The 144,179-nt window shown below is 46.1% G+C and overlaps 3 protein-coding genes across 3 annotated transcripts; 2 read left to right on the top strand and 1 right to left on the bottom strand.

Moving 5' to 3' along the window:
* Window positions 1–17,413: 17,413 nt before the first annotated feature.
* LOC137903893 (phenylethanolamine N-methyltransferase-like) lies at window positions 17,414–22,151 on the bottom strand. The gene is made up of 4 exons (XM_068748060.1): window positions 22,099–22,151; window positions 19,779–20,003; window positions 19,372–19,582; window positions 17,414–18,392 (listed from the first exon to the last, which is right to left on the bottom strand). Exons 2-4 carry the CDS (start codon window positions 19,948–19,950, stop codon window positions 17,954–17,956), a joined length of 822 nt encoding a protein of 273 aa, XP_068604161.1. The 5' UTR covers window positions 19,951–20,003; window positions 22,099–22,151; the 3' UTR covers window positions 17,414–17,953.
* A 26,062-nt stretch (window positions 22,152–48,213) lies between these two features.
* LOC137903883 (phenylethanolamine N-methyltransferase-like) lies at window positions 48,214–50,342 on the top strand. The gene is made up of 3 exons (XM_068748050.1): window positions 48,214–48,600; window positions 48,786–48,996; window positions 49,268–50,342. Exons 1-3 carry the CDS (start codon window positions 48,429–48,431, stop codon window positions 49,704–49,706), a joined length of 822 nt encoding a protein of 273 aa, XP_068604151.1. The 5' UTR covers window positions 48,214–48,428; the 3' UTR covers window positions 49,707–50,342.
* Window positions 50,343–76,679: 26,337 nt separating this feature from the next.
* Window positions 76,680–128,200, top strand: LOC137903610 (E3 ubiquitin-protein ligase HECW1). The gene is made up of 29 exons (XM_068747738.1): window positions 76,680–76,709; window positions 83,644–83,965; window positions 84,764–84,871; window positions 85,586–85,680; window positions 90,215–90,290; window positions 91,681–91,850; window positions 95,823–95,965; window positions 96,213–96,313; window positions 96,872–97,815; window positions 97,881–98,434; window positions 104,028–104,131; window positions 104,780–104,933; window positions 105,151–105,254; window positions 105,485–105,591; window positions 107,416–107,601; window positions 109,019–109,153; window positions 110,283–110,397; window positions 110,489–110,585; window positions 114,441–114,524; window positions 114,640–114,746; window positions 117,752–117,866; window positions 121,728–121,841; window positions 122,114–122,266; window positions 123,031–123,129; window positions 123,330–123,459; window positions 123,540–123,686; window positions 124,092–124,206; window positions 125,748–125,946; window positions 128,089–128,200. The coding sequence occupies exons 1-29, from the start codon at window positions 76,680–76,682 to the stop codon at window positions 128,198–128,200; spliced, it is 4,920 nt and encodes a 1,639-aa protein (XP_068603839.1).
* The last annotated feature ends 15,979 nt before the right edge of the window (window positions 128,201–144,179 follow it).

Genomic DNA, 144,179 nt, shown 5'->3' with positions numbered 1-144,179 from the left:
CACACAAAGTTAACAAAGAAAAAGATTGATGGGATGCAACAGAATCATTTCAAAAATATACTATAACACATAACAGACACACACACCGCGATAAAGGAACCCAATTAACCTCAGTATTACTCTCTCTCTCAAACACACACACACACACTCAACGAAGCGGCTACAGAATAATGTTACGTTCATCACAGAGCCTCAGCTCCACACGTAACGTCAGACCGGACAACCGCAGCTGTTTAACCTTTGACCTCTACCTTTGCCTTGCGTCTCGTCTCCCTGTCCTCCTGTTTACTCTCTTCTGTCCTCTCAATGTCCCATTCTTCTTCGATAACCTCTGTTCCTGTCTACACTTCTGCACTTCCTGGCTCCTTATTTACACACAGGGTTTGGTAAAACCCTACAGGTGTCACCAAAATCACTGTGATTTCGGTAACTCTACAGTCTCCAAAAGTGAAGTTATTGAATATCTGTGTATTGTCTCTCTTCGCTGTTGCAATTTGCAGACGGTCCCTTGGCACTCATCTCACAGCCGGCTGCACGTAGACTCCAATGTTATTTCTGCTGTTTGAAAGACAGCTACTGTTGATTAAACCGAGCTTGTAGCATATTGTCTACCTACGATGGGAAAGAGGCATCGTTTTTATCACTGGTGGGCCGTCAGAGCCAGCAAGACCTTCTCTGCTGGCCTAAAATAAGCATGATCATATTTATGATAAAAGTTAATGTAATTTTAAATTTATTCTATAGATATATAAATTACTCTTCATATTCATGTCATATTATATCCCAGTGTTGTATTTTTAGGTTAGAGTTTTTATCCAATCAGAATTCAGCTAGTTTCTGTTGCCAGGTTGTATGATATCTGTCCGAGGCCTTCAGAATGAACAATGCTGACGTCTGTGCACCGTGAATGAACGGGAACATATAGTTGATAGATAGACTTTGCGATAGCCAATCAGATCACGAGTGGGCGACAGTAAGGCCTTCTAGCTGGCCTCACGTTGAACATGACATGTACACGTCCTGTGATTGGATACTCACTCGTGAGAGCCGGGCAGCGCTATGCAACTCGACAAAGTCACACCAGACGACACCAGAGCCACACCCGGGGGCCGTTAGCAGAAAAATCTAATGTACCGTATATAAACTTGGTTTTTTAACTCACGAAGGAGGGGGAAACGTAGATTTGGTTGCAGATATACTCGCAAGACCATTTTCAAGACGGACCTTTCAAGAGAAGCTTTTCTCTCTCTCTCTCTGGAGTCTCCAAACTCCAGACGCGGCTTTGAAATAATATATTTTTTTTATTAGATAGAATGTTAGAGTACAAGTACAGTCACACAGTAGCATGTATTACAGTACAAATAAAGTCAAACATCCTGTCTAAGAGAAGCATTACAAAAAAGCCCTTGCGGTCTTGTTTCTGTTGAAAGTCCTCTCAGCATTGGCCTCCATGCTGATAGAAAATGATGTTATTGGAACTGAAACGCACAGATAAACTGTACAACCAAGTCACTGAAGTCTTCTTGAGGAAAGAAAGAAGAATGGATTTTGTGTTGAAATAAGTGTTTTGGGGGACAGCCGTTTTGGTGAGTACAAGCATTTTTAATTTTTCATATGTTTATTGTAATAAACAAAATAAAATTACAAATATACTAAAATATATATTATACACGCCTCGATCTGGGACCTGAGTACTATTTTTCGTTCCTTGCATGTGAGTGTGGGAGTGACAATAAAAGTTTCTTGATCTTGAAAATGAAATCGTTTTTTTCTTGCTCCTCTGCAATGTATTTAAATATTGTGGCGCAGCTGGGAGATTGTCGTGGAAGTACACAAAAAGGCTTGTTTCATTGTGTCGCTGTCCCATGTGGGCCTTTTCTTGAGAACAAATGTGGCCGTCTTGTCGCTGTCTTTCTAAAAGTGTACAATCTTGTTAAAGCTTGCCTATTCTTGATGGACTTTTTGGACAAATTATCTGAAATTCCCTTTAATTTGTACGTTTGACAGTACCACGTATAGTGATACGTTTGAATTGCTGATTTAGGTTTATTCATTTTTAAATGATATATCTTTATATTATCAGAGATGCTACAGAGGAAAGTGCTTCCACCAATACGAGTAGTGGCAGAGCACACTCTCCTCTCCATGAGCAGAAACATTTCTAAGTACGTCATGTCTGATCAAGCCTCGTGAGGTAATGTTTGATGACATTTTACTTCTAGGGGCGGCTGTGGCTCAGTTGGTAGAGTGGGTCGTCCAGTGACAGGTGTCAAGATGGAAGGAGCAGCGACGGAGAACAGCGTGGCGACCATGGCAGCCTGCTATGAGAGGTTTGATCCAGAGTTCTACTATGCAGAGGAGACTCTTTTGGACAGAGAAAATGGCATTGCCCGGTGGAAGCTGGCCCGGCTGCATAGAGCCTTCACTGAAGGTAAGGAGAAGCAGCCGTGGATCATGGCATGAGACAATGTGTGGATAGTAACCGCAGGAAATATTGGTCAAGATGAAACCCACTCTGACTTTGTGGACACCCACAGAGTGTAAAAGTCATTCAGATTCACGCCGGACCACTCGGCTTCAATGCTGGTGACCACGATCCTGACCCATCTTGGTTGTTGTGGTTTCCTGTCTTCTTTCCAGGTGATGTGAGCGGCGAGCTGCTCCTGGACGTCGGCTCCGGTCCGACCCTGTACCAGGTGATGAGTGCCTGTGAGGTTTTCAACAAGGTGATCCTCACAGATTTCCTGGAGCCAAACAGACGGGAGTTGAGGCTCTGGCTCCAAAACGAAGGAGGCAGTAAAATGAACTGGACGCCCTACTTGCAGCACGTCTGCAAGCTGGAGGGACGGCGGTAAGATCAGACTCTCCGGGGGACAGACGCTCTCTCCAGAGAGGCGTAGCTCCAATGTCAAAGCATGAATCCGACCCCTATCCAGTCGTGTGTGTGTGGGGGGGGGGGGGATTAACACCGTGGGAAGGAGAGGAGGGAGCAAGCGGCAGGCCCACCAATTCATATCCCCAGGCCCAGCCGGCCAAAGCCCCGCATGCCGGGCCATGCTAAACCTAGTGAACACCCCCGTACCCTGTTATTACGTCCCCCAGTTCCCTCATTTATATTGAATCATTTAATAAAAGGAGACTTTCCGTAATATATTTTAAAATAAAACTGGAAGCAGAGATTTTCTCCATTGATTGGTGCTCTATGAGGAGGTTCAACCAGTGGTTGATGTTTAAAGACTGTTTATTTTTGCAGTTAACAAGGATTGATTTCTTGGCGATGGCGATGGCTGCGAGTGTTGGGTGTGTTTCTTTGAAATATAGATTTCCGTTAAATTGCCGAGTAAGCACAGTGTGCTGTCCTCGCCCTGAAGTAGTTTCACCGGCTCGGCAGCTAGATAACAAAGCTCCAAATAACCAGTCTTTATTTCTTTGTGCTGTTTATTGGTAGAATGGCCTCAAACCATTGCCCTCTATGACCGCCGTAAACCTGAAAAATACAAAAACATCCATAAGCTAGCTAACATAAATAGCTAGGCTACATGCTAACTGGTTCTTTTCTCATTAACACATGAACACATCGGCACTGGGCGCAACCATTTTGGTTGAATAGATCTCCAGAACTCTATCGCAACGTATACACAAGAGGGCGCTCTAAGCTATGTTACTCAGTTGCTGAACTTACGAAGGGCAGAACACACAGGTTAGGACAGTGTTTCCCAACCGGTGTGCCGTGAGAAATCTTCTAATATCACCCCAATTTTTTTTTTTTTTTTTTTTTTTAATATCACCTGATTAACCATTGTCAGGTGTCTGTGTTGTAATAAAGTGTGTGTGCCGCCCGTAGATCGCTATTCGGACCGGAGCATGGTGTCGCTCTGCTCCTCTCTGCCGCTAACTCTGATGATGATGATGATGAATATATTTATTAGATAGAATGTTAGAGTACAGGTACAGCCAAACAGTAGCGTGTATTACAGTACAAATACAATCAAACATCCTGTCTAAGAGGAGCATTTCAAAAAAGCCCTTGCGGTTGTAACCGGTGTGGTTTACTTCTGCGTTGTGTATTATTTGCTCTGTCGTGGTGGGGAAAGTGGACTCGGGACACAGCGGGATCTTGGGGGGGCGACGCCCATTTATTTCTGGCAGGATATAAAAATAGAATAAAATAAAATTAGCCCCAAAAGTCATCCAGCCCCAATCTTCCTCGACATGAGGTGTTCATGAGAGAACAATGAGAAAATAAACATACCTGGCAGGATATAAAAATAGAATAAAATAAAATTAGCCCCAAAAGTCATCCAGCCCCAATATATGAAACATACACAAAATCGACAAACATAACAGTAAAATATATAGTTAATCACAACATAGGATACAAATAAATGCTAAAATGAAGATAAAAATAACTTTAAAATAGACGATGACAACAGATACTAAAATAGCCTACCTTCCTCGACATGAGGTGTTCATGAGAGGAAGCGGAAGGGGCGGGGCCCGCGTTTTTATAGCGGAGCCTCCAGAAAACCAAAGAAGAAGGTCGGAGGACTAAACCAAAACCAAAGAAGAAGAGGGCGGAGGACTAAACCAAAATACAGGGCGATTAAATAAAATACAAATGCCAGGCAACTAAATCAAATTACATAAATACATTTCGAAATATTTACATTAAAATATAGAACAAAAACACAAAGACTAAAATAACCAGTCTTTGTGACAGGCACTGGCCCACAACTTATTAGGATTTAACCAGGCCATAACAACCCTGTTACATACACCCCCCTTAAATCCTGCTAAATTGTGGGCACAAACTCCTAGAGGTGTTGCGTAGAGAGCAATAGTTCACATCAGTATTAATTACTATCCACTAGGGATCAAGCTCAGAGAAGGGGCGGCCAGACCCTCCAACAGCAAGGACATAAAAGATGCCGTTTACACCTTTGTCAGGTGAACAATGCTCTCACCTTCACAGAACACAAACCTCTACACACAAGCAAGTCAAGACCTACTTCCTAAGCTAACAGTGGCTGCCTACCCGGAAAACAGCGTCCTCACCAAAGAGAACAAGGTGACCACAGAACTGGAGTCATCCGCAACCTGATTGTTCATCTCACAAATCAAACGAGCAGGAGGTTTGACTTCTCTTCCAGCCCTTGTCCGTAAAGGTTCAGGCTGCCTGTCGATCACTGCATCACAGGTGACAGCATCCTGGGGCACATGGTCAGAATGCACGAGCAGTTGCGAGCCATCAGCTACTGATGGAGGCTGAGAGGGCGTAACTTGAGGCTCCTCCGAAAGAGAGGAGTGATCACTCGGATCAGACGCCACAGTCTCCACATCAGCATCAACAGACTGGTCAACCACAAGCCCGACATCGTGCTGACTGACATCATCACAAACATCCTCTGTTTGCAACAGCCAATTGATGGTCTTAGTCTCACTGTCCTGCACCTCTACAGGAATCACAGGATCACCATCCGCCAAAGCGGGGCACTCAGACACGGGCTCACTTGCATCATCAGCTGGGAGGAAATTGACGGGGAGCAGAAGGTTCCTGTGAACAACTTTCACTTTGAGCGTTTCTGGGTCTCTGATAGAATAGACGTTGATACCATGTTTCACAGAAATCACCTCATACACTGTAGACTCCCATTTGTCTGCCACCTTCCTTTTCCCTCTCTCGCCACGGTTTGTAAGCAGGACCCGATCCCCCACATTAAGGAAAGAGCATCTCGCTTCACGGTCGTAGTACTTAGTCTGACGTGCTTGCTCCGACGAGCTGCTCTCACGCGCAATACGGATGGATGGATCCCAGACAGCTTCAACAGCTCTCTTATGAGCTGGCTCTCAAAATTCGCACCCTGATCTGAATGGATACGCTTGGGGAATCCATAAATGCAGAAAAAGTCATTCCAGAGGCGACGCGCTACCTGTTTTGCAGACTGATTTCTGCAAGGGAAAGCATGCGATAGCTTGGAAAAGTGGTCTGTCACAACCAAAACATCAACACTCCTTTTGTCAGTCTGCTCTGCAGTCCAAAAATCAATGCAAACCAGCTCCATCGGTTCTGAGGTGTGAATGCTTTCGAGAGGAGCACGACCATTTGGCTCTGGAGTTTTACCAACCACGCATCTGAAGCAGTTCTTAACGTGATCGACAATGTCCCGCTCCATTCCAATCCAGAAGAATCTCTGCCTGGCCAGGAACAACGTCCGAGGCTGACCTTGATGTCCGGCTGAGTCGTGGAGGCCAGAGAGAACCTGAGACTTCAGCGTGTCTGGAACAACAAACTGATGAACAGACATATTCATTTTTCTGTCCATTTTAGTCCGGTACAACATTCCATCCCTAATAGCCAGTTTGGGCCAGTGCCTGAGTAACTTCCTTACGCCGCAGGATTCACTCGCACATTCACGCTTCGTGGGCCTCTTGTGTCTCCGCACATAATAGAGAGTTCTGCTCAGGACTGCATCCTGCTCCTGCATGTTAGAGAGCTGACTTTTCGGCAACGAAGTACAGTCATTTATACAAGCGAGCTGTGGGATGTCCGAGCTGGAACTTCTAATCTGACTCGCTCCACCAGAATCATGAGCGCACAGCACAGCCTGCACATCATCAGGGGACAGCGTCGGTCGCGAAGGAGTCTGGACAGCATCCTCAGATGGACCAACCAGCTGACAGTTGTTAGTCCACCTGAACGCATCTTGGACTCTTTGATCAGCTAGTCCACTGATCTGGTTGAGCAGCGATAAGTATGGCTCCGTGACAAGGCGGTGTGCAATACAGGACTTAACGAACGGTTCCCTGCTAAGTGCATCAGCTACCACGTTCTTAGCACCTGGAACATAGTTAAGATCAAAACTGTAAGCAGCAAGCTTGGACACCCACCTCTGCTCACAAGCGTCCAGTCTGGGTTTAGTCAAAATGTAAGTGAGTGGATTATTATCAGTCCACACAGAAAAAGTCCGTCCCTTCAACCAATGGCTAAATTTGTCACACACTGCCCGCTTAAGAGCCAGGAACTCCAGACGGTGTGCTGGATAGTTCAACTGTGCATGAGACAACGTTTTGCTGGCAAAAGCCACAGGTCTGGCGATCTTACCACCGGGTGGCAGCTGTGAGAGTACCGCACCTATACCATCAAAAGAGGCATCCACAGCCAGGATGAAAGGAACATCAAAGTCTGGGTGAGCTAACGTCACACTGTGCACCAAGTCATTTTTCAGAGTTTCAAAAGCCTGTCTACACTCATCAGTCCAGTCAGCGGGAGTCAGTCGCACCACACCCTTCTTAAACGTAGGCTTAGCGCACCTGCCTCTCCCCTTGGGAGTGTTGGACTCAGACACGAGAGCAAACAATGGCCTAGCCTTAGCTGAACAGCCTTCAATAAAGTGGTGGTAATACAGGACCATACCCAAGAATGATCTTATTTTCTTAGCACTCGGAGTTTCACCATCCGACTCCATAAGATCAGACTCCTGTACATCACTGATGGCCTGGACTTTACTGGGGTCAGTGCTAACACCTTCAGCACAGACGATGTGACCCAGAAACTTCACCGAACGCTGGAGGAAATGGCACTTCTTGGGAGAGAGCTTAAGGTTGCTGGCAGCCAACCGTGAAAAAACCATCTCTAGACGCTCCAATGCGACCTGTTCAGAGGGCGCAAACACCATGAGATCGTCTAGGTAACACAAGAGGCTGGTAAAGTTCTCATCACCAAATATAGACATCATCATGCGCATGAATGTCGCGGGACTGTTAGTCAAACCTTGCGGCATCCTGTTATACTCATGCAACCCAAACGGGGAGGAGAAAGCTGTGAACCTCTTGTCATTTTCATGCAACCTAACATTATAGAAACCCGCGGTGAGGTCCATGGTGGAAAAGAACACGTTGCTACCGAGCGCAGCAAGCGCATCTGTCTGGTGAGGCAAGGGGTGAGCATCCTTAACCGTTCTCGCATTGAGCCACCGAAAGTCATTACAAATGCGCAGATCACCATTAGGTTTCACAACAAGGACAAGGGGAGAAGAGTACTCACTTTGAGACTTCCTTATTATGCCCATCTCCTCCATGTCATTGAGAGCAGTCCTGAGCTTCTCATAGTGACAAGGAGGAACACGTCTGTAAGGAAATCTGAAAGGTTTATCATCCACTAAATGTATCCTGTGCACAAAGTCCTTGGCTTCCCCACAGTCCATTTTGTGCCTTGAAAACGTAGAGTTGTAACGTTCAATTACGCTCATCAGCTCATTTTTCCACTCCAAAGACACCTCACAGGATGTGACGTCAAGATCCTGAAGGCCCATGTCAGTGAGCGCTTGCTTAATCTCCTCCTCTGTTCTATGAGCACATGAATCTTTTGCGTACTGAGCATGTGACTGGACGTGGACAGGTTCAGGTAAATCCTGCACAGACAAACAGGAAGATACATCCACCAGTTTTGCATTTTTCCTCAGCGTGAGCAGCTTCGCAGTGGGATTCACAACCTTAACAGGCACCCAACCGTCACCATAGAGAGTTGTGACGACTCTCCCAACCAAGATTTGAGCAGGTCTCGTTCTAGACTGAGTGGGTTCAACTATGACCGCACCCCCTACAGCAGACGCATCAGCAGATGGTAATTTAGCCCACACTAAATGTTCAGTCATGGGTTGCAGGACGACACATCTCTTTAACTTAGCGGTTCCAAGCTTCTCCGTCACAGACTCGACCTCACCCTGAACTGTATGAGATAACAGCGAGAACAGCTGGTGAAGCTTGTCACCTCGCGCGCCTGACTGATGAGAACTGGCGCCCCCTACAGCCGAGCCACGAGTTTGCGTCATGAGCCATTTCAGAAGGTTGCTCCCTAAAATCATGTCAACCTTTTGGCCCGGTACCACAAACACTGGGACAATGACTTTGAAGCCATACACTAAAACAGTGAGGTCATACAGAGCAGTTGGATTTACCATGTGACCACCACAGCCCACTATCACAAAATTATTGGCTGCTTCCCTGACAAAGGTCGGTAATGTCCTCGTAAGCACGGCATCTGTTTCCTCATTAATAGTGCACGCCATCGATCCACTGTCCACCAGCGCCTTGACAACATGTCCATTCTCGGCTACCACCTCAGTGTGGAACAGGGTGTCAGTCTTTGAAAGCTTTTGCAGACCCTGCATTATCAGTGTCTTATCAGAGGGAACTGTACTGATACATTTGTCATAGATCGATTCATAATCAACATTCATATCCAAGGAGGGAAATTGACCAACCCGGTCCACGTTGACCCCCACTGCACGCAGACCATTCAGTTTCCCTGCTGACCAGAGCTGCTTCTGCCCTGAGGGCACTCACGTCGAGAGTGACCAGCTGAGTGACACTGAAAACACAGTTTATTCTCCCGACAGTGGGTGAATGCTGAGTGAGAGGCATCATTACAAATAGAACATGGGGTATTGTTAAAGCCCGTGACACTGGGGAACTTTGGTTCACGGCGCGCTCTCCTGCCGACCTGTGCACTACTCTGATTCTGATTCTGCAACAGGACTTTTTCCAGCATTGAAATCAGTTTTGCCACGGCTGTCTCATCGGAGGCATTTGTGGCAGGGGGAGCAACCGCGCCAATTTCAGCTTTGTTCACGTCAACTGTTCTAACCCCACCAGAACATTTCAGACTTTTCTCCAGATGGTACTCATCCAGCACTTCCTGGACATCACAAGCTGACCACTTATCAACAGTCTTGGACCTAAAGGTGAGAGAGAGCTCTTTGCTGGGGCAGTGTCTTATGAACATACGCGCAACCTCAACACCAGGGTTATCAAACGTCTTACCCTGCTCCTTAAGACAGTCCACAGCGTTATCAGCTGCCTTATTCAACCTTAGCCAAAACTCATAGGGGTCTTCATTCTCCTTCGGCAGCGTGGAGTAAAAATCAGCGAGCGGAACAGAGGAACAGAGGCCGACACCAAAATGTCTGCGCAGCATACTGTAAATGGCATGTGGATGAGCAGTGGTGTCAATTCCACCATTTCTTATTCCAATCTTAACAATGTCTTTCGCTCTACCTCTCAGGCGTAAGATTATTTCTTCTGCCTGATTTTCAACAGGAATCCCATTTTTGCGAATGAAGTTTCTCATCGAATCTTCCCACTCATCCACAGCCATAGCATCCGAACCATCACCCTTGAATGCAGGAGGTTCCTTAACACCCTTTGTGACGAGCATGACCTGAGAGAGGTCCAAGGTCTTATCTGGGCTGTTAACCAGACATTTCGGCACATCAGCAGTGGAGTTAGGATTATTCAGCCTTGTAACAACAGTGTCCGCTAACTGCTGACCGATTTGTTGTATAACATCACTCATCTGGTCAACAAGAGTCACATTTTCAGTAGGAGACAATCGAGCTGTACTGCATTTAGGCAAACCCAAACCCACATTTGGTCCATTAACAGGGGTAGCATTAACACTATGCAAGACATTGTCACTAAAATCCCCAAAGTGGAGGGGAGGCAGAGAAGCCAGTAACCCCCGTCCCCTACCGAACACAAAAGGCGTGTTCCTCCCTCTAAAACTCATCACCAAGCTGGAACAAGCTGAGCTGAGCAGGAATCGCCACCATCCAAGGAGGCGAGAGCAGTGAAGAGGCAACAGCGGCACCCAGTGGCGAAGCGCAGGAACAGCTCCAACGCGGTCGGCAGCAGCCCAGTCCGAAGCCTCAACGGGTCACGGCACCAATGTAACCGGTGTGGTTTACTTCTGCGTTGTGTATTATTTGCTCTGTCGTGGTGGGGAAAGTGGACTCGGGACACAGCGGGATCTTGGGGGGGCGACACCCATTTATTTCTGGCAGGATATAAAAATAGAATAAAATAAAATTAGCCCCAAAAGTCATCCAGCCCCAATCTTCCTCGACATGAGGTGTTCATGAGAGAACAATGAGAAAATAAACATACCTGGCAGGATATAAAAATAGAATAAAATAAAATTAGCCCCAAAAGTCATCCAGCCCCAATCTATGAAACATACACAAAATCGACAAACATAACAGTAAAATATATAGTTGATCACAACATAGGATACAAATAAATGCTAAAATGAAGATAAAAATAACTTTAAAATAGACGATGACAACAGATACTAAAATAGCCTACCTTCCTCGACATGAGGTGTTCATGAGAGGAAGCGGAAGGGGCGGGGCCCGCGTTTTTATAGCGGAGCCTCCAGAAAACCAAAGAAGAAGGTCGGAGGACTAAACCAAAACCGAAGAAGAAGAGGGCGGAGGACTAAACCAAAATACAGGGCGATTAAATAAAATACAAATGCCAGGCAACTAAATCAAATTACATAAATACATTTCGAAATATTTACATTAAAATATAGAACAAAAACACAAAGACTAAAATAACCAGTCTTTGTGACAGGCACTGGCCCACAACTTATCAGGATTTAACCAGGCCATAACAACCCCGTTACACGGTCTTGTTTCCGTTGAAAGTCCTTCGTACATAAATCATCGACATTTAACAATACAAATAAAACTAATATTAAATTACTAACGTGATGCAAAATAACAATAAATTAAAAATAAATTACACCACAGATGCAAAATTACAATAAATTAAAAAGGCACATACTAATTACAACGTAGGTGGACAAAAAAAGGGGGTGGGGGGGGGTTGTTGATCCGGAGAGAGTCGTGATGACTATCTCCGTTTCTGCCCCCCTGAAAGGTGAATTTTTAGGGCCGTTTTGAGGCTAGTACAGTAACTCCTCCTTGCACTTCAAAATAAGAGCGCAAACTTCAAAATAAACGTCACGCAACTGCGCTGCATTTACAGTGCCGCAGATTTAAAAAAACGCATTTATTAAAAAACAGAAAACAAATATTTACCAAAAATACCAGTTCTTCATTCTTTGGCTTTTGCCTACTCTACACTTTGTTAGTGCTTCGGTTCCCCGGTAAGGAGGGTCATCCTCAGTGGCAGTTTGGGATCACAGCAAGACGAGCAAGTGACAGTGATGGATCAATTTTTGAGAAGAGAAAATGCAAATGCAGAACAGGACCCTGGACAAAATTCGGACCCAGATAAAGGCCCTGGTATGAGTGGTCGACAAAAGAAAAAAGAAAAGACGGTGAGCTCGAGGCAATACCGCGAAAGCTATCTTTCATTTGGATTTACTTTCACCAGGGATGCAACGGCACCGACTCCGCTGGGCTTGGTGTGTGGTGAGAAGCTATCCAATAACTCCATGGTGCCAAGCAAGCTCAAACGCCGTCTCCAAACGAAACACCCTCCGTTCAGAACAAGCCCATGGACTATTCTGTACGCTTACGTACAAACAATGAGAAACAGGAAACTGTTTTTAGAAAAACCTCAAAGGTAAACTAGAGAGCCCTCAAAGCTAGCTACCTCGTTGCTGAACTTGTAGCTAAATCAAAACGGTCCCACACTGTGGCAGAAACATTAATACTGCCGGCTTGTAAAGGTAAACGAGATGCTCGGCTCTGACGCGGCCAAAGAGATAGCTAAAGTGGGAGCGGAGCATAAAGTCTTATTGCTCCCCACGGAGGTCCGGTGGCTGTCGCACGGCAAAGTGCTGGCCCGTGTGTATGAGCTACGAGAGGAACTTAAAGTTTTTCTGACAAACGAGAGGTCCGATTACTCAAAGCTGCTTGCAAGTGATGAGTGAATAGAATAGAATAGAATAGAATAAAATAGAAAGCCTTTATTGTCTTTGCATATTGGCTATGCAAAGAGATTAGGAGCGCTGCCCCGTCCGGTGCGTAGTACAACATAAAGTTCAATAATCTCAGAAAATTCAAGCAGGTTCAAGCAGGATAAAATGACACAAATTTAAAGTGATCAGTGCATGCAGTGAGATTGTCCAGTACTTTGCATAAAGAAATAGAATACATTAGTTATTGCACATTAGTTATTGCACATGGTGAGTAGTTGTCCTGTTTAGACCTGACTGTTGTTTAGGGCACTGGTGTGCAAAGCTGGCGTACCTGTCTGATATATTTCATCATCTGAATGAACTGAACACTTGGATGCAAGGCCGAAATGAAAACCTGCTTACAAGCACTGATAAAATGAACGGATTCCGTTTAAAGGTGCAGCTCTGGCAACAACATGTGCAGCGTGGAAACTGCATGATGGCAACGCTGCTGCAATGTGTGAGGTGATTTGCACACATTTGAAAGCTCTTGAGGAGAAGTTGTCATTTTATTTCTATTCAGCCTCCACAGAATGCCTTGACTGGTTTAGGAACCCACACAGCTCAGCATCCGGTGCTGGAAAGGACCTGACTTCAAAGGAGCAAGAGGAACTCTGAACTGAAACAAGATGGTGGTTTAAAGCTAAACTTTGTTGATCTTCCTTTGGACAGTTTCTGGTTATCTGTTGCTAAGGAGTTCCCCGTTCTAGCCAACAAAGCTATTCTGATATTGCTCCCATTTTCAACCACACATCTGTGTGAGCTGAGCTTCTCAAGCTCGACGGTGATAAAAACTAAAAACAGAGAGAGACTGAGAGCTGTTGAGGAAGAGCTTCGTGTGTGTCTTTCTACCATTACTGCAGGATATCCATTTTGTGTTCATCCAAACAGCCCCAGGTTTCCCACTAAGTATAAATACATTAAAGAACTATATGTATAATAATAAAGGTCATCTAATCTAATATGTAGTGTGTTAGAACGTCATTTTTTGTCATTTTGGTTGGTGGTGTGCCGCAGGATTTTGTAAATGTAAAAAGTGTGCCGCGGCTCAAAAAAGGTTGGGAAACACTGGGTTAGGCGGTAAAGGGATTGTACAGTCCAAGATGGAGGAGAGTTTCTGTGATACTGTGACCCAGAAGTGCTGGATGGGTGAGCACAACCATAGAGCATGAAACGCCCATTTTCTTCATCATATACTGAGTAATGTGTGTTCTATGAAGGATCTTATATTGCACGAGTTGAAGGTTTGTGTGTTTTGTCATTTTAAATGCATTTTCACAGATTTGGGTCCTAAAGTCATGATCTAAGGTTCGTGACAGATCCGTCTCCCATTTGGAGGTGGGAAGAAATATTGTATCTGTGCTTGAGAGGAGTTTATAAATCTTAGAGAGATTGTTTTTAGCTGTTGGAGAAAGCTTTGTGACTTCCAAAACAAATACAGGTGGCTGAAGCGGGCCCCGGAGCGTTGGAATTCTTTTCTTAATTGTATTCTTTACCTGAAGATAGTGAAGGAAAGTTCTGCTTCCGAGTCCATATTTTTGGAACAATTTTGTAGATGACATAAAGTTTATGTCATAAACGCATTGTCATGAAAGAGATGATGGAGTTGAGAGATTCCCTTCTGTTCCCACGTACCTACATGGAAAGGTTGGTAGCTAGCCTGAAAGTCAGGGTTATTCCAGATTGGAGAGAACATACAGGGTTCCAGTTTGGAGTTTGTCATTTCTAACGCTTTCCACCAGGCGGACAAGGTGGAAGAAATCATCGGGTTTTTAAAACAGTTATGCCGTTTGATGGTTGTTGTGATAAAGGGGAGGTCTGCGAGTCTAATATCCTTGCAGTCCTTCTGTTCCAATTCTAACCAGCAATTAGAGTCTCTATTCGGTTGCATCCATAGTACAAGATATTGTAGCTGGTTAGCCAAGTAATAATTCATAATATTTGACGCTTCCAGGCCTCCTTTAGGTTTACTCCTCTGGAGAGTAGATAGACTAATTCTTGCTTTTTTATTTTTCCAGTAGATTTTAGTGATGGCTGAATCCAAGGATTGGAACCAGTTGGAAGTTGGTTTAAACGGAATCATTGAAAATAAATAATTAATTTGTGGTAACATTTTAATTTTAATGGTGGCTATTCTTCCCAGGAGGAATATAGGGAGGTTATTCCAACGCTTCAGATCACTGCTGATTTTATCCAGAAGTGGGGTAAAGTTTAATTGGGTTAACTCAGACAATTTAGGTGAAATATTTATACTCTGATATTTTAAATTGCCCATAGGGATAGGGTGGTTTGGGTTCTGGTCTGCAGGATTCCATGAATTTTCTGTAATGGGAAGTAATTTTTCCAATTAATAGAATAGTCTGATAATTGTGAACATTTTGTTATAAGATTGAGCACTTCCTGCAGTGAGGTAGAGGGTTCTTGCAAATAAAGTAATATGTCATCAGCATTTAAGTTATTTTTGTGTTCTGACACCGAAGAGTTTATTCCCTTGATACTGCCATTTTGGCACTCTCATCGAATCTTGTTTCAATGTTGCACTGTACTTGTACTGTGATGACACTGACAATAATCTTTTCATAAGTTACAAAAAACATATAAGTACAGACCACATCACAAAATAGCAGCACCAGGAGTGGATACACAGATGTGTATTAGCAGCAGTAAAACTAATATAATTATGCAGTGCAAAGAGAACAGTGCAAGTTACCGGTTACAAAATGTTCAAGAGTCTTACAGCCGAGGGGCAGAAGCTGTTCTTGTGGCGGGAGGTTCTGGTCCGGATGGACCGTAGCCTCCTGCCTGAGGGGAGAGGGTCAAAGAGTCCGTGTCCAGGGTGAGAAGGGTCGGCTGTGATCCGACCTGCATGCCTCCGAATCCTGGAGACATACAGGTCCTGGAGCGATGGCAGCTTGTAGCCGATCACCTTCTCCGCAGCACGTACAATGCGCTGCAGTCTGTGTCTGTCCCTGGTGGTGGCGCCAGCGTACCACACGGTGATGGAGGAGGTGAGAACGGACTCCACAATGGAGGTGTAGAACTGCACCAACATCTGGGTCGGCAGCTTGAGTTTGTGGAGGCATTTGGTGGTTTATCCCGTATTGCCCCACTAGGACCCTGCGGTCCCAAAATGCTGGCCTGCTCTTGGTTCCAAAAATTTCCAAGAGCAGACAGGGGGGCAGAGCTTTCAGTTATCAAGCTTCTTGATTGTGGAATCAGCTCCCTGTTTCGGTTTGTGAGACAGACACCATCTCGATGAGCTCAGCCCTAGGGTCAACAAACTGGTGACACTGGGGATGAGCTCATCGGTGTGCAACTGGGTCCTGGACTTCCTGACAAACAGGCCGCAGACTGTGAGAATCTGCAACATCTCCTCCGCCCCCATCATCCTCAACACCGGCTCCCCTCAAGGATGCGTTCTGAGCCCTCTGCTGTTCACCCTGCTGATGTATGACTGCAAGGTTAAGTAACCGAGCAGTCATATTGTTAAGTTCGCAGATGATACAGCAGAGGTGGGACGCATCCTCAACAATGACGAGTTGGAGTACATGCAGGAGGTGGAACATCTGGTGCAGTGGTGCAGAGAAAACAACCTCTGCATCAATGTGAAGAAAAAGAAGGAGATGATTGTGGATTACAGGAAAGGAAGCTGTTGTGATCTGGCGCTAGAGAAATAAAACTGAATTTAATTGAATTTAAAACATATTTGTCAAGTCGGCCGTGACTTTCAGAGTACAGTAGTCCCTCGATATAATGCGGTTCATTTTCTACGACTTCGCTGCTTCGCGGAGTTTTTTAGTGCAATTTTAGATTTTGTTTTTGCACTTGAACGCGCCTTGAAACGGCGCAAGGACGAAGGGGCGCGGTCAGAGGAACTGTGAAATACGTGCGAGTCGCTATTAATCATTTCTCATGTGTTCAACCTCGTAGGTTGATCGTTAAAATTAAATTCGTTATTTCTAAAAGCTATCATGTTTATTTGTTAAGCGTTTGTTTAATAGCGCTCTTATTCTCTGTGTAAAAAGAGGCTTTTATTTTGTAGGAGCATAAACGTCACGTCCCTTTTGGGTTTTGTTTCTTCCTGTTGATACATGTAGCCGCTGCCGTTCCGCTGTGCTAAGCTATCCAATAAAGCAGCTCATGAGAGGCTAAAGACAGCACGAGTAGAATATTTGTTCTTCTGCACTCCAAGCGGCTCTTTCCTCGACCTGCACGCCTTAACATTATTAACAGGAAAACGTTTACTGTACGTACTATATATTTATATTTAGTTCTGAAAACAGGTTCTGATCTTTGGTTTCATTCTATAATACTGAAACAATCTACTTAGATTAATGCCTGACTGTTAAATGTGTATACAGTGTGTGGTGAGGGGTTTTACAGCCTTAAAACATTTATGTACATGTGTAATAATTGTAAAAAAATAAAAATTACTACATTGCGGATTTCACTTATTGCGGGTTGTTTTTGGAACGTAACCCCCGCGGAAAATGAGGGACTACTGTACTGTACTCCTCCCTGGTTAAAAACAAGGACCGGCCAGGTTTTTTGGGGTGGTCCAAGTGGGATATTAAAGGTATGCAACGGCTACTTCTATTAACAACATTAACAACATCTTCATTTATTTTATTTTGCTCATTTCTTTCCCATCCTTGCATGAGGACAATAATCCTCAAAGAGTTATTTCAGAATCAGAATCTACTTTATTGTCATTGACAGCACAGTACAAGTACAGTACCAAAAGAAAATTACGTTCGATGAGTGAGCATCGGACCGCTGCAATATCTCTCGCCGCCAACAACTCTCTTCATCAAGTAGTTACAGGAAGCAGGTACAAGCACATTTAGTACATATGAAATACACATAGATAGGGATGACACTGATGCACGGACATTTTTCAATGGTGATAAGGATCCAGGCCAGTCCTGGGAAGTTGGAGCCTGTGGGGGCGGTCCAGAGGGTGAAGGAAGATTTCAAGAATTGGGATAGCCAGAGAGATGAAGGTAGAGAACTGCACTCGGAGATGTGCAAGGCGAAAAGAGGGGAGGTGAAGGAAAAGGAAGGATAACTGACCATGGAACAGTCACTGGTAGCTAGTGGACCTCGTCAGGTCATAGTTTAAGGATAGATCAGGTCATCAGGAACCAAATGTGTGTGAGCGTTATTTGCTTTACAGGGAATAATTAGCATGGCATATATGGGCGTGGACTTCAAAAGCCTTTCCATTTGGTCAAACTCCACCTTTTAATTCTTTCTTGCCTTCAGAAAATATGTGGCTGCTGCATCATTGTGCTCCTCTGATCTGTACTTTGGCCGTTGGAACAACTCCAGCCTGATCAGGGAGCAGCCGCTCTCCTTCACAGCACTGCAGAGCTGAGCTTCGGTCAGCGTCACCACCGGAATCTTCAACCCAGGAGCTGCAAAGTAGTACGTCTGTCCCAGGTTGCTTATCAGCAGGAGGTGACCTCCGGGCCGCAGGAGGCTCACGATGTGGATCAGCGCTCTGTTGAAGGCACCCAGGTCAGGACTGGCGCCCTCCAGACAGAAGAAGGAGGTAACGCAGTCGGCCACGGCTAAAGGAAGCGCATCGGGTCCCAGAGGATGAGGACGGTGCACGTCAATGGGGAGGATGTCCGTCACAACCTGCCGTAGTTTGGCCGCCTTGTCTGTCCATTCTGAAGGCCTGGTAGGACAAGAATACAGAGACAATCGTTAAAATAACATTGAAAAAACATTCGAGTATCTATTGATACAGTATTAATCCAGCCAGATCCAGAACCCTCTAGAACCGATCGGCAAAACTATAAAATCAATTGTCCTGTAACTCAGTGGTCCCCAACCTTTTTCCTGCCACGAACCGGTTTAATGCAGTGAAATTTTTTCGCAGACTGGGGGGGGGGGGGGGTGTATGATTAAATTTAAAACGAGGAATATAATCTTACCAATAAACTTTATATTATGCACTTGCAATAACTATGAAATAAATATTTAGTGGTTACACTATATCTACTATTATTGTAGTCCCAATAATTACTTCTGTCCTTCATGGGGTTTTTTTCATAAATTCCACGTTCTTGTTTTTTAATCCGGGTTCTTGGTCTCTATGTGCCGAAGCAGTTTTGAACCCTTGACTCGTTAACAAAGCTAATCAGCTGTTGATAAACCCAAGTTTTAAGTCTTAGTCCTGTTTTCTCATCTTGGAGGTCAACGCCTCCTCTTCTTCCTCCACTTCTTCCTCCTCAGTTGGACTTTTTTCCTCAGCAAAGAAGCTCTCCAAAGACTTTTGCTTCTTTTTATTAATTTTTGCGAGTTCACGGTGGTTTGTTTTTAGCAACGTATCAAGAGGCAATTGTTACGTTGGAGAAAATCTGGTTGTTTTTCAAAATAAAACGCCTTTTAGACGCTAATAATCGATACAACGGAAATTGTATACATTAGTTGCACTTTCTTTGCGGCCCGGTAACAAATGCCTCACGGACCGGTACCGGGCCACGGCCCGGTGGTTGGGAACCCCTGCTGTAACTCAAATATGGAGTCGGGGGGAAGTCCGGCTGCTTCCTGCTGAACTAGCTGGAGGTGATTTTGGATTCATGCTGGAACATTTTGACATTGGAGCTACGCCTCTGGAGAGAACGCCTGTCCCCCGGAGAGTCTGATCTTACCGCCGTCCCTCCAGCTTGCAGACGTGCTGCAGGTAGGGCGTCCAGTTCATTTTGCTGCCTCCTTCGTTTTGGAGCCAGAGCCTCAACTCCCGTCTGTTTGGCTCCAGGAAATCTGTGAGGATCACCTTGTTGAAAACCTCGCAGGCACTCATCACCTGGTACAGGGTCGGACCGGAGCCGACGTCCAGGAGCAGCTCGCCGCTCACATCACCTGGAAAGAAGACAGGAAACCACAACAACCAAGATGGGTCAGGATCGTGGTCACCAGCATTGAAGCCGAGTGGCCCGGCGTGAATCTGAATGACTTTTACACTCTGTGGGTGTCCACAAAGTCAGAGTGGGTTTCATCTTGACCGATATTTCCCGCGGTTCATCTCATGCCATAATCCACGGCTGCTTCTCCTTACCTTTAGTGAAGGCTCTATGCAGCTGGGCAAGTGCCCACCGGGCATTGCCATCTTCTCTGTCCAAATAAGTCTCAGTTGCAGAGTAGTACTTCTGCAGGTACACCTCTGGATCAAACCTCTCATAGCAGGCTGCCATGTTCGCCACGCTGTTCTCCGTCACTGCTGCTTCCATCTTGACACCTGTCCAGCTTTCAGGTGAACTGAGACTCCGTTGGGTGTTTGCTCCTGGATGTATTCATGATCACACGACATTTAAATAAAGTCATACAAATGTATCTTCATGTATCTTCAAAGTTATGTCTAGACCAGACATGGGCAAACCACGGCCCGTTATGCTTTTCAATACGGCCCGCCGAACTTGTCCAATGACCAAAAAATTCAAAATCATAACTTTCATTTTGTCCCAAGTAGCGCAAGAAAGGAATGAAAATTATAGTTGCCTGTTAAAAACCAGGCAACGGAGGGGCGTTCTAACTTTTCTCAGAGCATAGTGAAACATGGAAAACCATTTGGAAAACCATGACGGAGAAAACGTGAAGGAGGCTTTCCTTTCGACTGCGGTAAGTTTTGTGTGTCTTACACAACACTGATTTATAGATGTGCACTATTACATATAACGGTCAACTCAGGCACTTGGTAATTCAGTGAACATGTTTAAATACTGCAAAAAACTGTAAAAACAGATAATTTAGAAATTATTTCATTAAAGAAGTAAGTATCTGCAATTTGGGCTCGTGTACAGTAGTCCCTCGATATAATGCGGTTCATCTTCTGCGACTTTGCTACTTCGCGGAGTTTTAATGCAATTTTTCAGACTTTATTTTTTGCACTTGAACGCGCCTTGAAACGGCGCAAGGATGAAGGCGCGGTCGGAGGAACTGTGAAATACGAGCGAGTCGCTATTAATAACTTCTCATGTGTTCAACCTCGTAGGTTGATCATTAAAATTAAATTTGTTATTTCTAAAAGCTATTATGTTTATTTGTTAAGCGTTTGTTTAATAGCGCTCTTATTCTCGGTGTAAAAAGAGGCTTTTATTTTGTAGTATAAACGTCACGTCCCTTTTGGGTTTTGTTTCTTCCTGTTGATACATGTAGCCGCTGCCGTTCCGCTGTGCTAAGCTATCCAATAAAGCAGCATGAGAGGCTAAAGACAGCACGAGTAGAATATTTGTTCTTCTGCACTCCAAGCGGCTCTTTCCTCGACCTGCACGCCTTAACATTATTAACAGGAAAACGTTTACTGTACGTACTATATATTTGTATTTCTCAAACAAATGTTTAGTTCTGAAAAGGTTTTGATCTTTGGTTTCATTCTATAATCCTGAAACAATCTATTTAGATTAATGCCTGACTGTTAAACGTGTATAATGTGTGTGGTGAGGGGTTTTACAGCCTTAAAACATTTATGTACATGTATAATAATTGTAAAAAAAAAAAAAATTACTACATTGCAGATTTCACTTATTGCGGGTTGTTTTTGGAACGTAACCCCCGCGGAAAATGAGGGACTACTGTATATCGTAAAAGGTTGCCTGGTTTAGGCAGTTGTTCAGCAACACACAAGTAAATACGGTTTCATTGAAATATACTTTTTCCATCATTTATTTTTGGGGCTCCTTTAATCACACGATCATGATTTTCCTTCTGGTTCTCGAAAAACTTCAACCAGTCAACTTTACCGAACATTTAGCTACAGACATTATTTGCAGAGAACGCGAATTGATAAAGTGTGTTGCACGGTCATCAGCCGAATTGTCTGAACATAGGAGTGTCTGAAGAATGTCGTTATGCTGCCAAATGTCGTTATGCTGCCAAATGTCGTGATGCTGCCAAATGTCGTTATGCTGCCAAATGTCGTTATGCTGCCATATGTCGTGATGCTGCCAAATGTCGGTATGCTGCCAAATATCTAATCTGGCAGATTCTTCGGTGAACAAGCGTCAACATGTCTTCACGGGAGTGTCCTCAATCATTCTCTTTCCAGTATTTACACAATTATTTAAAATAAAATCTATAAAAACCATGACAAAAAATGCACTATTGCAGAATATGTCAAAAACTGCACTAAAGTTGTTAATTACAACACCAAATATTATTTACACTTACAAAACCGATGAAACTCCAATAAGAACGAAAATAATTCTATGAAACTCCGCTGTGACTGGTAAATTTCCAGACTTCCTCTGTGGCAGTTCTTTTCCTCACCTCCAGTCATGCAAACCACGTAACCCAGCATAACGTCTACGAAGAAAGAAATCCACTAATCCAGTAATAAAACTGGGAATAAAAATCCAGTGTAAACAAGATGTACTACTTACTGTGATGTAAAGGGCTCCACTACGTCCTTCTGCAAAATTGTCTCTGCTCCCGGATTCTTCCGGATTCTCCATTGAACAACCCTCAACATGTCTTCAAAGGAGTGTCCTCAAGCATTCACAACAAAAATCTATAAAAAAAAGATGCACCATGTCTTCGAAAACATGGTAAAATCACTTCAAAACTATTAGAAACTGTACTAAACATACTATTTACAAAACTAAAATAGTAATTACACTTACAATAGATTTAATATTGGGTTAACAATGAACGCCAGCAGCGTCCTGTGGGTTAACAACGTTGCTAGGGACCTCAATGGGCATGTCGGTGAAGGAAATAGAGGAGATGAAGAAGTGATGGGCAAGTTTGGTGTTCAGGACAGGAACCGAGAAGGACAGATGCTGGTGGACTTTACCAAAAGGAGGGACATGGCAGGAGTTAACACTTATTTCCAGAAGAGACTAGAACAGGGGTGGGCAAACTTTTTGACGTGCGGGCCACATTGGGTTTGAAATTTTGACCGAGGGGCCGGGCCAGATATACTAAAGCGCTGCGTGTAGTGTGCAAACCTCATAGCACAGTAAACACACACAGATAAATGTACAACCAGATTTACTAACAGTGTGTACGAAGGACTGCGTCTTTCAAATGTGCAAAATAGCCCTAATCCAGGTAGTATGTTTGTCTCAATGAATATGCAAGATGCGGCATTTACACATATTTTGGCACAACGGTGTGAGGAGAAATGTAAATAGATTAAAATAGCAATGACACTGTGATCTGACAAACCTGGTGATTGCATCTGTTTTTAATAAATTTCACTTGAAGGCGTAAAGTTAAATAAATCAACATTTATTGAAAAAAGATGATCACTTTCAACATTCAAAACATATCAAAACACGAAATACTAAATCTCAATCATTTCTGCTGCACTCATTGTTGTTCCACTGCTGTGCGTAAATGCGCACTTCATTAAAAGAACGGGATTTATTGATCATGACGCTGAACGTCTGCTCACACACGTAGGTCGAGCCAAACAACAGCATATTCTGTGCCGTCCTCCGGAGGTTTGGAAACGTTGCTTTGTTAAGTGAGACATAAAAGTCATTCAGGTTAAGAGACTTGAACTTATCGATCGATCAGTTCCAACTGCAGCTCCTGCGGTGCGGTTTCAGGGTCTCGTGACGGGACGGGACACCAGCTGAAGTGATGCGTCAATTTTCTTTAAATCAGAGAAGCGACGGCAGAACTCCCGTTCTTGCATTGATTGCTTGCTAGCGTAGTTTGCATGCTTTGTGGCAAAGTGACGGCTGATATTATATTCTTTAAAACCCGCAACGGCTTCTTGCCATATCAGACATGCAGCCGTAGATCGGATTTCGGTGAAAAGAAATCTTGTTGTGCGCTCTTTATTAAACACTCGGCCCTCACCGTCTACTTTGCTTTTCTTTGATCCGCTCATTTCTACAGACGGGGTCAGAGAGTAATGGGGAAAAAGAAACTAATGCAATGAGTAATTCGCTACACGCCACCGCGGTTGTCAGTGCGCCATCTGCTGGTGAAACACGGGTATTGCAGGGACAAAATGAAAGTTATGATTTTGAATTTTTTGGTAATTGGACAAGTTCGGCGGGCCGTATTGAAAAGCATAACGGGCCGTATACGGCCCGCGGGCCGTGGTTTGCCCATGTCTGGACTAGAACATACGGTGACCTACAAGAGTGGAGGGAGGAGCACCAGCTGGACATCTAGTGTAGACGGAACAGTTTAGAGGAGGCTGGTGACTCTAAGGTAGGAGAGAGTGTAGCCAGCCAGCATAGGCTGGTGGTGAGGAAGAGGACTCTAGTGGTGAAGAAGAGGAAGAGAACGAAGGCAGAGCAGAGGACAAAGTGGTGGAGCCTGAAGAATGAAGAGTGTTGTGTGTCTTTCAGGGAAGAGGTGAGACAGACTCTGGGTGGACAAGAGAGGCTTCCAGAAGACTGGAATACAACAGCTCAGGTGATCAGGGAGACAGGTAGGAGAGGACTGGGTGTGTCTTCTGGATTAAAGGAGACCTTGTGGTGGAACCAGAAAGTACAGGAGTACAGGGAGATGAGATGCAGGGCAAAGGGAGAGGTGGCAAAGGTCAAACAGAGGTCATATGATGACCTGTATGCAGGTTAGATAGTAAAGAGGGAGAGAAGGATCTGACCAGACTGGAAGGACAGAGAGACAGAGACAGGAAGGATGTTCAGCATGTTAGAGTGATGAAGAGTAGAGACAGGAAGGATGTTCTGCATGTTAGAGTGATGAAGAGTAGAGACAGGAAGGATGTTCAGCATGTTAGAGTGATGAAGAGTAGAGACAGGAAGGATGTTCAGCATGTTAGAGTGATGAAGAGTAGAGACAGGAAGGATGTTCAGCATGTTAGAGTGATGAAGAGTAGAGACAGGAAGGATGTTCAGCATGTTAGAGTGATGAAGAGTAGAGACAGGAAGGATGTTCAGCATGTTAGAGTGATGAAGAGTAGAGACAGGAAGGATGTTCAGCATGTTAGTGATGAAGAGTAGAGACAGGGAGGATGTTCAGCATGTTAGAGTGATGAAGAGTAGAGACAGGAAGGATGTTCAGCATGTTAGAGTGATGAAGAGTAGAGACAGGAAGGATGTTCAGCATGTTAGAGTGATGAAGAGTAGAGACAGGAAGGATGTTCAGCATGTTAGAGTGATGAAGAGTAGAGACAGGAAGGATGTTCAGCATGTTAGAGTGATGAAGAGTAGAGACAGGAAGGATGTTCAGCATGTTAGAGTGATGAAGAGTAGAGACAGGAAGGATGTTCAGCATGTTAGTGATGAAGAGTAGAGACAGGGAGGATGTTCAGCATGTTAGAGTGATGAAGAGTAGAGACAGGAAGGATGTTCAGCATGTTAGAGTGATGAAGAGTAGAGACAGGAAGGATGTTCAGCATGTTAGAGTGATGAAGAGTAGAGACAGGAAGGATGTTCAGCATGTTAGAGTGATGAAGAGGATGCAGAACGGGAAGGCAGCTGGACCAGAGACATACCTGTGCAGGTGAGGAAGTGTCTAGGAGAGGAAGCTGCAGAGTTTTTAACGGGTTGTTTAATACAATTCTAGAGGAAGAAGATGAAGAGGAACGGAGGAGAAGAGTTCTGGTTCCATCTTCAAGAAGAAGGGAGACAAACAGAGACTATATATAAACTATAGAGAGATAAAGCTGATGAGATACGATGGAGTTCTGGGAAAAAGTAGTGGAGACTAGACAAAGGACAGAAGTGAGTATTTGTGAGCAGCAGTATTGCTTCATGCTGAGGAAGAGTACCACAGACACAACGTTAGCGTTGATGCTAGCAATGGAGAAGTACAGGGAAGGTCAGAAGGAGCTGCATTGTGTCTTTGTAGATCTAGAGAAAGCCTAGGACAGGGTGCCCAGAGAGGAACTGTGGTACTGCATGAGGTACTGTAGTACTGCATGAGGTACTGTAGTAGTGCATGAGGTACTGTAGTAGTGCATGAGGTACTGTAGTAGTGCATGAGGTCCTGTGGTACTGCATGAGGAAGTCTGGAGTAGTATGTCCGAGTTGTTCAGGACATGTAGGACAGCAGCGAAGTGTATTTGCTTCTGTCCTTCATGTTCTTTGTTTCATAAATTCCACATTCTTGTCTTTTAATCTGGGTTCTTGTCTTTTAATCCAGGTTCTTGTTTTTTATTTCAGGGTTCTTGTTTTTTATTTCAGGGTTCTCGGTCTCTTTGTGCCGAAGCAGCTTTTAACCCTTCGTTGCTCGTTAATGAAGCTAATCAGCTGTTGTAGATAAACCGTGTTTTGAGTTTAACTCCTGATTTGTCTGTTAAAAGAAGTTTTCTTTTCTTCCTCCTCAGTTGGACTTTCCCAAAGAAGCTCTCCAAAGACGTTTGTTTTTTATTAATCTTCACTAGTTCACGTCTGTTTTTAGTAACGTATCACGTAAAGCATGGAAATTCACAGGCAAATGTTATGTTGGCAAAAATCCGGTCGTTTTTCAAAATAAAACACCTTTTAGACGCTAATAATCGATAAAACGGAAATATTATAAATTAGTTATTCTTTCTGTGTGGCCCGATAACAAATGCCTCACGGACCGGTACCGGGCCCTGGCCCGGTGGTTGGGGACCCCTGATATAAACCACTTTGCCTTGAATTGCATCATGTTCCTGATTATGTCCCTGTAAAAAAAAAAAAAGGCAGTGAGGGATTATTAAAAGTGTGATCTTTTTTATTTCTGTCCGTCTTTGAATGAAGTTATTTTTTTTACTAATTACAAATTTTTTTACCCTTGATTACCCCCTCCTATAGGACCAACATGGGTAAACCATCTTTTTACAATACTGCCCCCTAAGGGTGGAATGGTTTGACTCCTGCCCTCAAAACATGCACCTCTTTGGCCTCCTTCAAAACGGCCCTAAAAATACACCTTTCAGGGGGGCAGAAACGGAGATAGTCATCACGACTCTCTCCGGATCAACCCCCCCCCCCCCCCCCCCCTTTTTTTTTTGTCCACCTACGTTGGGCATACTATGTGTCTTTTTTATTTTATTGTAATTTTGCATCTGTGGAGTAATTTATTTTGAATTTATTGTTATTTTATATCTGTGGAGTAATAAATATATTCATCATCATCATCATCATCATCATCATGCAAACACATTTATAGTCCCGGGTGCAGGAAATAAAGTGTGTGCCTGTGTGTGTGTGTGGGTGCGTGCGTGCGTGTGTGGGTGCGTGCGTGTGTATGTGTGTGCGCTCGGGACCTGGCAGGGTCCGAGGACTTGCCTGAACTGGCTCGGTTTCGTAGTCGCATCTGTTTTGCACAAGCTCATAGACAAAGTGCGCTCCAACACATTGCCAAACTAAACCTAGCATAAAGTGCACACACGCCAAGAACAGACAATACACTCACACACACAGTGACACGATAGACACACACACATTTTGCAAAGATTTAGCAACAAAGACAGTCACAGCCTCTCACAAGTTTCCCATCAATGAAAAACGAAACATAATTGTAGAAACATTGAAATGCTCAAACACAATCCATGCAGACGACGACATATCGAAGGGTCTTCTTCTTCCTGTCATGTTGACAGCATGCTAAGTGTTTTCTAGCCGGTCTCTGCTCCCTACATATACGGTGTGAATGACAGTGAGTGCATATGTAATAAACAGCTTACTCGTGTACATTTTGCTGTCTGTTCATTCTCTGTTCCGTGTTTAACATATTACAGCTGCCTGTTCTCACAGAGAAAAACAAACCGCTGAGACCGATTTCGTGGTTGTAGAAGTGCAGAGTTGCCGTTTCGGTATCAGAACAACTGGAAATGACATCTTTAGAGTTGTCTCTCGTGTCTTATGCACACACAAGATGAATGTTTTGATTCTGCAATTCATTTTCACTTCTTTTTTTCCTCTTTTTTTTACCTGCTTACCGCCGTAGAGGGCTGTGCACACCGCAGTGAACACACAACATGGACAAACACAAAGTGACAAATACACAGTGTTCTGAGGAGAGAGTGCAATGGATTTATTTGTGCTCCTTAATTCTACCCCTTCCATCCAACCATCACCAAGAGTTGGGGGGGGCTGGGGGGCATTGAAAGGTCAGGAAATGTTACACATTGTTCCCTTCTTTTAATTATAATTCATCTTTTTCTCGCACACTTGCTCTGTTTCTAGTGAAGGTGAGTTACACAGGAGCATCGTGGGGGGGGGGGGGGGGGTCCTGAAGGGTTTCCAGGACAGGTGAGAGACATCCTGCCAACTCTGGTATCTCCTCTGGAGCTTCCTCCTGTTCAATGAGTCCTGGAATCAGCCTGAAATCAGCCTGGGATCAGTCTGGGATCGGTCTGGAATCAGCCTGAAATCAGCCTGGGATCTGCCTGGAATCAGCCTGAAATCAGCCTGGGATCAGTCTGGGATCGGTATTGAATCAGCCTGAAATCAGCCTGGGATTGGTCTGGAATCAGCCTGGGATCAGCCTGAAATCAGCCTGGGATCTGCCTGGAGTCAGCCTGGGATCAGTCTGAAATCAGCCTGGGATCTGCCTGGAATCAGCCTAAAATCAGCCCGGGATTAGTCTGGGATCGGTCTGGAATCAGCCTGGGATCAGTCTGGGATCGGTCTGGAATCAGCCTGAAATCAGCCTGGGATCAGCCTGGGATCGGTCTGGAATCAGCCTGGCATTGGTCTGGAATCAGCCTGGGATCGGTCTGGGATCTGCCTGGAATTAGCCTGGGATCAGCCTGGGATCAGCCTGGGATCAGCCTGGGATCTGCCTGGGATCAGCCTGGGATCAGCCTGGCCCACCTCACAGCAGCTTTTCATGCTAAGGATCAGCAAACAATCTTATTAAATAAGAGGTGATCAGATTACGGGACAATCACACACACTCAGCCTTCCCTGGAAACTCAGAACTCGGTCTTTGTTCTCAGAATTGGACTCTGAGCCAAGAACAATCTCGTTCAGCAGGTATTGGGTACGTCCTGATTTCGCCCTGGAACATGTGTGAATGAATGAATGAATGAATGAATGAATATACTGCTGGAAACGGTTCTAAACAATGACCACGCTGTAATAATATCCAATCTGAGACACTCACACAAACTATTTCTTCTGACAGGGGCTCTAAGAGTATTCCTGCAAAGAAGCCAGACCTAAGGAAGTTTTATCTAACTTGCTCCCACCCACACGGGGGGGGGGGGCGGGGGGGGTCCTATCCTGGATCAGTCGCTGTGATTTGTGCAGCCTGAATGCAGCTATGAGGCTGAACTATCTCTAAAGTCCCCGTGACTAAACAAAAATAAAATAAGTAACGCTACATAGGGGGGGGGGGACACAACAAGCAGTCCTAACAGCTGCTGCTCTTTGTCCCTCGACGAATCCCGTCTCATAAAGGGAGTTGGTGGAGGGCAGGGAAATGTTAACCAGAATTTGAAGGAGGGGGAGGAGGGGGAGGAGGAGGAGGTGAGGAAGACGGCGTACCGTGGAATGAGAAGGAATCAGAGCTCAGCTGCAGAGATGTCCGGGGTAGAAGATCTCAAGGTTTGCTGCTCGTTTGCGTTCACATGGATCCGTTTCCCTCCCCCAGCTCAGGCAGAACGTGGACTTGCACGGTCTTCCATTCTCTGACACAAGAGGGAACAGGTATCCTGTCAAGCAAAAAATGTAAGCAGCATTAATTTACATTGCTGTGGTGGCTTTCGCTAGCAGGCAGAATCAGATTTCAATATTTATATTTAATGATTTAATAAAAGGAGACCAACTTTCCGTACTTTATTTTTTTGGAAGCAGAGATTTTCTCCATTGATATGTGTTCTATGAGGAGGTTCAACCTCCTCATAGAACCTATGGTTGATGTTTAAAGACTGTTTATTTTTACATTTAACAAGGATAATTTTTTTCTTGGCGATGGCGAGGGCTGCGAGTGTGGGGTGCGTTTGTTTCTTTGAAATAACGATTTGCGTTAAATCCGCTAACCCTAACCCTAACCCATACTCAGAAAAAAAGTTATATTATTAGGCCCGAGCGCCTATCCTAGGCGTAAGGGGCTATTGCCTTTGCAACGCAGAAGACAAGTTGACGAGCGTAGCGAGTCAACCCTCGACAAAGTTGACGAGCACAGCTCGTCAACCCTCGGCATCCAACTTTGCCATGCTGTTGAGGACGACCAACACACCCATGCACACACACACACCGACACTCAACAGCACACACACACACACCGACACTAAACAACACAAACGCACACACACAGAGATCCTTGTAACTGTCTTCCGATGGTTGACGAGCGCAGCGAGTCAACCATCGGGCGACCAACACACCCACGCCCACACCCACGACACTCAACAGCACACACACACACACCCCGACACTAATCAACTCGTGTTTGTGTGTGTCTGTGTGCCCCCACAGACGCGTAGCCCTCGTCGAGACCATTCCGAAAATGTATTTTGTGTAGAAATCGCACACTCAGAAAAAAAGTTATATTGTTTTTGCAAAAATTCTTTATTAGGCCCGAGCGCCTATCCTAGGCGTAAGGGGCTATTGCTTTTGCAACGCAGAAGACGACAAGTTGACGAGCACAGCTCGTCAACCCTCGACAAAGTTGACGAGCGCAGCTCGACAAAGTATTATGGCCACGCCCCCAGACACACAGGAAGGCGGCCATATTGGATTGAAACTTAAAAACTCCTGATGGCAGATGGCCATATAATCCAAATAACGATTTGACAAAGTTGACGAGCGCAGCTCGTCAACCCTCGGCATCCAACACACTCACGCACACACACACCGACACTCAACAGCACACACACACACACACCGACACTCAACAACACACACGCACCACACAGACATCGACAAACACAGGGAATTAAAAAAATACTTTGCCAGAAATGATTGAAACTTACCAGAAAAGTCCCTCATGTGGTCCCGATCAAAAAACACAATCGTAACCATGTTGTTGTTTTTACGCTGTTGCCATGGCGATGGCAACCCCTCCTATGGGGAGGGGTCCGACGCCAACTTTGTCGGACAGCCACGAAATTCGGTACAGACATGCGTCATGTCAGGGCAAAAAAAAAAAGTATTATGGCCACGCCCCCAGACACACAGGAAGGCGGCCATATTGGATATAATTTTAAAAACTGCTGAGTCAGCGTTTGCACACACACACACTCCAATCCAAACCAAATTTTAAACACTTATTGACCCTTCCTACCTGGACACTTTAAAAGGGAAACTTTGACAATCAGCCTTACAGCGCCCCCTAGAGAACGATAACAAAAATTGAATGGGAATTAAAAAAACACTTTGCCAGAAATGATTGAAACTTACCAGAAAAGTCCCTCATGTGGTCCCGATCAAAAAACACAATGGTAACCATGTTGTTGGTTTTACGGTGTTGCCGTGGCGATGGCAACCCCTCCTATGGGGAAGGGTCCGACACCAACTTTGTCGGACAGCCACGAAATTCGGTACAGACATGCGTCATGTCAGGGCAAAAAAAAAATGTATTGTGGCCACGCCCCCAGACACACAGGAAGGCGGCCATATTGGATTGAAACTCCTGATGGCAGATGGCCATATAATCCAAATAACGATTTGACTAAACTGTGAGCTACTCATGCAGCTCAAATCTAAACACTTGCGAAGCACTCAGGACAAAAGCGGCGTGCGTCGGCGGGTCAGCTCAACGGCCTGTCGGCCGGCGAGGGCCTACAACGCCGCTTGCGGCTTTAATTCTTCTTTATTCTTTATTCTTTATTCTTCTTTGTTCTGCTGTTTAAACGGCAATTTGACCCCCTGAACATGCTCGAAAACTCACCAAACTTTGAACCAAGCTCAGAACCGGCAAAAAATTAATTATTTTATGTGTTTTAAAATTGGGCATGAAAAAGTGGCGCGCTAGCGCCACCTACAAAAATCACAATGCATTGTGCCTATGGGGGGTCCGACGCCAACTTTGTCGGACAGCCACGAAATTCGGTACACACATGCGTCAAGTCAGGGCAAAAAAAAAAAAAAATTATGGCCACGCCCCCAAACACACAGGAAGGCGGCCATATTGGATATAATTTTAAAAACTGCTGAGTCAGCGTTTGCACAGACACACACTCCAATCCAAACCAGATTTTAAACACTTATTGACCCTTCCTACCTGGACACTTTAAAAGTGAAACTTTGACAATCAGCCTTACAGCGCCCCCTAGAGAACGATAACAAAAATTGAATGGGAATTAAAAAAATACTTTGCCAGAAATGATTGAAACTTACCAGAAAAGTCCCTCATGTGGTCCCGATCAAAAAACACAATCGTAACCATGTTGTTTTTACGCTGTTGCCATGGCGATGGCAACCCCTCCTATGGGGAGGGGTCCGACGCCAACTTTGTCGGACAGCCACGAAATTCGGTACAGACATGCGTCATGTCAGGGCAAAAAAAAAATGTATTGTGGCCACGCCCCCAGACACACAGGAAGGCGGCCATATTGGATTGAAACTCCTGACGGCAGATGGCCATATAATCCAAATAACGATTTGACTAAACTGTGAGCTACTCATGCAGCTCAAATCTAAACACTTGCGAAGCACTCAGGACAAAAGCGGCGCGCGTCGGCGGGTCAGCTCAACGGCATGTCGGCCGGCGAGGGCCTACAACGCCGCTTGCGGCTTTAATTTTCTTTTTCTTTTTCTTTTTCTTCTTTGTTCTGCTGTTTAAACGGCAATTTGACCCCCTGAACATGCTCGAAAACTCACCAAACTTTGAACCAAGCTCAGAACCGGCGAAAAATTAATTATTTTATGTGTTTCAAAATTGGGCATGAAAAAGTGGCGCGCCAGCGCCACCTACAAAAATCACAATGCATTGTGCCTATGGGGGGTCCGACGCCAACTTTGTCGGACAGCCACGAAATTCGGTACACACATGCGTCAAGTCAGGGCAAAAAAAAAAAAAAAATATGGCCACGCCCCCAAACACACAGGAAGGCGGCCATATTGGATTGAAACTTAAAAACTGCTGAGTCAGCGTTTGCACACACACACTCCAATCCAAACCAGACATTAAACACTTATTGACCCTTCCTACCTGGACACTAGGGAAACTTTGACAATCAGCCTTACAGCGCCCCCTAGAGAACAATAACAAAAATTGAAAGGGAATTAAAAAAATACTTTGCCAGAAATGATTGAAACTTACCAGAAAAGTCCCTCATGTGGTCCCGATCAAAAACCACAATCGTAACCATGTTGTTTTTACGGTGTTGCCGTGGCGATGGCAACCCCTCCTATGGGGAGGGGTCCGACGCCAACTTTGTCGGACAGCCACGAAATTCGGTACAGACATGCGTCATGTCAGGGCAAAAAAAAATGTATTGTGGCCACGCCCCCAGACACACAGGAAGGCGGCCATATTGGATTGAATTTTTTGAATTGTTTCACCGACACTCAACAACACACACGCACACACACAGACATCGACAAACACAGTTGACAAGCGCAGCGAGTCAACTCGTGTTTGTGTGTGTCTGTGTGCCCCCACAGACGCGTAGCCCTCGTCGAGACCATTCCGAAAATGTATTTTGTGTAGAAATCGCACACTCAGAAAAAAAGTTATATTGTTTTTGCAAAAATTCTTTATTAGGCCCGAGCGCCTATCCTAGGCGTAAGGGGCTATTGCTTTTGCAACGCAGAAGACGACAAGTTGACGAGCGCAGCTCGTCAACCCTCGGCATCCAACACACTCACGCACACACACACCGACACTCAACAGCACACACACACACACACACCGACACTCAACAACACACACGCACACACACAGACATCGACAAACACAGTTGACGAGCGCAGCGAGTCAACCATCGGGCAACCAACACACCCACGCCCACACACACGACACTCAACAGCACACACACACACCCCGACACGAAACAACACACACATACAGACACACACAAACACGGTGAAAGGCTGAATTTGAGGCCTCATCTGGCTAGCTTGCTGTTCGGAATCTGAATATTGGTCCGTGAGAACTTTGTATTTTGATAAACCACACTCTGTATTTAGCATAATGGGGATTTGTAACGGGAAAAAGAAAAAAGAGCCTGTTGTTAGTGAGCAACAGATCCCAACAGGGGATGAAAAATACATGAAATATCGCTACCCTGGTTCTTCTGAGCATGTTAAACACTGGAAAGCAGCTTATGGATTCACTGGTCATTTAAAAGTAGAACCGTTGAGGGAGATGCGGGTTCGCATGAAGGTTAGAACTAAAAATGATCCAGAGAGGGAGGAAGTTGAAGGTTTGCACCACTTAGAATTGTGGATTACTGAGGCGCTTAACAGAAGAGAAGGGTTGGTAAAATCAAAAAACAAAAAAAAAGGTGAAGACCAAAAAGACATAAATTATGTTCGTCAGGAAGATAATGAGGGAGGGGCGAGGCGAAAACTGCAGGCTTCGTCGCCGCCATTTGAAGGAGCTGCGGGGGGACAGTCAACTCCCCCGCCTATATATAAGCAAATAAATGAGGAAGTGCAGGATCAGATTAAACAGCAAAACGGGTATGATCTGCGTTCAAATAAAAAACCTCAGAGAGAGCAGCTGTGTAACTTTAAAAGGGAATCCGGAGAAGATGAGGGAGATAGAATAAAGGCAACATTTGATTTGCACCCACTTATAGAAGTGCCCAATCCAGCATGGGATGGACTTAATCCTGGTGATAGAATAATGAGAGTCTATAGAACATGGACCACAACAGATGTAAAAAAAACTGTAGAAGGCATCCCCTCTCCAAAAGAAGACGTTGAAGGATTCTTGGAGGGAATGCGTCAAATCGTAGAGTCATATTGGCTTAATGGCATTGAGGTGCAACAATCTTTCATGGCAGCCCTGGGAAAAGATTGGCACAAGATTAGAGGAAATTGGGATCCCACTGATGATGGACAGCCATTACCAGCTAGAAGCCATGAGCTACAACAGCAAATTCGGATTCTAGAAAATCAAATAAGAGAGCAGTTCAGAAGGAGAGCAGATTACGGCGTGATAAATCAAACTAAACAAAAAGATGATGAATCTATGGAAGATTTCCGTTACAAAATGGAAAAGGTTTTTGCTCAGAATAGTGGCCTTAACAATGATAATAATGAGCAGGGACCGTTTCAACAGCAGCTAAAAAATGCTATTCTCCAGAATTGCAAAGCAGAAATCGGACACTGGTTAACAAAAAATAATGTGGGGATGGCGAATCAAACTATAAGTCAGTTCATGACTTGGGCTATTCATGCTGAAAAAGTGACTGCCAACAAGAAGACAAGAGGGAAGAATGATGTGTTCTGGCAAGAACTTGAAGAGGAAGCAGAGGAAGTGTATTATTTTGGAGGACACGACAGACGAAGACGAGAGCGCAGTCGTGGAAGAGGTCGGGGACGAGATGGACAAGAAGTAAGTTGGAGAGATGGAAATCCAGAAGAAGACGACGGACTGTGCTGGAACTGCAACAGAAGAGGACATATTGCAAGAACCTGTCGTGCAAGGAGAAACAATGGCAGGAACTTTTCAGCATGACGAGTCAATCCAAAAGAAAAACAGGAGGCCTCGCAGCCAGCTACACTCACACATGAAACTACTGATGAAACAGGAAAAGTGAATGTTTGAAGAACATAAATAAATAAGAAAAATGATGTTTAAAAGGTGTTTAAAGAATTTTTGAGTGTTTCAGAAGCAGAGAAAGACACGCCGCATGGTGAATTGAAGATGGACGCTGCGCAGAAACCTCATGCAGACAACTCCAAAATGGCGACCAGGATGAATGGAGACCTCACACATCAAAGTGCTTGCACGTGTTGCAGAATGTCTCTGAGTTCTGCAGGCCTCGACTGGACGTTCGTGCAAGGGGGGATATCTTTCCCTGTTGAAAATAGACATCTAGGAAGGTAGACTGTTTGTTTGTAAATAGATTATTTCTAGCAGAGAAGAAGGAAAAAGTGATGTTTTAGTAATTAAGGTACAAGAGGAAGTTTAATGATGGAGGAGATTTAAGAAGGATTGAGAAGGTCGCTTGGATGGAGTGGAGAAGAACGTCAGAAGGAAGAAGCAGGAACTGGTGAGTATACGGAAAGTATTGAGAATGTGTGGAGGAACAGCTAAGTTGAGGAAAAGAAACCAGAATGTGGTAAGTGTTGGAAATGTAACATGTAAGAAATATGATGTGTAAAGATTGTTTTGAGCATTTCAGAAGAGACAAAGACGCAGCATGGCGAAACAGCATGCGGAGACCACAGTAGCCATAATAACTAGTTATAACGGTAATGATTTTGTGAATCAGGTGGTAAGATTTGAAACAACACGCAGATCAGATGTCACTGTATATCAGAGCGCTAGGCTAGTGTAGAGAAGGCTAAAATGAGGTTTGGCCAATGCACGGAAGAAACCAAAAGCCATGGATGCAGTACATCGATTTGGTGAAGAGGAAGCGTTGAGTGAAAAGATGAAGCACACTCTTTCTGAACGATGTCCAGAGAGCAAATGATCTGCCGAAGTTTTTCTTTGTCCCGACAGGAGGGCGAATCTACAGAGCGTGTTTGGTGTCGGCGTCTTCATGGAAACCATCAGGAAGCAGCAGACGGTCCGGACCGAGGAACGGAGGACCACTCAGGGTCATGCTGACGACACCAACGAGACGTGAACATCCAGAGTTCCCCCTGAATCCATCCGTTGCACTGCAGGAGGAAACGTCTCTTGCCAAACTGATCCAGAGATGCAGACAGGAAGTCTGATCAGAGAGAGGTGGTGAGAGATTGAATCACACTCATTTTAAGATCCGTGAGGAAGAGACCCTCACAGTGTAACCAGGACAAGAACACTGACAGTGAAGCTGAATCACTTTCAAGAAGATTTGCTGATGGACAAGGAACGACAACAACGAGACTGACCTAACACCAAGAACAGTTTGCATATTCCAAAGTGTAATCTGTTTGAATGTTTGTCTAGAGATGTGTGACTAGAAGAACGTCATAAAGTAATCTATGCAGATTAGGAGAGTTTCATAGGAATAGTTAACCAACACCTGGTATCGTTATACTATATTAATTGCAGCTGTCAGTAATTTATGATTAAGTGGAGAAGCGTACGATGCAATTAGAATCCTAAAATAGATCAAATAACACTAATGAGCAGGATGTAGATTAAATTCATAAACTAAATTTAACTAAACAATTGCTATTTGTTGATATTCCAATAGGCATGAAATTAATAGAAAGATAGGTTAACAATTATACTAAAATAGAAGTAATAAGTCTACAGCAACGTAAAAGTGTATAAGCATATGACTTTTGATGACATTAGAGTAAGTAAAAGTAGCTAAATTATAGTGACAAGTTGAGTTAATAAGACAGTAAAAGATTGTTAGGATTATCCATCCATAATATAGACATTGTAATAATTTAATTTAGAGTTCAGAATGGTCCAGATGTGTTAAAACTTTGGAGCAATAAAGATAAAATAATCATGTCACTGTTTTCAAATTTCAGTGTGGAGAAGATAATGCTGGTAAAATATTAAAGTAATTCAAACTAGGAGAAACATCGGTAATGCTCTAACGTAGGATTTGTGAATAAAGGGTTTGACAGTAACATTTAGATTGTGGAAATGAATGTTGATTGTTTTTGTACTGATTTGATTTTATGTTTTTTCATGTTTGTTTTCCTTGTTGACGAGGAATGAGATGTTTGACATTGTATTAGGAGGATTGTTAAAATGCCTGAATTGGGGGTCATTAAGATAATCGCAGGTGCAGCTGGATTGTGGAAGGAATTTTCCCGTTTGAAAGATGTATGCTATATGGAGATGGAATCTGCAAACTACGGGTTTTTCGCCTTCCTCCCTGATTCAGGTCAGATCTTGAATGTAAGAACTCAGATCATAAATGTAATAACTCGGGTATTGATTTTGATTGTATTGATTCTTTTTATGATTGTTTTCTTATAGTTTAGTTCTAGTATAGTTTTTTGAAGCATGTTTAGTTATCACCGAATGTTTTGTAGTAACCATAGAGATAAGGATGTTACAGTATAAGTATTAGGCCATGTGAAATGAAAATTCCAGGAGGGAAATGTTAGAGTAGAGTTGTATTTTCATTGTTTCATTGTAGAGTTTTTTAAGATGGAGGTGACCACGAGTGTTTCTCTAGGTAGAGATCCCTTTGTCTCTAGGGGGTAGGGATCTATGTAAATACCTGGGACAACCTACTTTCACCGTGTGAATAAAAAGGCAGCGAGGTTTCGGGGGGGGGGGTCTTTTGGTCGCAGCCGCTGGGCGAGCAGGGTCCCTCCTTACCGGTAAAGTATCGAAGTTTGTCTGCCTGATTCATTTTGTGTGCGTTTAATTATTTCTTACACAGTGTGTCGGGGAATAACCCCTACATAAGTTGGTCCTTCGAAGTGCCGGCGCTCAATATAACCGACGTCTCCGAGCCGCGGTGAGGAAGCTGAACGTGCACGCGCTCCGACGGAGCGGATCTAAAGTCCAGTGGAGCACCTTCTTCACTGGCCAGCCTTTCTCTTTCGGTTCGCCGACGGATGGTTTGACGAGACCGAACAGCGATCCTACGCACGTTTTAAAGAAGGTAAGACAAACTTGTGTTAAAGTACTGCAGCTGCTTTAACCCGCGCTGATTCATTTTGTGTGCGTTTAATTATTTCTTACACAGTGTGTCGGGGAATAACCCCTACAATCGCACACTCAGAAAAAAAGTTATATTGTTTTTGCAAAAATTCTTTATTCTTTTCCTTTTTCTTTTTCTTTTTCTTTTTCTTTTTCTTTTTCTTTCTTTTTCTTTTTCTTTTTTTCTTTTTCTTTTTCTTCTTTGTTCTGCTGTTTAAATGGCAATTTGACCCCCTGAACATGCTCGAAAACTCACCAAACTTTGAACCAAGCTCAGAACCGGCGAAAAATTAATTATTTTATGTGTTTCGAAATTGGGCATGAAAAAGTGGCGCGCTAGCGCCACCTACAAAAATCACAATGCATTGTGCCTATGGGGGGTCCGACGCCAACTTTGTCGGACAGCCACGAAATTCGGTACACACATGCGTCAAGTCAGGGCAAAAAAAAATAAAAATTATGGCCACGCCCCCAGACACACAGGAAGGCGGCCATATTGGATTGAATTTTAAAAGTGAAACTTTGACAATCAGCCTTACAGCGCCCCCTAGAGAACGATAACAAAAATTGAATGGGAATTCAAAAAATACTTTGCCAGAAATGATTGAAACTTACTAGAAAAGTCCCTCATGTGGTACCGATCAAAAAACACAATCGTAACCATGTTGTTGTTTTTACGCCGTTGCCATGGCGATGGCAACCCCTCCTATGGGGAGGGGTCCGATGCCAACTTTGTCGGACAGCCACGAAATTCGGTACAGACATGCGTCAAGTCAGGGCAAAAAAATAAATAATATAAATATAATAATAATAATAAATAATATAATAATATAATAATATAAGATTATGGCCACGCCCCCAGACACACAGGAAGGCGGCCATATTGGATTGAAACTTAAAAACTGCAGAGTCAGCGTTTTCACACACACACTCCAATCCAAACCAAATTTTAAACACTTATTGACCCTTCCTACCTGGACATTTTAAAAGTGAAACTTTGACAATCAGCCTTACAGCGCCCCCTAGAAAACAATAACAAAAATTGAATGGGAATTTAAAAAATACTTTGCCAGAAATGATTTAAACTTACCAGAAAAGTCCCTCATGTGGTCCCGATCAAAAAACACAATCGTAACCATGTTGTTTGTATGGTGTTGCCGTGGCGATGGCAACCCCTCCTATGGGGAGGGGTCCGACGCCAACTTTGTCGGACAGCCACGAAATTCGGTACAGACATGCGTCATGTCAGGGCAATTTTTTTTTTTTTATGGCCACGCCCCCAGACACACAGGAAGGCGGCCATATTGGATTGAAACTCCTGATGGCATATGGCCATATAATCCAAATAACGATTTGACTAAACTGTGAGCTACTAATGCGGCTAAAATCTAAACACTTGCGAAGCACTCAGGACAAAAGCGGCGTGCGTCGGCGGGTCAGCTCAACGGCCTGTCGGCCGGCGAGGGCCTACAACGCCGCTTGCGGCTTTAATTCTTCTTTATTCTTCTTTATTCTTTATTCTTCTTTGTTCTGCTGTTTAAACGGCAATTTGACCCCCTGAACATGCTCGAAAACTCACCAAACTTTGAACCAAGCTCAGAACCGGCGAAAAATTAATTATTTTATGTGTTTTAAAATTGGGCATGAAAAAGTGGCGCGCTAGCGCCACCTACAAAAATCACAATGCATTGTGCCTATGGGGGGTCCGACGCCAACTTTGTCGGACAGCCACGAAATTCGGTACACACATGCGTCAAGTCAGGGCAAAAAAAAAAAAGTATTATGGCCACGCCCCCAGACACACAGGAAGGCGGCCATATTGGATTGAATTTTAAAAACTGCTGAGTCAGCGTTCGCACACACACACACTCCAATCCAAACCAAATTTTAAACACTTATTGACCCTTCCTACCTGGACACTTTAAAAGGGAAACTTTGACAATCAGCCTTACAGCGCCCCCTAGAGAACGATAACAAAAATTGAATGGGAATTAAAAAAATACTTTGCCAGAAATGATTGAAACTTACCAGAAAAGTCCCTCATGTGGTCCCGATCAAAAAACACAATCGTAACCACGTTGTTGTTTTTACGGTGTTGCCGTGGCGATGGCAACCCCTCCTATGGGGAGGGGTCTGACGCCAACTTTGTCGGACAGCCACGAAATTCGGTACAGACGTGCGTCATGTCAGGGCAAAAAAAAAATTATTATGGCCACGCCCCCAGACACACAGGAAGGCGGCCATATTGGATTGAAACTTAAAAACTCCTGATGGCAGAATGCCATATAATCCAAATACCGATTTGACTAAACTGTGAGCTACTCATGCAGCTCAAATCTAAACACTTGCGAAGCACTCAGGACAAAAGCGGCGTGCGTCGGCGGGTCAGCTCAACGGCCTGTCGGCCGGCGAGGGCCTACAACGCCGCTTGCGGCTTTAATTCTTCTTCTTCTTTATTCTTTGTTCTGCTGTTTAAACGGCAATTTGACCCCCTGAACATGCTCGAAAACTCACCAAACTTTGAACCAAGCTCAGAACCGGCGAAAAATTAATTATTTTATGTGTTTTAAAATTGGGCATGAAAAAGTGGCGCGCTAGCGCCACCTACAAAAATCACAATGCATTGTGCCTATGGGGGGTCCGACGCCAACTTTGCCGGACAGCCACGAAATTCAGTACACACATGCGTCAAGTCAGGGCAAAAAAAAAAAAGTATTATGGCCACGCCCCCAGACACACAGGAAGGCGGCCATATTGGATATAACTTTAAAAACTGCTGAGTCAGCGTTTGCACACACACACACACTCCAATCCAAACCAAATTTTAAACACTTATTAACCCTTCCTACCTGGACACTTTAAAAGGGAAACTTTGACAATCAGCCTTACAGCGCCCCCTGGAGAACGATAACAAAAATTGAATGGGAATTTAAAAAATACTTTGCCAGAAATGATTGAAACTTACCAGAAAAGTCCATCATGTGGTCCCGATCAAAAAACACAATCGTAACCGTGTTGTTGTTTTTACGCTGTTGCCATGGCGATGGCAACCCCTCCTATGGGGAGGGGTCCGACGCCAACTTTGTCGGACAGCCACGAAATTCGGTACAGACATGCGTCAAGTCAGGGCAAAAAAAAAAAAAAATTATGGCCACGCCCCCAGACACACAGAAAGGCGGCCATATTGGATTGAATTTTAAAAACTGCTGAGTCAACGTTTGCGCACACACACACTCCAATCCAAACCAAATTTTAAACACTTATTGACCCTTCCTACCTGGACATTTTAAAAGTGAAACTTTGACAATCAGCCTTACAGCGCCCCCTAGAAAACAATAACAAAAATTGAATGGGAATTTAAAAAATACTTTGCCAGAAATGATTTAAACTTACCAGAAAAGTCCCTCATGTGGTCCCGATCAAAAAACACAATCGTAACCATGTTGTTTGTATGGTGTTGCCGTGGCGATGGCAACCCCTCCTATGGGGAGGGGTCCGACGCCAACTTTGTCGGACAGCCACGAAATTCGGTACAGACATGCGTCATGTCAGGGCAATTTTTTTTTTTTTATGGCCACGCCCCCAGACACACAGGAAGGCGGCCATATTGGATTGAAACTCCTGATGGCATATGGCCATATAATCCAAATAACGATTTGACTAAACTGTGAGCTACTAATGCGGCTAAAATCTAAACACTTGCGAAGCACTCAGGACAAAAGCGGCGTGCGTCGGCGGGTCAGCTCAACGGCCTGTCGGCCGGCGAGGGCCTACAACGCCGCTTGCGGCTTTAATTCTTCTTTATTCTTCTTTATTAGGCCCGAGCGCCTATTCTAGGCGTAAGGGGCTATTGCTTTTGCAACGCAGAAGACGACAAGTTGACGAGCGCAGCTCGTCAACTCTCGACAAAGTTGACGAGCGCAGCTCGTCAACCCTCGACAAAGTTGACGAGCGCAGCTCGTCAACCCTCGGCATCCAACACACTCACGCACACACACACCGACACTCAACAGCACACACACACACACGACACTAAACAACACAAATGCACACACACAGAGATCCACAAACACGAGTTGACGAGCGCAGCGAGTCAACTCGTGTTTGTAACTGTCTTCCGATGGTTGACGAGCGCAGCGAGTCAACCATCGGGCGACCAACACACCCACGCCCACACCCACGACACTCAACAGCACACACACACACACCCCGACACTAAACAACACAGACACACAGACACACACGCACACACACAAACACGAGTTGACGAGCGAAGCTCGTCAACTCGTGTTTGTGTGCCCCCACAGACGCGTAGCCCTCGTCGAGACCATTCCAAAAACGTATTTTGTGTAGAAATCGCATACTCAGAAAAAAAGTTATATTGTTTTTGCAAAAATTCTTTATTCTTTTTCTTTTTCTTTTTCTTTTTCTTTTTCTTTTTCTTTGTTCTGCTGTTTAAACGGCAATTTGACCCCCTGAACATGCTCGAAAACTCACCAAACTTTGAACCAAGCTCAGAACCGGCGAAAAATTAATTATTTTATGTGTTTCAAAATTGGGCATGAAAAAGTGGCGCGCTAGCGCCACCTACAAAAATCACAATGCATTGTGCCTATGGGGGGTCCGATGCCAACTTTGTCGGACAGCCACGAAATTCGGTACACACATGCGTCAAGTCAGGGCAAAAAAAAAAAGTATTATGGCCACGCCCCCAGACACACAGGAAGGCGGCCATATTGGATATAATTTTAAAAATTGCTGAGTCAGCGTTTGCACACACACACACTCCAATCCAAACCAAATTTTAAACACTTATTGACCCTTCGTACCTGGACACTTTAAAAGGGAAACTTTGACAATCAGCCTTACAGCGCCCCCTAGAGAACGATAACAAAAATTGAATGGGAATTAAAAAAATAGTTTGCCAGAAATGATTGAAACTTACCAGAAAAGTCCCTCATGTGGTCCCGATCAAAAAACACAATCGTAACCACGTTGTTGTTTTTACGCTGTTGCCATGGCAATGGCAACCCCTCCTATGGGGAGGGGTCTGACGCCAACTTTGTCGGACAGCCACGAAATTCGGTACAGACATGCGTCATGTCAGGGCAAAAAAAAAATGTATTGTGGCCACGCCCCCAGACACACAGGAAGGCGGCCATATTGGATTGAAACTCCTGACGGCAGATGGCCATATAATCCAAATAACGATTTGACTAAACTGTGAGCTACTAATGCAGCTAAAATCTAAACACTCAGGACAAAAGCGGCGTGGGTCGGCGGGTCAGCTCAACGGCCTGTCGGCCGGCGAGGGCCTACAACGCCGCTTGCGGCTTTAATTCTTTATTCTTCTTTGTTCTGCTGTTTAAACGGCAATTTGACCCCCTGAACATGCTCGAAAACTCACCAAACTTTGAACCAAGCTCAGAACCGGCGAAAAATTAATTATTTTATGTGTTTTAAAATTGGGCATGAAAAAGTGGCGCGCTAGCGCCACCTACAAAAATCACAATGCATTGTGCCTATGGGGGGTCCGACGCCAACTTTGTCGGACAGCCACGAAATTCGGTACACACATGCGTCAAGTCAGGGCAAAAAAAAAAAAGTATTATGGCCACGCCCCCAGACACACAGGAAGGCGGCCATATTGGATTGAATTTTAAAAACTGCTGAGTCAGCGTTCGCACACACACACACTCCAATCCAAACCAAATTTTAAACACTTATTGACCCTTCCTACCTGGACACTTTAAAAGGGAAACTTTGACAATCAGCCTTACAGCGCCCCCTAGAGAACGATAACAAAAATTGAATGGGAATTAAAAAAATACTTTGCCAGAAATGATTGAAACTTACCAGAAAAGTCCCTCATGTGGTCCCGATCAAAAAACACAATCGTAACCACGTTGTTGTTTTTACGGTGTTGCCGTGGCGATGGCAACCCCTCCTATGGGGAGGGGTCTGACGCCAACTTTGTCGGACAGCCACGAAATTCGGTACAGACGTGCGTCATGTCAGGGCAAAAAAAAAATTATTATGGCCACGCCCCCAGACACACAGGAAGGCGGCCATATTGGATTGAAACTTAAAAACTCCTGATGGCAGAATGCCATATAATCCAAATACCGATTTGACTAAACTGTGAGCTACTCATGCAGCTCAAATCTAAACACTTGCGAAGCACTCAGGACAAAAGCGGCGTGCGTCGGCGGGTCAGCTCAACGGCCTGTCGGCCGGCGAGGGCCTACAACGCCGCTTGCGGCTTTAATTCTTCTTCTTCTTTATTCTTTGTTCTGCTGTTTAAACGGCAATTTGACCCCCTGAACATGCTCGAAAACTCACCAAACTTTGAACCAAGCTCAGAACCGGCGAAAAATTAATTATTTTATGTGTTTTAAAATTGGGCATGAAAAAGTGGCGCGCTAGCGCCACCTACAAAAATCACAATGCATTGTGCCTATGGGGGGTCCGACGCCAACTTTGCCGGACAGCCACGAAATTCAGTACACACATGCGTCAAGTCAGGGCAAAAAAAAAAAAGTATTATGGCCACGCCCCCAGACACACAGGAAGGCGGCCATATTGGATATAACTTTAAAAACTGCTGAGTCAGCGTTTGCACACACACACACACTCCAATCCAAACCAAATTTTAAACACTTATTAACCCTTCCTACCTGGACACTTTAAAAGGGAAACTTTGACAATCAGCCTTACAGCGCCCCCTGGAGAACGATAACAAAAATTGAATGGGAATTTAAAAAATACTTTGCCAGAAATGATTGAAACTTACCAGAAAAGTCCATCATGTGGTCCCGATCAAAAAACACAATCGTAACCGTGTTGTTGTTTTTACGCTGTTGCCATGGCGATGGCAACCCCTCCTATGGGGAGGGGTCCGACGCCAACTTTGTCGGACAGCCACGAAATTCGGTACAGACATGCGTCAAGTCAGGGCAAAAAAAAAAAAAAATTATGGCCACGCCCCCAGACACACAGAAAGGCGGCCATATTGGATTGAATTTTAAAAACTGCTGAGTCAACGTTTGCGCACACACACACTCCAATCCAAACCAAATTTTAAACACTTATTGACCCTTCCTACCTGGACACTTTAAAAGGGAAACTTTGACAATCAGCCTTACAGCGCCCCCTGGAGAATGATAACAAAAATTGAAAGGGAATTAAAAAAATACTTTGCCAGAAATGATTGAAACTTCCCAGAAAAGTCCCTCATGTGGTTCCGATCAAAAACCACAATCGTAACCATGTTGTTTTTACGGTGTTGCCATGGCGATGGCAACCCCTCCTATGGGGAGCGGTCCGACGCCAACTTTGTCGGACAGCCACGAAATTCGGTACAGACATGCGTCATGTCAGGGCAAAAAAAAAATGTATTATGGCCACACCCCCAGACACACAGGAAGGCGGCCATATTGGATTGAAACTTAAAAACTCCTGGTGGCAGATGACCATATAATCCAAATACCGATTTGACTAAACTGTGAGCTACTCATGCAGCTCAAATCTAAACACTTGCGAAGCACTCAGGACAAAAGCGGCGTGCGTCGGCGGGTCAGCTCAACGGCCTGTCGGCCGGCGAGGGCCTACAACGCCGCTTGCGGCTTTAATTTCTTCTTTGTTCTGCTGTTTAAACGGCAATTTGACCCCCTGAACATGCTCGAAAACTCACCAAACTTTGAACCAAGCTCAGAACTGGCGAAAAATTAATTATTTTATGTGTTTCAAAATTGGGCATGAAAAAGTGGCGCGCCAGCGCCACCTACAAAAATCACAATGCATTGTGCCTGTGGGGGGTCCGACGCCAACTTTGTCGGACAGCCACGAAATTCGGTACACACATGCGTCAAGTCAGGGCAAAAAAAAAAAAAGTATTATGGCCACGCCCCCAGAGACACAGGAAGGCGGCCCTATTGGATATAATTTTAAAAACTGCTGAGTCAGCGTTTGCACACACACACACTCCAATCCAAACCAAATTTTAAAAACTTATTGACCCTTCCTACCTGGACACTTTAAAAGGGAAACTTTGACAATCAGCCTTACAGCGCCCCCTAGAGAACGATAACAATAATTGAATGGGAATTAAAAAAATACTTTGCCATAAATGATTGAAACTTACCAGAAAAGTCCCTCACGTGGTCCCGATCAAAAAACACAATCGTAACCATGTTGTTGTTTTTACGCCGTTGCCATGGCGATGGCAACCCCTCCTATGGGGAGGGGTCCGACGCCAACTTTGTCGGACAGCCACGAAATTCGGTACAGACATGCGTCATGTCAGGGCAAAAAAAAAAAAGTATTATGGCCACGCCCCCAGACACACAGGAAGGCGGCCATATTGGATTGAAACTCCTGATGGCAGATGGCCATATAATCCAAATAACGATTTGACCAAACTGTGAGCTACTAATGCAGCTCAAATCTAAACACTTGCGAAGGACTCAGGACAAAAGCGGCGTGCGTCGGGCGGGTCAGCTCAACGCCCTGTCGGCCGGCGAGGGCCTACAACGCCGCTTGCGGCTTTAATTTCTTCTTTGTTCTGCTGTTTAAACGGCAATTTGACCCCCTGAACATGCTCGAAAACTCACCAAACTTTGAACCAAGCTCAGAACCGGCGAAAAAATAATTATTTTATGTGTTTCAAAATTGGGTATGAAAAAGTGGCGCGCCAGCGCCACCTACAAATGTCACAATGCATTGTGCCTATGGGGGTCCGACGCCACGAAATTTGGTACAGACATGCATCAAGTCAGGGCAAACATTTTTTTATTACGGCCACGCCCCCAGACACACAGGAAGGCAGCCATATTGGATTGAAACTTAAAAACTGCTGAGTCAGCGTTTGCACTGTAGGGTTTTACCAAACCCTCTTCCGGTTCTTGTTCTCCGTAGTGGGTGCATATTCAATGAGGAGAATGTGGGTTAAGATTAAGACATTTATATAATTAACAGATCAGTACAATTAGTTCGGATATCAGCGCTGAGGTTTGATCCTGTTTTGTGTGTGTGTCTCAGGTCCGAACAAAGGGCAGTTCTTTGCTTCTGTGTCTTCATATATACATGAGTCCGTCCCCTGAAGGGGTGGGGATTGTGCCCCAGACAATCTAAGCCCATGTTTATCTGTGTTGTGTGTGACGTCACTGTTGTGATGCGTTCAATTGAAATCAGTCATTTACAAATCCAAACTAAATGTGGTGTGTTCCTAGTGGTTTCGGCGTGTAATCACGTTGTGGAATCCCATCTAATATGGGAATTCCCTACAGCACACACACACTCCAATCCAGACCAAATTTTAAACACTTCCTACCAAATTTTGACCCTTTCTACCTAGCCACGAAATTCGGGACAGACATGCGTCATGTCAGGGCAAAACATTTTTTTATTATAGCCACGCCCCCAGACACACAGGAAGGCGGCCATATTGGATTGAAACTTCAATACTCCTGATGGCAGATGGCCGTATAATCCAAATAACGATTTGACTAAACTGTGAGCTACTCATGCAGCTCAAATCTAAACACTTGTGAAGCACTCAGGACAAAAGCGGCGTGCGTCGGCGGGTCGGCTCATCGGCCTGTCGGCCGGCGAGAGCCTACGATGCCGCTTGGGGCTTTAATTTACTATTATTTATTGATGTTATTTAATTTAATTTATTATTTAATTGTATAAATTGTAGTTTAAGGATTAAAATGTCAGGCAAATTGATGCACTTCAAATATTTTCTGTTGCAGACTAAAAAAAATGGTAATAAAGTTATTCTTTGTTGTAAGTTGATCTTTGTATGTTAATAAGGATACAAGAGTGGGTTTTTTTTGGGGGGGGGGTGCAAAATGTTTTTTCTTCCTATGGGGGGCGTGACAGAAAATAATTGAGAAGCACTGCTTTAAGGGAAGGTAAACTCAATCAAGTTAATTATGGTGATGATGACGGTTCTACTTTGGTTCCAGACTGAATGTCTCACCCTTTGAAGATACATGAAATCCATTTGTATGATTTTATCTAAATGTCGTGTGATCATGAAAACAGCCCAGAGTAAACACCCGATCACGAAGGCAGAAGCGGAAAAGGCTAGCGAAGGAGTCTCAGTTCACCTGAAAGCTGGACAGGTGTCAAGATGGAAGGAGCAGCGACGGAGAACAGCGTGGCGAACATGGCAGCCTGCTATGAGAGGTTTGATCCAGAGGTGTACCTGCAGAAGCTCTACTCTGCAACTGAGACTTATTTGGACAGAGAAGATGGCAATGCCCGGTGGGCACTTGCCCAGCTGCATAGAGCCTTCACTGAAGGTAAGAAGAAGCAGCTGTGGGTTATATTAGCCGGAAATATCGGTCAAGATGAAACCCACTCTGACTTTGTGGACACCCACAGAGTGTAAAAGCCATTCAGATTCACGCCGGGCCACTCGGCTTCAATGCTGGTGACCACGATCCTGACCCATCTTGGTTGTTGTGGTTTCCTGTCTTCTTTCCAGGTGATGTGAGCGGCGAGCTGCTGCTGGACGTCGGCTCCGGTCCGACCCTGTACCAGGTGATGAGTGCCTGCGAGGTTTTCAACAAGGTGATCCTCACAGATTTTCTGGAGGCAAACAGACGGGAGTTGAGGCTCTGGCTCCAAAACGAAGGAGGCAGCAAAATGAACTGGACGCCCTTCCTGCAGCACGTCTGCAAGCTGGAGGGACGGCGGTAAGATCAGACTCTCCGGGGGACAGACGCTCTCTCCAGAGGCGTAGCTCCAATGTCAAAATGTTCCAGCATGAATCCAAAATCCCCTCCAACCTGTTCAGCAGGAAGCAGCCGGACCTCCCGGCTCCATGTCTGAGTTACAGGACAGTTGATTTTATAGTTTTGCCGATCAGTTCTAGAGGGTTCTGGATCTGGCTGGAATAATCAATAGATATTTGAATGTTTTTTCAATGATATTTTAAAGATTGTCTCTGTATTCTTGTCCTACCAGGCCTTCAGAATGGACAGACAAGGCGGCCAAACTACGGCAGGTTGTGACGGACATCCTCCCCATTGACGTGCACCGTCCTCATCCTCTGGGACCCGATGCGCTTCCTTTAGCCGTGGCCGACTGCGTTACCTCCTACTTCTGTCTGGAGAGCGCGAGTCCTGACCTTGGTGCCTTCAACAGAGCGCTGATCCACATCGTGAGCCTCCTGCGGCCCGGAGGTCACCTCCTGCTGATGGGCAACCTGGGAGAGACGTACTACTTTGCAGCTCCTGGGTTGAAGATTCCGGTGGTGACGCTGACCGAAGCTCAGCTCTGCAGTGCTGTGAAGGAGAGTGGCTGCTCCCTGATCAGGCTGGAGGTGTTCCAACGGCCAAAGTACAGATCGGAGGAGCACAATGATGCGGCAGCCACATTTTTTGTGAAGGCAAGAAAGAATTAAAAAGTGGAGTTTGACCAAATGGAAAGGCTTTTGAAGTCCTCGCCCATATATGCCATGCTAATTATTCCCTGTAAAGCAAATAACGCTCACACACATTTGGTTCCTGATGACCTGATCTTTCCTTAAACTATGACCTGACGAGGTCCACTAGCTACCAGTGACTGTTCCATGGTCAGTTATCCTTCCTTTTCCTTCACCTCCTCTCTCTTCGCCTTGCACATCTCCTAGTGCAGTTCTCTACCTTCATCTCTCTGGCTATCCCAATTCTTAGAAATCTTCCTTCACCCTCTGGACCACCCCCACAGGCTCCAACTTCCCAGGACTGGCCTGGATCCTTATCACCATTGAAAAATGTCCGTGCATCAGTGTCATCCCTATCTATGTGTGTTTCATGTGTACTAAATGTGCTTGTACCTGCTTCCTGTAAGTACTTGATGTAGAAAGTTGTTGCCGGCGAGAGAGATTGCAGCGGCCCGATGCTCACTCATCAAACGTAATTTTGTTGTGGTACTGTATGTGTTTTTAGTAGTTCAAGAACTCCATAACCCAGCATGCCACAGGGTTGGAGCATGCGCAGGAGGAACGGGCATGTGGCTTGAGGGATAGCGCGGTACACAGGGAATGAGCAGCTCCGAATAAAGCATATTTAAAAGACCAGTCAACGCCTCGTCTTCATGTTATAAGGAAGACAACACATGGTGTCAGAAGTGGCCAAGTGAAGCCTTGGACGAAGGTTTGTCACGAGAGAACAGCGAACGGAGAAAAATAAATAAATAAAAAGTTACTGTTCGTAGCTGCGACGTGCTAACGAAGTAGCATGCTAACGGAGCAACGTGCTAGCGGAGTTTGTTACGGTGTACGTTGGCTGCAGATGGTGATAAAGTGAAGCGAACGACGGAGGACAGATTGGACAACTAGCAGTGGGTCTTGTGCCCGAGTTGGAGGACAACCAGTGACAAGGAGCTGAGAAAGTCCCGGTTACTTACCCGAGGTGCGGTCATGGATAAGCTAAATCCACCCAGCTCCATGCAACTGACTGGTAATCTGACTGATAACTGGAAACGTTTCAAGCAAAGATTTAAAATATATCTAGCAGCAAGCAGAGCAGGAGCTGGTGATGAGAAACTGAAAGCTCAGATTCTTTTGCATGTTATAGGAGAAGATTCTTCGGACATAAGAGCTTTCAGCTGGATGAAGATAACTTGACTTTAGCACAGCTGATTACAAAGTTTGAAGAATACTTTGTGCCTAGAAAGAATGTGACATTTGAGAAATATAAGTTTATCACGCATGACCAAAAGCAAGGAGTATTTTACCTGAATTAAGGACTTCCTGTCTGACACAAAGGGTCAGACTCGGCTCCCACCTCTCCCCCACCGTCACACTCAACACCGGCTTCCCTCAAGGATGTGTACTGAGTCCTGGACTCTCTGTACACCTACGACTGCACGCCAACCCATCCCTCCAACGCCATCATCAAGTTCGCTGATGACACCACCGTGGTCGGGCTCATCTCGGGCGGAGATCAGTCGGCCTACAGAGATGAGGTTGATAAACTGGTGGCGAATCGGTGAATAACCTTTCATTGAACGCCACAAAAACTAAAGAACTCAGCATGGACTTCCGGAAGCGCAGCCCAGACCCGGCTCCACTGACCATCATGGGGGGCTGCATGGAGAGGGTCCACTCATTCAGGTTCCTGGGCGTCCACATCACCGACGACCTGTCCTGGTCTGCTAACACCACGGTGGTGGTGAAGAAGGCCCAGCAGCGACTCCACTTCCTGAGGGTGCTCAGGAGGAACAACCTGGAGGAGAAGCTGCTGGTGGCCTTCTAGAGAGCCCCCTGGAGAGCATCCTGGGTACTGCATCACGGTGTGGTACGCTGCGTGCACAGCAGCGGAGAGGAAAACCCTGCAGAGAGTGATTAACACAGCTGTTAGAGTTATTGTTGTATTTTCATTGTCTCATTGTAGAGTTGTTAAGATGGAGGTGACCACGAGTGTTTCTCTAGGTAGAGATCCCTTTGTCTCTAGGGGGTAGGGATCTATGTAAATACCTGGGACCACCTACTTTCACCGTGTGAATAAAAAGGCCGCGAGGTCTCGGGGGAGAGGTCTTTTTGGTCGCAGCCGCTGGGCGAGCAAGGTCCCTCCTTACCGGTAAAGTATCGAAGTTTGTCTGCCTGATTCATTTTGTGTGCGTTTAATTATTTCTTACACAGTGTGTCGGGGAATAACCCCAACAACAGCCCAGAAGATCACCGGCTGCTCTCTGCCCCCCCTGGACTGTATCGCCAGCTCTCGCTACCTCAGCAGAGGTACTAACATCGTCAGAGACTCCTCCCACCCCGGCCACCACTTGTTCAACCTGTTGCCCTCGGGCCGGCGCTACAGGTTGCACAAGAGCAGAACCAACAGACTCAGAGACAGTTTTTTCCCGAGAGCCATCAGTGCTCTGAACAACAATCAGGACTAAACAGGAGTAACACTCACTATGTGCAATAACTAAATATGCAATAACGAATGTACTGTATTTCTCTCACCGCATGCACTGATCACTTTAAATCCTACTTGAATCTTAAGTCACATTTACCTGCATTTTCTGATATTATTATTAGGTTGTACTACGCACCGGACGGAGCAGTGTCCCTAATCTCTTTGTATATCCACTATGCAAAGACAATAAAGGCTTTCTATTCTATTCTATTTTCTACCTTTTGATCAGTACTGTAGTAACGTCATAAATGAAGGAATCACTCCACGATATTCAGGTCTGGTTGGTTTATTGGTCGCTCATCTTGACATGCCAGTCACTGACTGCGTCATTGCTTTCTGCTTCCTGCATCGCCTCACTCGTCCTCTTGGTCCACCATGCCCTCTGGTGGCGTGGGGTGGTGAGGCATGTAATTCACTATATTACATCCCTCCCCCCTTAAGACTAAACTACATAGGCAAGCTCAACCATAACATCAACATTCCCCCTACTCGTTATGGTAACAGTGAACTTGCAAGTAAGCCAGACCTTCTTTTTTTTCAAATAACCCCAATCTGCAGAAAAACTTAAACTGTTAGACCGTCTCTTAAAGGGTTAAATGACAATCTTTAACATAACTCCCCTCCCCTCGTGGTTTTTTTATTTTTTATTTTTTTTTATTTTTTACAACACACAAAAATAACAACCACAACAACAACAACAAGAACTACCTAGGAAGGTGGGTGGACTACTATCCTTCCAGTGAATCCCAGAGCGCATTCTTGCTCTTACTTGAGGGATCTCACTACTGTCTTACAAAGTCTTTCCGGTAAGTAGGAGTCTGTTTTGTGCGCTCTGATTGGCGCAGCACCAGTTACAGTTCTGCTCCGTCCTCCGGCAGATGTTCAGCTGGAGGTTGAACCGGGGCCATCTCTGCAGGGTCTGTCACTTCCCCTCCCACTGAAGTTGGAACGACCAAGTCCGGAGGCCTGACCTCTCCTGCTCGCTCTGGGAACCGCAAGCTGTGAGGCTCCACCCCCACCTCTGTCCCGGACACATCGCTCAACTTTGTCTGCCGTTTTCGAATCTGGTCCACATGACGTCTCATTATGCGTCCATCTCCTGTCTGTACCGTATAGGACACAGGTCCGGTGTTCTCCTCCACAACCACTGGTATCCATGTGGGTCCGTGGCTGTAGTTATGAATGTACATCATCCCCAGAAGTAAAACTCCTCCACTTACTGCAAGAGTCATGATGTTCTTTTTCTGTTTGAGTTGTTTAAAGCGAATCTTGGATTTCACATCAGGTATTAAAAGATCCAAGGTTGACCGCAATCTTCTGGACATGAGCATCTCAGCTGGGGACAATCCGGTCGTAGTTTGCGGTGTGATTCTGTAATGGAACAGAAACCTTGCGATTTTTGTTTTCATAGTGTCTCCCTTTGTTTTCTTTATTCCTTGTTTGAATGTCTGAACTGCTCTTTCCGCCAGGCCATTGGATGCCGGATGGAACGGTGCAGATGTCCTATGTTGTATGCCATTCTTCTTCATGAATGTCGCAAACTCCTGACTTGTAAAGCAAGTCCCATTGTCAGACACCACTGTCTGAGGCAGACCATGAGTGCTAAAGCACAATCTGAGTTTTTCAATAGTCACTTGGCTTGTTGCACTGTTCGTTGGGTATACGTCAATCCATTTGGAGTGTGCCTCGACAATGACGAGAAACATCTTGCCTAAGTAAGGACCTGCATAATCAACATGCAGTCTGCTCCAGGGCGTTTCAGGCCACTCCCATGGATGAAGTGGTGCCCCGGTTGGACACTTCCTGTTTTCTTGACAGGTGTGGCAGGACTGAACTTTGTTTTCGATGTCTGAGTCCATCCCCGGCCACCAAAGATAAGAGCGTGCTAAGCCTTTCATTCGAGAAATGCCGGGGTGCGTGGCATGCAGCTGTTTCAGTATGATGTTCCTTCCCTTCTTCGGAACAACCACTCTAGCTCCCCAGAGTACACATCCATCTTTCACACTAAGCTCCAGCCTTCTCTGGCTGTAGGGCTTGAACTCTGTATCTACCGCTCTTGGCCATCCCTGCAGACACCATCGCAGCACCTGAGAAAGTGTTTCATCTTTGGTTGTCCATTGCTTCACTTGAGCTGTTGTGATGGGCGGATCTTCCATTGCATCCAGCATAAGGACTTGGTCTGTGTCATCCTCTCCATCCGTTTGTGGCAGCGGCAACCTGCTCAGTGCATCTGCATTAGCGTGCTCCCTGCCTGGTTTGTAGATTATCTTATATTCATAAGCTCGCAGCAGTGTCGCCCACCGTTGCACTCTCGGTGACCCCATCTGTGGAACAGATTTCTGTTCATGGAAAAGCGATATTAGCGGTTTGTGGTCCGTGCTAATTGTAAATCTTCGTCCATAGATGTACTTATGGAACCGCTTAATTCCAAATATAATGGCCAAGCCCTCTTTGTCGAGTTGTGAATAGCGTTTCTCGGCTGGTGTCAGCGTGCGTGACATGAAGCCTAATGGCTTCTCGCTGCCGTCTTCCATTACATGAGACAATACGGCACCCACTCCGTATGGTGAGGCGTCGCGTGCCAGTACCAAGTCTTTATCTGCTGAGTAATGACCCAGGACTTTGGCTGATTTCAGCATCTGTTTGGACAATCGAAAAGCATCCTCCTGCTCTTTGTGCCAGGTCCACCGAGCTTCTTTCTTCGGCAACTGACGAAGCGGTGCTCAGTGCGTGGCCAGGTAAGGGAGAAACTTATTATAGTAATTAAGTAGACCCAGGTAGGCTTTTAATTCCTTCACAGTGGTTGGCTGTGGGGCCTCTTCCACAGCTGTCACCTTGCTTTGCACTGGGTGCATGCCTCCGGCATTGATAATGTGACCTAAGTACTCCACCTCCTTTTGTAAGAACGCACATTTGCGTCTCCGAAGTTGCAGGCCAGCTTCTTCCAATCTCCTGAGTACATCATCCAGCGTGCTCAGATGCTCGGCCTCATCTCTCCCTGTCAGTAAAATGTCATCCAAATACACAGCTACTCTAGGCAGGCCTTGTAGTAAGCTTTCCATTGTTCTTTGGAAAATGGCTGGCGCGGATGACACTCCGAAAGCGAGCCTATTGTAGGTGAACAGGCCCCGATGCGTGTTTACTGTCAGGTATTTCTTGGACTCTTCATCCATCACAATCTGCTGATAAGCATGACTCAAATCAAGCTTGGAGAACCATTTCCCTCCTGCCAGTGTGTTAAATCTTCCACACGGGGAATAGGGTATTGCTCTAGCGAGGAGGCACCGTTTACTGTTAGTTTGTTATCGCCACATATCCTGACAGAACCATCCGGCTTCAGGACAGGTACGATGGGTGCTGCCCACTCAGCATACTTAACTGGCGTAATAATTCCCTTTCAGAAGTCTCTCTAACTCCTCTTCTACTTTAGCCCTCATGGCATATGGAACTGAGCGGGGCCGATAGAACTTTGGACAGGCTTCGGGAGACACTCGAATTGTCGCTTTCATGCCTTTTAACATGCCTAACTCTTTTTTAAAAACATCCTCATGTTTCGAGAGCACTTCCTGTAGCCCCTGGGCTGCTGTTCTCACATGCTTAATCTCATCCCACTTCAGCTTTAGGGTCTTCAGCCATCCTCTTCCTAACAAACTAGGTCCCACACCCTTTACCACCACTAGGGGCAATGTCTTCACCTGCTGGTCATAGGTCACTTTCACTTGTGCTAATCCTGCCACTTTGATTTTCTCGCCGGTATATGACCTCAGTGAAAGTCTGGTCTCCTTCAGCTGTGGACGTTTGTCCTCCTTCCAAATCTCATGAAACTTTGTCTCATTCATAACACTCACGCTGCATCCTGTGTCAATCTCAAAGGTCACTTTCTTCCGATTCACCTCTAAATCTAGTTCAAATGGCTTAACTCTTTTGATTGAGGTTTCCGCTTTGATGCAGGCTAATGTGAACACTTCTTCCTGCTCCGAAGAACTATCACTATTCTGCCTTTCACATACCTTGTGTTCTCTTTGGGGACACCAACGCCGCTCTTCTCCGTGTGGATTCTTTTCACCAGGTCGCGTGCTTCCTTTGCTTTCATTTTGACAAGCCCTGGCGACGTGGCCTACTTTTCCACAACAGTAACACTTTGCTTCTTTAAACCTGCACTCGATTGCACTGTGCTGTTTCCCATGACATCGATAGCACTCGTTCTTTTTCCAATCTGCGCCCTTTCGCTCCTTTCCCTCCATCGTCACGCTGTTGCACGGCAATGATGCTTTGGATTGTAAGTCTTGGGCATTCTTACTAGCAGCTTCAGCAGCTACGGCCATCTGAAATGCCTTCTCAAACGTCAAGTCGGTTTCAGACAGCAACCGTCTTTGAATCCTGCCATCATTAATACCGCACACAAGACGATCTCTTAACATCTGCTCCAGTGTAGTGCCAAAGTTACAATCACGAGCGAGTTGTCTCAGCTCGGCTACATATGCACCGACACCCTCACCAGGCTGACGGGAACGTGAATCGAATTTGTACCTCTGTACAATCTCGCTCGGTTTAGGATTGAAGTGGTTTTTCATTAAGGTTGCTAGCTGATCATATGTTTTCGAACTGGGCTTATCTGGACTCACCAGGTTCCTTATGAGCTTATATTTGGCTGGTCCCACCACGCTAATGAGGATAGCTCTCTGTTTATCTCCGCCATCAATTCCATTAGCTTCAAAAAACTGTTCCAGGATCTCACAGTACTCTTCCCAAGTCTGCTCTTGCGCATCAAATGCCGACAGGTTTCCTACCGTCACATTCATGTTCCGACGCTTGCTCATTAACTCGCTCGTTAACTTGCCAGTCCCGTATTAGCCCTCTTGCTAGGACCGTTTCCGTTCCTCTTTTCTCTTCCCGCCACTTGCAGTCAATCCGTTCCCTTCATCTCCCGTCAGTCACTTGAAATCATGTATCCAGAATCCTCGTCGCCAATATGTGGTAACGTCATAAATGAAGGAATCACTCCACGATATTCAGGTCTGGTTGGTTTATTCGTCGCTCATCTTGACATGCCAGTCACTGACTGCGTCATTGCTTTCTGCTTCCTGCATCGCCTCACTCGTCCTCTTGGTCCACCACGCCCTCTGGTGGCGTGGGGTGGTGAGGCATGTAATTCACTATATTACATGTACTTAGCAGAGCTTCACACGCTAAGCAAGACATGTGAATTTGGGACTCTGAGAGACTCATTAGTGAGAGACAGGATTGTTTGTGGCACAGTGGACAATGCACTGAGAGAAAGAATGCTGAGAGAAACTGGACTTACGTTAGATAAGTGTGTCAGTATGTGCAGAGCAGCAGAAACCACGAGAGCACAAGCGAAATCGCTTCAGAGAGGTGAAACAATGGTGCATGCAGTACATAAAGAACAAAAGAAAAGGACATGCCGTAATAACTGTGGAAAGTACAATCACTACTCCAAATGCTGCAAAGGGGCTTCAAGAAAGAAAGTCAACACTGTTGAGGAAGATGAGGACAGTGAAGAGGTTCTTGTGGATGTGGTGCAGGCTTGCACAATGGAAAAAGAGGAATGGATCGTGCCAATTACAGTGAATCAGACTGTAATACCGTTCAAAACAAAAGTGAGTGGATACACTGGAGAACGTGTTCCTGTTAAAGGCGGATGTATTGCAGCCTTCAAATACAAAGGTCAACAGATAAGAGCACAGCTTCTGATCGTGGATATGAGTGTACAACCGACCCTGGGACTCAGTGCATGCATAAAGCTCAACCTGGTCAAGAGAGTGTTTTTGGTGACATCATCAGATACTGAAAATGTTCAGGATTCACTCATGTAAAAGTATGAAGACTTGCTTACACCAAGAGGCGCGCTGAAAGTCAAACTAGCGAAGGAGGAGAAAAGGGCAAAACAAAAACAGCTGCATGATCGAACGGCAAAACACCTGCCTATGTTGAATCCTGGAGACTGTGCGTCTAAGGGACAACTCTACGAGTACCTGGAGACAAAAGGGACAGGTGGAGAAGGAAGTTGCACCACGCTCCTACATGATCCAGATGGAAAATGGATTGTCTCTGAGAAGGAACCGCACAGATCTTCAACTACAGCCGACTGTGAAGGACGCTGTTCCTAATGAAGTGGTTCAGCAGGACACGGCTGGGTCTACGGAACGATCCATCAGCGGATCTGATCACGCTGACCACGGTCTGATGCCAGCGTCTGTGTCTCCAGCTGTGGAAAGACTGTCTCGACCAAAGAGACATGTTCAGCCACCTAGGAGGCTTATAGAAAATTGCTGAACAAAGAAGATAATTGGACCTTTATCTTCAGTTTAAAGAAACACGGAATTCTTAACTTGGTTCTAAGTTCATGGTTTGATGTTTCGTGGTTTCACTTCATTGTTTTTCTATTGATATAAAAATGTTGTTTATAAGTACAGTTGTAATATTTAGAAATGTAAGATTGAAACAAAACAATAGCCGTGTAAGAGCCAATGTGCGCACGCTGGGTGTGTGCGCGTGCTGGGTGTGTGTGCGCTGGGTGTGTGCGCGTGCTGGGTGTGTGCGCATCCACGCCACGGTGATTGGGGCGTGGCACAGCTGGAGAGGCTTTATTTGTGTGCGCACCTGTGCTGTGTCAGTGTGTGTGGCCTTGTTATGCTGGTGGGGTGAGCGTGAGGAGAAACTTTTTGTTGACCGCATGATCATGAACGCAGGATAGACGCGACGGAAACAACGGCAGATTGCACTGGCAATGAGGTATTTACTGTCAACCATTACAACAGCCAAAGTAAGTCCTCAAACCGTTCTCTCTGCGAGCTGGAGCGGAATAAATCTGTCAAGGCCTGTGCAACGTACTGCGTGCGCATCTTCAATGTTTTAACCCCTTCGACTTAGCCCACCGTGGCGTTTGGATTAATTTTATACACGCCACAATAGTCTTATTGCTCCCCACGGAGGTCCGGTGGCTGTCGCACGGCAAAGTGCTGGCCCTTGTGTATGAGCTACGAGAGGAACTTAAAGTTTTTCTGACAAACGAGAGGTCCGATTACTCAAAGCTGCTTGCAAGTGATGAGTGAATAGAATAGAATAGAATAGAATAAAATAGAAAGCCTTTATTGTCTTTGCATATTGGCTATGCAAAGAGATTAGGAGCGCTGCCCCGTCCGGTGCGTAGTACAACCTAAAGTTCAATAATCTCAGAAAATTCAAGCAGGTTCAAGCAGGATAAAATGACACAAATTTAAAGTGATCAGTGCATGCAGTGAGATTGTCCAGTACTTTGCATAAAGAAATAGAATACATTAGTTATTGCACATGGTGAGTAGTTGTCCTGTTTAGACCTGACTGTTGTTTAGGGCACTGGTGTGCAAAGCTGGCGTACCTGTCTGATATATTTCATCATCTGAATGAACTGAACACTTGGATGCAAGGCCGAAATGAAAACCTGCTTACAAGCACTGATAAAATGAACGGATTCCGTTTAAAGGTGCAGCTCTGGCAACAACATGTGCAGCGTGGAAACTGCATGATGGCAACGCTGCTGCAATGTGCGAGGTGATTTGCACACATTTGAAAGCTCTTGAGGAGAAGTTGTCATTTTATTTCTATTCAGCCTCCACAGAATGCCTTGACTGGTTTAGGAACCCACACAGCTCAGCATCCGGTGCTGGAAAGGACCTGACTTCAAAGGAGCAAGAGGAACTCACTGAACTGAAACAAGATGGTGGTTTAAAGCTAAACTTTGTTGATCTTCCTTTGGACAGTTTCTGGTTATCTGTTGCTAAGGAGATTGGAGAGAACATACAGGGTTCCAGTTTGGAGTTTGTCATTTCTAACGCTTTCCACCAGGCGGACAAGGTGGAAGAGATCATCGGGTTTTTAAAACAGTTGTGCCGTTTGATGGTTGTTGTGATAAAGGGGAGATCTGCGAGTCTAATATCCTTGCAGTCCTTCTGTTCCAACTCTAACCAGCAATTAGAGTCTCTATTCGGGTGCATCCATAGTACAAGATATTGTAGCTGGTTAGCCAAGTAATAATTCATAAAATTTGGTGCTTCCAGACCTCCATTAGATTTACTCCTCTGAAGGTTAGATAGACTAATTCTTGCTTTTTTATTTTTCCAGTAGAATTTAGTGATGGCTGAATCCAAGGATTGGAACCAGTTGGAAGTTGGTTTAAACAGAATCATTGAAAATAAATAATTAATTTGTGGTAACATTTTAATTTTAATGGTGGCTATTCTTCCCAGGAGGAATATAGGGAGGTTATTCCAACGCTTCAGATCACTGCTGATTTTATCCAGAAGTGGGGTAAAGTTTAATTGGGTTAACTCAGACAATTTAGGTGAAATATTTATACTCTGATATTTTAAATTGCCCATAGGGATAGGGTGGTTTGGGTTCTGGTCTGCAGGATTCCATGAATTTTCTGTAATGGGAAGTAATTTTTCCAATTAATAGAATAGTCTGATAATTGTGAACATTTTGTTATAAGATTGAGCACTTCCTGCAGTGAGGTAGAGGGTTCTTGCAAATAAAGTAATATGTCATCAGCATTTAAGTTATTTTTGTGTTCTGACACCGAAGAGTTTATTCCCTTGATACTGGCATTTTGGCACTCTCATCGAATCTTGTTTCAATGTTGCACTGTACTTGTACTGTGATGACACTGACAATAATCTTTCCATAAGTTACAAAAAACATATAAGTACAGACCACATCACAAAATAGCAGCACCAGGAGTGGATACACAGATGTGTATTAGCAGCAGTAAAACTAATATAATTATGCAGTGGAAAGAGAACAGTGCAAGTTACCGGTTACAAAATGTTCAAGAGTCTTACAGCCGAGGGGCAGAAGCTGTTCTTGTGGCGGGAGGTTCTGGTCCAGATGGACCGTAGCCTCCTGCCTGAGGGGAGAGGGTCAAAGAGTCCGTGTCCAGGGTGAGAAGGGTCGGCTGTGATCCGACCTGCACGCCTCCGAGTCCTGGAGACATACAGGTCCTGGAGCGATGGCAGCTTGCAGGCGATCACCTTCTCCGCAGCACGTACAATGCGCTGCAGTCTGTGTCTGTCCCTGGTGGTGGCGCCAGCGTACCACACGGTGATGGAGGAGGTGAGAACAGACTCCACGATGGAGGTGTAGAACTGCACCAACATCTGGGTCGGCAGCTTGAGATTCCTCAGCTGCCGCAGGAAGTACATCCTCTGCTGAGCCTTCTTGATGAGGGAGTTGATGGTCGGCTCCCACTTGAGGTCCCGGGTGATGGTGGTGCCCAGGAAGCGGAAAGAGTCCATGATGGAGATGGGGGTAGGGGAGTCTGTGAGGGCGAGGGGGGACGGTGGGGCTGTGACTTTCCTGAAGTCAACGATCATCTCCACTGTTTTCTGGCTGTTCAGCTCCAGGTTGTTGCTGCTACACCAGGACACCAGCCGGTCCACCTCCCTCCTATAGGCAGACTCATCACCGTCCGAGATGAGCCCGATGAGGGTGGTGTCGTCCGCAAACTTAATCAGTTTAACGGACTGATGGCAGAAGGTGCATCAGTTGGTGTACAGGGAGAAGAGCCAGGGGGAAAGTACACAGCCCTGGAGGGATCCGGTGCTGATAGTCCGAGACCGTAGTCCCCAGCCGCACATGCTGCCTCCGGTCCGTCAGGAAGTGAGTGATCCACCAGCAGAGGGAGTCGGGCACGTCGAGCTGGAGCAGCTTGTCCTGGAGCAGTTCTGGGAGAATGGTGTTGAACGCAGAGCTGAAGTCCACAAACAGGATCCTGGCGTCGGTTCCTGGGGAGTCCAGATGCTGCAGGATGAAGGGCCAGATTGACTGCTTCGTCCACAGACCTGTTGGCTCGGTAGGTGAACTGCAGCGGGTCCAGGAGGGGGGTTAGGGTCTTCAGATGGTGGAGAACCAGGCGCTCAAAAAACTTCATGACTACAGATGTCAGCGCTATCGGTCTGTAGTCATTAAGTCCTGTGATCCTTGGCTTCTTGGGGACAGGAACAATGGTGGAGGACCTGGGCGGCTGTGGCTCAGTTGGTAGAGTCGTCCAGTTGGTAGGGTCGTCCAGTGATCAGAAGGTCGGTGGTTCGAATCCCAGCTCTGACTGTCTGCATGTCGAAGTGTCCTTGGGCAAGACATTGCCCAAGGACACTGAACCCCAAATTGCTCCCAGTGGGTCTGGCCGCACCTTGCATTGCAGCAGTCGCCCACTGGAGTATGTGTGTGTGAATGGGTGAATGTGAGGCCTAATGTAAAGCGCTTTGAGCACCGCGAAGCGGTGGAGAAAGCGCTATATAAGTGCAGTCCATTTACCATTTACATGACAGGACTCCAGGGAGGTATTAAATATGTCTGTGAGTCAGCTCACTGGCACAATGTTTCAGGGGGAACATTGTCTGACCCCGCAGCTTTGCGGGGGTTCAGCTTCATGAACTGTCTGTGCACATCTTGCTGGATGCTCTTGGTTCCAAACAGGGGGGCAGAGCTTTCAGTTATCAAGCTTCTTGATTGTGGAATCAGCTCCCTGTTTCGGTTTGTGAGACAGACACCATCTCGATGAGCTCAGCCCTAGGGTCAACAAACTGGTGACACTGGGGATGAGCTCATCGGTGTGCAACTGGGTCCTGGACTTCCTGACAAACAGGCCGCAGACTGTGAGAATCTGCAACATCTCCTCCGCCCCCATCATCCTCAACACCGGCTCCCCTCAAGGATGCGTTCTGAGCCCTCTGCGGTTCACCCTGCTGACGTATGACTGCAAGGCTAAGTAACCGAGCAGTCATATTGTTAAGTTCGCAGATGATACAGCAGAGGTGGGACGCATCCTCAACAATGACGAGTTGGAGTACATGCAGGAGGTGGAACATCTGGTGCAGTGGTGCAGAGAAAACAACCTCTGCATCAATGTGAAGAAAAAGAAGGAGATGATTGTGGATTACAGGAAAGGAGGCTGTTGTGATCTGGCGCTAGAGAAATAAAACTGAATTTAATTGAATTTAAAACATATTTGTCAAGTCGGCCGTGACTTTCAGAGTACAGTAGTCCCTCGATACAATGCGGTTCATTTTCTACGACTTCGCTGCTTCGCGGAGTTTTTTAGTGCAATTTCAGATTTTTTTTTTGCACTTGAACGCTCCTTGAAACGGCGCAAGACGAAGGGGCGCGGTCAGAGGAACTGTGAAATACGCGCGAGTTGCTATTAATAACTTCTCATGTGTTCAACCTCGTATGTTGATCATTAAAATTAAATTCGTTATTTCTAAAAGCTACCATGTTTATTTGTTAAGCGTTTGTTTAATAGCGCTCTTATTCTCTGTAAAAAGAGGCTTTTATTTTGTAGGAGCATAAACGTCACGTCCCTTTTGGGTTTTGTTTCTTCCTGTTGATACATGTAGCCGCTGCCGTTCCGCTGTGCTAAGCTATCCAATAAAGCAGCATGAGAGGCTAAAGACAGCACGAGTAGAATATTTGTTCTTCTGCACTCCAAGCGGCTCTTTCCTCGACCTGCACGCCTTAACATTATTAACAGGAAAACGTTTACTGTACGTACTATATATTTTTATTTAGTTCTGAAAACAGGTTCTGATCTTTGGTTTCATTCTATAATACTGAAACAATCTATTTAGATTAATGCCTGACTGTTAAACGTGTATAAAGTGTGTGGTGAGGGGTTTTACAGCCTTAAAACATTTATGTACACGTATAATAATTGTAAAAAAATAAAAATTACTACATTGCGGATTTCACTTATTGCGGGTTGTTTTTGGAACGTAACCCCCGCGGAAAAGGAGGGACTACTGTATATCGTAAAAGGTTGCCTGGTTTAGGCAGTTGTTAAGCAACACACAAGTAAATACGGTTTCATTGAAATATACTTTTTCCATCATTTATTTTTGGGGCTCCTTTAATCACACGATCATGATTTTCCTTCTGGTTCTCGAAAAACTTCAACCAGTCAACTTTACCGAACATTTAGCTACAGACATTATTTGCAGAGAACACGAATTGATAAAGTGTGTTGCACGGTCATCAGCCGAATTGTCTGAACATAGGAGTGTCTGAAGAATGTCGTTATGCTGCCAAATATCTAATCTGGCAGATTCTTCGGTGAACAAGCATCAACATGTCTTCACGGGAGTGTCCACAAGCATTCTCTTTCCAGTATTTACACAATTATTTAAAATAAAATCTATAAAAACCATGACAAAAAACGCACTATTGCAGAAGATGTCAAAAACTGCACTAAAGTTGTTAATTACAACACCAAATATTATTTACACTTACAAAACCGATGAAACTCCAATATTTACAAAACTAAAATAGTAATTACACTTACAATAGATTTAATATTGGGTTAACAATGAACGCCAGCAGCGTCCTGTGGGTTAACAACGTTGCTAGGGACCTCAATGGGCGTGTCGGTGAAGGAAATAGAGGAGATGAAGAAGTGATGGGCAAGTTTGGTGTTCAGGACAGGAACCGAGAAGGACAGATGCTGGTGGACTTTACCAAAAGGAGGGACATGGCAGGAGTTAACACTTATTTCCAGAAGAGACTAGAACATACAGTGACCTACAAGAGTGGAGGGAGGAGCACCAGCTGGACATCTAGTGTAGACGGAGCAGTTTAGAGGAGGCTGGTGACTCTAAGGTAGGAGAGAGTGTAGCCAGCCAGCATAGGCTGGTGGTGAGGAAGATGACTCTAGTGGTGAAGAAGAGGAAGAGGATGAAGGCAGAGCAGAGGACAAAGTGGTGGAGCCTGAAGAATGAAGAGTGTTGTGTGTCTTTCAGGGAAGAGGTGAGACAGACTCTGGGTGGACAAGAGAGACTTCCAGAAGACTGGAATACAACAGCTCAGGTGATCAGGGAGACAGGTAGGAGAGGACTGGGTGTGTCTTCTGGAAGGAAAGGAGATAAGGAGACCTGCTGGTGGAACCAGGAAGTGCAGAAGTGTAGACAGGAAAAGAGGTTAGCTAAGAAGAAGTGGGACATTGAGAGGACAGAAGAGAGTAAACAGGAGAACAGGGAGATGAGACGCAAGGTAAAGGTAGAGGTCAAAGGTCAAACAGAGGTCATATGATGACCTGTATGCAGGTTAGATAGTAAAGAGGGAGAGAAGGATCTGAACAGGCTGGAAGGACAGAGAGACAGACAGGAAGGATGTTCAGCATGTTAGAGTGATGAAGAGTAGAGACAGGAAGGATGTTCAGCATGTTAGTGATGAAGAGTAGAGACAGGAAGGATGTTCAGCATGTTAGTGATGAAGAGTAGAGACAGGAAGGATGTTCAGCATGTTAGAGTGATGAAGAGTAGAGACAGGAAGGATGTTCAGCATGTTAGTGATGAAGAGTAGAGACAGGAAGGATGTTCAGCATGTTAGAGTGATGAAGAGTAGAGACAGGAAGGATGTTCAGCATGTTAGAGTGATGAAGAGTAGAGACGGGAAGGATGTTCAGTACGTTAGAGTGATGAAGAGTAGAGACAGGAAGGATGTTCAGCATGTTAGAGTGATGAAGAGTAGAGACAGGAAGGATGTTCAGCATGTTAGAGTGATGAAGAGTAGAGACAGGAAGGATGTTCAGCATGTTAGAGTGATGAAGAGTAGAGACAGGAAGGATGTTCAGCATGTTAGAGTGATGAAGAGTAGAGACAGGAAGGATGTTCAGCATGTCAGAGTGATGAAGAGTAGAGACAGGAAGGATGTTCAGCATGTTAGAGTGATGAAGAGTAGAGACAGGAAGGATGTTCAGCATGTTAGAGTGATGAAGAGTAGAGACAGGAAGGATGTTCAGCATGTCAGAGTGATGAAGAGTAGAGACAGGAAGGATGTTCAGCATGTTAGAGCGATGAAGAGTAGAGACAGGAAGGATGTTCAGCATGTTAGAGTGATGAAGAGTAGAGACAGGAAGGATGTTCAGCATGTTAGAGTGATGAAGAGTAGAGACAGGAAGGATGTTCAGCATGTTAGAGTGATGAAGAGTAGAGACAGGAAGGATGTTCAGCATGTTAGAGTGATGAAGAGTAGAGACAGGAAGGATGTTCAGCATGTTAGAGTGATGAAGAGGAGAGACAGGAAGGATGTTCAGCACGTTAGAGTGATGAAGAGTAGAGACAGGAAGGATGTTCAGCATGTTAGTGATGAAGAGTAGAGACAGGAAGGATGTTCAGCATGTTAGAGTGATGAAGAGTAGAGACAGGAAGGATGTTCAGCATGTTAGAGTGATGAAGAGTAGAGACAGGAAGGATGTTCAGCATGTTAGAGTGATGAAGAGTAGAGACAGGAAGGATGTTCAGCATGTTAGAGTGATGAAGAGTAGACAGGAAGGATGTTCAGCATGTTAGTGATGAAGAGTAGAGACAGGAAGGATGTTCAGCATGTTAGAGTGATGAAGAGTAGAGACAGGAAGGATGTTCAGCATGTTAGAGTGATGAAGAGTAGAGACAGGAAGGATGTTCAGCATGTTAGAGTGATGAAGAGTAGAGACAGGAAGGATGTTCAGCATGTTAGTGATGAAGAGTAGAGACAGGAAGGATGTTCAGCATGTTAGAGTGATGAAGAGTAGAGACGGGAAGGATGTTCAGCATGTTAGAGTGATGAAGAGTAGAGACGGGAAGGATGTTCAGCATGTTAGAGTGATGAAGAGGATGAAGAACGGGAAGGCAGCTGGACCAGAGACATACCTGTGCAGGTGAGGAAGTGTCTAGGAGAGGAAGCTGCAGAGTTTTTAACGGGTTGTTTAATACAGTTCTAGAGGAAGAAGATGAAGAGGAACGGAGGAGAAGAGTTCTGGTTCCATCTTCAAGAAGAAGGGAGACAAACAGAGACTATATATAAACTATAGAGAGATAAAGCTGATGAGATACGATGGAGTTCTGGGAAAAAGTAGTGGAGACTAGACAAAGGACAGAAGTGAGTATTTGTGAGCAGCAGTATTGCTTCATGCTGAGGAAGAGTACCACAGACACAACGTTAGCATTGAGGCTAGCAATGGAGAAGTACAGGGAAGGTCAGAAGGAGCTGCATTGTGTCTTTGTAGATCTAGAGAAAGCCTAGGACAGGGTGCCCAGAGAGGAACTGTGGTACTGCATGAGGTACTGTAGTACTGCATGAGGTACTGTAGTAGTGCATGAGGTACTGTAGTAGTGCATGAGGTACTGTAGTAGTGCATGAGGTCCTGTGGTACTGCATGAGGAAGTCTGGAGTAGTATGTCCGAGTTGTTCAGGACATGTAGGACAGCAGCGAAGTGTATTTGCTTCTGTCCTTCATGTTCTTTGTTTCATAAATTCCACATTCTTGTCTTTTAATCCAGGTTCTTGTTTTTTATTTCAGGGTTCTTGTTTTTTATTTCAGGGTTCTCGGTCTCTTTGTGCCGAAGCAGCTTTTAACCCTTCGTTGCTCGTTAATGAAGCTAATCAGCTGTTGTAGATAAACCGTGTTTTGAGTTTAACTCCTGATTTGTCTGTTAAAAGAAGTTTTCTTTTCTTCCTCCTCAGTTGGTCTTTCCCAAAGAAGCTCTCCAAAGACGTTTGTTTTTTATTAATCTTCACTAGTTCACGTCTGTTTTTAGTAACGTATCACGTAAAGCATGGAAATTCACAGGCAAATGTTATGTTGGCAAAAATCCGGTCGTTTTTCAAAATAAAACACCTTTTAGACGCTAATAATCGATAAAACGGAAATATTATAAATTAGTTATTCTTTCTGTGTGGCCCGATAACAAATGCCTCACGGACCGGTACCGGGCCCTGGACCGGTGGTTGGGGACCCCTGATATAAACCACTTTGCCTTGAATTGCATCATGTTCCTGATTATGTCCCTGTAAAAAAAAAAAAAGGCAGTGAGGGATTATTAAAAGTGTGATCTTTTTTATTTCTGTCCGTCTTTGAATGAAGTTATTTTTTTTACTAATTACAATTTTTTTTACCCTTGATTACCCCCTCCTATAGGACCAACATGGGTAAACCATCTTTTTACAATACTGCCCCCTAAGGGTGGAATGGTTTGACTCCTGCCCTCAAAACATGCACCTCTTTGGCCTCCTTCAAAACGGCCCTAAAAATACACCTTTCAGGGGGACAGAAACGGAGATAGTCATCACGACTCTCTCCGGATCAACCCCCCCCCCCCCCCCCTTTTTTTTTTGTCCACCTACGTTGGGCATACTATGTGTCTTTTTTATTTTATTGTAATTTTGCATCTGTGGAGTAATTTATTTTGAATTTATTGTTATTTTATATCTGTGGAGTAATAAATATATTCATCATCATCATCATCATCATCATCATGCAAACACATTTATAGTCCCGGGTGCAGGAAATAAAGTGTGTGCCTGTGTGTGTGTGTGGGTGCGTGCGTGCGTGTGTGGGTGCGTGCGTGTGTATGTGTGTGCGCTCGGGACCTGGCAGGGTCCGAGGACTTGCCTGAACTGGCTCGGTTTCGTAGTCGCATCTGTTTTGCACAAGCTCATAGACAAAGTGCGCTCCAACACATTGCCAAACTAAACCTGGCATAAAGTGCACACACGCCAAGAACAGACAATACACTCACACACAGAGACACACGATAGACACACACACATTTTGCAAAGATTTAGCAACAAAGACAGTCACAGCCTCTCACAAGTTTCCCATCAATGAAAAACGAAACATAATTGTAGAAACATTGAAATGCTCAAACACAATCCATGCAGACGACGACATATCGAAGGGTCTTCTTCTTCCTGTCATGTTGACAGCATGCTAAGTGTTTTCTAGCCGGTCTCTGCTCCCTACATATACGGTGTGAATGACAGTGAGTGCATATGTAATAAACAGCTTACTCGTGTACATTTTGCTGTCTGTTCATTCTCTGTTCCGTGTTTAACATATTACAGCTGCCTGTTCTCACAGAGAAAAACAAACCGCTGAGACCGATTTCGTGGTTGTAGAAGTGCAGAGTTGCCGTTTCGGTATCAGAACAACTGGAAATGACATCTTTAGAGTTGTCTCTCGTGTCTTATGCACACACAAGATGAATGTTTTGATTCTGCAATTCATTTTCACTTCTTTTTTTTACCTGCTTACCGCCGTAGAGGGCTGTGCACACCGCAGTGAACACACAACATGGACAAACACAAAGTGACAAATACACAGTGTTCTGAGGAGAGAGTGCAATGGATTTATTTGTGCCCCTTAATTCTACCCCTTCCATCCAACCATCACCAAGAGTTGGGGGGGGCTGGGGGGCATTGAAAGGTCAGGAAATGTTACACATTGTTCCCTTCTTTTAATTATAATTCATCTTTTTCTCGCACACTTGCTCTGTTTCTAGTGAAGGTGAGTTACACAGGAGCATCGTGGGGGGGGGGGGGGGGGGGGGGGTCCTGAAGGGTTTCCAGGACAGGTGAGAGACATCCTGCCAACTCTGGTATCTCCTCTGGAGCTTCCTCCTGTTCAATGAGTCCTGGAATCAGCCTGAAATCAGCCTGGGATCAGTCTGGGATCTGCCTGGAATCAGCCTGAAATCAGCCTGGGATCAGTCTGGGATCGGTCTGGAATCAGCCTGAAATCAGCCTGGGATCAGCCTGGGATTGGTCTGGAATCAGCCTGGGATCAGCCTGAAATCAGCCTGGGATCTGCCTGGAGTCAGCCTGGGATCAGTCTGAAATCAGCCTGGGATCAGTCTGGAATCAGCCTGAAATCAGCCTGGGATCAGTCTGGGATTGGTTTGGAATCAGCCTGAAATCAGCCTGGGATCTGCCTGGAATCAGCCTGAAATCAGCCTGGGATCAGTCTGGGATCGGTCTGGAATCAGCCTGAAATCAGCCTGGGATTGGTCTGGAATCAGCCTGGCATCGGTCTGGAATCAGCCTGAAATCAGCCTGGGATCAGTCTGGGATTGGTCTGGAATCAGCCTGAAATCAGCCTGGGATCGGTCTGGAATCAGCCTGAAATCAGCCTGGGATTGGTCTGGAATCAGCCTGGCATCGGTCTGGAATCAGCCTGAAATCAGCCTGGGATCTGCCTGGAATCGGCCTGAAATCAGCCTGGGATCAGTCTGGGATTGGTCTGGAATCAGCCTGAAATCAGCCTGGGATCTGCCTGGAATCAGCCTGAAATCAGCCTGGGATCAGTCTGGGATCGGTCTGGAATCAGCCTGAAATCAGCCTGGGATCAGCCTGGGATCGGTCTGGAATCAGCCTGAAATCAGCCTGGGATTAGTCTGGGATCGGTCTGGAATCAGCCTGGGATCAGTCTGGGATCGGTCTGGAATCAGCCTGAAATCAGCCTGGGATCAGCCTGGGATCGGTCTGGAATCAGCTTGGCATTGGTCTGGGATCAGCCTGGGATCAGCCTGAAATCAGCCTGAAATCAGCCTGGGATCAGCCTGGGATCAGCCTGGGATCGGGCTGGAATCAGCCTGGAATCAGTCTGGGATCAGCCTGGTCCACCTCACAGCAGCTTTTCATGCTAAGGATCAGCAAACAATCTTATTAAATAAGAGGTGATCAGATTACGGGACAATCACACACACTCAGCCTTCCCTGGAAACTCAGAACTCGGTCTTTGTTCTCAGAATTGGACTCTGAGCCAAGAACAATCTCGTTCAGCAGGTATTGGGTACGTCCTGATTTCGCCCTGGAACATGTGTGAATGAATGAATGAATGAATGAATGAATATACTGCTGGAAACGGTTCTAAACAATGACCACGCTGTAATAATATCCAATCTGAGACACTCACACAAACTATTTCTTCTGACAGGGGCTCTAAGAGTATTCCTGCAAAGGAGCCAGACCTAAGGAAGTTTTATCTAACTTGCTCCCACCCACACGGGGGGGGGGGGGGGTCCTATCCTGGATCAGTCGCTGTGATTTGTGCAGCCTGAATGCAGCTATGAGGCTGAACTATCTCTAAAGTCCCCGTGACTAAACAAAAATAAAATAAGTAACGCTACATAGGGGGGGGGACACAACAAGCAGTCCTAACAGCTGCTGCTCTTTGTCCCTCGACGAATCCCGTCTCATAAAGGGAGTTGGTGGAGGGCAGGGAAATGTTAACCAGAATTTGAAGGAGGGGGAGGAGGGGGAGGAGGAGGTGAGGAAGACGGCGTACCGTGGAATGAGAAGGAATCCGAGCTCAGCTGCAGAGATGTCCGGGGTAGAAGATCTCAAGGTTTGCTGCTCGTTTGCGTTCACATGGATCCGTTTCCCTCCCCCAGCTCAGGCAGAACGTGGACTTGCACGGCCTTCCATTCTCTGACACAAGAGGGAACAGGTATCCTGTGACGTCATCCAGGTGCATTAACAGCTTCTCTCCAACAGATGTCGCCAGAGGAAACGCCCATCCGTATATTATATACCTGTATATTATATACCTGTATATTATATACCTGTATATTATTATACACCTGTATATTATATACCTGTATATTATATACCTGTATATTATTATACACCTGTATATTATTATACACCTGTATATTATATACCTGTATATTATTATACACCTGTATATTATATACCTGTCATGATTCTGTCTCCACCTCCACCTCAAGGACGAGCTGGCTAGCAGGGATGAACCTGCTGACTTGAAGGCGCTTGTTAACCTGGCAATCCGGCTGGATAGCCGACGGCGCTCCCGCTGTCAGGAAAGGGCCTCAACTCAGACTCCAAGGCTCAGACCTCCCCGTAGCCCCAGCCGGGGAGTGATTTCGAACACTGTGCCACCTCCCGTTCCCACAGACGAACCCATGCAATTGGGCCGTGCCCGACTTACGGTGGAGGAGAGGCTACGTAGACGCCAGAGCGGTGAGTGCTTGTACTGTGGGAAGGCAGGACATTTTTTTGCTACTTGCCCCGTGCAGCCCGCAACAAGGTGGCTGCTGACCGTCGCCGAATTCCTGCCCCCCAATATCATGTCGGTGACTCCATCTGGCTGTCATCTCGGGACATACCACTAAAGACTGATTCGGGCAAGCTGTCTCCTCGCTTTATCGGACCATTCAAGATCCAGAGGATCGTTAGCGCCACTGCGGTCAGGCTGGAGTTGCTGAGGTCCCTCCGAGTGCACCCCACGTTCCACGTCTCTCAACTGAAGCCTGTTCGGCACAGTGACCTGTCCCCGCCTGCTGATCCTCCGCCGCCACCCCGGCTCATCGACGGCCATCCTGCCTACACGGTTTGTCGCCTTCTGGACGTGAGGCGGCGTGGTCGCGGCCTCCAGTTCCTGGTCGATTGGGAGGGTTACGGTCCTGAGGAGAGGTCCTGGATCCCTCGTTCCCTCATCCTGGATGGCACCTTGGTGAGGGAGTTCCATGATGCCCATCCCTTCAAGCCTGGGGTCGCCGGGAGGCGACTCGTTAGGGGGGGGGGGGGGGGTACTGTCATGATTCTGTTCTCCCTGATAGTTTTCTCTGTCTGAGCTGGAGCAGGACGAGCAGGGGGCGGGGCTGAGCTGGAGCAGGAGTGGCAGCCCTGCGCAGCTGATTCCAATCGGGCCTCGTCTCCTCACCTGCTCCATAAAGACTCGGGCCTTCGCTCCACACCTCGCCGGAGTGTCAGCGTCTCCCAGCGCACCTGACTCAACGTGCTCATCGTCTACTTGGCTCCCCGTCACAGCCTGTTTCCTGTCGTCACCGTGGCAGTTCTACAGAGCCTCCTCGCCAACGTCCTCGAACCTTCTGAAGTCACTGTTTTCTGGCGGATCATTAAAGACCAGCTATAACCTGCATCCGGTGTTGTGCCTGTTTAGAGCGCCCAGTCGGCCCAGCCCCCGTGACAATACCTGTACAGTAGTCCCTCGATACAATGCGGTTCATTTTCTACAACTTCGCTGCTTCGCTGAGTTTTTTAGTGCAATTTCAGATTATTTTTTTTGCACTTGAACGCGCCTTGAAACGGCGCAAGACGAAGGGGCGCGGTCGGAGGAACTGTGAAATACGTGCGAGTTGCTATTAATAACTTCTCATGTGTTCAACCTCGTAGGTTGATCATTAAAATTAAATTCGTTATTTCTAAAAGCTATCATGTTTATTTGTTAAGCGTTTGTTTAATAGCGCTCTTATTCTCTGTGTAAAAAGAGGCTTTTATTTTGTAGGAGCATAAACGTCACGTCCCTTTTGGGTTTTGTTTCTTCCTGTTGATACATGTAGCCGCTGCCGTTCCGCTGTGCTAAGCTATCCAGTAAAGCAGCATGAGAGGCTAAAGACAGCACGAGTAGAATATTTGTTCTTCTGCACTCCAAGCCGCTCTTTCCTCGACCTGCACGCCTTAACATTATTAACAGGAAAACGTTTACTGTACGTACTATATATTTATATTTCTCAAACAAATGTTTAGTTCTGAAAAGGTTTTGATCTTTGGTTTCATTCTATAATACTGAAACAATCTATTTAGATTAATGCCTGACTGTTAAACGTGTATAAAGTGTGTGGTGAGGGGTTTTACAGCCTTAAAACATTTATGTACATGTATAATAATTGTAAAAAAAATAAAGATTACTACATTGCGGATATCACTTATTGCGGGTTATTTTTAGAACGTAACCCCCGCGGAAAAGGAGGGACTACTGTATATTATATACCTGTATATTATATACCTGTATATTATATACCTGTATATTATACACCTGTACAATGATGCTGCTCAACTCTTGTGTCTTGTATGTCCCCTGAATGTTGTTAAATGTGTGTGTAACTGCTGTAAAACAAATCGTCCTCCGAGGGACAAGCCAATAAAAGTGAAGTGAAGTGAAATTGTTTCAGTTACAGCGACCTCTCCTGGCAAAGTGCAAGACTGCAGTGGATCTAAAGTACGTTCGTATGAAAATGTGTTGATGGACACAAACTCAGACTGAATAGCATGCTGCATTGACAAAGAAATAAAGACATAAAGAAATAAAAAGAAAATGAATTGAAGAAAATAAGGATTTAAATGAGGCCTGTGAGTCATATCAAAATGTGTTTGTGTGTCTAGTTAATAATATATATAGTACAAAAATTATTAGATACGGCAGAATCAGTAAGTTCTTTTAAATCTCTTCTGCCAACATACTTGCAGACTGGCTTTAAAGGACGGTGTCCTCTGTCCTCGCTCTCAAACTGGGTCCCCCGTGTCCTCAGTGTCCCTTGACGCTTTTATTTTCTGGAATCTTGATTTTGTACTTTTGTTTATGTCTGTTAAAGCACTTTGTGAATTTAATTTCTTGGAAGGTGCTATATAAATAAAGGTTATTATTATCATAGCCTACTTTGATTTGGGTTCCCATGGTTAGCGCAGTGAAGTACCTCATCATGGAGGAAGTATTCCCATGATACTTCAGATCAGTTGAACACACCAAGCACTGCTCCTGTAGAGAAGACATTTGTAAATGAAAATGCGATTTGAGTGTATAAAGCTCTCGGCTAATGGCTACACGAACCATATGCATACGTTTACTGTAATACTACCGGTACTTATACAATAGACTTGAGATAGACCATCGCTGTAGTACTGGACTGACAGTTACTGTTGTATATGTAACTTTAATTTTCCTACGAAAGCCCGACGTGGGAGGCGGGGCAAATCCATGACAAGCCATTTTAAAACTTTTAAACTTCTCAAGGCTCAATAAATTGTACTTTTTTAAAATGATACAAACATGGAATGACATTGGTTTTCTATCAAAGACCTTTCACGATTCTATGATTTTGCAGGTATTTACACCTGCCAGCGACCAACATGTAATATATAATATAATATATAATAATTATTATACCATAATACCCTGTATATATATATAATATAATATATAAAAATTATTATACCATAATACCATGTATATATATAATATAATATATAATAGTAATTATACCATAATACCCTGTATATATATAATATAATATATAATAGTAATTATACCATAATACCCTGTATATATATAATATAATATATAATAGTAATTATACCATAATACCCTGAGGCGTGACGTCAGAGTACTCGTTACCTCGAGGCGTGACGTCAGAGTACTCGTTACCTCGAGGCGTGACGTCAGAGTACTCGTTACCTCTGATGCGGTTACACTGATGAGAGATTCCGTCTGACTCTCGTTGGGTTTTTGATCTGATGCCTCTGATCATCAATAACAACAATAATCCTGCAGTTCAGCCATGATGCAGCTCTGCAGCACCTGCAGCTCTGCAGCTCTGCAGCTCTGCAGCTCTGCAGCTCCTGCAGCTCTGCAGCTCTGCAGCTCCTGCAGCTCTGCAGCTCTGCAGCTCCTGCAGCACCTGCAGCTCTGCAGCGCCTGCAGCACCTGCAGCTCTGCAGCACCTCGTCCACTCTGCAGCTCCTGCAGCTCTGCAGCTCTGCAGCTCCTGCAGCTCTGCAGCACCTCGTCCACTCTGCAGCTCCTGCAGCTCTGCAGCTCTGCAGCTCCTGCAGCTCCTGCAGCTCTGCAGCTCCTGCAGCTCTGCAGCACCTGCAGCACCTGCAGCTCCTGCAGCTCTGCAGCTCCTGCAGCTCTGCAGCTCCTGCAGCTCTGCAGCTCTGCAGCACCTCGTCCGCTCTGTCGCTGCTCCAAACGTCCACCGCTCAGACCTTTACAGTATTCAGTCGATCATAGAACGTCTTCATTGTTCTAGAACGACTCTCATTACTTCTGAAAACAGCTGACGTTTTACAGCCAATCATAAAAATCAAATTGATTGTTTTGCCATGTGACACTTATGCACAAAAATACTACAATGTAGTTCTGGTGTTTACGAAAGATGGATAGAATATTTAATGTAAGATAAGCCTTTGGAGAAAGAATATATGATTTGCATTAGTCTCTCTCTCTCGCTCGCTCTCTCTCTCTCTCTCTCTCTCGCTCTCTCTCTCGCTCTCTCTCTCGCTCTCTCTCTCTCTCTAATACAAATGTTTGTTAATCTAAATTAATATATTTTCAACACTGACGACCCAAGTACGAATACAAATACATGAATACTGTGTAATACTGCATTATTGACCGCCCACGTCACGCGCTCGTGCACGCTGAGCGCGTGACGTGGTTCGGGACTGCGTGCTTTGGTTGGGAGCGCGCAGAGAAAGAAGCACGGGATGAGACGAGCGCGCTCTCTGATTGGCTGTGACGCTTTGGTACCCAGCTCTGTCACCGGAAGACGTTCGCGTCGAGTTCGACCTTCAAAATAAAGCTACCTTTTATGTTGACATCGCCTTTATTGCTAACGAGCTTTATTCCGGATTAACTATCCTTATAAATGGCACGTTAACGCAACGGAGTGGACCCGGCGTTACACGCTTTGGTCCAGCCCCGCTCGGCTGGCTTGCTTCCTGTGCACCGGAAGTTGTGTTTGGTGTCGCTTCACGGCCGCGGCGCGGACGGAGGAGAGGATGTGACTCGGTGCCTCATCGGTGGATCGGTCGGTGCGTTCGCGTTCCTCCTGTCTTTACCGTCGACATGGAGCCGAGCGGGACTTAGCGGGCGTGTTCCTGGTCGTCTGCCCCCCCAGAGGATGATCCACCGGCAGGTGAATTCGTCCCAGGTAGGTCGGCTCCATTGTTGCTGTGTAACGGGCCCATCGCCCTGCAGAGGGCGCGATCCCTACAGGTCGAGTTATAAACGCGCTAAGACGCGACATTTAGACGTTATAACACACCAGAGGACATTTCCGCCTGTCCGAGAGGGCGTCCTGCTCGTTTTCTGCCGAAAGGTGCGCGTATTGGGTGAAATGCCTTTTTACAGGTGGCTCACCTCTCAGCTTGTTTCCCAGAGTGATGACGTCATTTGTTGTATTTAGTGCGTGTGGAACGGAATAAACGACAGGACTCCGAATGATCCAGGAGAGTCCTCTCCAGAACCAGGAACACTCCCAGTCCTGATCCAGGAGAGTCCTCTCCAGAACCAGGAACACTCCCAGTCCTGATTCAGGAGAGTCCTCTCCAGAACCAGGAACACTCCCAGTCCTGATCCAGGAGAGTCCTCTCCAGAACCAGGAACACTCCCAGTCCTGATTCAGGAGAGTCCTCTCTAGAACCGGGAACACTCCCAGTCCTGATTCAGGAGAGTCCTCTCTAGAACCAGGAACACTCCCAGTCCTGATCCAGGAGAGTCCTCTCTAGAACCGGGAACACTCCCAGTCCTGATTCAGGAGAGTCCTCTCTAGGACCGGGAACACTCCCAGTCCTGATTCAGGAGAGTCCTCTCTAGAACCGGGAACACTCCCAGTCCTGATCCAGGAGAGTCCTCTCTAGAACCGGGAACACTCCCAGTCCTGATCCAGGAGAGTCCTCTCTAGAACCAGGAACACTCCCAGTCCTGATCCAGGAGAGTCCTCTCTAGAACCGGGAACACTCCCAGTCCTGATTCAGGAGAGTCCTCTCTAGAACCGGGAACACTCCCAGTCCTGATCCAGGAGAGAGTCCTCTCTAGAACCGGGAACACTCCCAGTCCTGATTCAGGAGAGTCCTCTCTAGAACCGGGAACACTCCCAGTCCTGATTCAGGAGAGTCCTCTCCAGAACCGGGAACACTCCCAGTCCTGATCCAGGAGAGTCTTCTCCAGAACCGGGAACACTCCCAGTCCTGATTCAGGAGAGTCCTCTCTAGAACCGGGAACACTCCCAGTCCTGATTCAGGAGAGTCCTCTCTAGAACCGGGAACACTCCCAGTCCTGATTCAGGAGAGTCCTCTCTAGAACCGGGAACACTCCCAGTCCTGATCCAGGAGAGTCCTCTCCAGAACCGGGAACACTCCCAGTCCTGATTCAGGAGAGAGTCCTCTCTAGAACTGGGAACACTCCCAGTCCTGATTCAGGAGAGTCCTCTCTAGAACCGGGAACACTCCCAGTCCTGATTCAGGAGAGTCCTCTCCAGAACCGGGAACACTCCCAGTCCTGATCCAGGAGAGTCTTCTCCAGAACCGGGAACACTCCCAGTCCTGATTCAGGAGAGTCCTCTCTAGAACCGGGAACACTCCCAGTCCTGATCCAGGAGAGTCCTCTCTAGAACCGGGAACACTCCCAGTCCTGATCCAGGAGAGTCCTCTCTAGAACCGGGAACACTCCCAGTCCTGATCCAGGAGAGTCCTCTCTAGAACCAGGAACACTCCCAGTCCTGATCCAGGAGAGAGTCCTCTCTAGAACCGGGAACACTCCCAGTCCTGATTCAGGAGAGTCCTCTCTAGAACCGGGAACACTCCCAGTCCTGATTCAGGAGAGTCCTCTCCAGAAGCGGGAACACTCCCAGTCCTGATCCAGGAGAGTCTTCTCCAGAACCGGGAACACTCCCAGTCCTGATTCAGGAGAGTCCTCTCTAGAACCGGGAACACTCCCAGTCCTGATTCAGGAGAGTCCTCTCTAGAACCGGGAACACTCCCAGTCCTGATCCAGGAGAGTCCTCTCCAGAACCGGGAACACTCCCAGTCCTGATTCAGGAGAGTCCTCTCCAGAACCGGGAACACTCCCAGTCCTGATCCAGGAGAGTCCTGTGGAGCGTAAGAACTTCTCCTTCTCCTCTAGAACACTCTGCACTAACTCCTCCTTCAAGATAACTCCTCCTCCATTCCTCTTTCCTCTCCTCCGTTATAAACAACTAGAATCCTGCTCCTCGGCTTCTAGCCTTGCTTCCTTTCCTCCTGGTCTCCTGGACACACATCAATCTTCCTCCTCCTCATCATCATGTCCACCAGCTCTCTAGTTTTTCACGTCATCGTCCCAACATTCAGAGTCCCTCCTCTCAGTCCTGAACTCTTCCATTCCCTCTTCTCTCACTGCTGATGCACCCGTCTTCCTCCTCTTCATCCCCTTCTTCGACCCACACTAATCCAGTGTCTTGTATGTCCCCTGAATGTTGTCCAGCAGCGTCCCCCGGGTACACAACGCTGCTAGCCGTTCTTCACCCGGGCCTCGGCCGATCCGGTATGACTCTCTTATTCACGTTGATTTTCATGTTACATTTTGGCACATGTTTCTGCCGGATGCCGTTCCTGAGCAACTCTCTGCATTTATCCGGGCTTGGGACCGGCTCAAGGGAGCAACTAGCAATGCTACGTTAGCTCCTGCTAACCGCACTACCAGCACTACCATGAGGCTGCATTGTTCATTTTTATGAACTGATGCAAGTAAATTAATTCCAGCTTGCTTCAGGATATCCTTGACTGTGTTGCTGTCTGGGGTATGTGTCTACACTGGTTCAGACATTTCTGCCTCAATTGGAAAATGGCAGCCATGAAATGGTAGACCCAACGTTTTGGCACCTCTTTGCCCCTGTTGCTCTCTTTGGTGCGTTTTCTGGTGCGCTGTCTGTAATGTTTGACACATCCCAGTAAAGTGAGAAGTTCTTCTGCTAACTGCGAATAGATTTGATAACGGATTCCCCCGTACTAATTTCTACAATACGGCGTACTGATCAAAAATCATCAATCATCATAGCATGACAGAGTGGCAAATAAATCTGAACTAATGATTTCAAGAACAATTTTATGAAAGAGAATACCTGTAGTTTTACCTGTAGAAAAACATACTCAATACATTTTCCAAGTTTATATAAATGAACAATACCATACAGAGGTGTATGAACACAGAGGTCTCTGAACACAGAGGTGTATGAACACAGAGGTGTCTGAACACAGAGGTGTATGAACACAGAGGTGTGTGAACACAGAGGTGTCTGAACACAGGTGTCTGAACACAGAGGTCTCTGAACACAGAGGTGTATGAACACAGAGGTGTATGAACACAGAGGTGTCTGAACACAGAGGTGTATGAACACAGAGGTGTATGAACACAGAGGTGTCTGAACACAGGTGTATGAACACAGAGGTGTCTGAACACAGAGGTGTATGAACACAGAGGTGTCTGAACACAGAGGTGTCTGAACACAGAGGTGTCTGAACACAGAGGTGTCTGAACACAGAGGTGTATGAACACAGAGGTGTCTGAACACAGAGGTGTATGAACACAGAGGTGTCTGAAGACTCTGAACACAGAGGTGTCTGAACACAGAGGTGTCTGAACACAGAGGTGTCTGAACACAGAGGTGTCTGAACACAGAGGTGTCTGAACACAGAGGTGTATGAACACAGAGGTGTCTGAACATAGAGGTGTCTGAACATAGAGGTGTCTGAACACAGAGGTGTATGAACACAGAGGTGTATGAACACAGAGGTGTATGAACATAGAGGTGTCTGAACATAGAGGTGTCTGAACACAGAGGTGTCTGAACACAGAGGTGTCTGAACACAGAGGTGTCTGAACACAGAGGTGTATGAACACAGAGGTGTCTGAACACAGAGGTGTCTGAACATAGAGGTGTCTGAACACAGAGGTGTATGAACACAGAGGTGTATGAACACAGAGGTGTATGAACACAGAGGTGTCTGAACACAGAGGTGTATGAACACAGGTGTATGAACACAGAGGTGTCTGAACACAGAGGTGTATGAACACAGAGGTGTATGAACACAGGTGTATGAACACAGAGGTGTCTGAACACAGAGGTGTCTGAACACAGAGGTGTCTGAACACAGAGGTGTATGAACACAGAGGTGTATGAACATAGAGGTGTCTGAACATAGAGGTGTATGAACACAGAGGTGTCTGAACATAGAGGTGTCTGAACACAGAGGTGTCTGAACACAGAGGTGTCTGAACACAGAGGTGTCTGAACATAGAGGTATCTGAACACAGGTGTCTGAACACAGAGGTGTCTGAACATAGAGGTGTCTGAACACAGGTGTCTGAACACAGAGGTGTCTGAACACAGAGCGGACCCCGGTTTTATCCATTGCATGCTTACTACAGATATGACATCAGTATGAACTACATCCTGATTACTCAACAAAGAACTTAACAAAAGATAAAAATGTTTAACCCTTTACCTACGGATGGTGAGGGCAAACCCGGCCATCACCACGGCCGGAGCGCCAGCACCGGTTCTCCGTGTCCGGTGAATCGTTACCGTATCACCGGGCATAGACAGCAATAGCGGCGTTGCTGCGGTCGTTGATAACGGGTTAAGTCGTCTGCTGCATTTTCTGTTCCACCAGGCAGCTAGCAAGAACGCCAGCTTGGGAGCTAGCTGCCCCAACAAGGACATGCGACTTATCGGATCATTTTAACGTTTTCATTATTTCATGTGAATATCTCAGTTTACACAATTTACAAAGTCCCACGGCCGGCGGTGATTGGTTCCTAGCCAGGGTTAGCCGGGTTAAACGGAGCGCTGGATCTGACTCTGTAGCAGAGGCGTCCGTTGTTACTCATCTGCTCTGCATATGTTCTTGTTGCTAGTAATTGTTGTTATTTATGCGAACGTTTCCCTGGACATTGTGATTGGTGTTGTGATTGGCCCCACACTAATGACATTGTGATTGGTGTTGTGATTGGCCCCACACTAATGACATTGTGATTGATTGGTGTTGTGATTGGCCCCACACTAATGACATTGTGATTGATTGGTGTTGTGATTGGCCCCACACTAATGAGATGCAGGGGTCGGATCGGACTGGGAAACCGTCTTTTTAGTGCCTGTGCTCTTAAACGTGTGTCACACTGTCTACACTCCTCTCTTGTTAGCATGGAGACAGCAACAAGGCGGCGTTAAGGAGACCAATAAGGAGGTCGGGGGAAAGGTCAGCTCACGTTTCATTTTCGGGAGGATTGGCACACTATTTCATCTGCAGCTGGCTCTCAGATATTAGAAGAGAAACCAGACTTGGCTTCCTGACGTTGACCTGATCAGTTCATGGACATTAAACTTGAGAGCGCCTTCTTGCTGACTGGAACCAGTCAGCACGGAGCGTCCGTACTGACAACCTGCGCTTCAGACATGCTGTTTCCGTGTTTCTGTGTGTCGCTCTGAGTCTCCTCCCTCATTGTTCCGTATTCTCATGTGACAAAGATGAAGTGTGAACGTGCTGCTGCTAACCCGTCTCCCCCCCCCCCCCAGGTGTCGTTCTGCTGTGGGTTGACTGCTCATGATGCTGATGCAGCTCTGTAGCATCAAGGTCAGTGCCCCCCCCCCCCCGCCCCGCCTGCCTAACACCACCCATCTTGCAGGTGGACTTTAAAGGTTGTTTCAACGTCATCATTATTTATTTAACTTATTTAAACAAATTACAGCAACATATAAAATGCTGCATCGTGTGAAGTTTGAAATGTGGTCTGTGGTCTAACCGCGTCTGTACAAAAGTTCTGAAAAGTTTTGAGCAATTTCTACCCCCCATAATAAAATAAAATAAATATAAAATAATAATAATATATGTAATAATATATGAAATGAAATACTTTATTAGTCATCATCTGCTGACACACACAATGAAATTGAATTTTCACCCTAGAACAACGGGCCCCTCTAAACAACCACACACTAACACGTGCATCAAAGGGCCCTCGCACACTGAGAGGTTAGCGGGGACGGTGACTTGCTCAAGGGCACCTCGGCAGTGCTCTGGAGGCAGGCTGGCCCCTCTCCAGTCACCAGTTTCCGCCGAGCAGGGACTCGGTGGACTTCTCCGCTTCCCAGCCCAATGCCCAACCCACTGAGCCACTGAGCCTAATAAGAATGAACAGTACCAAAAATAACATGGAAAAGCTCCCAGAGAGCGCAGACCTCCCCCAAGCAGCTCGATCCCCTCCTAGCTGGATCCACACCGTCCACACGGTGATCTGGATCAGCACCAGAAGGTTCTAGATTGTTCTCGGTATCTTTATACACCAACATGAAAAGTCAAAGTGAATCAGAGTTGATGTTTATTTTTACCTGATTCTTGAATCCATCAATGGTTTTAATGTTAAAATATAATATTTGTTCCTGACTCCATTCTGCTTCCGAAATGAAATTCAGTGGTGAGATAGAGCCCCCCCCCCCCCCCCCCAAATGACTGAGACAAATCCCATTAACATATAGATATTAAGGAACAAATCTTCAAAGTGATCCAGAATCCAGGATCTCTTTTGGATCATCACCAGAATGTAATCGTCTGTTCCCGGTAACATCCCCGACATTTCCTGAATCCGTCCGTAACTTTTTGAGTTATGTTGCTGACACGCTACCCACTACGCCACCGTGCCACCAAAAAAACGGCATCAAACATAACAAGCAGAATTAGTGTTCTGAAGTTAGTCGTAGGATGGAACTGTGAACGGGCTGGAAAGATCATCATACGGATGCCATGTGAGGTTCTGGAGAACCGCAGGACAGACCTCTTCGTCTTATTCCTGTCATCAGGCTGGGACAGGGTTCTGCTGTCAGCCGCTATGGATCATCGGTACCAGCCGGTGGGGCTGGCTGAGCATCAGGCTTAGTGTGAGCCCGTTGTGTCCTCCTTGAAGCCGTGGCAGTGGGCCCGGATAAGGAGGCGGCGCCGGACCCAGTGTGAAGCCACCGCCCAAGAGACGAGCGCGGCCCAGGTGCTTTCTGAGGGACCCCGTCGCCGCGTTATTCCACTGAAAGCTTGTTGCTGCTCCTTCTGTTCCAGAACCTGTACCAGAATCGGTTCCTGGGCCTGGCGGCCATGGCCTCCCCGACCCGCGGCAGCCAGACCCGCCAGCGCTGCAAGGATCCGGTCCGTCAGAGATTCGGCCCAGACGGCTACGCTGTCAACGGGCTGAACCAGGACGCGTTCCCGCTGGGGCTCTCGCGGTCGACCAGCGACACCGACCTGGTGTCGCCCGATGGCCGCTCCACCCTCACCGCCAGCGCGTCCCACTACACCGTAGGCCAGTCTGAAGACCTGGTCCTCGCGTGGGACATCAAGGAGGAGGTGGACGCCGGGGACTGGATTGGGATGTACCACGTTGGTAAGGAGACCCCGGGAACCGAACGCTCCGGTTCTAGTCCGGTTTAGGACATGGCAAAGTAAAGGACTCACTCTCACTGTCTCACAGGGATGTTTAAAAGGCTCGTTTACATTCTGTTCAGGGACAAAACTCTAAAAAACCTGCAGAATAAGAAGATTGTGACTAAAAGCCGTCAAACGTGTCTCAGCTGTCTTTGGATTTCGTTGAAATGTCCTCGTCCCCGAACGTCCGCATCTTCCTTTGCATCTCGATGGAAGCACCTGGCGACGTCATCCTCCACTCACGACCCTCGCTGTTTGCCAACCGGTCTGTCCTGTTGGTTGCCATGGAGACGAGGCAGGGCAGAAGCTGTTCTATTCATCTCGCCACTTTGTTAGCTCACAGTAGATGCACATTATGAGGCCGACTAGAAGCTCGGGGTGAAAGTTTAACGTAGACGACGACCTCTTCAACCATCCAGACAAAAGGGGGGGGGGGGGGGGGGGTCTACCTGGTGCTGAAAGGGAGCAGGTGAACCCCCCCCCCCCGGCGCCTGGAGCGGGGATCCGAAGGCGGAGCCGTTCTTCTGTGCTCTCAGATCTGTGATCAGTGCAACACGACTAGAAATGTCTAAATGTGCTGATTGAAGAGGCGGACCTTTGAGCTCTGCTGCCATTGGACAGTCTCTTCTGCCCTTTCTAGTTTGAACTTGAGATCAATGGTGTGTCATGACCGGCTTGTGATTGGCCGGTCTTATCTCTAGTCGTCTCAGGCGTAACATGACACCAGCCAGATCCTCCGTTTGTCTTCTCCTCCCAGATGAGACTTTGTCTGAGAACTTTCTGGACTATAAGAACCGAGGCATCAGCGGATCCCACAGAGGACAGATTGTTTGGAGAACCGACTCCAGCTCCCACATCACTGACTGTAAGTCACACGGGTAGAAAGCACAGCCCAGCTCAGTGTTACCGGGAACACGCGACAGTACCCCTAACTGGACCTACACCGTCCACACGGTGATCTGGATCAGCACCAGAAGGTTCTAGATTGTTCTTGGTATCTTTAAACACCAACCATGAAACGTCAAAGTGAATCAGAGTTGATGTGTATTTTTAACAGTTTTTTTAATCCATAAATAGGTTTAATGTTAAAATGTAATATTTTTTTTGACCTTATTCTGAATCCGATTAATTAAAGGATTTTTTTGAAAAAGCCTCCATTATAAGTAAATGGGAAAATCCAGATTATTCTTGTGTCCAGACGGGAATCCGGATCGCTCTCAGAATGTAATGGATGTAAATTAGACAAAGACCATCCAGATGTTTATTAACCAGGATGCATCCAGCAGAAGCTCCTTGGTGGAGGTAACAAACACTGCAGACACGGCAGTTTGTCTCTTCAGAGTGTGTGTGTGTGTGTGTGAGTGTGTGTGTGTGTGTGTTGTTCACTACACATGCAGTCATATTTCTTTGTCGGCGTTGTCTAATATGGATTCTCTGTTCATTCCCGTCACTCAAGATGGTGACGTGGTACAACAGGAAGTCACTGCTTCAGACTCACTGCGGACACAACAAATGTGAAATGTAAAGTTGCTCCACCAATCAGGAGCTGATCTTATGCCCGTCTACATCTCCCCCTCAGCTGAGACCCTGGTCTGCTTCCGGTACTACCACGGTGTCACCGGGGCCCTGAGGGCCACCACACCCAGCATCAGCATCAAGAACGGCCCTGCTCCCGTGAGTTTCCCAGCACCTCACAGCTTTGCCTTGTCATTCGGGCTTTGTGGGGCACTAGCCCTACCAGCAGCATGAATCTGTAGTCCATTCCTCACCGGTGATGACAGCGCTAATGCTACCAGCTACTGTTGAAACCATGATGCAGCTACGCCTCTGATGGGAGTAGAATGCTGTCAGGTTAGAGCGCGGTGTAATGAATTCAGAGCTTCAAATAGATATGAAGCTGAATTCATTTCCTTTCATTCCGTTTATTGTCATAGAGCCATATCACATCATGAGTTACTGCAGTGGTTCTCAAATGGTGGGGCCGATGTCAGGGGGGGCGCCTGTGACCGCGGAGAAAATGTTTTTTTGCCTTACGAGAGTAAAGTGTAATTGCACATCCACTCCAGTAGTTGGCAGTGGCGCCCTGATTGTCAGAGTGCACGCAGGGAGGATTAGCAAAAGAAGAGCGGTCGTAAACAATCTACGGTGGGAGAAGAAGAAAGACTTGACTTCCTCATTTTCTGTTGCAGACTAAAAAAAATGGTAATAAAGTTATTCTTTGTTGTAAGTTGATCTATATTTCTTTCTTTTTCATATTTCTTTGTATGTTAATAAGGATACAAAAGTGGGGGGGGGGGGGGGGGGGGGGCGACAGAAAATAATTGAGAAGCACTGAGTTACTGGAAGATCCGGTCTAGACCAACACTTCCTCCCAGGAGGAGAACCTGGAGCCAGATCAGACTTCTACTCTACTGTAGTGACGGACTATTCCTCCGTAGGTGGGAGCAGGACTGTTTCTGGATGAACAAAGACAAGACAAGACAGGAAGGGACAGAGATGCTAGCAGAACTTTGGAAGTCAGACAGATTCACGAATCTCACAGAGATTGTTTCACGGTAGTTCGGTGAAAAAGAGTGTCACGGTGGCCAGAAAAGATGATGCGGATCACGGAGTCATGCAGAGGATGGCTGGATGCAGGTTGGACTTACTGCTGGCAATGAGAACCAAGCTCTGACGTTCTTTTTTTCCTCTCTGCTCCTTTCATCCCTGCTTGCATTCTTTGTCTCGTCTCGTCTGTCTGCTTTCCAGGACCCGCTGCGTGCTGAGCTCTGGTCTACTAAATCATGGAATTGATTAACTGGTCTCTTAGTGCGATTGATCACATTTTTTCATCCAAGCATGGGACTCCGGGGGGGCCCACCTGTCCAGACGGGACCCACACCATGGATCCCTGGGAGAAAGGGAGAGTGGTGTGTCTCACGGTCCTCTCTGTAGAGGATGTGGAAGATATTTGGCTGTTTGGCTTATTGGTGGGGGCGGGGCATCTGCTAATCGGGACGGGAGTTGCCCTGGTGTACCGGAAAGTCTCCAAGACGGCGGCTTTCAAAGTCCTGGATAAATTGGCCATGGATCTAAAAGTGCTCTTCGGTGCTCTGGGGGACCGTGTGGTGGCTCGAATCGAGGACCTGGGCAACCAGCTCAGGGATCGATCCGGGGAGGACCGGCGGAATGGAGACCATCTTGTACCAGCAGGTAGAACTGTATCGCAGATCTCCGGACTGAGTCCTGAGAACACGGAGAAAACATGCAAACTCCACACAGATAGGATTCGAACCCGAAACCTTCTTTCTGCGAGGTGATAGCGCTAACCACTACACCACGGGTACAGGGGGCTGTACCCTCTGGCCAAACTCACAAAGTCATTGCAGCTGTGGTTTTTGGGTGTGTTCGTGCTGTCGCTGTCCTTCTGAAGCCAGAGCGCAGCGGCTGTCCAGCTACGCGATTGGATTTCACTGCCGTAGCACCCTAGAAGTGCTGATGGGCCTAGAACTCGATCTGCACTTGCTTCCGGAGGACAAAGGATTAAAAATAACTCCATAGGAGGAGAGACGGGGCGGGAGACAGGAGTATACTCCAGGTAGCGGGGTGGACGGTACCGGGTCAAACATGGACATACTGGAGGCACTAGGGAGACGCTCAGAACCATCAGGCAGAGAAGACGGAGCATTTATTTGTGCACGCGTGTGATGGACAGCATGTGTCTCCTGCTGGGGCTGCTGTCTCCCAGCCATCCTGAGAGAAGGAGCAGGAGGAGGACGAGGCTCAGCTGGATCGCCTGGGTAACCAGACAAATTCACTCTGTGCATGTCTTCCTGTCTTCCTTGCATCACATTATGGTGTGTAGTTAGTTCTGGAACATCTGATTGAATGTAGCCCTGAAAAATATGCCGACTGCAAATATGTGGAATCAGCTTGTTTTCTGTGGTGTAAGTGGAGAAACGTTATTATACAGAGTTAGTAGACAAAGAGTAACAAGGTGCCTCAAAGCTGAACGCATCAATGACCGTGTTGCATTACTTTATTTAGATTGTTATTAGAACTACCAATCAGGACCGTCTTGGACTTGGGATTCTTCTTTTGCTTTTACCACTTATAGATTGTTATGTTCTTGTGTTTATTTGGTCGTTTTTTTAATGCCCGATTACAGTCCATCAATCCACATTGTGGAAGTAGAATAAGTGACTTGTCCAGAGGTGGCGGTTCCAGAATAAAGTCAAAAGTACTGGCAGCATTTTAATGTTCCTCATAACTGCAGTACATCAACGTTGATGCAGCTATCCGGCTACTTTGACAAGTAGAGAGCAGCAAAGATATTCTTCTCTAGATACTCACTCTGGAAGTGACAACTTGAGTTTTTATGTGTTTACAAACCAGCTGACCAGATAAACCTTAATGACTCAAACATCGGTGACCAAAACGCATCAACGAGTACAAAGCGAATGTGAACTCAACATCCACAAAACATTTTTATTTTGTATTGTCTGTGCAGCTTCTCGGTCATCCAGGTCGAGGTAAAAGAAAGAGCTAAGCACAAAGAGTCAACTGGACTTGTTCAAGTCTGACTGAAGACGTTTCACCTTCATCCTAGAGGCGTCTTCAGTTCTGAGAGACTGGTCGAGGGTCCAGATGCTGTTACTCCAGTTGGAACAGAAAACAAAGAAAGGACCGAAACCACCAAGGCAATCAGATTCCCCAGGAGCATTAGCATTATCCTGACTCGTAATGCTAATGCTCCCCGGGCCTCGTTAAAACCTGACGAAAGACTCCTCAGGAGTCACTAGCAGTCCTAAGGTCAAGGGTTGTTGCCCCCCCCCCCCCCCCCCCCCTCACCCTCAGGTGAGCTGTTAAGCTTAGATGCATCCAGGTGTGGCTGGGGGTCGTGTATTTTGGGGACAGAGGTCAACACTGCATGGTGTGTTGCAGATAGATGGTGTCTTCATCCTCCTCCTCTGTTCATTGATGGTTTCTCCAGTTTGACTAAAATGTCTTCTTTAACTCCTCTCTCTAAGCGTCTGTCTTCCCTGGCTAGCACCTGGACATTACTGTCCTCAAAGTAGTGTCCTGTGTCTTTCAGGTGCAGGTGGACTGCTGAGTCTTGTCCACATGAGTTGTCTCTCCTGTGTTGAGCCATACGCTTGTGGAGCGGTTGTTTGGTCTCCCCAATGTCCCGGTCGCTGCATCCTTCACTGGACAGCAGACACTACATCGCTCTGTTTGTCTCAGGGTGTTTTGTCTTTCGGTTGGACCAGCAGCGATGTAGGGGGTGACAACGGGTTTCCTTTTTATCTTCCTCTCCTGTTCCTGGTTGTTTCTGTTGGTCTAAACAAATGTCCAGTTTGGACAGCCACATGTCTTCAGAGCGTCCTGGATGTGTTTCTGCTCTCTGGCCTTTCCTTCCACTCTGGTGGGGGTGTTGGGGGGGGGGGGGGGGTTCTGTACACCTCCATGTTGAGGTTTCCATCCATTTCAAGGTGTCCAGCACTGTCCCAGAAAGGCAGGACGTTGTCCTTAATGTCTTGGATATTGGTGCTGTGTGGGGGGGCTGACAACACTGAAGTATTTACGGTCTCATCCGTTCCCCTCCCCCAGCGCTCCTCCTCTTCCTGGCTGTAGAATCAATGTCAGGATAATGAAGACAAAGTATTGATCCCAGGACGCTGTCAGGCAGGCTGAACGCAGAGCCGTAGCAGCGCCGCGTTGTCTTGTGGCTCAGTTGGTAGAGTGGGTAGTCCAGTGATCAGAAGGTCAGTGGTTCAAATCCCAGCTCTGACTGTCCACATGTCAAAGCGTCCTTGGGCAAGACACTGAACCCCAAATTGCTCCCAGCGGGTCTGGCAGCACCTTGCATGGCAGCAGTCGCCCACTGGAGTATGAATGTGTGTGTGAACGGGTGAATGTGAGGCCTCATGTAAAAGTATCAGTGCAGTCCATTTGTCCCTACCTTCATCTGTATTTGAAGCCATGTCACAGAGGACGTCTTTGTTTGCTGGAATTCGTCTTATATTTAATTGCTGTGAAATGTTTTCTCATCATCGTATCCCCCTTTTCTCTCTTTCCTCGTTTCCTGTCTTCCATCGTGGTCGGCAGTGATCCACTTTTGTTCTGACCATGATTAAAGTCTCGGCACTGTTGTGTGAGAGAACAAAGTGTCTTCATGTCCTCTTCATTCAGGAACAGTGCTTGACTTGGTGCTTGTCTGTGTCTGCAGGTATTAAAGCCGGTGGTGAGTCCTGAAGTTCACCATGGACGGGGAATCAGAAGGCTAGTTAACTTCTCCCTGTCAGGTAGGACGCAGATGGTGCTCGACTATATTGATTATATTGTAAAGTGGCACGCATCATGAAAAAGCTTGCCGACTCCCGCTCTATAACCAGTCATCCCAGCTCCTCTGTCCTCTATAACCAGTCATCCCAGCTCCTCTGTCCTCTATAACCAGTCATCCCAGCTCCTCTGTCCTCTATAACCAGTCATCCCAGCTCCTCTGTCCTCTATAACCAGTCATCCCAGCTCCTCTGTCCTCTATAACAGCGGTCCCCAACCTTTTTCCTGCCACGGACCGGTTTTATGCCGTGAAATTTTTTCGCGGACCGGGGGGGCGGGAGTGTAATTAAATTTAAAAAAGAGGAATATAATCTTACCAATAAACTTCATATTATGCACTTGCAATAACTATTAAATAAATAATTAATAGTTACACGGGCGGCTCGGTGGCGCAGTGGTAAGCACTGTTGCCTCACAGCGAGATGGTCGCAGATTCATCTCCGGCTTGTGGCCATTCTGTGAGGAGTTTGCATGTTCTCCCCGTGTCTGCGTGGGTTCTCTCCGGGTTCTCCCCGTGTCTGCGTGGGTTCTCTCCGGGTTCTCCGGCTTCCTCCCACCACCAAAAACATGCAGCCTAGGCTGATTGGTGACACTAAATTGCCCGTAGGTGTGTGTGTGTGTGTGGCTGGTTGTCTGTCTCTGTGTTGCCCTGCGATGAACTGGCGGCTTGTCCAGGGTGTCCCCTGCCTCTCTCCCATTGACTGCTGGGATTGGCTCCAGCTTGGCCCGCGACCCGATAACGGAATAAGCGGTTCGAAAATGAAATGATGTAATAGTTACACAATATCTACTCACCATAAATTGTAGTCCCAATAATTACTTCTGTCCTTCATGGTTTTTTGTTTCATAAATTCCACATTCTTGTCTTTTAATCCGGGTTCTTGTTCTCTATGTCCCGAAGCAGTTTTGAACCCTTCATTGCTCGTTAACGAAGCCAGTCAGCTGTTAATACCCGTGTTTTAAGTCTTAGTCCTGGTTTCTCTTCTTGGAGGTCAACGCCTCTTCTTCCTCCTCTTCTTCCTCCTCTTCTTCCTCCTCAGTAGGACTTTTTTCCTCGGCAAAGAAGCTCTCTAACGACTTTTGTTTCTTTTTATTAATTTTTGCGAGTTCACGGCTGTTTTTTTAGCAACGTATCAAGACGCGATTGTTACGTTGGAGAAAATCCGGTCGTTTTTCAAAATAAAACACCTTTTAGACGCTAATAATCGATACAACGGAAATTGTGTACGTTAGCTGTTCTTTCTTTGCGGCCCGGTAACAAATGCCTCACGGACCGGTACCGGGCCGCGGCCCGGTGGTTGGGGACCCCTGCTCTATAACCAGTCACAAAGGACTTTTTCAAATGTCTTTCAGACATCCAGGCAGTCGGATTGAAGAAGGGGATGTTCTTCAATCCTGACCCCTACCTGAAGCTGTCCATCCAGCCTGGAAAGCACAGCATCTTCCCCTCGCTGTCCCACCACGGCCAGGAGAAACGCTCCAGAGTGGTCTGCAACACGGTCAACCCTCATTGGAGGCCAGAGGTACGCACATGCACACGCACATGCACACGCACATGCACACGCACACACAGTTCGGTGGTGAGCTCGAGGTCCCCCCCTTACATAAACACCGGTCAATAATCAACCGAGATATTGAGGAACACATTCTGACGCTCCATCGGCTGCAATGCTAACGAAATAATTCAAACTGATCCAGAATCCAGGATCTTTCTGGAGCATCACCAAAATTGGTAACTCGTAACATTCCTGGAAATGTCATCCAGAGCCGTCCGTTATCTTGCGAACGGACGGACAGACAGACGGTGATGACATCACCTCCGTCTCGCCTCGGCGGAGGGTGGATGCCGTCGCTGTCCCCTCCCTGCTCTGGATAAATCGAGGCTGAACGTCTCCGCTGGGCTTTCGCTGGTCCTTGAGGGGAGTGGCTTAGACTGGAGCAGGTGTTTGGTTCCCTCCAGGCAGCGAAGTAGGGACCGCCTCTGCCTCTGACAGGACCAACTGCTGGCCCAAAGGTGGCCCTGCATCGGTTCTGGTGCAACCAGTCCATGTAGCATGCAGAGGTCCTTCATACTCCGGACATATCAAGGTGTCTGCTGCCCAGGAAGAAGAGCAACCGCTGGTGTCGCCTTTCATCAGCTTTAAGCTACAGGAACAGAAAGTGAACATGATGAAGTGGACTATCTAGAGCAGTCTCCTGTCTGACTGCGGCATCGCAGCTCAGTCTTTGTCCTCCATGTCCCCTAGGAGGCCGGCTCCTGTCCATGCAGAGGACACTGTCCTCTTCCGGACAGCTCCCACTTGGCAGTGCTTTATATTAGCTTCCTAATGCTAATGGGTCGTGTTTGCTTCGTCCCTGCAGCAGCCCATGATCAAGAACAAATCATGGTTTTATTGCTAAAAATGTGACATTGAAAAGTGCATCAGCCAAAGTACTGCTATAGAATATTTTCTTAAAAGTATTATAGAAGTAGTGATGGTATGAAGTAGCATCGGACTGACACCGAGCATGTACTGGAATAACTTGCATTGCTGCTGCATAAAGTTATCAACAATTTGGTTCCAGTTTTTTAGTTTTTTAATCTTTTTATTGGGTTTGTAGTACATATATATATGTACACATACAGTACATGCAAACCGTCTTTGTAGTGTCTTTAGCCATGCCGTCCGCGTACCTCTGGATGGACCTTGTCTCTGGCGTTGACTCGTGGCACCGCTGGGTAAATCGTCCTGTAGGGAATCCCAAGAAAGACTTCTTCACCTCCGTAAAGTCACGCCGCCTCTTCTCCATCGCTGGTGAGAAATCCTCAAAGACGTGGACACGGGTCCCGGAGACCACGATGTCCCCCCTGTTCCTGGCACCCTGCATGATCAGCTGTTTATACGCGTAGTTGTGAAGGCGCAGGTGAACCGAGGCCGAGCTGGTGTGCGGTTCGATCTGTCCACTATAATCCGGGACTATGTTCGGGACCTGCTTAGCCACGCCTCTTTGGGGTTGCTCCCTTCAGCGTGCTCCTTTAGATTGATCACCTCCGCTGCCTGCGGTTTTTGAGATTTCTGGCGCAAAGCCCTTCTTGTTTCTGGCGTCTTCTTCGCCCAGATGTCTCTCAAAGACATTACCAGCCTTATTTTACACGTTTAGCTACAGCTAGCCGTCTCTACGCGTCTGGGGAGCCCCGTTCTTCTGACGATCATACTCGCCTCGCATCACGTGACCTTCCCCTTGGTTCCCCTTTTTAATCTTCTATATATAGATATAAACACAACCCGTGGGACGTTTTGGTCTCTAAGATCGTCAGGACAAGACTTCATTAGTGTCCACATGTGGACTGACTGGCCTTGAGACAGCGTCGTAATCGCTGCACTGCTCTGCTTGACCTTGTAATAATCAGAATGAGCTCCATTAGTGTGCACGGATCGATCCTGCGGCGCCTCCTGTCCTGAAGTGAAACCCTGGATAGCTTTTATAAGAGAGCGTGTCTCAGGATAGAGCGGCGCTAGACGCGCTGTGATTTCGGCGTCTCGTGTCTTAATGTCCCGGTGCCGTTCCCTCAGCGAGAGAGTCCTCGCTGTTCCTTTTCAGGCGTCCTTCCAGCTGTTTCCGGCTGCTCCACCTCGTACGGTCGATTTAGCATTTCGCTTTTCCTGTTTCCTGTTATTGAGGAACGTCTTCTTAACAATGTCTCCAATAGTGTCACTTCAGTCAGCGTCAGTTAGAAGGAAGTGAGCTAGCCTAACGAGCTAATCCCGCTAGCATGCTGCTTGAGAGCCCAAACTGTCTCCAACTGTCCAATGAGGAAATGTGGAATAAAGCAAGTGCTCTGCTGCTCCTCTTCTTTGTCCTACTTCTGTCCTCTGTCACCCTCTGCTGCTCCTCTTCTTTGTCCTACTTCTGTCCTCTGTCACCCTCTGCTGCTCCTCTTCTTTGTCCTACTTCTGTCCTCTGTCACCCTTTGCTGCTCCTCTTCTTTGTCCTACTTCTGTCCTCTGTCACCCTCTGCTGCTCCTCTTCTTTGTCCTACTTCTGTCCTCTGTCACCCTCTGCTGCTCCTCTTCTTTGTCCTACTTCTGTCCTCTGTCACCCTCTGCTGCTCCTCTTCTTTGTCCTACTTCTGTCCTCTGTCACCCTCTGCTGCTCCTCTTCTTTGTCCTACTTCTGTCCTCTGTCACCCTTTGCTGCTCCTCTTCTTTGTCCTACTTCTGTCCTCTGTCACCCTTTGCTGCTCCTCTTCTTTGTCCTACTTCTGTCCTCTGTCACCCTCTGCTGCTCCTCTTCAGCGAGTCGCAGTCCGTCTCCCTGCGCCTCTTATTGAGTTTGTCCATCATCGACCACTCGCTTTATGAAAGACGCCACCCTCTGGCAGAGAAGAGAAGGTCACCTTTAACAAATACAAACAGGAAATGAACAAAAAGTATTTTAAGGGTTCCCAGAATACGCGAGAGGAGTAAGTTTGGTTTTCACCACAGACTTTAAACAGAAACGTTTCTTTATTGATTGCAGATTTTTTCTTTTTTGATAGTTTACAATTACAAATATACAATTTAATGAACACATTTAAATCAGGGTTAAGATACCTGCAGGAGATCTTACCCAAACGGACCGTAGAGTAGAGTCGAGTCGAGTCGAGTCGAGTAGAGTAGAGTAGAGTAGAGTAGAGTAGAGTAGAGCAGAGTAGAGTAGAGTAGAGTAGAGTAGAGTAGAGTAGAGTAGAGTAGAGTAGAGTAGAGTAGAGTAGAGTAGAGTAGAGTAGAGTAGAGTAGAGGAGAGTAGAGGAGAGGAGAGTAGAGTAGAGTAGAGTAGAGTAGAGTAGAGTAGAGTAGAGTAGAGTAGAGTAGAGTAGAGTAGAGTAGAGTAGAGCAGAGCAGAGTAGAGCAGAGCGGAGTAGAGTGGAGTGGAGCGGAGCGGAGCAGAGCAGAGTAGAGTAGAGTAGAGTAGAGTAGAGCAGAGTAGAGTAGAGTAGAGCAGAGCAGAGTAGAGCAGAGCAGAGTAGAGCAGAGCAGAGCAGAGCAGAGCAGAGTAGAGTAGAGCGGAGCGGAGTAGAGTAGAGTGGAGCGGAGCGGAGCAGAGTAGAGTAGAGTAGAGTAGAGTAGAGCAGAGTAGAGTAGAGTAGAGCAGAGCAGAGTAGAGTAGAGTAGAGTAGAGCAGAGCAGAGTAGAGTAGAGTAGAGCAGAGTAGAGTAGAGTAGAGCAGAGCAGAGTAGAGTAGAGTAGAGTAGAGTAGAGTAGAGTAGAGCAGAGCAGAGCAGAGTAGAGTAGAGCAGAGTAGAGTAGAGTAGAGTAGAGCAGAGTAGAGTAGAGTAGAGCAGAGCAGAGTAGAGTAGAGTAGAGTAGAGCAGAGTAGAGTAGAGTAGAGTAGAGTAGAGTAGAGCAGAGTAGAGTAGAGTCGGGCCGCAAGCAACGCATCAAAGTGCCGTGATGTCATCAGCAAGTGAAGTGACGGCTGGGCTGGATGCCTGATTTGTGTCTAACTGGTTTACGCTGATTATTCTCTTCCAGAGGTTTAACTTTGTGTCTCTGCCCACTGACGTCCTGGAGATCGAGGTGAAGGACAAGTTCACCAAGAGTCGGCCGATCATCAAGCGTTTCCTGGGGAAGCTCTCCGTCCCGGTCCAGAGGCTCCTGGAAAAGCACGCCATTGGGTAAACAGAACACACGTGCTACACGAGTCACCCGGATGAATATTCCTCCGTGGCAGTGATCCCCATCTGTAGAGCTATGGAGCCAGTTTAAAACCCGTCTTTTTATTTAACCTCTTGTTAACCAGGTGAGTTAATCCAGAACTAACGTGTCTGTGACCGTCTGGCTCGGTCCTTGCCTACCCGACTCTTTTCTTCCTCTCCCTCCGTGCACTCGTCTTTATTCCAACCTCCTCTCCTCTGTCCACAGGGATCGGGTGGTGAGTTATTCTTTGGGTCGCAGGTTGCCGACGGACCACGTCTGCGGCCAGCTGCAGTTCCGCTTTGAGCTGAGCTCTTCTATCCACCCAGGTACACGACAGAGACAGCGCTTGATGTCTGCTCACGTTTACTCACATCTGTCTTTTGATGGGGGGGGGGGGGCTCCGCTCCTTTTGCTGTTCCAATGGCTACGCGTCCATTCCATTGCCCACAACAGCATTTCATTCATTCCAACTTATGAGCCATGAACCGGACGTCTGGAGAGAGAGACTGGCTTTTTATCTTCAATACACTATCAATACTGTTTTTTGAAATTAGTGTAACTTTTTTACAGTGGGCAGCATGGTGGCGTAGTGGTTAGCGCTGTTGCTTCAAAGCAAGACGGTACCAGGTTCGAGTCCTATGTGTGCGGAGTTTGGTGAATTAATTTGGGTGAATTGGTTACTCTAAATTGTCCGTAGTGCCTTCGACCCATCTGAGGGAGTCATTAGCATCATTAGCATCATTAGCATCAGTCACCAAACAGCTATCCATTAACAGACAGTTCTGTCTTTACACCCTGAATGTTAACATAGTTGGGTTCATGATCGCTTTGAAGTTTGAAGGTGCTGAAGAGTCAAAGGTGAGTTCTGCCGACTCCCTTCTTAGATGATGAGGACGTGTCCCTGGTCATCGAGGCGGCCTGTCCCGACCGAGCTGCTGACGCACACGATGAGGACACGCAAAGTGTGGGACCTGACATGCCTGACCTTCCGATGGATGCCCCCCCTCACCCTGAGGCTTCCGTGTCTCCGGACCTCACAGCGGAAGCCTCCATTCCTGAGGCGATCCGGCCGGCTGAGGAGGAAGAGGAGGAGGAGGAGGAGGAGGAGGCTGACTCTGCACCAGAGACTGGGCAAGGAACTGTGGAGGAGGGGAGCACAGTGAGGGAGGACCCCCCATCGACAGAACCTCAGGTGGATCAGGAGGAGGGAGCTTTGGCTGAACAGCCGGAGGAGAACAGTGAAACTGGGAAAGAGCAAGGAGAGAGAGAGGAGAGACAGCAGGAGGAAGATGAGGAGCAACAAAGGGCACAGTCTGCACCTCCAGCTGAGGATGAGGGGGCCGCTGAAGAAAAGGAGGCAGGGGAGGAGACGCAGCCGAGACGAGACTCGGACAGTCCTGGAGCAACAACACCAAACAAGGAGGACCGGGGAAAGCTCCCGTCCCCGGTGGCCCGCGAAGGAGCAGCTGAGGGAGCGCCAGAGGGAGAGGGGAGCTGCACCCCCTGCACCTGTCAGTCCTTCTTCTCAAACTACAACTCCCATGCTCCCTCGCGCAGGAAACCCCGCCCCTGTTCTCTCCCGGTGTCGGAGCTGGAGACTGTGATCGCCTCGGCCTGCGGGGATCCAGAGACTCCCCGATCGCACTACATCCGGATTCACCACCTCCTCCACAGCCTCCCCTCAGCTCAGAACAGAGCTCCCAGCCAGGAGGAGGAGAACGGGGACACAGACATCACTGAAGGGACTGAAGGGACGCCCACATGTCCAATACTTAAACCCCCCACAGAGGACGAGGATGAGGAGGACACAACCCAGTCTCCTTCTCAGGTAGGTCCTTCTCGGTCGGACATTCGCGTCCCTCGGTTGACGTGTCCGGCGTTTGTCCCCTGCAGGTCCCGGACTGTCCGGGCCCCTGCTGCCGCCGCTCGCTGCCCCGCAGCCTCTCCATTGAGCGTCTCTCCGAACTGAACCAGCTCCTGGAGGGCGAGGGAGTCGGCTACACGGTGGTCAAGAGGATCTCCCCCTCCTGTCTGGAGAGCGAGGAGGGGGACTCGAGCAACGAAGGAGGAAGACGAGTCGGGGCGAGCACCCACAGGCTACTAGGAGAGAACGAGTGCGAGTTCTGCGACACCTCCTGCTACAGCACCTCCTGCTACAGCACCTCCTGCTACAGCACGTCTTGCTATAGCAACTCCGGCTATGAGGGGAGGAACCGCGTCTGCAGCCACACCCGACTGTCGTCCGTGGACAGCAACCGACTCTCCGGCAGCACCGTGTTCTCCTCCCAGGACGAAGACGACGATGAGGAGAGTCCCTTCGGTTCCATACCCGACTCCTGCCCCACCACAGAGGGGCAGGAGACGAGTGGGGCAGGAGGAGAAAGGAGGACGGCCAGGAGAGGAGAAGACGGGGAGCCTGCTGCAGCGGCGCTGGCAGGTAGGAAGTGCTCGGCTGGAGAGTGACAGGAAGTCGCCTGCAGATAAACGACAAAGAGAAGCGTGAGTTTGGTCTCACAGAATAAGTGTTCACTCCGGATTTATTAATCCAGATACAATACCTGAACTGAAACGATCCCTTTTATTTTGATCGACTTTGAGGAGGAGCAGTGAGGAATAAAATACTGGGTTCAAGTTTGCACCAGCTTGACTTGATAGGCTCCAGTAGAACCCGGTCTAATACTAGATACTACTGACAGACACTCTAATACTAGATACTACTGACAGACACTCTAATACTAGATACTACTGACAGACACTCTAATACTAGATACTACTGACAGACACTCTAATACTAGATACTACTGACAGACACTCTAATACTAGATACTACTGACAGACACTCTAATACTAGATACTACTGACAGACACTAATACTAGATACTACTGACAGACACTAATACTAGATACTACTGACAGACACTCTAATACTAGATACTACTGACAGACACTCTAATACTAGATACTACTGACAGACACTCTAATACTAGATACTACTGACAGACACTCTAATACTAGATACTACTGACAGACACTCTAATACTAGATACTACTGACAGACACTCTAATACTAGATACTACTGACAGACACTCTAATACTAGATACTACTGACAGACACTCTAATACTAGATACTACTGACAGACACTAATACTAGATACTACTGACAGACACTAATACTAGATACTACTGACAGACACTCTAATACTAGATACTACTGACAGACACTCTAATACTAGATACTACTGACAGACACTAATACTAGATACTACTGACAGACACTCTAATACTAGATACTACTGACAGACACTCTAATACTAGATACTACTGACATACACTAATACTAGATACTACTGACAGACACTCTAATAATAGATACTACTGACAGACACTCTAATACTAGATACTACTGACAGACACTCTAATAATAGATACTACTGACAGACACTCTAATACTAGATACTACTGACAGACACTCTAATACTAGATACTACTGACAGACACTCTAATAATAGATACTACTGACAGACACTAATACTAGATACTACTGACAGACACTTTAATACTAGATACTACTGACTGACACTCTAATACTAGATACTACTGACAGACACTAATACTAGATACTACTGACAGACACTTTAATACTAGATACTACTGACAGACACTCTAATACTAGATACTACTGACAGACACTCTAATACTAGATACTACTGACAGACACTTTAATACTAGATACTACTGACAGACACTCTAATACTAGATACTACTGACAGACACTCTAATACTAGATACTACTGACAGACACTTTAATACTAGATACTACTGACAGACACTAATACTAGATACTACTGACAGACACTCTAATACTAGATACTACTGACATACACTAATACTAGATACTACTGACAGACACTCTAATAATAGATACTACTGACAGACACTCTAATACTAGATACTATTGACAGACACTCTAATAATAGATACTACTGACAGACACTTTAATACTAGATACTACTGAAGACACTCTAATACTAGATACTACTGACAGACACTCTAATACTAGATACTACTGACAGACACTAATACTAGATACTACTGACAGACACTTTAATACTAGATACTACTGACAGACACTCTAATACTAGATACTACTGACAGACACTCTAATACTAGATACTACTGACAGACACTTTAATACTAGATACTACTGACAGACACTAATACTAGATACTACTGACATACACTCTAATACTAGATACTACTGACATACACTAATACTAGATAGTACTGACAGACACTCTAATAATAGATACTACTGACAGACACTAATACTAGATACTACTGACAGACACTTTAATACTAGATACTACTGACTGACACTCTAATACTAGATACTACTGACAGACACTAATACTAGATACTACTGACAGACACTTTAATACTAGATACTACTGACAGACACTCTAATACTAGATACTACTGACAGACACTCTAATACTAGATACTACTGACAGACACTTTAATACTAGATACTACTGACAGACACTCTAATACTAGATACTACTGACAGACACTTTAATACTAGATACTACTGACAGACACTAATACTAGATACTACTGACAGACACTCTAATACTAGATACTACTGACATACACTAATACTAGATACTACTGACAGACACTCTAATAATAGATACTACTGACAGACACTCTAATACTAGATACTACTGACAGACACTCTAATAATAGATACTACTGACAGACACTAATACTAGATACTACTGACAGACACTTTAATACTAGATACTACTGACTGACACTCTAATACTAGATACTACTGACAGACACTCTAATACTAGATACTACTGACAGACACTTTAATACTAGATACTACTGACAGACACTAATACTAGATACTACTGACAGACACTCTAATACTAGATACTACTGACATACACTAATACTAGATACTACTGACAGACACTCTAATAATAGATACTACTGACAGACACTCTAATACTAGATACTACTGACAGACACTCTAATAATAGATACTACTGACAGACACTTTAATACTAGATACTACTGACAGACACTCTAATAATAGATACTACTGACAGACACTAATACTAGATACTACTGACAGACACTCTAATAATAGATACTACTGACAGACACTTTAATACTAGATACTACTGACAGACACTCTAATACTAGATACTACTGACAGACACTCTAATAATAGATACTACTGACAGACACTCTAATACTAGATACTACTGACAGACACTCTAATACTAGATACTACTGACAGACACTCTAATACTAGATACTACTGACAGACACTCTAATAATAGATACTACTGACAGACACTCTAATACTAGATACTACTGACAGACACTCTAATACTAGATACTACTGACAGACACTCTAATACTAGATACTACTGACAGACACTCTAATACTAGATACTACTGACAGACACTCTAATACTAGATACTACTGACAGACACTCTAATACTAGATACTACTGACAGACACTCTAATAATAGATACTACTGACAAACACTCTAATACTAGATACTACTGACAGACACTCTAATAATAGATACTACTGACAGACACTCTAATAATAGATACTACTGACAGACACTCTAATAATAGATACTACTGACAGACACTCTAATATAGATACTACTGACAGACACTCTAATACTAGATACTACTGACAGACACTCTAATACTAGATACTACTGACAGACACTCTAATACTAGATACTACTGACAGACACTCTAATCCTAGATACTACTGACAGACACTCTAATCCTAGATACTACTGACAGACACTAATACTAGATACTACTGACAGACACTCTAATAATAGATACTACTGACAGACACTCTAATACTAGATACTACTGACAGACACTCTAATACTAGATACTACTGACAGACACTTTAATACTAGATACTACTGACAGACACTCTAATAATAGATACTACTGACAGACACTCTAATACTAGATACTAATGACAGACACTCTAATACTAGATACTACTGACAGACACTCTAATACTAGATACTACTGACAGACACTCTAATAATAGATACTACTGACAGACACTAATACTAGATACTACTGACAGACACTCTAATACTAGATACTACTGACAGACACTCTAATACTAGATACTACTGACAGACACTCTAATAATAGATACTACTGACAGACACTCTAATAATAGATACTACTGACAGACACTCTAATAATAGATACTACTGACAGACACTCTAATACTAGATACTAATGACAGACACTCTAATACTAGATACTACTGACAGACACTCTAATCCTAGATACTACTGACAGACACTAATACTAGATACTACTGACAGACACTCTAATAATAGATACTACTGACAGACACTCTAATACTAGATACTACTGACAGACACTCTAATACTAGATACTACTGACAGACACTCTAATAATAGATACTACTGACAGACACTAATACTAGATACTACTGACAGACACTCTAATAATAGATACTACTGACAGACACTCTAATACTAGATACTACTGACAGACACTCTAATCCTAGATACTACTGACAGACACTAATACTAGATACTACTGACAGACACTCTAATAATAGATACTACTGACAGACACTCTAATACTAGATACTACTGACAGACACTCTAATACTAGATACTACTGACAGACACTCTAATAATAGATACTACTGACAGACACTAATACTAGATACTACTGACAGACACTCTAATAATAGATACTACTGACAGACACTCTAATACTAGATACTACTGACAGACACTCTAATACTAGATTCTATTTCAGTTCAATTCAGTTTTATTTCTGTAGCTCCAGATCATAACAGGAAGTCGTCTCAAGGCTTTACAGGATTAGCAGGGACAGACAGAACCCAACTTGACCCACAAGAGCAAGAACTTTGGAGACGGAGGCAAGGAAAAACTTCCCTTTAACAGGCAGAAACCTTGGACAGAACCTAGGCTCATGGTGGACGGCCATCTGTCTGACCGGCTGGGTTGAGAGAGAGAGAGAGAGAGAGAGAGAGAATGCGGAGACGAGTCAAAAACAAGGAGATGGATAGAGAAGAGATTATATTTAGATCAGATCTTTAAGCGTGTACACACACACACATTATTATTGGGTTTTATGTATTTGTGTGCATTTTTACTGATTTACATATTTACAGAGTATTTATTTATCTTCATATACTTTGTAGGAGATTGGATTTTTTTTCTGTGTATTAGTACACACACAGATTCTGTCGATTCATTTTGGGATTATTTTACTCAAACATCACATTTGCAGATCGTTTTTGAATCGAAACGGCCCAATAATATCAGGGCTTGAGTGTTACCCAGGCAACGATGGCGTTCTGAGTTCACGGAGCGTTCCGTCTCGTGATTTGTCAGAAGGGTCCGTTCCTCTGACGTGACGGGAACACGATGATCCGATGCAGGGAACGGGTGCGGGGGTTCTGCTGGGATCGGTTCTCGGCTCTTTAGATATTGCTGCAGCGTCATCGTGGACGTGTTGCTGGGGCTGCTCTACTTCCTGTCATCATCAAGCCACACCCACGGAGCGACCTGATTGGACCTGATGTGTCAGGAGGCTCAGACGTGAAATCGAAGCAGTAGATCAGAGAGCCGAGCTGATTGTGTGAGTTCGTGTTCGTGTCTCGCAAATATCTAAATGTGAGTTATCGTGACCTGTGTTCTGCAGATAGAGTCGCTTGTGCCAAGGAAAACTTTATATTTCACGTACTGTTGTGTTTTAATGGGAAATGGAACAATTCCGACCGCGACTTCAAGTCGAGCTTCTATAAAATTGGCTGTGATCAGGATTCAGTCGGTGGGGATGTTGTGTTTCAGGAAGAGTTTAGAGGAAGAAGGCGCGTGTCAGGGGGGCGGTTCCTACCTCGTGGACTCCGCGTCCACACAGGTGACCCAGAGTTTCCCCACCTGCTGGTAATTTATGTCTCTCTGTAGGCTCACACCTCCCCCCTCCCGTCGGCCATCTTCCAGTCCTGCGACCCAGCCATGACCTAAACCATTTTCCTGCTGCCACAGACCCGGCCTTACCTCCAAGTAAGAACCAGCACCTTACTCTGGAGTCGCATCGCTGCACCTTGGTTTGGGTCGCTTGTGTCTTTGCTTGCCGCCTCCCTCTCGTCGCATCAGCGCATCATCTCCTCCTCCCTCCATGCACACGGCTTTAGGTTTAGATCGGCGCGTCGTGCTTCTGGCTGCTTTTTGGGGGGGGTTGGACTGTATTCGGTTCTGAATTGTTGAATGGCTCGCCGGTCTTTGCTGGGCCGATGGTTCTGATGTCTGTTACATCTTCATCAATCAGAGTTCCGAGGCTATTAAGTGTTGAAATGGGATCGGAGCATCGATGGGACGGTCACCGAGAAACAATTCCAGAATAAAAAGTCTAAATATGGCCCAAAGTAGTTAAAAGTATCAGTAGTGAACTACCGGTACTTCCCAACACTGTAATATGAGAGTGCCTTTATTTATGACAGAAATGAACCCAATCCTTGAAGTTTGTGCGTGTTTGGAATAAAACGTGTGATATTTTCTTTACAGCTAAAAGGAAGCCGATTCTTTAAAATGGATGCGCAGATAAAACGAGACCGGTCCAGTTTGAGGCAGAGCTTCAACGCGATGTCGAAGTATGTTCTGCAGCAGACTGTGAAGCGTGAGCGACTCTCACCCGTCCCTCTGCCGTCACAGACTGGGAGGCCCGCATCGACAGCCACGGCAGAGTCTTCTACGTGGACCACGTTACCCGGACCACAACCTGGCAGAGGCCGGGCCACGGTGGGAAGCGTCACCACGGAATCCCCCGCTCGGGGTCCAACCAGCAGATGGAGCAGCTCAACAGGAGGTCGGACTGGAACTCCACACAGCGGGGATGATTAGGGGCGCAGGACCCGGGAGGGGGCAACGACCCATTTATTACACGACAATGAACGTTAAAATAAAGGAGCTCAGACGTGTGCATTAACCCTTCACAACCCAACAGCGCTGGGCTGGTCGCAGAACTGAAAATCAGACTTTGTGTCTCTTCCTTCCTTCTGTGAGAGGATCACGTTTTTCTGCAGGTACCAGAACATCCAGAGAACCATGGCGACCGAGGAGGATGGTGGAGGTCAGAGGTTGGAGCGGAGCAGCAGCACAGAGACTGATTCGGATTGTCCTCAGACAGGTGCGGTGCTCAGGTGTCCCCCTCACATGTCCTCAGACAGGTGCGGTGCTCAGGTGTCCTCCTCACATGTCCTCAGACAGGTGCGGTGCTCAGGTGTCCTCCTCACATGTCCTCAGACAGGCCCTTGATCTGAGGACTTATGTTTCATCTTTCATCGTTCGTAACATGATGTGTAACATGACGTCTCACTCAAAGCCTCCCCCAGAGACCTGCGCTTTATCTGTCTGCAGGCCCCGCCTCCCCTGCCAATCACCAGAAGATCAACAATCTCCTCCAATCACCTGCAGTCAAGTTCACCACACACCCAGAATTCTTCACTGTGTTGCACAGTAACTATGTGAGCACTGCACACGCACACACACGCACTCACACGCACACGCACACACACGCACACGCACTCACACGCACACACACGCACTCACACGCACACGCACACACATGCACACGCACTCACACACATGCACACACACACACACACACGCACGCACACATGCACACACACACACACACACACACGCATACATACACACAGATAACATTGATTCTCTGTTTTAGGACTTTAGTTACCTTTTCATCAGATAAACTTTACAGTTGTCATGACTTTCAAGTATTACCGTATTTTCCGAGCATCTTGTTTACCTTTACAAGCTGCAGTATTAATGTTTCTGCCACAGTGTGGGACTTTTTGATTTAGCTACAAGTTCAGCAACAAGGTAGCTAGCTTTGAGGGCTCTCTCCTGGTTTTTCTAAAAACAGTTTCCTGTTTCTCATTGTTTGTACGTAAGCGTACGAAATAGTCCATCGGCTTGTTCTGAACGGAAGGGTGTTCCGTTTGGAGATGGAGACTTTATTGCAGCACAGACGCCCGTCAATGGTTAATTAGGTGATATTAGATCATTTCCCGCGGCACACTGGCGTAAGCTACGTGTAGCATACACAAAAAGCTGACGAGGTTACGCGTAGCTAAATACCGGTAACTGTTCATGTGTTTCGTTTTTGCTTGTGGTGTAAAATAAATTTCCCAAATAAATGCGATTTATAGTCTGAAAAATACGGTACTCCTTCAGTGCAATTTAAGTGAAAAAATTTAAATAAGATTTATTCGAAGACAAACAAATTCATATATCTCCCAGTGCAATAAAATAAATGTACTGGTAACACAATAATTGTTCCTGAAAGAAGAATCCATATATTAGCTTTAAGAAGGACACACTTCACAAAACATCACATTAAACTCAACTCCAGTTTTACTCGAAAAAACTCAGTTAAAAAACTTAACTCATTCAATGCCATTAATGTCTAAATAAGCTGTAGGGTTTTACCAAACCCTCTTCCGGTTCTTGTTCTCCTTCGTGGGTGCGTATTCAATGAGGAGAATGTGGGTTTAGATTAAGACATTTATATAATTAACAGATCAGTACAATTAGTTCAGATATCAGCGCTGAGGTTCGATCCTGCTCCGTGTGTGAGTCTCAGGTCCGAACAAAGGGCCGCTCTCCGCGCCCGTGTCTTTCTATGTCCATGAGTCCGGCCTCCTCAAGGTGGGGGTCCCGCCCCAGCCAATCTAAGCCCATGTTTATCTGTGTTGTGTGTGATGTCACTGTTGTGATGCGTTCAATTGAAATCAGTCATTACAATAACAAACTGAATGTAGTGCGTTCCTAGTGGTGTCGGCATGTAATTACGTTGTGGAACCCCATCTAATATGGAAATTCCCTACACGGCCAATAACTCTGTAACGGAAAATGGTAGGAGCACACTTTACTTTCCTGACGAAAGAAGAGATTTCAATCTTTCATTTGCTCAGTTCAGTCTTTGCATCGTCAGAGTAAGGAATATTCTGTGGGGCTTGGAAAACCGGGCAAAATGAGCATAAACTGGGGCACTCAGCATAGAGCGTTGAAAATGGTTTGTTCATATTAATTTAGTCATTTCTTTTCAGTTGCATAAGTTAGAGTTCTTCAATATCACACATCTTCAATTAAGAATGAAACCAAATGGGAAGTTTTTACCTTGTTTTCATCTCCAAAACATTTGGTGATAAGTTAGAATTCATTCAAAATATAGGCTCATATATAGGTAAATAAAATAGTATATAGTATACATAGCGTAAATGCAACAATACTTCCTGAACATAAACTTCTGGCCGTTCTCCATGCAGGCAGCCTATCGAATGTTCACCAGCAGCGGCTGCGTGAAGCACATGATCCTGAAGGTGCGTCGAGATGCCAGGAACTTTGAGCGCTACCAGCACAACCGAGACCTGGTGGTTTTCCTCAACAAGTTTGCAGACGTACAGCTGGAGCTGCCTCGAGGCTGGGAGATGAAGACCGACCCCCAGGGAAAGGTAGAAGGTGTAGAAAGAGATGCATTCTTTTATTTTCTTTCCTTTTAACTTGTCTGCATTCGTGCAGTTGTCAGATTCCAGTATAACAATCATTCATTCATCCTTTCATTCATCCTTTCATTCATCCTTTCGTCCACTAGTACCGGTAGTTGTCGACTTACAACCACAATTGGTTCCGAGCATTTGTCGTAAGCAGATTTGGTCTTAAGACTGTCCATGTTAAATTACTGGAAGTATATTATACTGCGTCATGGTACTACTGTAAATGAGTAAATATATTATGCTGCGTCATGGTACTGTAAATGAGTAAGTATATTATACTGCGTCATGGTACTGTAAATGAGTTAGTATATTATACTGCGTCATGGTACTGTAAATGAGTAAATATATTATACTGCATCATGGTACTGTAAATGAGTAATTATATTATGCTGCGTTATGGTACTGTAAATGAGTAAGTATATTATACTGCGTCATGGTACTGTAAATGAGTAAATATATTATACTGCGTTATGGTACTGAAAATGAGCAAATATATTATGCTGCATCATGGTACTGTAAATGAGTGAATACAGTAGTCCCTCATTTTCCGCGGGGGTGACGTTCCAAAAACAACCCGCAATAAGTGAAATCCTCAATGTAGTAAAAAAAAAATTCAATTATTACACATGTACATAAATGTTTTAAGGCTGTAAAACCCCTCACCACACACTTTATACACGTTTAACAGTCAGGCATTATTCTACATAGATTGTTTCAGTATTATAGAATGAAACCAAAGATCAAAACCTTTTCAGAACTAAACATTTGTTTGAGGAATATAAATATATAGTACGTACAGTAAACGTTTTCCTGTTAATAATGTTAAGGCGTGCAGGTCGAGGAAAGAGCCGCTTGGAGTGCAGAAGAACAAATATCCTACTCGTGCTGTCTTTAGCCTCTCATGCTGCTTTATTGGATAGCTTAGCACAGCGGAACGGCAGCGGCTACATGTATCAACAGGAAGAAACAAAACCCAAAAGGGACGTGACGTTTATGCTCCTACAAAATAAAAGCCTCTTTTTACACAGAGAATAAGAGCTCTATTAAACAAACGCTTAACAAATAAACATGATAGCTTTTAGGAATAACAAATTTAATTTTAATGATCAACCTACGAGGTTGAACACATGAGAAGTTATTAATAGCAACTCGCGTGTATTTCACAGTTCCTCCGACCGCGCCCCTTCGTCTTGCGCCGTTTCAAGGCGCGTTCAAGTGCAAAAAAAGAAATCTGAAATTGCACTAAAAAACTCCGCGAAGCAGCGAAGTCGTAGAAAATGAACCGCATTATATCGAGGGACTACTGTATATTATGCTGCAGAATACTTAACAGTGTATACGGTACAATTTCAGTTCCTGTTTTTGCTTCTCTCAGTCCTTCTTCGTGGACCACAACAGTCGAGCCACGACCTTCATTGACCCCCGCATCCCCCTGCAGAACGGCGTGCTGCCAGGCCCGCTGGCCCACAGGCAGCACCTGCAGAGGCTACGCAGCTACAGCGCTGGGGAGGTGCTCGCCGCTCTAATACTGAAAGATCATTCCTGGCTGTATGCACGGTGGCATGACCCTAAAACACATACTGGTTTCATCAAGGTCCACGCCTCCTTTAAACCAGTGGCAGTGGTTCTCAAATAGTGGGGCGATGTCAGGGGGGGGCGCCTGTGACCGCGGAGAACATGCTTTTTTCCCCGTACTAGATTAAAGTGTAATTGCACATCCACTCCAGTAGTTGGCAGTGGCGCCCTGAGTGTCAGAGTTCGCGCAGGGAGGACCATAGCGTGCACCATAGCGTGCACCATAGCGTGCACCATAGCGTGCACCATAGCGTGCACGCTATGGTGCACGCTATGGTGCACGCCGCACGCACAGCACAGAGCAGGCGATATGAAGAGCAGTTGTAAACAAACCCTCAACAGACAGCACGGAGAAATATTTAACAGAGAGACGGAGATGATAGAACAAAGGAGGGTCAGTCGAAAGACAAGACGAGGAAATATGACGTAGCGTCCGTAGCGTCCGTAGCGTCCGTAGCGTACGTAGCGTCCGTAGCGTACGTAGCGTCCGTAGCGTCCGTAGCGTCCGTAGCGTACGTAGCGTCCGTAGCGTCCGTAGCGTCCGTAGCGTCCGTAGCGTCCGTAGCGTACGTAGCGTACGTAGCGTACGTAGCGTACGTAGCGTACGTAGCGTCCGTAGCGCGTAGCTTCACCGTCACTCCGGTGGGAGACGAGGGAAGACCTGCCTTCCTTATTTTGCTAAAAGCACAATTCTTTTTTCATTTTGGTTTTATAGGTTAAAGTGTTTTATATTTTGTGCTCCCTAGTTAATGTTGCTGATCAATTTTAATTTATTATTATTTATTGATGTTATTTAATTTAATTTATTATTTAATTGTATAAATTGTAGTTTAAGGATTAAAATGTCAGGCAAATTGATGCACTTCAAATATTTTCTGTTGCAGACTAAAACAAATGGTAATAAAGTTATTCTTTGTTGTAAGTTGATCTATAGATCTATATAGATTCTATAGAAAAAGAAAGACCGAACACAATTCGCATGTGACGTGGAGACATTGTGCATGTCTGCATGAGTCACCTCGTGACTGTGTGAAGCTGTCTGTCCTGCTGCCGTCTGTCCACAGGCTTCCGAAGTGTCCAGGAGTCGGGGGGCTTCTCTGATGGCCAGGCCTGGGAACAGTCTGGTGGCCGCGATACGTGGCCAGCGTCACGCCGACTCAGCGCCGCCGACCACGCCCTGTAGGAACCGGATCAGAAGCTACATCAACCCGAGAGGAAGCCTCTCAGGAACTCTCTCACGCTCCGGTCCGTGTTCTCGTCTTCTCTCCAGGCTATAACGACAAGATCGTGGCATTCCTGCGACAGCCAAACATATTTGACATGTTGCAGGAGCGACAGCCCAGCCTGAGCAGAAACCACGCCCTCAGGTAGGCTCCTGCCGTCCGTCCAGGTGTACTCAGCCGTCCAGGTGTACTCAGCAGTCCAGGTGTACTCAGCCGTCCAGGCGTACTCAGCAGTCCAGGTGTACTCAGCCTCCAGGTGTACTCAGCCATCCAGGTGTACTCAGCCATCCAGGTGTACTCAGCAGTCCAGGTGTACTCAGCCTCCAGGTGTACTCAGTCGTCCAGGTGTACTCAGCCATCCAGGTGTACTCAGCCGTCCAGGTGTACTCAGCAGTCCAGGTGTACTCAGCCTCTAGGTGTACTCAGCCATCCAGGTGTACTCAGCAGTCCAGGTGTACTCAGCCTCCAGGTGTACTCAGCCATCCAGGTGTACTCAGCCATCCAGGTGTACTCAGCCATCCAGGCGTACTCAGCCTCCAGGTGTACTCAGTCGTCCAGGTGTACTCAGCCATCCAGGCGTACTCAGCCTCCAGGTGTACTCAGTCGTCCAGGCGTACTCAGCCTCCAGGTGTACTCAGTCGTCCAGGTGTACTCAGCCATCCAGGTGTACTCAGCCGTCCAGGTGTACTCAGCAGTCCAGGTGTACTCAGCCTCCAGGTGTACTCAGCCATCCAGGTGTACTCAGCAGTCCAGGTGTACTCTGCCTCCAGGTGTACTCAGTCGTCCAGGTGTACTCAGCCGTCCAGGTGTACTCAGCCTCCAGGTGTACTCAGCCGTCCAGGTGTACTCAGCCATCCAGGTGTACTCAGCCGTCCAGGTGTACTCAGCAGTCCAGGTGTACTCAGCCTCTAGGTGTACTCAGCCATCCAGGTGTACTCAGCAGTCCAGGTGTACTCAGCCTCCAGGTGTACTCAGCCATCCAGGTGTACTCAGCCATCCAGGTGTACTCAGCCATCCGGGTGTACTCAGCTGTCCAAGTGTACTCAGCCATCCGGGTGTACTCAGCTGTCCAAGTGTACTCAGCCGTCCAGGTGTACTCAGCCGTCCAGGTGTACTCAGCCTCCAGGTGTACTCAGCCATCCAGGAGTACGTAGCCATCCAGGTGTACTCAGCAGTCCAGGTGTACTCAGCCGTCCAGGTGTACTCAGCCTCCAGGTGTACTCAGCAGTCCAGGTGTACTCAGCCATCCAGGTGTACTCAGCAGTCCAGGTGTACTCAGCCATCCAGGTGTACTATTTAAAGGATGCTGGCACCATCAGCTGTTGGCAGATTTCATTTCATCAAACCATCGCAGACTTTCTGTAAGGCATTGACTACTCGATCAATATTGTAGGTCATTGATTAGCCGCCTGCTTTTGAAATAACGGGCCTTTCTTCACTGTCTTGGACGGTCCTGGAACGACGTGCAAGTTTGTCACGAAGATGTTTGTGTGAACAGCGTACTGCCTGCATGGAAATATTACAGTACTACAGTGCAGTACAGTATAATACGGTGTACTATGATACAGTATAATACGGTTCAATATGATACAGTATAATGCGGTGTACTATGATACAGTATAATACGGTGTACTATCATACAGTATAATACGGTGTACTATCATACAGTATAATACGGTGTACTATCATACAGTATAATACGGTTCACTATGAGACAATACAGTATAATACGGTGTACTATGATACAGTATAATGCGGTGTACTATGATACAGTATAATGCGGTGTACTATGATACAGTATAATACGGTTCACTATGAGACAATATAGTATAATACGGTGTACTATGATACAGTATAATGCAGTGCACTACGATACAGTATAATACAGTGTTCTGTACTATGATACAGTATAATATGGTGTACTATGATACAGTACAGTATAATACGGTGTACTATGATACAGTACAGTATAATACGGTTCACTATGAGACAATACAGTATAATACGGTGTACTATGATACAGTATAATACAGTGTACTATGATACAGTATAATGCAGTGCACTATGATACAGTATAATACAGTGTTCTGTACTATGATACAGTATAATATGGTGTACTATGATACAGTACAGTATAATACGGTGTACTATGATACAGTACAGTATAATACGGTTCACTATGAGACAATACAGTATAATACGGTGTACTATGATACAGTATAATGCAGTGTACTATGATACAGTATAATGCAGTGCACTATGATACAGTATAATGCGGTGTACTATGATACAGTATAATGCAGTGTTTTGTACTATGATACAGTATAATATGGTGTACTATGATACAGTACAGTATACTACGGTGTACTATGATACAGTACAGTATAATATGGTGTACTATCATACAGTATAATGCAGTGCACTATGATACAGTATAATGCGGTGTACTATGATACAGTATAATGCAGTGTTCTGTACTATGATACAGTATAATATGGTGTACTATGATACAGTACAGTATAATACGGTTCACTATGACACTATGGTACAGTATATTACCGTGTAGTACTTTATGGTACAGTATATTACCGTGTAGTAATTTATGGTACAGTATATTACAGTGCAGTACTTTATGGTACAGTATATTACAGTGCAGTACTTTATGGTACAGTATATTACAGTGCAGTACTTTATGGTACAGTATATTACCGTGTAGTACTTTATGGTACAGTATATTACAGTGCAGTACTTTATGGTACAGTATATTACCGTGTAGTACTTTATGGTACAGTATATTACCGTGTAGTACTTTATGGTACAGTATATTACCGTGTAGTACTTTATGGTACAGTATATTACAGTGCAGTACTTTATGGTACAGTATATTACAGTGCAGTACTTTATGGTACAGTATATTACAGTGCAGTACTTTATGGTACAGTATATTACCGTGTAGTACTTTATGGTACAGTATATTACAGTGCAGTACTTTATGGTACAGTATATTACAGTGCAGTACTTTATGGTACAGTATATTACCGTGTAGTACTTTATGGTACAGTATATTACCGTGTAGTACTTTATGGTACAGTATATTACAGTGCAGTACTTTATGGTACAGTATATTACCGTGTAGTACTTTATGGTACAGTATATTACCGTGTAGTACTTTATGGTACAGTATATTACAGTGCAGTACTTTATGGTACAGTATATTACAGTGCAGTACTTTATGGTACAGTATATTACAGTGCAGTACTTTATGGTACAGTATATTACCGTGTAGTACTTTATGGTACAGTATATTACAGTGCAGTACTTTATGGTACAGTATATTACCGTGTAGTACTTTATGGTACAGTATATTACCGTGTAGTACTTTATGGTACAGTATATTACCGTGTAGTACTTTATGGTACAGTATATTACCGTGCAGTACTTTATGGTACAGTATATTACCGTGTAGTACTTTATGGTACAGTATATTACAGTGCAGTACTTTATGGTACAGTATATTACCGTGTAGTACTTTATGGTACAGTATATTACAGTGCAGTACTTTATGGTACAGTATATTACCGTGCAGTACTTTATGGTACAGTATATTACCGTGCAGTACTTTATGGTACAGTATATTACCGTGTAGTACCTTATGGTACAGTATATTACCGTGCAGTACTTTATGGTACAGTATATTACCGTGTAGTACTTTATGGTACAGTATATGATACATGATACGGGGCTGCATTGTTTCCAGCCCCGATGAACTCAGATGAGGGTCGTGTTCATTTCTGTTTCACCTTGTTCGCCTTCCTCGTTCTCTCCTCCACCCAGCCTCCATCTCTTTCTTTACTTCTTCTACTACTCCTAGTTTGTCGTCTTTTTCTTCCTTTTTCTTAATCACAGATCTCAGAATGCATCTCAGTGACTGTTGGAGTGTTGTTGTGTACTGTATATTATTAAAGTACTCTGATTCTGATTGTCGTGTTTGCTGTTCAGGGAGAAAATCCACTCCATTCGAACCGAAGGTTCTCCGGGCGTGGAGAAGCTGTCCTGTGACGCAGACCTGGTCATCCTGCTGAGGTACGGAACGCAGTGAGCCCAGCGTCCCCAGCGTCCCCAGCGTCCCCAGCGTCCCCGTCCTGGATCCGTCCTCCACCTCCAATAAAACAGCGTCTCCTTCGCTTTGCTGTTGCAGTTTATACGAAGAGGAGATCATGTCTTACATTCCGCCTCACCCGATCCACCCCGGCTTCGGATTCTCTCCACGCTGCTCCCCCGCCTCCTCCCCACAGAACTCTCCCGGTAGGTCACATCTGCTCACAAATATCTGGAGTTTCTCTGGCATCAATCTGGTGGTGCAGAGGTTAGCACTGGACTACTTCAACTGTCTGGACTCTTTTGAGCCGTGAGCGTTTTTTTTTTTTTGCCTGGTGGTGAGTGCTGGCAACCTCCATCAGCTTTGCAGCAGCTAGCCTCACCAACCCTGTACTTAGTTACATATTCATAGTACACAATATTCTGAGAGACTTGGAAATAGGGAAACATTTTTGACCTTTGACCTCTCCCTTTGCCTGCGTCTCATCTCCCTGTTCTCTGTTTACTCTCTTCTGTCCTCTCAATGCCCCACTTCTTCTTAGCTAACCTCTCTTCCTGTCTACACTTCTGCACTTCCTGGTTCCACCACCAGGTCTCCTTATCTCCTTTCCTTCCAGAAGACACACCCAGTCCTCTCCTACCTGTCTCCCTGATCACCTGAGCTGTTGTATTCCAGTCTTCTGGAAGTCTCTCTTGTCCACCCAGAGTCTGTCTCACCTCTTCCCTGAAAGACACACAACACTCTTCATTCTTCAGGCTCCACCACTTTGTCCTCTGCTCTGCCTTCATCCTCTTCCTCTTCTTCACCACTAGAGTCATCTTCCTCACCACCAGCCTATGCTGGCTGGCTACACTCTCTCCTACCACGACCTTAAGGTCACCGACCTCCTCTAAACTGCTCCGTCTACACTAGATGTCCAGCTGGTGCTCCTCCCTCCACTCTTGTAGGTCACTCTATGTTCTAGTCTCTTCTGGAAATACCTGTTAACTCCTGCCATGTCCCTCCTTTTGGTAAAGTCCACCAGCATCTGTCCTTCTCGGTTCCTGTCCTGAACACCAAACTCCAGTCCTGTGTGAAACCGATCATATTTTATTTGCTATAATCGGTTTTGTGCTTCTGTCTTGCCCAGGTCACTCTTGAAAAAGAGGTTTTAAATCTCAATGAGTTTTTTTTTTACCTGGTTAAAAAAATTAATTGATATTGATATTCATTGTTTCCTCACAAGAGGGTGTTTGAAATAATAATTTATTCTACTTGTCTCACTATTTGTAGTATCTCAGTATCTCCGAATAACTTATAACACATACTGCATCCAGAAAGTCACTGATCACCTTCGTCTTCCTCCTGCGCACTAAAACCATCAAATCCTCTAATTCGGTGTCCGAATTAAACGGCCTCAGGATCACGTCACTCACTGCAGTCGCCTCGTTTCCTGTGTCACTTGAGTGCACGCCGTGCACGCCGTGCACGCCGTCTTCAGCACGGAACCCGTTTTGGCGCGGCTCCACGCATTTAGGATCCACTGGCAGACTTGAGGTAAAGATGCGCTCCGCATGCGGCCCGCTTTGGTAAAGGATTTCTCACCGTGCGTCGTCCAGGCCCCTCCCACTCTTCGCGACGTGCCACCGGTTCACGCTGTGAACACTTAGCGGTTCCCCCAGGAGTCACGGCTGGAGTCGGGTTTGTGCTCTTGATGGCAGCTTCCACTGAATCTGCCCACGAGCCCCCCCTGGTGGCTGCGACGCCTCCATTAGGCCCTCCGTCACCAACCTTTCACCATTTCCTTTGGCATTGCCAGCCTTAAACATCACCATCGGTCCAGAAGCTGTGCAGGTGAAATGTCTTCTTTCATGGCCGCTGGTTTTTCAGTGTGACGGAGGAGTCACCTGTTTTATTTACAGTCCGGGTGAGAGGCAGGTCAAAGGTCAGAGGTACTTCATCCATATTTATGATGTCATCTGGCCCGATGGAGTTCTCCGCTATCTTTGTTTGAGTGAATGAAGGAAGTTTCTCCTCATCGTCGGGAGGGAGCTGCTGACACAAAGTCGTGCGTGCCCGAACGGACGGGCTTCGTGAATCTGGACCACGATGGTCCGCCTCTGAAACCTTCTATCTCCACCTCGGTGGCTCGATTTCCGTCGTTCACTGCCAGCGTGATCGCTTTTAATCTGAAAGCCGCATCGTACGCTTTTCTTCCGTCCATGTTGATGAGGTTAGTAAAAAATGACTGATTTATAATACCGCTACCGGTATCCTCTGTGAACTACCGTAGTACTCATCAATTTTATTGGTCAACTGTTGCTCGGCAACATGTTTTTGCCGCCACGAAAAAATACAAAATAAACCGCACAGTAATATAAGCCGCAGTGTTTAAAGTTTAGAAAAAAAGTAGTGGCTTATAACCCAGAATTTAAGGTAAGAACTATGACATTAATACACTTTTTTATTTTAAATATTTTCTCTTTTACAAAATTAGGAAAGCAGTCAATACACAAATATAAGTGTAATATAAGCTGTATTTGTGCTGTTTGCACTAATGGTTGAGACCTGACGCGTAGGAGGCCGATGGAGGCACTTCACCAACATATGTGTGTTATCTGAGGAGTCCCAGCAGCACTCAGTGATGACTCGCGTGTAGGGGAAGCTCATGCACAGCAGTGTGTGTGTGTGTGTGTGTGTGTGCGTGTGTGTGTGTGTGTGTGTGCGTGTGTTTGAGTGGGCCCCTAAGGATGAACACCTCCAGTGAGCATCTGTGGCTCGGTTCTGGGCTATTAGTGCGAGCTAGCTTGCACTCGTGGTGTTGTTCTTTATTTTTGTTGTGTTGATTGATTGATTTGGACTTCACTACACTTGAAACTTTGTCATACTGTGTTTTGTTCTGTTTGTTGAGTTTCTGCGTATTGACCTGTTTATCATCCTATATTTCTACCTTGTTTACCTGCTCAGGTACTGCAGATGTAATTTCGCTATTTGCTACCTGTTGCGCGGGTCTATTGTGGATTGTCCCTGTTAAATGACTTCATGTTGAACGGTCCTGGTTCCGCTGTGTTTACTGGCGCCGCTCTGCCGCTGCTAGAGCAGCAGTTTACTCAGGTCGGAGTATGCGCCTTTAAATCAAAGGTGGTCAGCGCCAGTCGTACGACTTCCCCTTCTATGGAGCAACCTCCATGGCCTGACTCTTCTCAACTCCTGTGTGTTCTCTGTGATGAAGGTCTACAGCGAGCCAGGGCTCCAGCTCCATACCGCAGAGACTTCGAGGCCAAGCTCAGGAACTTCTACCGGAAATTAGAAGCCAAGGGATACGGCCAAGGACCGGGCAAGATCAAGTAAGGATCAAGTTACAGATATCCATTATTGATCCATCTCACAACACAACCCTCCAATTCAGCTGTTACATTATTAGTAAATACAATGTGCTGCCGTAGAGCTCATGTTCTATTCCATGCCTTAGGTTCCAGTCAGTTTATCTTCTCAAAGGAATCTCTAGTGCAATGTTAGGACTGCACACAGAGCACCGGTAACAAAACAGAGCACCAGTAACAAAACAGAGGACCAGTAACTAAACAGAGCACCAGTAACTAAACAGAGCACCAGTAACAAAACAGAGCACCGGTAACAAAACAGAGCACCAGTAACAAAACAGAGGACCAGTAACTAAACAGAGCACCAGTAACAAAACAGAGCACCAGTAACAAAACAGAGGACCAGTAACTAAACAGAGCACCAGTAACTAAACAGAGCACCAGTAACAAAACAGAGCACCGGTAACTAAACAGCACCAGTAACAAAACAGAGCACCGGTAACAAAACAGAGCACCAGTAACAAAACAGAGCACCAGTAACTAAACAGAGCACCGGTAACAAAACAGAGCACCAGTAACTAAACAGAGCACCAGTAACAAAACAAAGGACCAGTAACAAAATAGAGCACCGGTAACAAAACAGAGCACCGGTAACCAAACAGAGCACCAGTAACAAAACAGAGCACCGGTAACAAAACAGAGCACCAGTAACTAAACAGAGCACCAGTAACAAAACAAAGGACCAGTAACAAAATAGAGCACCGGTAACAAAACAGCACCGGTAACAAAACAGAGCACCGGTAACTAAACAGAGCACCAGTAACAAAACAGAGCACTGGTAACAAAAGAGAGCACCGGTAACTAAACAGAGCACCAGTAACTAAACAGAGCACCAGTACCAAAACAGAGCCCCAGTAACAAAACAGAGCACCGGTAACTAAACAGAGCACCGGTAACTAAACAGAGCACTGGTAACAAAAGAGAGCACCGGTAACTAAACAGAGCACCAGTAACTAAACAGAGCACCAGTACCAAAACAGAGCCCCAGTAACAAAACAGAGCACCGGTAACAAAACAGAGCACTGGTAACAAAAGAGAGCACCGGTAACTAAACAGAGCACCAGTAACTAAACAGAGCACCAGTACCAAAACAGAGCCCCAGTAACAAAACAGAGCACCAGTAACAAAACAGAGCACCGGTAACAAAACAGAGCACCAGTAACAAAACAAAGGACCAGTAACAAAATAGAGCACCGGTAACAAAACAGAGCACCGGTAACAAAACAGAGCACCAGTAACAAAACAGAGCACCGGTAACAAAACAGAGCACCAGTAACTAAACAGAGCACCAGTAACAAAACAAAGGACCAGTAACAAAATAGAGCACCGGTAACAAAACAGCACCGGTAACAAAACAGAGCACCGGTAACTAAACAGAGCACCAGTAACAAAACAGAGCACCGGTAACTAAACAGAGCACCGGTAACAAAACAGAGCACCGGTAACTAAACAGAGCACCGGTAACTAAACAGAGCACCGGTAACAAAACAGAGCACCGGTAACTAAACAGAGCACCGGTAACAAAACAGAGCACCAGTAACTAAACAGAGGACCAGTAACAAAACAAAGGACCAGTAACAAAACAGCACTAGTAACTAAACAGAGCACCGGTAACTAAACAGAGCACCAGTAACTAAACAGAGCACCAGTAACAAAACAGAGCACCGGTAACTAAACAGAGCACCAGTAACTAAACAGCGCACCAGTAACTAAACAGAGGACCAGTAACAAAACAAAGGACCAGTAACAAAACAGCACTAGTAACTAAACAGAGCACCGGTAACTAAACAGAGCACCAGTAACTAAACAGAGCACCAGTAACTAAACAGAGCACCAGTAACAAAACAGAGCACCGGTAACTAAACAGAGCACCAGTAACTAAACAGCGCACCGGTAACAAAACAGAGAACCAGTAACAAAACAGAGCACCGGTAACTAAACAGAGCACCGGTAACTAAACAGAGCACCAGTAACAAAACAGAGCACCGGTAACTAAACAGAGCACCGGTAACTAAACAGAGCAGCAGTACCAAAACAGAGCCCCAGTAACAAAACAGAGCACCGGTAACTAAACAGAGCACCGGTAACTAAACAGAGCACCAGTAACTAAACAGAGCACCAGTAACTAAACAGAGCACTGGTAACAAAACAGAGCACCAGTAACAAAACAGAGCACCAGTAACTAAACAGAGCACCGGTAACTAAACAGAGCACCGGTAACTAAACAGAGCACCAGTAACTAAACAGAGCACCGGTAACAAAACAGAGCACCAGTACCAAAACAGAGCACCAGTAACAAAACAGAGCACCGGTAACAAAACAGAGCACCAGTAACTAAACAGAGCACCGGTAACTAAACAGAGCACCAGTACCAAAACAGAGCACCGGTAACTAAACAGAGCACCAGTAACAAAACAGAGCACCAGTAACTAAACAGAGCACCGGTAACAAAACAGAGCACCAGTAACAAAACAGAGCACCAGTAACTAAACAGAGCACCAGTAACAAAACAGAGCACCAGTAACAAAACAGAGCACCAGTAACTAAACAGAGCACCAGTACCAAAACAGAGCACCGGTAACTAAACAGAGCACCAGTAACTAAACAGAGGACCAGTAACAAAACAAAGGACCAGTAACAAAACAGAGCACTAGTAACTAAACAGAGCACCGGTAACTAAACAGAGCACGAGTAACTAAACAGAGCCCCAGTAACAAAACAGAGCACCGGTAACTAAACAGAGCACCAGTAACTAAACAGAGCACCAGTAACAAAACAGAGCACCAGTAACTAAACAGAGCACCGGTAACAAAACAGAGCACCAGTAACTAAACAGAGCACCAGTAACAAAACAGAGCACCAGTAACAAAACGTAGCACCAGTAACTAAACAGAGCACCAGTACCAAAACAGAGCACCGGTAACTAAACAGAGCACCAGTAACTAAACAGAGGACCAGTAACAAAACAAAGGACCAGTAACAAAACAGAGCACTAGTAACTAAACAGAGCACCGGTAACTAAACAGAGCACCAGTAACAAAACAGAGCACCGGTAACTAAACAGAGCACCAGTAACTAAACAGAGCACCAGTAACTAAACAGAGCACCGGTAACTAAACAGAGCACCAGTAACTAAACAGAGCACCAGTAACTAAACAGAGCACCGGTAACTAAACAGAGCACCAGTAACTAAACAGAGCACCGGTAACTAAACAGAGCACCAGTAACTAAACAGAGCACCAGTAACTAAACAGAGCACCAGTAACTAAACAGAGCACCAGTAACTAAACAGAGCACCAGTAACTAAACAGAGCACCGGTAACAAAACAGAGCACCAGTAACTAAACAGAGGACCAGTAACAAAACAAAGGACCAGTAACAAAACAGAGCACTAGTAACTAAACAGAGCACCGGTAACTAAACAGAGCACCAGTAACAAAACAGAGCACCGGTAACTAAACAGAGCACCAGTAACTAAACAGAGCACCAGTAACTAAACAGAGCACCGGTAACTAAACAGAGCACCAGTAACTAAACAGAGCACCAGTAACTAAACAGAGCACCAGTAACTAAACAGAGCACCAGTAACTAAACAGAGCACCGGTAACTAAACAGAGCACCAGTAACTAAACAGAGCACCGGTAACTAAACAGAGCACCAGTAACTAAACAGAGCACCGGTAACTAAACAGAGCACCAGTAACAAAACAGAGCACCAGTAACACAGGGTTGGCTGAATGGAGTTTTCTTTTGATGGCCTGCGTGGGGAGGATCTGTGGAAATGACTTCCTAGCGTGTGATGTTTGACCCCTCTGGCTTGCCGTAGGCTGGTGATCAGGAGAGAACACTTGTTGGAAGGAACCTTTAACCAGGTGATGGCGTACTCTCGGAAAGAACTGCAGAGGAACAAACTCTACGTCACCTTCCTGGGAGAAGAAGGGTAAAACGCACACACAGCCAAAGAGCAGCAAAACAACATGTTTGTGAGGAGTTGATGGGAAAGAACGAAGAGTTAAAAAAATTAATATCAATGTACCACTAAAAATATTGCACCGTGTTCTGCGAACCTGAGGCGTAATAGAACGCTGCGTTCTGTTCGGGTGTTCTCTTTGTCCTGTCAAGGTCATCTAAAACAAATCCTATGAACCTCTCATGATCTGTTTCTGTTCCAACGTGTCCCGAACTGAGCTCCGTGTGTCCGTCCGTCTTCAGACTGGACTACAGCGGTCCGTCCAGAGAGTTCTTCTTCCTGTTGTCTCAGGAGCTGTTCAACCCCTACTATGGTCTGTTTGAGTACTCAGCCAACGACACGTACACAGTTCAGATCAGCCCCATGTCGGCTTTCGTTGAGAACCATCTGGAATGGTAAGCTCTGCCATCAAACAATCAAACACGCACTCACACACCGAATCAGTGGCCCTGCAGGGGGGGCAGTCATTACACTCACTCAGGGCAGATCCAGAATGCATGGGGCATATCTGCCCCAGTATGGCCCAGCTGCACCCACGCAGCCCTCCACAATAAAAGCACACACAAGAGGAGCTTGTACAGAGCCTTGCATGGCTTTAGAGCAGTGCTTCTCAATTATTTTCTGTCACGCCCCCCCTAGGAAGAAAAAAACATTTCGCCCCCCCCCCCCCGAAAAAACACTCTTGTATCCTTATTAACATACAAAGAAATATGAAAAAGAAAGAAATATAGATCAACTTACAACAAAGAATAACTTTATTACCATTTTTTTTAGTCTGCAACAGAAAATGAGGAAGTTGGGTCTTTCTTCTTCTCCCACCGTATATTGTTTACGACCGCTCTTCTTCTGCTAATCCTCCCTGCGCGCACTCTGACAATCAGGGCGCCACTGCCAACCACTGGAGTGGATGTGCAATTACACTTTACTCTCGTAAGGCAAAAAAATATTTTCTCCGCGGTCACAGGTGCCCCCCCTGACATCGGCCCCACCATTTGAGAACCACTGCTTTAGAGTAACGTTACACCTTCCTTCCCCTTCATGGTGCCATGCCAATGTCAATGGTGATGCCCCCCAAAATGGTGGCGAGCGGTGTGACATGTCCGCTGTTTGCTGTATGTGATGGTCGACCTTTGGTCTTTGATGTGCCGTGTGTGTCCAGGTTTCGCTTCAGTGGCCGGATCTTGGGCCTGGCGCTGATCCATCAGTACCTCCTGGACGCGTTCTTCACCAGACCTTTCTACAAGGCGTTGCTGCGACTGTCAGTGCTCACGCATTTATCACGCCGAGTCCAATGACATTAGCTGTCACGGTTCTGTAGGAAACAGAAAGGAACCTTTTTCATATCATCTTTATATCCACTGCGTGCTTTTTATTAACCATTTATTGCCCGTGTGGAACATGTAATCGTGTGTTTGACCCAGAGAACCAAGGTCAAACGTTCTGCGGTGTGTTCTGCAGACCAACAGACCTGTCTGACCTGGAGTATCTGGACGAGGAGTTCCACCAGTCTCTGCAGTGGATGAAGGACAACGACATCACTGACATCCTGGACCTCACCTTCACCGTCAATGAGGAGGTCTTTGGCCAGGTGTGTGTGCGATGTGGGACACACACATGGACGCACTGACCGTGACAGACTTTCAACACCAGGCCTTCTCGTGCTTCCAGGTGACTGAGCGGGAGCTAAAGTCGGGAGGCTCCCACCTCCAGGTGACTGAGAAGAACAAGAAGGATTACATTGAGCGAATGGCCAAGTGGCGGGTGGAGCGAGGCGTGGTGCAGCAGACGGAGGCGCTGGTCAGAGGCTTCTACGAGGTAAGAGAGACATCCAGAACACCGGGAGCATCCGTTTGACCTGAGGAACCGAGGCGAGGATCTTTCTTCCAGCAAGGGAGAATGGAAGGGAGCTGCTCTCGATTCTCAGAGAAACAGGCCCCGCCCCCCGCCCCCCCAGCTGGTTTTATCAGCAGATAAGAATGTGTACATGTAAATCACCCAGACATGAAGACTCCGACCTTGAGCAGATACAAGAGTCTATCAGCATATAACAGATATACCACGTTATGAATATATTGAGTATTGATTATGAAGGAAATGATTTATCTTTATTAATGATAAACACATTTGCAGATTCATCTAACAGCAACACCCTCCGCTCAAAGCCAGACGTGCGGGGGAGGAGCCACACCGACAGGTGACTCGTGCGTTGTGTTCCTCCAGGTGGTCGACTCCAGGCTGGTGTCCGTGTTCGACGCCCGGGAGCTGGAGCTGGTCATTGCCGGGACGGTAGAGATTGACCTAAGCGACTGGCGGAGCAACACGGAGTACAGAGGAGGTGCGTGTCTGAATCCGGGTCAGGTCACCGCTAGCGTCTCCATGCCGACCAGCCCCCTGGGGGCGGTTCCAGCAGACCGGTTTCAGTTTCGATCTTTCCTGATGTATTTTTAAGGCGTTCTTTTACTCTCCCAACCTTTATGATTACTCCAGCCAGCGTCTCCTGTCCCTCCTGAGCCTCCTGTCCCTCCTGAGCCTCCTGTCCCTCCTGTCCATCCTGTCCATCCTGTCCATCCTGTCCATCCTGAGCCTCCTGTCCCTCCTGAGCCTCCTGTCCCTCCTGTCCATCCTGTCCCTCCTGTCTATCCTGTCCATCCTGTCCCTCCTGTCCATCCTGAGCCTCCTGTCCCTCTTGTCCATCCTGTCCCTCCTGTCCATCCTGAGCCTCCTGTCCCTCCCGCCCATCCTGAGCCTCCTGTCCCTCCTGTCCATTCTGAGCCTCCTGTCCATCCTGAGCCTCCTGTCCCTCCTGTCCATCCTGAGGCTCCTGTCCCTCCTGTCCATCCTGAGCCTCCTGTCCATCCTGAGCCTCCTGTCCCTCCTGTCCATCCTAAGCCTCCTGTCCATCCTGTCCCTCCTGTCCATCCTGTCCATCCTGAGGCTCCTGTCCCTCCTGTCCCTCCTGTCCATCCTGAGGCTCCTGTCCCTCCTGTCCATCCTGTCCCTCCTGTCCATCCTGTCCCTCGTGTCCATCCTGAGCCTCCTGTCCCTCCTGTCCATCCTGTCCCTCCTGTCCCTCCTGTCCATCCTGTCCCTCCTGTCCATCCTGAGCCTCCTGTCCCTCCTGAGCCTCCTGTCCATCCTGAGGCTCCTGTCCCTCCTGTCCATCCTGAGCCTCCTGTCCCTCCTGTCCATCCTAAGCCTCCTGTCCATCCTGTCCATCCTGTCCATCCTGAGGCTCCTGTCCCTCCTGTCCATCCTGTCCCTCCTGTCCATCCTGAGCCTCCTGTCCCTCCTGTCCATCCTGTCCCTCCTGTCCATCCTGAGCCTCCTGTCCATCCTGTCCATCCTAAGCCTCCTGTCCCTCCTGTCCATCCTGAACCTCCTGTCCCTCCTGTCCATCCTGTCCCTCCTGTCCATCCTGAGCCTCCTGTCCCTCCTGTCCATCCTAAGCCTCCTGTCCCTCCTGTCCATCCTGAACCTCCTGTCCATCCTGTCCCTCCTGTCCATCCTGAGCCTCCAGTCCCTCCTGTCCATCCTAAGCCTCCTGTCCCTCCTGTCCATCCTGAACCTCCTGTCCATCCTGTCCCTCCTGTCCATCCTGAGCCTCCTGTCCCTCCTGTCCATCCTAAGCCTCCTGTCCCTCCTGTCCATCCTGAACCTCCTGTCCATCCTGTCCCTCCTGTCCATCCTGAACCTCCTGTCCATCCTGTCCCTCCTGTCCATCCTGTCCCTCCTGTCCATCCTGAGCCTCCTGTCCATCCTGTCCCTCCTGTCCATCCTGTCCCTCCTGTGTCCTGACCAAAGAACTGAATCAGAATTGTAGCCACTCATGGCGAGTCGTTCCACTGACAGTCGGCTATCACCATGACTACTCACCAGGTTACCACGACGGCCACATCGTGATGCGCTGGTTCTGGGCCGCTGTGGAGCGCTTCAACAACGAGCAGCGCCTCCGCCTGCTGCAGTTTGTCACCGGGACGTCCAGCGTTCCCTACGAAGGCTTTGCTGCCCTGCGGGGCTCCAATGGCCTCCGTCGCTTCTGCATCGAGAAATGGGGCAAAGTCACATCCTTACCCAGGTATCGAGCGTCCCTCGTCTCCTTGTCCAATAGCGTCCTTTCTTTGCTCCACCCCTCAGATGCAGCCGTGGAAACGTGCTCAGTGGATGTAGTCTCCACATTTCAGATTACATGACACTGGACTGCTTCCTGCTGCTGGAGGGAGGTGATAATCCGGAAAAGAACCGATCATTTAATATCGTGATGATTGTGGGCTCAAATCACCAGTTTTTCCATATTGCTGAATCCACTTTCAAAGCGTAATTTGATCAGTCCATTCGTGGGCTGATGCGAGGCAAACCCACTCGGCAGTGAAGCGACTTAGCTCAGAAGGAGTTGTAACAGATCCATCATTCCAGAGACCAGGAAGGGTCTTTCTTGCAGTAGTAATTTTAATATAAAGGTACCGCTAGCACGAATGCTGTGCTACTCGCTGCTAGAAACCGCGGTAGCGGTAGTACTTTACCCATCTGTCATGTGATGAGAGGGACCCAAACGCACGACAGAGCAATCCTAGAGCAGCATCGCATTTAATGAGTAGAAACAGAGTTCAAAACAGACCTTGAACGAATCCTGAAAGACAGTCAGTAATTATGAGAAAGCAATGAGGTTAAGCATGACCTGGTCTGCTGAGGGCCCAGGGGCCGCGACGCCATCACTGCATCTGTGTGAAGCCAGCTAACGAGCTGACACGAGTGAACACTAACAGCTCCATTGCAGAGATTGTCCAAAACTGCAGAGGAATACTTGAGAGTATTGTCCAGATCTCGAGGAGGAGCAACAAGGTAGAGAATGATTATGAACTATTGCCGGGTCGTCAGGAACCTCACGGCCTCTTCCTGCGGCCAGTGTGTTTATGTGCTGAATACATGTATATATATATATATATAATGTGTATAAGGCTTTAGAACAGACTAGATTTTGTGCTTTATATAATATTACAGTGGATTTTACCATTTTACATTTTTATATGTGATTTGCAGTTTAACTTAACTCAAACTTTTGTTTCAAGCACTGTTTCAATTCCGGCATCATTTATTTTAAACTTTCTATTTAAGTTTGGAGATCGGTTTCCATTTTGTTTTATGAGCATGAAGTTCATGCCGTTCTTTCTCTACAGCATTTAGAACTTGTCCTAAATATTCCTCACTACGAAATATTGTTGTATTACCAGCAAATAGTATACATTTCCAAGATTTGGAGATTGAACATGCCATTTATGTACAAAATAAACAACACTGGTCCAAGAACTGAGCCCTGTGGCACCCCACATATAAAACATCATCTTTTAATCGACTAATTAGCTAATTAACATCTGCCTTTGATCTTATCACTGGGATGTTTGTATTACTCTGCATGGTTATTGGCCATTAGACCATAGTGTAAACTATAAAGATAGGTTCTTTATAGGCTATTGTCTTATCCGAAATTGTTTCAGCCGATCACTTATTTGTAAATGTCGTCACAGTCATTAAATCATGGCACTGTGCGTTTGATCTGGAATAATCTGATCTAGAATAATGCCACCGAAAACAGGAGACTTCATTCATACCCTCCTTGTTCAGAGCAGCACCGTTTATTTAAATACATGGTGCTGATTGAAGTGAGTGCAACAACTGTTTACACTGACCCTCATTACCTCCGTTCTTTGACAAAAAGAAACATAAAAACTGCTTGAAGGAAGCCTCCACTGAAATATGTGAAGCCCCTCTGTTTCCTGCTCAGCTTTGTGATTGTGTGGGGCGGGGGGACAGGAGGGGGCGTGCCACAGAAAGGTCAATTAGAGCTAGCTCATTTGCTAGAAAGACTCTTGTTCGTTAGCCTTTTGTGTTTAATAGACAACGCGAGTAATAATCAGACGTTGAAAACTTGAGATATCCTTCCCCTGCTAACTTTTTGCAGGCTGGATTAGAAGCCAATCAGACAGTTTCAGGTTTGGTCTGGTTGGACCCTGGTTGGACCCCCCCCCCCCCCCCCCCCGCAGCGAGCTATGATCATCCTCTGAACACAAAACACCAGACCATCAAAGGAAATGAACTATGCAAACATGCTTAATGCAGATGTGTTGCCATTGAAATGTGATGTGTTTGTTTGCCAAAGTGAATCACAAGCTAACCAATGCTAGCTGTAGCTGCTCTCTAAGCATCCTGTCTGCTCTGGCAGGGCTCATACCTGTTTCAACCGCCTGGACCTGCCTCCATACCCTTCTTACTCCATGCTGTATGAGAAGCTGCTGATCGCGGTGGAGGAAACCAGCACGTTTGGCCTGGAGTGAGACCCGAACCAGCACAGCCACCGGGCTGTGGGGATAGCTGGACTGCATGTGTGTCACTGTTATGGTCAGTCAGCCACAAGGGCTGGAATGGCAGAACATGAAACACAGGTGTTTTAAAACGTCTCTCTTTATACATCTGAAAGGGTGAATGCATCATCCATTCAAGGATCGCAGTAACTGAAAATGTCAAAAAAGCAGCAGCAAATTATAAGTACCGGTACACACATTTTGGTATCACGGTATCTAGATATTTTATATTTATCACGGGTTGAACTGTTGAATTCACAGAAAAGATTTCAGCAGTAAAGTTGTCTTAAACAATGCTGATGAAAACAAACAGAAACAGAAACAGAAATGTTCGCACACTCGCGCCACAAAACTGTCGGCTTCTAAAATTACAGGTAATCTTATAAACATTTTGTGTTCATCATTTGAATTTCTTTTTTTCAATCTTTTCTGTGAATTCAAAGTTGAATGAAGCAAAATTCTCAGGTGGTTTGCTGCGCTTTAAATTTAAATGGCCGATGAGTCATGTGGCTTTAAAGAAACGTAGTGCAGATCAGAAAGATGCAAAGTCCGGTAGCCCACATGCCAAAGCAACAATCACGTCTGACTTTGAGTCTAAGCACCTGCAAAGTCCGGTATGTCTCCGTGTGACAGGAGAGAAGAAGATCTGCATGAGGTCTGAGGCCGAAATGTATGAAGCAGCAAACTCAATGACTGCCTTTGGGCTCACAGCCAGATTCAGTGCCTGTAGATCAGAACAGGAAGTCGTCTCAAGGCTTTACAGGATTAGCAGGGACAGACAGAACCCAACTTGACCCACAAGAGCAAGCACTCTGGAGACGGAGGCAAAACTTCCCTTTAACAGGCAGAAACCTTGGACAGAACCTAGGCTCATAGTGGACGGACATCTGTCTGGACCAGCTGGGTAGAGGAGAGAGAGAGAGAGTGATAAGGACAGGTAGGAGGAGAGCCAAAAACAAAGAGAGGGAGAGAGAGTGATAGAGAGACAGAGCGCAGGAGCAGACAAAAGCAAAATGTAACAGAGGCTACTGAACAAGATATTAACTAAAGAGCTGCTATATAAAGCTATAAATGCTAATGCTAGCGACGTGGACATCAGCGTTGAGGACCACAGGTCCAGGTTCTGCAGCACCACGGACAGAAGGACCTGCAGACTGAGACAGAAAGAGGGACAGACAGAGGGAGAGAGAGCACAAGACTACGGGAAGAGAGAGAGATTACTGACATATATTTATATAATGTGAATCTTTGCAATCAAATCTAAAATCAGAACCGGAAGAACCCTGCAGCTCTTGTTTGCAGCTACAACACATTTGGACTTCGGAGGCTTTCATAATGAGAGGAGGGGACGGATTAGGATTAGTCTTTGGGCTCCATCTGAGACGTTTGATAGTGGAGAAGGAATCCTGCACTAGAACAGACGCTAGGCTAGGCTATCAGCAACGCTGCTCCTGATAAACGTGCATCCACATTTGGTTGATGAGTAATCCAAACACGCTCTCATTATGAGCAAAGTTCACCGCCGCGATCAGACAAACGATGCTGGTCTGCAAACACAAGGAGCCGGAAAGACGAATGGAGTAATACTTGATCATCAGTTGTACTTTTACCTGGCTCAGATACCGTGCTCTGACAGTAGGTCCTCTTGAAAAATGAGGCTCATGATAAGAAATACTTTATCCATGTCTGATACTCGAGTACTGTGATTATCCAGGACAGCTGGACCGTCCTTGTGATGCTCTCATGTCTTCACCGTTCACGCCAACACAAGGGCTTCTGGGATTCCCCCTGGACAGTGGGACCACCCCCCCAGGCAAACAGGAAATGGATGATTTCTTCACAGTGAAGTACTTTCTATGGGACATCGGACCAGAGCCCTGCGTGGCCGCTCAGCTTGCTGACGGGGAACTGCTTTCAGTCTTCTTCGAGTCGTCCACTGGTGAACCTCTTTTTCTTCTGTGACTGTGCACCGTCACCATGGTGAGCAGGTGCTGCAAGGTCTGAAACTTTACCGTCGCAAGCAGCTTGACCAGCGCTCCAAGGCCCCGGTAGGAACTCAGAGTGTGTACTGGGGCCTGTGGACACACCACTGTAATATATGCAATCTGTCCATGGTCCACCACGTTCTTCCACACAGCGACCGCCTGCAGCGCACCTGAGTGCTCCCAGCCCCGTGTTCACCTGCGGTCCAGTGACGGAGCTGTGCCTCGGTGTGGCCGATTGTGTCACGGATGTTTTTAGGAAATTATTTTTTGCATGTTCTCATGTTGGCTTCAAAACAAAGTCAGGTGTTTGCTGGAGCCTGTGATTTAGGCTGCGTGTCCTGGACAGGTCGTATGTATCAGGGGTCCCCAACCACCGGGCCGCGGCCCGGTACCGGTCCGTGAGGCATTTGTTACCGGGCCGCAAAGAAAGAACAACTAATGTATACAATTTCCATTGTATCGATTATTAGCATCTAAAAGGTGTTTTATTTTGAGAAACAACCGGATATTCTCCAACGTAACAATCGCGTCTTGATACGTTGCTAAAAAAACAGCCGTGAACTCGCGAAAATTAATAAAAAGAAACAAAAGTCTTTAGAGAGCTTCTTTGCCGAGGAAAAAAGTCCAACTGAGGAGGAAGAAGAGGCGCCGACGACCTCCAAGAAGAGAAACCAGGACTAAGACTTAAAACTCGGGTTTCTCGGTAAAACAGCTGACTGGCTTCGTTAACGAGCAATGAAGGGTTCAAAACTGCTTCGGGACATAGAGAACAAGAACCCGGATTAAAAGACAAGAACCTGGATTAAAAGACAAGAATGTGGAATTTATGAAACAAAGAACCATGAAGGACAGAAGTAATTATTGGGACCACAATTTATGGTGAGTAGATGTTGTGTAACTATTAATTATTTATTTAATAGTTATTGCAAGTGCATAATATAAAGTTTATTGGTAAGATTATATTCCTCTTTTTAAATCTAATTATACCCCCCCCCCCCCCCCGGTCCGCGAAAACAATTCACGGCATAAAACCGGTCCGTGGCAGGAAAAAGGTTGGGGACCGCTGGTATATATCACATAGGTAAGTAATGTTAGCCTACAATAAGTACTGCTCAGTAGAATTAAAAGACAGCGGATGAAAGGTCAATCAACTTCACAGTAATCACTGTTGCACCGTTTTCCTGTACAACTGGACGAGGTGGGAACAAACGAAGTTACTCCATACGGCATATCCCACAAGACGTTCACGATACTGTCCGGACTGCGGAGGGGACGCCGACGGCTGTCAAACGAGATCAGTGTCCAGAGACTGGGATTATTGTGTCCAGGCTCTGGAGTCATTTTACTCTCCAGCTTTGCTCCTTGGCTGTGAAGATTCAGAAACTTCCTGACATTTCATCAGCGTGATTTCCCTTGGCCTTAATGCCACTCGACACCGAACACGAAGCTGAAGCTTCGTAGGGTGGAGCCCATGTCAAATAACACATAGGCTCCACCCTGGGATGCAGGATTCCCTCGTCACCCGACAAACCATCCATTACTGGTTGACATTGACCAGCTGTGACCTTTCACCCTTTAGTTTCAGACGTTTCCGAGGTTACACTCCTGTCGTTGTCTGCTGTCACAAACACAGAACGTCTGTCTGTTCAATCTCGGGCTGGGTACTGAACTCAGAACCTTTCAGGGCATTGACAGAATCGTGTGCATCAGTTCATGTTCGGCACGAGAGAGTTCAGCTGAGACTCGTGCATGAACATAGGTTCACTCGTTGCACACGCCGTGTTCGTCCATGCGTCTTTTGTGTGAGCATTAATCCATCCAAGATGCCAGAGACGAGTTAGAAGTCGAGACAACAACAAGGACAGCAGCAGCACAGGAGGTTGTGATGATGTACCGGGGAAACGCAAAGCAGCCAACGACCCAACGATATGTGAGCGCACGAAACGTGTCGCACCCTGCAGATGTTTCTCCCTTTGCTTGTCTGTGCACATTTGTCGTGCCTTGCATGAATGGTACTGCCTTCGACCGTGTCTCGTGGTGCTGCTGTGTTTCATGGAGAACGCACACGCGTGTGCGAGAGGAACGCCTGTAACATTCTTTAAGTCATCAGTTACACGTTTTGAACACAGACTTCATTGCAAACAACACAAAACACACATGCGTAGTAGCCACAGCTAGCACTAGCATGTCTGCAGCTAGCACTAGCATGACTGTAGCCAGCGCTAGACTCATCCACAGCCTCATCAGCAGCATCACATAACGGGTGAGATGGCGTTAGCCGCACCTACTTCTCTGCCTTGGATGACGTCACCTTTACTAGCGTTATCCAGTGATATTAGCACTGATTAGCACTGATTAGCACTGCATGCTACTCAGTAGCCCTGAGTCTGATGTCTGGGACGTGAATATGCAACCGTCCGTGTGTGAATGCGTCCTGTTGAAGTGGGAATGTTCCAGGAAGCGCTGCGGTAGCAACGCCACAGACGCCGCTCGCCCTCCGGCTGTTCCCAGGCTGCTCTATTGAAGCAAGGCTTGTGTTGAAATAGATCCGAGTAAATTATTGTTACATACGTGATCGACGAGAGTCGTGCCGTGAGTAGCGGCACTAAGTTGCTATCTGATAATCTGATTCTCTTCAACCGTCATCAATCAGAAACTGAATCCACACATGAACTTTTTATCATTTTAAATGTTTAAAAAATGTGGGATTTCACCTAAAAGGTGCTTTATTTGCAAGCTAATTGCAGAAGTGATGACAATGGGGTGATTGGGCAGACAGCCGCAGCAGTCGGATCGGATCGGATCGGACGCACCATCCTGGGACGCGCTGTGGCCTTTTCCGCTCACGTCTCGGACCCTGAGCACGGGGCTGTGATTCCGTTCACCTTCCCTGTGTCTGTTTTCTACAATGTTTTCTACTGTTACTCATACTGTATTCTATTTACAGGTCCGAGGCTTTCCTTCAGTCTTCTGTTTGATTTTGATGTGATAAGAAGCTACAGTTAGAGACTTTACCTTCAAACCTGAAGCCTTGTTTTGATATGTCTGTAAATGTTTTATGACTAAACCCACTGGTGAACTATCGCTAGCAGTGTTTACGTTTCATTTTATTATTCTAACACCGGTGTTTAGCTTGTGAGATGTGCTTTGGTGGTTTTATGGCAACGTGTGTGTGTGTGTGTGTGTGTGTGTGCGTGCGTGTCAGATCATTTGCTGAAGCTGTGAGGACAGTGTCTACTCGTCTTGTCTCCACGGGGTCGATGGTTCGTCGGCATGCATTGTAGCTTTGCACCATGTTTGATGGCAGGATGATCAGTGATGCAGCCGTTCTGGGAGAATTTAAAACAGCTGGACGGATGGTGAAGACCTTTCTGGGGTCCCCATTCGGTTCTAGTTTAGTGTGTATATGTACATAATGCTGTAAAGTCCCGTTCTGATTGGTGTAAGAATGGGTTGCTAAGCGCTCCGGCTGCCGCTCCATCCCACAATGCAACAGTTTATGAGTGTCAATAAAAGCATCACTTTGTTACTCCTCTGCCTTCGTGTGGATATACCAACGGAGCCGCCATCGCACAAGCATGAGGGCGGGGCCGAGTCGGACATCCGCCCCCGTGGGCTCTGGTCCTCGCTTTATGACGTGGGTGATGTCCAACGTTTGGACAGCCTCTCCGTTTAGGTTGAAAGGAAACCAGCGTTTTGACTGGTGCCATCAGTCCTGGTCCAGATTACCAGTCCAGCCCTGAAAGGCTCCGACATGGATAATCAACGTGCAGAGCCACACACTTCTGTTTCAGCTAGTCGGCCAGTGGTTCAAATCCCAGCTCTGACTGTCCACATGTGGAAGTGTCTTTGGGCAAATGGTTTCCACTGGGGCCGGATCACCGGGCGGGGCTGGATCAGTGGGTGTGGCAGAATGGGTGTGGCTGGTTCACTGGGCGTGGCATCGTGGGCGGGGCTTGATCACCGGGCGGGGCAGCAGCCGTCCACTGGACTGTGGATGAATGGTTGAATGTGAGGTCAAACCCGCATGTGCCTCGGGGGTGAATACATGAATGAATACTACTTCATTAAAACATGCTCAGAATGTTCATCATGTTTAAAGAAATATTTTAGATTCTATTTATAGATGATTATTATTTTTTGTATTAAGTATTTTGGCAGATGAGTATTTTGACATATATCTACCAATAGTCATTTCAGCTTCACAGCACAGGGGCGGGGCTGGATGTACACAGGTCCACCCAGATTGACAAAATGGCCACCAAGCAGCTGGGTAAAAGTACTTGGGGTGGGGCTGGGCCTGAAGTCGTCCCAGCTCCTGAACGTGGAGGTTCTCCTCCACCGTCCTTCTTGTGATCGGGTCGATCAGGGGTCTTAAACTCATTTTAGTTCAGGGGCCTCATGCAGCCTAATTTGGTGCCAAGTGGGCCGGACCATTAAAATCATAGCGATAACTAACAATACATTCATGTTTTAGTGGAAAGACTTACATGATGAGGATATTTTTTTGTCCCACATGCGTCAGCTGAAATTGACTCCCCATATCTGACAAACCACAGTGGCGACTATTTTAAATGTATAAGACAGAAAGTAGTCACCTGACCTGTAAATAAAATGAATGAGCAAACTCTTCTGTAGTGAAGCAGGACTAACGTGAAAGTTTTTAGCTATTATTACAGCAAGCACTCCTAATAGAACTGCGTTCTTTGAATGCAAATCGTTTCTGATGCAGCAGATTACAAGAACGAGTCCAGTTTAGATGACTTTGTTTTTGCTCCTGGAACTTGACATATTTTAGTCTGCACAAGTGCATCAGTGTCCGGCGTCATGTCCTGAGCAGCAGCCAGTTTCACATGGTGTGTGAGCCTCGAGCGCAGTTTGGTTTTAGTACTTCACTGAAAAGGCGGTCAAACCGGCGAGGATCCAGACCGTGGCTCGGATCAGACCGACCACCTCCATGACGTGAGGTATTTTTAATTACTTGATGCCTCCTGGTGCTAAATACAGTGAAATGTCCAAAAAGCATGGTCTCCATATGCAGCTTGTATTTTCTCTCTGAACTTTGTCACAACGCCTGCTTTTCTTCAAATCATTGATGGCGTACCGCCTGCAGCTAAGCTGACAGCGCCCGACCAGTCGACTCCGACTCTGTCCAGTGCACAAACGAGAGAGCTGAAAATGTCCCCCGCTGTGGTGTCCATCACAGGCACCAACTCAAGGACCTCCTCTGTGACGGCCAACGTCTCATCAACTCCACCAATAACTAGAGCCAGTTGAGCAACGTCATCATTGATCGCAACAGAAAATGCAAGAAATGACTTTTCTTCTTCTTTATTTCCGCCAACATGGATGCAGCCCGGCGTATTACTCACAGACATCAAGAGTGGACGCTGCTGCGGCGCAAGACATCCGGCCGCATCGAGTTCAGCGATGCGCCGTTCCCTCATGCACCGAGTTCAATGATCCTCTGTTCCCTCATGCACCGAGTTCAACGATCCTCTGTTCCCTCATGCATCGAGTTCAACAATCCTCTGTTCCCTCATGCACCGAGTTCAACGATCCTCTGTTCCCTCATGCATCGAGTTCAACGATTCTCTGTTCCCTCATGCATCGAGTTCAACGATCCTCTGTTCCCTCATGCATCGAGTTCAACGATCCTCTGTTCCCTCATGCATCGAGTTCAATGATCCTCTGTTCCCTCATGCACCGAGTTCAACAATCCTCTGTTCCCTCATGCATCGAGTTCAACAATCCTCTGTTCCCTCATGCATCGAGTTCAACAATCCTCTGTTCCCTCATGCATCGAGTTCAACAATCCTCTGTTCCCTCACGCACTGAGTTCAACAATCCTCTGTTCCCTCATGCACCGAGTTCAACAATTCTCTGTTCCCTCATTCATCGAGTTCAACGATCCTCTGTTCCCTCATGCACCGAGTTCAACGATTCTCTGTTCCCTCATGAACCGAGTTCAACAATCCTCTGTTCCCTCATGCATCGAGTTCAACAATCCTCTGTTCCCTCATGCACCGAGTTCAACAATCCTCTGTTCCCTCATGCACCGAGTTCAACAATCCTCTGTTCCCTCATTCATCGAGCTCAACAATCCTCTGTTCCCTCATGCATCGAGTTCAACAATCCTCTGTTCCCTCATGCACCGAGTTCAACAATCCTCTGTTCCCTCATTCATCGAGTTCAACAATCCTCTGTTCCTTCATGCACCGAGCTCAACAATCCTCTGTTCCCTCATTCATCGAGTTCAACGATCCTCTGTTCCCTCATGCACCGAGTTCAACGATTCTCTGTTCCCTCATGAACCGAGTTCAACAATCCTCTGTTCCCTCATGCATCGAGTTCAACAATCCTCTGTTCCCTCATGCACCGAGTTCAACAATCCTCTGTTCCCTCATTCATCGAGTTCAACAATCCTCTGTTCCTTCATGCACCGAGCTCAACAATCCTCTGTTCCCTCATGCATCGAGTTCAACAATCCTCTGTTCCCTCATGCACCGAGTTCAACAATCCTCTGTTCCCTCATTCATCGAGTTCAACAATCCTCTGTTCCTTCATGCACCGAGCTCAACAATCCTCTGTTCCCTCATTCATCGAGTTCAACGATCCTCTGTTCCCTCATGCACCGAGTTCAACGATTCTCTGTTCCCTCATGCACCGAGTTCAACGATCCTCTGTTCCCTCATGCATCGAGTTCAACCATCCTCTGTTCCCTCATGCATCGAGTTCAACAATCCTCTGTTCCCTCATGCATCGAGTTCAACAATCCTCTGTTCCCTCATGCACCGAGTTCAACAATCCTCTGTTCCCTCATGCATCGAGTTCAACAATCCTCTGCTCCCTCACGCATCGAGTTCAACAATCCTCTGTTCCCTCACGCACTGAGTTCAACAATCCTCTGTTCCCTCATGCATCGAGTTCAACAATCCTCTGTTCCCTCATGCACCGAGTTCAACAATCCTCTGTTCCCTCATGCATCGAGTTCAACAATCCTCTGTTCCCTCAGGCATCGAGTTCAACAATCCTCTGTTCCCTCATGCATCGAGTTCAACAATCCTCTGTTCCCTCATTCGAGTTCAACCATCCTCTGTTCCCTCATGCATCGAGTTCAACAATCCTCTGTTCCCTCATGCACCGAGTTCAACAATCCTCTGTTCCCTCATGCATCGAGTTCAACAATCCTCTGTTCCCTCATGCATCAAGTTCAACAATCTTCTGTTCCCTCATGCACCGAGTTCAACAATCCTCTGTTCCCTCACGCATCGAGTTCAACAATCCTCTGTTCCCTCATGCATCGAGTTCAACAATCCTCTGTTCCCTCACGCATCGAGTTCAACAATCCTCTGTTCCCTCATTCACCGAGTTCAACAATCCTCTGTTCCCTCATTCACCGAGTTCAACAATCCTCTGTTCCCTCATTCACTGAGTTCAACAATCTTCTGTTCCCTCATGCACCGAGTTCAACAATCCTCTGTTCCCTCACGCATCGAGTTCAACAATCCTCTGTTCCCTCACGCATCGAGTTCAACAATCCTCTGTTCCCTCATTCACCGAGTTCAACGATCCTCTGTTCCCTCATGCACCGAGTTCAACAATCCTCTGTTCCCTCATGCATCGAGTTCAACAATCCTCTGTTCCCTCATGCACCGAGTTCAACAATCCTCTGTTCCCTCACGCATCGAGTTCAACAATCCTCTGTTCCCTCATGCATCGAGTTCAACAATCCTCATGCACCGAGTTCAACAATCCTCTGTTCCCTCATGCATCGAGTCCAGTCCACCTGTCCAGTCCATTGATTTGGGACCGGCTTAAACCTCAATGTAAATTCTGCCACTATGTTTTAATGACTCGTTGTTGAGTTATATATATATATTGCTGATATATAACTTCTGTATATTGTTATATCTTATATATGGATATATAAAGTATTGAAAGTGTTTCTTCATGTTTCAACTTCTCTGTCATATATTACTGCTTATATATATATATATATATATCATTTATTTATACATATCTTTTATAAAATCAAACATACTTATCATAGATCACATATCAGAATATTCTATTACTGCTAAGCCCACTTTGGATATTAAAACACGCCGAACCGTGTCCTGTGTCATCAGACCTCGGAGCGGCTGACTGGACCAAGATGGCGGCGTCTCCTCTTTGTGGTATTCCTTCACTCGAGCTTCATGTGTCACTCCACTGACACATGCCTCATATATCTGACCGACTACGTCAAGCATGAAGTAGACTCGGGCAAATACTGCGGCATGGTCATGCTGGACCTCCAGAAGGCCTTTGACACCGTTAACCATTCAATCCTATTGAATAAACTAGGGGCGATTGGTTTTGACAGCACATCAACAAACTGGATGAAATCGTACCTTGAGGGACGAGAACAAATGGTAGACATAAACGGAACCTTGTCCTCGTCCCTCCCGGTGAGCTGTGGGGTTCCTCAAGGCAGCATTCTAGGACCATTACTGTTCCTCCTATACATTAATGACATGAGTGCTGCCTCTAACTGCAAATTGTTCCTGTTTGCTGATGACTCAGCACTCCTGATTTCGGGAGAGGACAAAGTGCAGGTTGAGGAGGCTCTCAGCTCTGAGCTCACCAGAATCCGTACTTGGCTTACTGATAACAAACTGTCACTACATCTTGGTAAAACCGAATCTATTCTTTTTGGGTCTAAACACTCTCTACGTGAGATAAATGTTAATGATTTCAAGGTCACAGTCGATAATACAGTCATCTCCAGCAAAGAAGAGATTACCTATTTGGGCTGTGTTCTTGACAAATACCTGTCTGGTGATAGTATGGCAACTAAGGTGATCAAAAAAGTCAATCAGAGAACAAGATTTTTGGGCAGAATGTCTGCTTTTGTCAACAGAAGTGCTCTCCGGACGCTTGCTGGAGCCTCGTTCAGCCTCTCTTTGACTATGCTAGCACCTCCTGGTATTCCAACATCAAAATGTCCCTGAAAACCAGGCTCCAAACCTCCCAAAACAAACTGATTCGGCTACTCCTCAATCTGGGGCCCATGACCCCCCTTCTTCCTGGACATTTTGCTAGCCTAAAATGGCTCAGGGTAGAAGACAGGGTTAAACAACTCAAAATGGGATTGGCATTTTAAATAGTCAATGCAGCTCTGCCCTCAGTCCCCTCAATCCCTGCATACCTGAATAAACACCTTCACAGATTTAGTGACACCCACAGCCACAACACTAGAGGGAGCTCAAACAACAGCCTGATTACACCCTCCTATAGGACTAACATGGGTAAATCATCTTTTTACAATACTGCCACCCAAGGGTGGAACGGATTGACTCCTGCCCTCAAAACATGCACCTCTTTGGCCTCCTTCAAAACGGCCCTAAAAATACACCTTTCAGGGGGGCAGAAACGGAGATAGTCATCACGACTCTCTCCGGATCAAACCCCCCCTTATTTGTCCACCTACGTGCACATATTATGTGTCTTTGTAATTTATTGTTATTTTAATTTATTGACATTTATTGTCATTCATTGCCATTTTGCATCTGTGGTGTAAAATTATTTTTATTAGGCCCGAGCGCCTATCCTAGGCGTAAGGGGCTATTGCTTTTGCAACGCAGAAGACGACAAGTTGACGAGCGCAGCTCGTCAACCCTCGGCATCCAACTTTGCCATGCTGTTGAGGACGACCAACACACCCACGCCCACACCCACGACACTCAACAGCACACACACACACCCCGACACTAAACAACACACACGCACACACACAGAGATCCACAAACACAGTTGCCGAGCGCAGCGAGTCAACTGTGTTTGTAACTGTCTTCCGATGGTTGACGAGCGCAGCGAGTCAACCATCGGGCGACCAACACACCCACGCCCACACCCACGACACTCAACAGCACACACACACACACCCCGACACTAAACAACACAAATGCACACACACAGAGATCCACAAACACGAGTTGACGAGCGCAGCGAAAATGTATTTTGTGTAGAAATCACACACTCAGAAAAAAAGTTATATTGTTTTTGCAAAAATTCTTTATTAGGCCCGAGCGCCTATACTAGGCGTAAGGGGCTATTGCTTTTGCAACGCAGAAGACGACAAGTTGACGAGCGCAGCTCGTCAACCCTCAACAAAGTTGACGAGCGCAGCTCGTCAACCCTCGGCATCCAACACACTCACGCACACACACACCGACACTCAACAGCACACACACACACACACCGACACTCAACAACACACACGCACACACACAGACATCGACAAACACAGTTGACGAGCGCAGCGAGTCAACTGTGTTTGTAACTGTCTTCCGATGGTTGACGAGCGCAGCGAGTCAACCATCGGGCGACCAACACACCCACGCCCACACCCACGACACTCAACAGCACACACACACACACCGACACTCAACACACACGCACATACACAGACATCGACAAACACAGTTGACGAGCGCAGCGAGTCAACTGTGTTTGTAACTGTCTTCCGATGGTTGACGAGCGCAGCGAGTCAACCATCGGGCGACCAACACACCCACGCCCACACCCACGACACTTAACAGCACACACACACACCCCGACACTAAACAACACACACATACAGACACACACAAACACGAGTTGACGAGCGCAGCGAGTCAACTCGTGTTTGTGTGTGTCTGTGTGCCCCCACAGACGCGTGGCCTTCGTCGAGACCATTCCGAAAATGTATTTTGTGTAAAAATCGCATACTCAGAAAAAAAGTTATATTGTTTTTGCAAAAATTCTTTATTCTTCTTTTTTCTTTATTCTTTTTCTTTATTCTTCTTTGTTCTGCTGTTTAAACGGCAATTTGACCCCCTGAACATGCTCGAAAACTCACCAAACTTTGAACCAAGGTCAGAACCGGCGAAAAATTAATTATTTTATGTGTTTTAAAATTGGGCATGAAAAAGTGGCGCGCTAGCGCCACCTACAAAAATCACAATGCATTGTGCCTATGGGGGGTCCGACGCCAACTTTGTCGGACAGCCACGAAATTCGGTACACACATGCGTCAAGTCAGGGCAAAAAAAAAAAAAAATTATGGCCACGCCCCCAAACACACAGGAAGGCGGCCATATTGGATATAATTTTAAAAACTTTAGAGTCAGCGTTTGCACACACACACACTCCAATCCAAACCAAATTTTAAACACTTATTGACCCTTCCTACCTGGACACTTTAAAAGGGAAACTTTGACAATCAGCCTTACAGCGCCCCCTAGAGAACAATAACAAAAATTGAATGGGAATTAAAAAAATACTTTGCCAGAAATGATTGAAACTTACTAGAAAAGTCCCTCATGTGGTCCCGATCAAAAAACACAATCGTAACCATGTTGTTGTTTTTACGCCGTTGCCATGGCGATGGCAACCCCTCCTATGGGGAGGGGTCCGATGCCAACTTTGTCGGACAGTCACGAAATTCGGTACACACATGCGTCAAGTCAGGGCAAAAAAATAAATAATATAAATATAATAATAATAATAATAAATAATATAATATAATAATATAATAATAATATAAGATTATGGCCACGCCCCCAGACACACAGGAAGGCGGCCATATTGGATTGAAACTTAAAAACTGCTGAGTCAGCGTTTGCACACACACACACTCCAATCCAAACCAAATTTTAAACACTTATTGACCCTTCCTACCTGGACATTTTAAAAGTGAAACTTTGACAATCAGCCTTACAGCGCCCCCTAGAGAACGATAACAAAAATTGAATGGGAATTCAAAAAATACTTTGCCAGAAATGATTGAAACTTACTAGAAAAGTCCCTCATGTGGTCCCGATCAAAAAACACAATCGTAACCATGTTGTTGTTTTTACGCCGTTGCCATGGCGATGGCAACCCCTCCTATGGGGAGGGGTCCGATGCCAACTTTGTCGGACAGCCACGAAATTCGGTACACACATGCGTCAAGTCAGGGCAAAAAAATAAATAATATAAATATAATAATAATAATAATAAATAATATAATATAATATAATAATAATATAAGATTATGGCCACGCCCCCAGACACACAGGAAGGCGGCCATATTGGATTGAAACTTAAAAACTGCAGAGTCAGCGTTTTCACACACACACTCCAATCCAAACCAAATTTTAAACACTTATTGACCCTTCCTACCTGGACATTTTAAAAGTGAAACTTTGACAATCAGCCTTACAGCGCCCCCTAGAAAACAATAACAAAAATTGAATGGGAATTAAAAAAATACTTTGCCAGAAATGATTGAAACTTACCAGAAAAGTCCCTCATGTGGTCCCGATCAAAAAACACAAATGTAACCATGTTGTTGTTTTTACGCTGTTGCCGTGGCGATGGCAACCCCTCCTATGGGGAGGGGTCCGACGCCAACTTTGTCGGACAGCCACGAAATTCGGTACAGACGTGCGTCATGTCAGGGCAAAAAAAAAAAGTATTATGGCCACGCCCCCAGACACACAGGAAGGCGGCCATATTGGATTGAAACTTGAAAACGGCAGATGGCCATATAATCCAAATAACAATTTGACTAAACTGTGAGCTACTAATGCAGCTAAAATCTAAACACTTGCGAAGCACTCAGGACAAAAGCGGCGTGCGTCGGCGGGTCAGCTCAACGGCCTGTCGGCCGGCGAGGGCCTACAACGCCGCTTGCGGCTTTAATTCTTTATTCTTTATTAGGCCCGAGCGCCTATTCTAGGCGTAAGGGGCTATTGCTTTTGCAACGCAGAAGACAAGTTGACGAGCGTAGCGAGTCAACCCTCGACAAAGTTGACGAGCGCAGCTCGTCAACCCTCGGCGTCCAACTTTGCCATGCTGTTGAGGACGACCAACACACTCACGCACACACACACCGACACTCAACAGCACACACACACAACGACACTAAACAACACACACGCACACACACAGAGATCCACAAACACGAGTTGACGAGCGCAGCGAGTCAACCATCGGCCGACCAACACACCCACGCCCACACCCACGACACTCAACAGCACACACACACACACCCCAACACTAAACAACACAGACACACACACACACACACACGCACACAAACACGAGTCAACTCGTGTTTGTGTGCCCCCACAGACGCGTAGCCCTCGTCGAGACCATTCTAAAAATGTATTTTGTGTAGAAATCGCACACTCAGAAAAAAAGTTATATTGTTTTTGCAAAAATTCTTTATTAGGCCCGAGCGCCTATTCTAGGCGTAAGGGGCTATTGCTTTTGCAACGCAGAAGACGACAAGTTGACGAGCGCAGCTCGTCAACTCTCGACAAAGTTGACGAGCGCAGCTCGTCAACCCTCGACAAAGTTGACGAGCGCAGCTCGTCAACCCTCGGCATCCAACACACTCATGCACACACACACCGACACTCAACAGCACACACACACACACACCGACACTCAACAACACACACGCACACACACAGACATCGACAAACACAGTTGACGAGCGCAGCGAGTCAACTGTGTTTGTAACCGTCTTCCGATGGTTGACGAGCGCAGCGAGTCAACCATCGGGCGACCAACACACCCACGCCCACACCCACGACACTCAACAGCACACACACACACACCCCGACACTAAACAACACAGACACACAGACACACACACACAAACACGTAGCCCTCGTCGAGACCATTCCGAAAATGTATTTTGTGTAGAAATCGCACACTCAGAAAAAAAGTTATATTGTTTTTGCAAAAATTCTTTAATCTTCTTTATTCTTCTTTGTTCTGCTGTTTAAACGGCAATTTGACCCCCTGAACATGCTCGAAAACTCACCAAACTTTGAACCAAGCTCAGAACCGGCGAAAAATTAATTATTTTATGTGTTTTAAAACTGGGCATGAAAAAGTGGCGCGCTAGCGCCACCTACAAAAATCACAATGCATTGTGCCTATGGGGG

This window comes from Brachionichthys hirsutus, chromosome 14, assembly GCF_040956055.1.
Source record: "Brachionichthys hirsutus isolate HB-005 chromosome 14, CSIRO-AGI_Bhir_v1, whole genome shotgun sequence".
Taxonomy (NCBI): Eukaryota; Metazoa; Chordata; class Actinopteri; order Lophiiformes; family Brachionichthyidae; genus Brachionichthys; species Brachionichthys hirsutus.
The sequence above is the reverse complement of the archived record's forward strand: the minus strand, read 5'-3'. Positions and strand labels throughout refer to the sequence as shown.

Coding starts and splice junctions, on each gene's coding strand:
- LOC137903893 (XM_068748060.1), bottom strand. CDS start 19,950: ATGGAAGCAGCAGTGACGGAGAACAGCGTGGCGAACATGGCAGCCTGC. Junction 19,583..19,778: donor GCATAGAGCCTTCACTAAAG/GTAAGGAGAAGC, acceptor TCTTCTTTCCAG/GTGATGTGAGCGGCGAGCTG. Junction 18,393..19,371: donor TGCAAGCTGGAGGGACGGCG/GTAAGATCAGAC, acceptor TTGTCCTACCAG/GCCTTCAGAATGGACAGACA.
- LOC137903883 (XM_068748050.1), top strand. CDS start 48,429: ATGGAAGGAGCAGCGACGGAGAACAGCGTGGCGAACATGGCAGCCTGC. Junction 48,601..48,785: donor GCATAGAGCCTTCACTGAAG/GTAAGAAGAAGC, acceptor TCTTCTTTCCAG/GTGATGTGAGCGGCGAGCTG. Junction 48,997..49,267: donor TGCAAGCTGGAGGGACGGCG/GTAAGATCAGAC, acceptor TTGTCCTACCAG/GCCTTCAGAATGGACAGACA.
- LOC137903610 (XM_068747738.1), top strand. CDS start 76,680: ATGATCCACCGGCAGGTGAATTCGTCCCAG. Junction 95,966..96,212: donor CTGGAAAAGCACGCCATTGG/GTAAACAGAACA, acceptor CTCTGTCCACAG/GGATCGGGTGGTGAGTTATT. Junction 105,255..105,484: donor TTCGGATTGTCCTCAGACAG/GTGCGGTGCTCA, acceptor ATCTGTCTGCAG/GCCCCGCCTCCCCTGCCAAT.